At 38.9% G+C, this 144,179-nt stretch overlaps 1 protein-coding gene and 1 long non-coding RNA gene across 10 annotated transcripts; one reads left to right on the top strand and one right to left on the bottom strand.

Annotated features, from left to right (window-relative positions):
* Positions 1-6,449: 6,449 nt before the first annotated feature.
* Positions 6,450-86,902, bottom strand: Cyp2c13 (cytochrome P450, family 2, subfamily c, polypeptide 13). 9 transcript variants are annotated; one of them, XM_063277644.1, is made up of 11 exons: positions 86,673-86,902; positions 85,390-85,552; positions 85,081-85,230; positions 82,151-82,311; positions 80,855-81,031; positions 40,339-40,480; positions 30,704-30,891; positions 21,437-21,578; positions 20,638-20,699; positions 8,798-8,834; positions 6,752-6,868 (listed from the first exon to the last, which is right to left on the bottom strand). In XM_063277644.1, the coding sequence occupies exons 1-10, from the start codon at positions 86,838-86,840 to the stop codon at positions 8,826-8,828; spliced, it is 1,362 nt and encodes a 453-aa protein (XP_063133714.1). In that variant the 5' UTR covers positions 86,841-86,902; the 3' UTR covers positions 6,752-6,868; positions 8,798-8,825. The 9 variants fall into 9 exon arrangements, with proteins under 9 accessions (XP_063133702.1, NP_612523.1, XP_063133714.1 ...); XM_063277662.1 differs by having other exon boundaries at positions 20,638-20,695; positions 86,673-86,880; XM_063277632.1 differs by lacking the exon at positions 8,798-8,834 and having other exon boundaries at positions 6,450-6,868.
* Positions 86,903-108,651: 21,749 nt separating this feature from the next.
* Positions 108,652-115,658, top strand: LOC134485236 (uncharacterized). Its single transcript, XR_010063260.1, has 2 exons — positions 108,652-108,832; positions 109,232-115,658. It is a non-coding gene; the product is annotated as an uncharacterized LOC134485236 (long non-coding RNA).
* Positions 115,659-144,179: the final 28,521 nt, after the last annotated feature.

A 144,179-nucleotide genomic window follows, 5' to 3' on the forward strand; every position in this document is an offset into this window, starting at 1 on the left:
TATAGATATAGATATAGACATAGACATAGACATAGACATAGACATAGACATAGACATAGATATAGATATAGATATAGATATAGATGACATAGATATAGGTGATATAGATATAGATATAGATATAGATGGACCACAAGTGAGGCAGGCTCTGAATGGTCATTCCTTCAGTCTCTGCTCCAAGCTTTTCCTCTATATCCACTCCTGTGAATATTTCTGTTCCCCCTTATAAGAAGGACTAAAGTATTCACCCTTCGGTCAGCCTTCCTCTTGAGCTTCATTTAGTCTGTGGATTGTATTATGGGTATTCTGAGCTTTTGGGCTATATCCACTTTTCAGTGAGTGCATACCATGTGTGATTTTTGTGATTGGGTTACCTCACTCAGGATGATACTTTCCAGTTCCACACATTTGCCTATGAATTTCAGGAAGTTGTTTTTTTTAATAGCTATGTAGTACTCCATTGTATAGAGGAACCACATTTTCTGTACCATTCCTCTGTTGAAGGTCATCTTGGTTCTTTCCAGCTTCTGGCTATTATAAATAAAGCTTCTATGAACATAGTGGATCATGTGTCTTTGTTGTATATTAGAACATCATTTGGGTATATGCCCAGAAGTGGTATAGCTTGGACCTCAGGTAGTGCAGTGTCCAATTTTCTGAGGAACCCCTAGATTGATTTTCAGAGTGATTGTACCAGCTTGCAATTCTACCATCAATGGAGTAGTGTTCATCTTTCACCACATCCTCACCTGCATCTGTTTTCACCTGACCATTTGGTCTCAGTCATTCTGACTGGTATGAGGAGGAATCTCAAGATTTTTTTGTTTTGTATTTTTCTGACAGCTAAAGACGTTGAACATTTCAGCCTTTTGATATTCCTTGGTTGAGAATACTTTGTTTAGCTCAGTACCCCATTCGTTTATTGGGTTGTTTCTCTGGATTCTAACTTCTTGAGTTCTTTGTATATATTGGATTTTAGCCCTCTAGCAGATGTAGGATTGGTAAAAATATTTTACCGGTCTGGTTTTGTCATTTTGTTCTAATGACATTGTCCTTTGTCTTACAGAAGCTTTGAAATTTTATGAGGTCCCATTTGTCAATTCTTTATCTTAGAGCATAAGCCACTGATGTTCTATTCAGAAAAATTTCCCCAGTGCCAATGTGTTTGAGGCTCTTCCCCACTTTTTCTTAGTTTGAATGTTTTTGGTTTTATGTGCTGATCTTTCATCCACTTGGACTTGAGCTTTGTACAGGGCAAAAAGAATGGTTTGATTTGCATTCTTCTACATGCTGACCTCCAGTTGAAACAACAAAATTTGTTGAAAATGCTATCTTTTTTCCACTGGATGGTTTAAATGTTTGTCAAAGATCAACTGACCATAGGTGTGTGCATTCATTTCTGGGTCTTCTATTCCATTGTTCCACCTATATGTTTCTGTACCAATACTATACAGGTTTTATCACTATTGCTCTGTAATATAGTATAAGGTCAGTGATGGTGTCTAGTCCCTGATTTTACTGGGATTCCTTCAAGTTTCTCTTGATTTAGTTTGATATTGGCTGGTTTGCTGTATATTGCTTTTACTATGTTTAGGCATGGGCCTTAAATTCCTGATCTTTCCAGGACTTTTAAGATGAAGGTGTGTTGAATTTTGTCAAATGCTTTCTTCACATCTAATGAGATAATCATGTGTTTTTTTTTTCCTTTGAGATTTTCTTGTAGATTATGTTGATGGATTTCCATACATTGAAGCATCCCTGTATCCCTTGGATGAAACCTATTTGATTATGATAGATGGGTGTTTTGATGTGTTCTTGGATTCAGTTTATGAGGATTTTATTGAATTTTTTGCATCGATATTCACAAGGGAAATTAGTCTGAAGTTCTCTTTTTTGTTATTTCTTTTTGTTGTTTAGGAATAAGATTAATTGTGGCATCATAGAAGGAATTGAGCAGTGTTCCTTCTGCTTCTATTTTTTGTAATAGTTTGGACAATATTGGTATTAGGTCTCCTCTGAAGGTCTGATAGAGTTCACCATAAAATGCATCTAGTCCTGGGCATTTTTAGTTCCAAGACTTTTAATGACTGCTTCCATTTCTGTAGGAGTTATGGGTTGTTTAGATCGTTTATCTAACACTGATTTTACTTTGATACCTGATATCTGACTAGAAAATAGTCCATTTCATCCAGATTTTCCAGTTTTGTTGAATATATGATTTTGTAGTAGGATCTGATGATTTTTTTAGTTTCCTCATATTCTGTTATTATGTCTTATCATTTCTGATTTGTTAATTTGTATACTCTCTCTGTGCCCTCTGGTTAGTCTAACTAAGGGTTTATCTACCTGGTTGATTTTCTCAATGAGCCAACTCCTGGTTTTATTGATTCTATGTATAGTTCTTTCTTTATCTACTTAATTGATTTCAGCCCTGAGTCTGATTATTTTCTGCCATCTACTCTTCTTGTGTGTATTTGCTTCTTTTTGTTCTAGAACTTTTAAGTGTGCTGTCAAGATTCTAGTATATGTTCACTCCAGTTTCCTTTTGGAGTCACTCAGAGGTATGACTTTTCCTCTTAGTACTGTTTTCATTGTGTCCCAAAAGTTTCGAAATTTTGTAGCATCATTTTCATTGAATTTTAAAAAGTTTTTAAATTTTTCCTTACTTCCCTGACCAAGTTATCATTGAGTAGATATTTGTTCAGCTTCCACGTGTATGTAGCATTTCTATTGTTTTGTTTACAATGAAGACCAGCCTTGGTCCATGGTAGTCCAATAGAATAAATGGGATTAATTCAATATTTTTGTATCTGTTGAGGTTGGCTTTATGTCCAAAACTATGGTCTACTTTTAGACAGTAATGTGAGGTGCTGAGAAAGTAAATACTTTTGTTGTGGGGTGAAATGTTCCATAGATATCATGGATCAATCCATGTGGTTTATGACTTCTTTTAGTTTAAATGTGTCTTTGTTTACTTTGTGTTTCAATGATCTATCCAGTGGGGGAGAGTGGGCTGTTGAAATTTTCTATTATTGTGTGAGGTTCAATGTGAACTTTGAGCTTTAGTAATGATTCTCTTACAAATGTGGATGTCCTTGCATTTGTGGCATAGATCTTCAAAATTGAGAGTTCATCTTGGCAGATTTTTTTGTTTGAGGAGTATGTAGTGTCTGTCTTCATCATTTTTTATAATTTTTGGTTGGAAGTCTATTTTGTTGGATATTAGAATGGCAACTCCAGCATGTTTCTTGGAACCATTTGCTTGGAAATTTTTTCCCATCCTTTTATGTTGAGGTAATTTCTGTCTTTGACTTTGAAGTGTATTTCCTGTATGCAACAAAATTCTGGGTCCTCTTTATGTATCCAGTCTGTTAACCTATGTCTTTTTATTGGGAAATTGAGTCCACTGATGTTGAGAGATACTCAGGACCAATGATTGTTTCTTCCTGTTATTTATGTTGTTAGAGGTGAAATTGTTTGTGTGTTCTTTTCTTTTGCGTTTGTTGTAAAAATATTAATATCTTGTTTTTTTCTTGGATGTAGTTTCCCTCCTTGTGTTGGACATTTTATTCTATTTTTCTTTATAGGGCTGGATTTGTGGAAAGAAATTGTTTAAATATGGTTTTGTGGGGAATACCTTCATTTCTCTGTATGGTAATTGCTAGTTTTGCTGTGTATAGTAGCCTGGTCTGGAATTTGTGTTCTCTTTCAGTCTGCATGACCTCTGCCCAAACTCTACTGGCTTTTTGTGTCTCTGTTGAGAAGCCTGGTGTAATTCTAATAGGCTGCCTTTATCTGTTACTTGACATTTTTCACTTACTGCTTTCAATATTATTTCATTGTCCTGTGCATTTGTTTTTTAATTATTATGTGATGAGAGGGATTTCTTTTTAGGCTCCATCTTTGGTGTTCTGTAGGCTTCTTGTATGTTTATGGGCATTTCTTTCTGTAGATTAGGAAATTTTTTTCTATAAGTTTGGTGAAGAAGTTTCCTGGTACTTTGAGTTGGGAATCGTCACACTCTTCTATATGTATTATTCTTAGGTTTGGTTTTATCATTGTGTCCTTGATTTTTTGAATGTTTTGAGAGAGGAGCTTTTGGCTTTTTGTATTTTCCTTGAGTGTTGTGTCAATGCCCTCTATTCTATCTTCTGCCATTAAAATTTTCTCTTCTATCTCTTCTATCACCTTCTGTTGGTGTGCTTGCATGTGTATTTCTTGACCTCTTTCCAAAGTTTTCCATCTCCATGGCTGTATCTTTTTGAGTTTTCTTTAATGATTCTATTTCCACTTTTAGATATTGGACCGCTTTTGTTCAATTCCTTCACCTATTTGATTGTGTTTTCCTCTATTTCTTTAATCTATTTATGTGTTTCCTCTTCAAGGGATACTACTTGTTTGCTTGTGTTCTCCTGTATTTCTTTACAGGGGGTATTTATGTCCTCCTTAAAGAAATTTATTATCTTCAAGAGATAGGATTTTAGGTGAGCTTCCTGATTTTCAAGTGTGTAGGTATATTCAGGTCTTACTGTGGTGGGAGAACTGGGTTCTGATGATGCCCATGTATATTGCCTTCCATTGCTTATGGTCTTGCACTTACCTCTATCCATATGGTTATCCCTGGTGTTTGCTGGTCTGGGTGTCTCTGTCTGGAATCTACTCCTTTTGTCCCTGGGTTGCTTCAGGTCTTCTGGTAGGTCTGTGGCCCTGACTGCAGTAAGCTTCCTGTGGGGCCTTCTGACTATGGTGTTTTCAGAGGGGCATAGAAACTGCTGGCCTGTTGCCCTGGCTTCAGCAAATCTCCAGAGATGCCTTCAGACTATTAGGTCTTCAGAAGAGCAGTGAACTTGTTCTCCAGTGTTGTCTACAGACTGGTTTCTGTTTCCTGTGTGATCAGAACTCCAGGGAGGCTTTTACTCTGTTGGGTCAGTTGCCTTGCATCCAGCAGAGCCACTGGGAGGTCATCAGACTGTGCTGTTTGTTTCCCAGTTGCCTTGTGTGCATTGGCACTCCTAGGATGCCTTTAAGCTGTGGTGTCTTCAGGACAGTAGACAAGTCAGTGATCAGGTGCCCTGTTTACAGCAGATCTCCTGGGATGCCATCAGGCTGTGGTGTCTTCAGAGAAGTAAACAAGCTGGCAGTCTGCATTGGCAGAAGGTGCTGGCTGGGAAGGGAGTGTAATTTGTTGGGCATTGCTTTTTTATTGGATATTTTATTTATTTATAATTCAAATGCTATACACTTTTCTGGTTTGCGCTCTGGAAACTCAACATCCCATCTTCCCTCCTTCTGTAGTTGTTACATGTAGAACATGACCATCAACATACCCCTAAGATATATTATATTCTATTGAAGAATTTTATTACAGACTACCAGAAAATCAGTTCCCAAATTGGGAAGTGACCTCCTCCTTCAAAAGAAATTATGTTGGCTACCAGATCTAGCCTCCAACTACAGTGGATACCCCTTACTCAACCTGAAAAGAAACAGAAACCAAGGAACAAAAGACCCATTCAGTAAAGAAAACCATAGAAATCCGTATTTAGATATATAATCACAACAAACGCAGATGCCTCGACACCAGGATAAAATTAAGTCAACACCTAAAGCATTATGTCACAAGTGGACCCCAGCTAGCCTACTACAGAAAGCTCTGAATATTCTAACATAGCTAAAGCACATAATGCAGAAAGTTGCTAAGAATAAAACCTGCAGAGACCAGAACCCAAAAGTTAGAGATAGGACAGTGATCGTAACAATCTGCTCAGCTTTGCTGGAACTGTGTAAAACATCTGAGCTGATTTCATGGCTCTTGCCCTTTCTAGCAGATTTGCTTTTGTTAATAACTTCTCATTTAATAAATTTCAATGCTGACCGAAGGTATTATAGCAACTCAAAATAATAAAATGTAATACTTTCTGTGACAGGTATTCTTGCTAGAATAAAGAAAGGAGCTTAGAGACAAGGTAAGCAATATGAAAGCAAAACACTTATTAAAGTTAACATGGAAGACAAATTTAAAATGCTTTTAAAATTTTAAACAGATTTAAAATGTTCTAATTTTAATCTGTGTAACAACAAAACAGAATGGTCCTCACCCTGCCAGTGTATCCCACCCTTGTTTTTGTAGAGTGTGAACCTACTCCTGGACACAGTCTCCTGGAAACAGTACATCTATTTCAAATGTAAATAGTTCCAGTAACTTTAGGTGATGCCTAGCTAAAGAGATTTCTCATATCTTCCTCACCAATAAATTTGCTTACATATATATTTACAGGAAAAGAAAATAGGCAGTGTGTGTGTGTGTGTATTTGTGTGTGTGTATTTGTGTGTGTGTGTGTGTGTGTGTGTGTGTGTGTGTGTGTGTGTGTAGAGGCATATATGGAGGTAAGAGCACAACTTGTTTTTTTCCCCTTAGGAGCTCCCAAAATGTGTTTATAAACAGGGTATCACAGTAGAACTCTTTTATTTGAAGTGGCTTCTTTATCAGGATCTTTTACATTGAGTTTAGGAACTATATAATGCAGAACTATTATCCTTGGACAAATAGAGAACCGAAGCTGTGAGAAGAAGGAAGGATACAGTGGCATTTCTATGACAGTAGTAAATGAAGGCTTCTGTGGGTACCTTCAGAAAACAAAACAGCAGGATCTTTCCTCATCTTCATTTCTGTTTTCTGGTTTTCATTAGAGAGGGATGAAGCGCATCTGGAAAGTGGGAGGAACTGAAGAAAGTGAAGAACATATTGGGGTTGTATTGATGTCCTTTGGGTCAACCAGAGATTTTAGTTTGAAATTCTGTAAAATGGTTGTCAGGAATAGAAACAGCTCCATGCGGGCCAGGCTCTCTCCCAAACACATCCGTTTTCCTGTGGGAAATAAAGAGGGAAAGAAGGTAACTATGCCAAGTACATAAGTGAGTTTGAGATTTTTTTCTGTGTTTTTAACTGACATCAGAGGATAAAATTTAATGAGTTATTGAATAAGCAGTTAGATGTATTGCTGGTTGAATGGAAAACTACTTAAACAAGTTAAAAAAGGTGAAAAATATATTTCCCTGATAACATATGATGTTAAGAAATAAATTTTTGCCAACAGTTTCCATATGTCACCAGAAAATGATCCTAGGCCACAGCCTTCCCCACCCCAATCCTGCCTAGAGATAACTTGTCCCCCATGAATGCTGACACACCTAAGCTCATAGGCTCACAGGCTCACACAGGGAATGAGCTCCAGTCAGAGACACGAAGACCAGCTAACACCACAGAAAACCAGATAGCAATAGGCAAGTATAAGAACATAAGAAACAGAAACAAAGTCTACTTGGCATCATCAGAACCCAATTCTCCCACCACAAGTCCTGGATACACCAACAAACCTGAAAAGAAAGATTCTGACCTATAATCATATCTCTTGCTGATGAAGATAGAGGACCTTAAAAAGGACATAAATATCTCCCTTAAAGAAATACAGGAAAATATAGGAAAACAGGTAGAAGGCCTTAAAGAAGAAAAACAAAACCTTTTAAAGAATTTCAAGAAGATACAACCAAACAGTAAAAGGAAATGAATAAAACAATCTAGGATCTAAAATGTGGAATAGGAACAATAATGAAACCACAAATCAAAAAACCCTGGAGGTAAAAAACATAGGAAATAGATCAGGAGTCATAGATACTAGCATCACCAACAGAATAAGAGTGATAGAAGAGAGAATCTCAGGGGCAGAAGATACCATAAAATACATTGACACAACAGTCAAAGAAAATGCAAAATTTAAAAAATTCCTAACCCAAACATCTAGGAATTCAAATACACAATGAGAAGACCAAACCTAAGGATAATAGGTATAGAGGAGAGTGAAGATTCCCAATTCAAAAGGCTAGTAACTATCTCCAACAAAAGCATAGAAGAATACTTCCCAAACTTAAAGATAGAGATACCCATAAATATACAAGAGGCTTACAGAACCCAAAATAGATATGACCAGAAAAGATATTCTACCTGTCACATAATAATCAAAACAACTAATGTACAAAACAAACAAAGTGGTAAGGGGAAAAGGTCAAGTAACATATGAAGGCAGACCTATAAGAATTATACCAGACCTCTTAACTAAGACTCTAAAGGGTAAAAGATCCTGGGCAGATGTCTTACACACCCTAAGAGAACAAAATTGCCACTGCAGGTTAATATACTCAGCAAAACTCTCAACTACCATAGATGGAGAAACAAGATATTCCATAAAAAAGTCAATTTACATAATATCTTTAAAACTCACAACTCTAATATAGATAATAAATGGACAACTTCAACAGAAGGAGTGAAACTATACAAAAGTGCCGGCATCTTCTTTCTTGTCAGTTCTTCTTGAGACAGCAGAGGGGGAAAAGAGTCAGCAGAGGGTAAGATTTTGTCTTACTAGATATTTAGGGTTGCAGAATAATAAAAAGTTTACTTATCTAAGTCTAAGTTACTGTATTACTGGAGCTGACCTGTCTTTTGTGTTCCTCTGAGGCCAGAAATTGCAATCTCTGGCACTTAGCATCAGCTTCCTAAAACAGCAAGGGATTAAGTAAATAGTCTTGGTACTATCTCAGCAGGAACTGCTGGGCTCTAACTTTCAGGCTGCTAATTGAAGGTCACAAGAAGAAAAGTTATGTATGTTTAATAATAACAGGAAAAACATTAATAGCAGGAATCTTTCCTAAAATATATTCCCTTACAGCCTTGCTGAGTAAGGGCAAACCTGTCTCAGATTATATAATAGCTCAAAGTAGGCCATCTCAGGGAGATTACCTGCTTCTTATTTGATTGTCACATCACATTACGGCTCCTGACACACAAGAAAAAGCATGAAATTAATCTTCTTGCAACAAACCAAAAAGAAGATAGCCACACAAACATAATTATACCTATAAAAATAAAAATAACAGGAAGAAAATAAAATTGGTTCCTAATATCTCTTAACATCAATGGACTCAATTACCCTATTAAAAGACATGAACTAAAAAAATGAATATGTAAACAGGGCCCATCATTTTGCTGCATACATGAAACATACCTTGGTGAAAAAGACAGACACTGCCTCAGAGTAAAGAGCTAGAAATTTTTTTCCAAGCAAAGGGTCACAAGAAAGAAGCTAGAGTAGCCATTCTAATATTGAATAAAATCAACTTTTAACCAAATGTTATCAAGACAAATGAGGAAGAACACTTCATACTCCTCAAATAAAAAATCTTCCAAGTTGAATGCTCAATTATGAACATCTATGCTCCAAATGCAAAGAAAATCATATTTGTAAAAGAAACCTTATTAGAGCTAAAGCACACATTGAACCTCACGCAATAGTAGTGGAAGACTTCAACATCTCACTCTCATCAATGAACAGATCATGGAAAGAGAAACTAAAGGCAAACACACTGAAATTAAAAGAAACTGTGAACAAAACAGAACGGATATCTGTAGAACATTTTACCCTAAAACAAAATAAAATACCTTCTTCTCAATACCTCATACCTTCTTGAAAATTGACCATATAATTTGTCACAAAATAACCTTTAATGAACACAAGAAGATTGAAATAATTCCATGCACACTATCAGATCATCACAGACAAAGGCTGGTCTTCAATAACAACAAAAACAACAGAAAACAAAAATATACATGGAAGCTGAGCAACTCTCTACTTCATGATAACTTGGTCAAAGAAGAAATAAAGAAACCAATTAAAGAATTTTTAGAATTCAATGAAAAAGGAAGATGCAAATTATCCAAAGTTATGGGACACTAAAGCAGTGCTAAGATGAAAACTCATAACTAGGAGTGCCTCTAGAAAGAAATTAGAGAGAGCACACACTAGCAGCTTAAGAGCACATCTGAAAGCTCTAGAACAAAAAGAATCAAAAACACTCAAGAGAAGTAAGTGGCAGGAAATAATCAAACTTGGGGCTGAAATCAACTGAGTAGAAACAAAAAGAATCATACAAAGAATCAACAAACCAAGAGCTGGTTCTTTGAGAAAATCACCAAATAAATAAACCATTAGCCTGTCTAAGCAGAGGGCATAGGGACAGTTTCAAAATTAATACCAATAGAAATGAAAATGGAAACTTAACAACAGAACCTGAAGAAATTCAAAAAATCATTAGATCCTACTACAAAAGCCTATACTCAACAAAACTGGAATACTTTGAAGTGGATAATTTTCTAGACAGATTCCAGATACCAAAGTTAAATCAGGATCATATAAACCATCTAAACATTGCCGTAACCACTAAAGAAATAGAAACATTCATTAAAATTCTCCCAACCAAAACCAGTCCAGGACCAGACAGTTTTAGTGCAGAATTCTATCAGAACTCCAAAGAAGACCTAATAACAATACTCTTCAAATCATTCCACCTAATAGAAAAATAAGGAACACTACCTAATTCATTCTGTGAAGTCACAGTTATTCTGATAACTAAACAACACAAAGAGCCAAGAAAAAAAGTTACCTTCAGACAAATTTTCTTTATAATTTTTGATGCACAAATAGTAAAATTCTCACAAACCAAATCCAAGAACACATCAAAATGATCATTTATTGTGAACAACTAGGCTTCATCCCAGGAATACAGGGATGATTCAAGATATGGAAATCCATCATTGTAACTCACATTAAAAAGAAAATAAAAGAAAAAACAAATGATCATCTCATTAGATGCTAAAAAAGCATGAACAATATATAAGTCCACTTCATGTGAAAAATCTTAGAAAGGTCAGGAATTCAAGGCACAAACCTAATCATGATAAAAGAAAAATGCAGCAAACTAATAGCCAACATCAAACAAAATGGAGAGAAACTTGAAGCAATCCACTAAAATCAGTGACTAACCAAGGCTACCCACTTGTTCCCTATGTATTCAATATAGTATTTGAAGTTATGGCCTGAGCAATTCAAAAACAAAAGGAGCTCAAAGGAATATAAATTGGAAAGGAAAAAGTAAAGATATCACTATTTGCAGATAATATAATGGTATACTTATGTGACCCCAAATATTCCACCAGAGATCTCCTATAACTAGCTGATAAACATCCTCAGTAAAGTGGCTTGAAATAAATAGGAAAACAAAACCCTTCACAAGAGTCATAAATACTATAAACTACCTTGGTGTGACTGTAACAAAGCAAGTGAAAGATCTGTATGACAAGAACTTCAAGTCTCTGAAGACCTCAGTCAATCAAAGAAGACCTCAGAAGGTGGGATGATCGCCCATGCTCATGGATCAGCAGAATTAACATAGTAAACAATGGCCATCATACCAAAAGCAATCTACAGATTCAATGAAATCCCCATCAAAATTCCAAGGCAATTCTTCACAGAAATAGGAAACAATTCCCAAATTTTTTGGAACAATGAAAAATCCAGGATAGCAAAAACTATTGTCAGCAATAGGAGAAATTCTGGAGGAAACACCATCTGACCACAAGCTCTACTGCAGAGCTTTAGTGATAAACTCTACATGGCATTGGTACAGTGACATACAGGTAGATCAGTGTAATAGAATTGAAAACCCAGAGTTAAACCCATACATCTATGATCACCTTATCTTTGAAAAAGAAGCCAAAATTATCCAGTGGAAAAAAGACAGAATATTCAACAAATGGTGCTAACTTAAGTGGTGGTTGGCATGAGGAAAAATGTAAATTCAACCATGCTTAATTCCCTGTACATAGCTCAAGTTCACATGGATCAAAGACATACACATAGAACCAGATATACTAAAACTAACAGATGACAAAGTGGGGAGGAGCCTTGGACATTTAGCACAGAGAAAAATTTACTGAACAGAACACCAATGGTCCAGGCTCTCAGATCAAATATAGACAAATAGGATTTTATAAAATAATTGAATAATTTCTGCAAGGCAAAGGACACTGTCATCAGGACAAAATGGCAACTTACTAATTGGGAAAAGACCTTTACCCATCTTACATATGATAGAAGGCTATTATCCAATATATACAAAGAACTCAAGAAGTGAAACTCCAGAGAACCAAATAAGCCTATCAAAACTGGGGTTATGGAACTATAAAAAGAATTCTCAAATAAGAAATCTCAAATGTCCATGAAGCACCCAAAGAAATGTTCAACATTCTTAATCATCAGGAAAAGGCAAATCAAAACAACCATGAGGTTCCACCTCATACCAGTCAGAATATCTAAGATCAAAAACTCAGGCAACAGCAGATGCTGGTGAGGATGTGGAGAAAGATGAACACTCCTCCATTGGGGGTGGACTTACAAGCTGGAACAACCTCTCTGACAATCAGGCTGAAAAGTTCCTTAGAATATTGAACATAGATCTATGTGAAGATCCAGCTATACCATTCCTGAGCATATATTCAAAAGATGCTCCAACATATAACAAAAACACATCCTCCACTATGTTTATAGCACCCTGATTTATAATTGACAGAAGCTGAAAACAAACCAGATGTCCCTCAAGAGAGGAATGGATACAGCAAATGTGGTACATTTACACAGTGGAGTATTACTCAGCTTTAAAAAATGACTTCATGAAATTCTTAGGCAAATAGATGAAACTAGAAAATATCCTGACTGAAGTAACCCAGCCACAAGAGAATGCACATAGTATGTACTCACTGATAAGTGGATAATATGCATAAATCTTGGAATAGCCACCATCCAACTCACAGACCATATGAAGCTCAAGAAAAAGGAAAATCAGCATTTATATGCTTCAGTCCTACTTAGAAGGGGGAACAAAATAATCCCAGGAGGTAGAGGGAGGGGGCATTTGGGAGGGAGAGAGGTGAGGGAGCAAAAAGGGGGAGTACAGGACTTGGTGTGGGAGGAGTCAGGGGAGATGTACAGAGAATCATGAAATTGAACTGAGAGGTATAGCAGTGAGAGATGGGAAACTGGGTGCAACTACCAGAAAGTCCCAGAAGCCAAGAAAGCCAGAGGCTCTCAGGACCCAACTGGGATGACATTAGCTGAAATAGCCAACAAAGGGGAAAGAGAACCTGTAAAGACCATATCCAGAGGTTAGGCATGGGGCCACCCACCCATCACAAAAATATAAAAATTTAGACAGATTTGCTGCTGTCTAAAGGTAATAAAGGGACAAAGAATGGAACAGAGTCTGAAGGAAAGACCATCCAGAGTCGGCCCCACCTGGGGACTTATCGCTATGCACATACCAAAGCCAGGCACTATTGCTGATGCAAAGAAGTGATTGTTGACAGGATCGGGATATACCTGTCTCCTGAGAGGCTCTGCCAGAGCCTGACAAATACAGACATGGATAATTGTATCTAAACATCAGACTGATCGTGGGGATCCAAATGGAAGATTTAGGGAAAGGACTGAGGTAGCTGAAGGGGTTTGCAACCCTATAGGAAGAACAATATTAATCCACCAAACACTCTAGAGCTCCCAAGGATTAAACAACCAACCAAAGTTTACACATAAAGGGATATATGACTCCAGCTGCATGTGTAGCAGAAGATTGCCTAATCTGGCATCAATGGGAGGGGAGAACATTGGTTCTGTGAATACTCAGTGCCCCAACATTGGAGAATGCTATAATGGTAAGGCAGGAATTGGTGGGTGGGTGGGTGGGAGAGCACTCTCATAGAAGCAGTGTAGATGAAAGATATGAAGGGAAACTGGAAATTGAACAATGCTCTACTCAATGATAACCTAGTCAAGGAAGAAATAAAGAAAGAAATTAAAAACTTTTTAAAATTTAATGAAAATGAAGGTACAACATACCCAAACTTATGGGACACAATGAAAGCTGTGCTAAGAGGAAAACTCATAGCGCTGAGTGCCTGCAGAAAGAAACAGGAAAGAGCATATGTCAGCAGCTTGACAGCACACCTAAAAGCTCTAGAACAAAAAGACGCAAATACACCCAGGAGGAGTAGAAGGCAAGAAATAATCAAACTCAGAGCTGAAATCAACCAAGTAGAAACAAAAAGGACAATAGAAAGAATCAACAGAACCAAAAGTTGGTTCTTTGAGAAAATCAACAAGATAGATAAACCCTTAGCCAGACTAACGAGAGGACACAGAGAGTGTGTCCAAATTAACAAAATCAGAAATGAAAAGGGAGACATAACTACAGATTCAGAGGAAATTCAAAAAATCATCAGATCTTACTATAAAAAACTATATTCAACAAAACTTGAAAATCTACAGGAAATGGACAATTTCCTAGACAGATACTAGGTACCGAAGTTAAATCAGGAACAGATAAACCAGTTAAACAACCCCATAACTCCTAAGGAAATAGAAGCAGTCATTAAAGGTCTCCCAACCAAAAAGAGCCCAGGTCCAGACGGGTTTAGTGCAGAATTCTATCAAACCTTCATAGAAGACCTCATACCAATATTATCCAAACTATTCCACAAAATTGAAACAGATGGATCACTACCGAATACCTTCTACGAAGCCACAATTACTCTTATACCTAAACCACACAAAGACACAACAAAGAAAGAGAACTTCAGACCAATTTCCCTTATGAACATCGACGCAAAAATACTCAATAAAATACTGGCAAACGGAATTCAAGAGCACATCAAAACAATCATCCACCATGATCAAGTAGGCTTCATCCCAGGCATCCAGGGATGGTTTAATATACGGAAAACCATCAACGTGATCCATTATATAAACAAACTGAAAGAACAAAACCACATGATCATTTCATTAGATGCTGAGAAAGCATTTGACAAAATTCAACACCCCTCCATAATAAAAGTCCTGGAAAGAATAGGAATTCAAGGCCCATACCTAAACATAGTAAAAGCCATATACAGCAAACCAGTTGCTAACATTAAACTAAATGGAGAGAAACTTGAAGCAATCCCACTAAAATCAGGGACTAGACAAGGCTGCCCACTCTCTCCCTACTTATTCAATATAGTTCTTGAAGTTCGAGCCAGAGCAACCAGACAACAAAAGGAGATCAAGGGGATACAGATCGGAAAAGAAGAGGTCAAAATATCACTATTTGCAGATGATATGATAGTATATTTAAGTGATCCCAAAAGGTCCACCAGAGAACTACTAAAGCTGATAAACAACTTCAGCAAAGTGGCTGGGTATAAAATTAACTCAAATAAATCAGTTGCCTTCCTCTATACAAAAGAGAAACAAGCCGAGAAAGAAATTAGGGAAACGACACCCTTCATAATAGACCCAAATAATATAAAGTACCTCGGTGTGACTTTAACCAAGCAAGTAAAAGATCTGTACCATAAGAACTTCAAGACACTGAGGAAAGAAATTGAAGAAGACCTCAGAAGATGGAAAGGTCTCCCATGCTCATGGATTGGCAGGATTAATATAGTAAAAATGGCCATTTTACCAAAAGCAATCTACAGATTCAATGCAATCCCCATCAAAATACCAATCCAATTCTTCAAAGAGTTAGACAGAACAATTTGCAAATTCATCTGGAATAAGAAAAAACCCAGGATAGCTAAAACTATCCTCAACAATGAAAGGACTTCAGGGGGAATCACTATCCCTGAACTCAAGCAGTATTACAGAGCAATCGTGATAAAAACTGCATGGTATTGGTACAGAGACAGGCAATGGAATAGAATTGAAGACCCAGAAATGAACCCACACACCTATGGTCACTTGATTTTTGACAAAGGAGCCAAAACCATCCAATGGAAAAAAGATAGCATTTTCAGCAAATGGTGCTGGTTCAACTGGAGGTCAACATGTAGAAGAATGCAGATTGATCCATGCTTATCACCCTGTACAAAGCTTAAGTCCAAGTGGATCAAGGACCTCCACATCAAACCAGACACACTCAAACTAATAGAAAAAAAACTAGGGAAGCATCTGGAACACATGGGCACTGGAAAAAATTTCCTGAACAAAACACCAATGGCTTACGCTCTAAGATCAAGAATCGACAAATGGGATCTCATAAAACTGCAAAGTTTCTGTAAGGAAAAGGACACTGTGGTTAGGACAAAACGGCAACCAACAGATTGGGAAAAGATCTTTACTAATCCTACAACACATAGAGGCCTTATATCCAAAATATACAAAGAACTCAAGAAGTTAGACCGCAGGGAGACAAATAACCCTATTAAAAAATGGGGTTCAGAGCTAAACAAAGAATTCACAGCTGAGGAATGCCGAATGGCTGAGAAACACCTAAAGAAATGTTCAACATCTTTAGTCATAAGGGAAATGCAAATCAAAACAACCCTGAGATTTCACCTCACACCAGTGCGATTGGCTAAGATCAAAAACTCAGGTGACAGCAGATGCTGGCGAGGATGCGGAGAAAGAGGAACACTCCTCCATTGTTGGTGGGATTGCAGACTGGTACAACCATTCTGGAAATCAGTCTGGAGGTTCCTCAGAAAATTGGACATTGAACTGCCTGAGGATCCAGCTATATCTCTCTTGGGCATATACCCAAAAGATGCCCCAACATATAAAAAAGACACGTGCTCCACTATGTTCATCGCAGCCTTATTTATAATAGCCAGAAGCTGGAAAGAACCCAGATGCCCTTCAACAGAGGAATGGATACAGAAAATGTGGTACATCTACACAATGGAATATTACTCAGCTATCAAAAACAACGGCTTTATGAAATTCGTAGGCAAATGGTTGGACCTGGAAAATATCATCCAGAGTGAGCTAACCCAAGCACAGAAAGACATACATGGTATGCACTCATTGATAAGTGGCTATTAGCCCAAATGCTTGAATTACCCTAGATGCCTAGAACAAATGAAACTCAAGACGGATGATCAAAATGTGAATGCTTCACTCCTTCTTTAAAAGGGGAACAAGAATACCCTTGGCAGCGAAGAGAGAGGCAAAGATTAAAACAGAGACTGAAAGAACACCCATTCAGAGCCTGCCCCACATGTGGCCCATACATATACAGCCACCCAATTAGACAAATGGATGAAGCAAAGAAGTGCAGACTGACAGGAGCCGGATGTAGATCGCTCCTGAGAGACACAGCCAAAATACAGAAAATACAGAGGCGAATGCCAGCAGCAAACCACTGAACTGAGAATAGGACCCCCGTTGAAGGAATCAGAGAAAGAACTGGAAGAGCTTGAAGGGGCTCGAGACCCCATATGTACAACAATGCCAAGCAACCAGAGCTTCCAGGGACTAAGCCACTACCTAAAGACTATACATGGACTGACCCTGGACTCTGACCTCATAGGTAGCAATGAATATCCTAGTAAGAACACCAGTGGAAGGGGAAGCCCTGGGTCCTGCTAATACTGAACCCCCAGTGAACTAGACTGTTGGGGGGAGGGCGGCAATGGGGGGAGGGTTGGGAGGGGAACACCCATAAGGAAGAGGAGGGAGGAGGGGGATGTTTGCCCGGAAACCGGGAAAGGGAATAACACTCGAAATGTATATAAGAAATACTCAAGTTAATTTAAAAAAAAGAAAAGAAAAGAAATAACATCCAGAAGATGTAAATGGGAAGAAACAATCAAATTCAGGGCTGAAATTAGAAAAAAAAAAAAAAACAACAACAACAACAACAAAACAATACCAAGGATCAGTGAAAGGAATTATTGACTCTTTGAGAAAAATAAGATTGATAAACCAATGACAAAACTAACCTAATGATGAAGGGACAAAATCCAAGTTCATAAAGTCAGAATTGAAATTGGGATATGAAAATAGACAGTGAGAATATCCAGAGAATTATAAAGGAATACTATGAGATACTGATGTGGACCTGAGAGAGGTAAAGAGGGTCAGCAAATAGAATGAAAATATGTAGCACTGGGGGTGAGGAACTGGGGATAGCTACTAGAGCGCCCATATGCCAAGGGAATGAGAGACTCCCAGGAACCAACAAGGATGAGTTTAGCTGAAATGCACAGAGAAGGTGAGATAAAAACTGTTGAGACCACCTTCCATAGATGGCCAGTTGAGAGATGGAAAACCCACCCATCTCAAAATTTTATACCAGAATATTCCCATCCAAAGGAAAGACAGGGACACAAATAGAACAGAGACTGAAGGAAGAGCCATTTGCAGACTGCCCCATTTGGATTTCCATCCTATCTATAGACGCCAAACATGACACTGTTGCCTTTGCCAAGAGGTACAAGCTGAGAGGAACTTGGTATGGTTGTTCCTGGGGAGGTACTGCTAGCAACTGAATAATGTAGATGTGAATGCTTAGAGCTAAACATCAGATTGTGCTCAAGGACCCAGTGGGGAGCTGGCAGAAGGACTAGAGGAGCTGAGGGGGATGACAACCCCCTAGGAAGAAATTGCCTGCCAGACCAACCACTGATCCTAGGGACTAGACCACCAACTAAGGGGGGGTATGGGGAGGGATCCATGTCCCGTAATTAAAAGTCTCATAATAAAACAAGCCCAGGGTCCGAGGGATTCAGCAAAGAATTCTACCAGTTTCAAAGAAAATTAAAGTCAATAATTCCAAAATCATTCTTCAAAATAGAAGCAAAAGAAACTACCTAATTCACGTTATAAGGTCACAATTACCTGGATGCCTAAACCACCTAAAGACCCAAATATAAAAGAGAATCATAAACTAAATTGTCTTATAATCATAGGTATAACAATTCTCAGTAAAATTACTTGCAAACCAAATACCAGAATACTGAAAAATATTATCAAGAAGGCTTCATCCCAGACATGTAGAGATGGTTTGATATATAGAAATCAATGTGAAGCACAACGAAAGCATATTAAAAGGTAAGAACATCATGATCATCTCATTAGAAGAGGCTTTCACTGAAACACAGTGTTCCTTCATGAGAAAAGTCATGGAGAGCTTAGAAAAAGAAGGAACTTTACTCAACACAATGCAAGTTATTTTAGAGCAAACCTATAGCCCAAACATCCTAAACAGAAAGTCTATAAGCATTTTTCGAAAAATCAGGAATAAGAAAAGAATGTCCATTATCTCAATATTCATTCAATATAGTACTTGAATCTATGCTAGAATAATGAGACAGTTGAAGGAGATCAAGGTATAAAAGTAGGAAAGGAATATTTCAAATTATCCTTAATTGCAGATGATAAGATTTTATCTATAAAACCCTAAAATCTATACTAGGTAATTTCAACAGCTGATACCTCTTTAAGGAAGGTACCATCATACAAACTTAACACAAAACCAACAGGCTCTCTTTATACAAACAACAACTGTACTGAGAATCAGAGCAACAATACTTTGCACAATTTTAACAACAAAAAACATCTTAGGGTAACAAACAAGTGAAAGAATTAAAAAACAGAAAATTAAAATATTGAAAAAAAGTTAACTGAAGAGATCAGAAGATGGAAATATCCCCAAATGCTCACAGATCAACAGGATTAATAGAGTGAAAAGTGATTATCTTACTAAAATCTACAGATTCAACACCAACCTCATTGAAATTCAAACACAATGAATTATCAGCATAATATAACAGAAACACAAAAATCCATGATAGCTGAAACAATCCTGAATGATAATAAATGGACAGTGACCATCACTATAACTGACCTCAAATTGTACTACAGAGCTATAGTAATAGAATCAGGATGGTGTTGACACAAAATCAAACAGACTGAAGGAATTAAGTTATGAGTTTGTTACCAAAATCACTTCATGACTGAACATGAGTCCACAGTCAACAGCCTAAACATAGACTTTAGGTAAGAAGATGTGATATTCATAAAAAAGTATCCTCATTGAGAGAGCAGTAGTGAAGCTCATGATCCCAGCGTAGTCTCCTGTCACAATTACAAGGACCTCATGGGGAACCTAGAAGTTTCTTACATCTAGACCTAGAAAGTATTGTATATGTATGTTTCGTTATCTTCTTTTGCAAAAATAAATGTATATAGCATTTGCATGTGTGGGTGACTGAATGTCAAAGTTAACTAGGGAGTTCAGAAGAGTCCTCAAGGTCTCCTGGAAGAAGAAATACAGGTTGTTGTTAGCACCCAAAATAGGTGCTAGGCATTCAACTCACATTTATGGAAAGAGCTGCGTGTTCTCTTAATAGCTGAGCCATTTATCAAGTCCTTTATTAGCTTTATAAGAAAGTCAAACACCAGCCAAATTTCTAGTAATTGCTGGGAATGTGCTCACAAAGCCTCTATCCTAATGAAGATTTACTGACAGCTGCATGCTACTAAGACAGGGAAAGCCAGTTTTATTCATCATAGGCCATTTGTGGGTTACTTATTATCCAGAGGTTGTCAATAAACAAATGAACTTATAACATGACATTGTGCACAAAGGTGTGCAAAATGCGCAAAAATGTGTTGAAGTTGGAAAGACAATTCTGCCGAACATGTATTAAGGACACATGAAGGTTGTGTACAAATATTGGTATTGTTTGATCTAAAACCTTCTACACATGTATGAAACTGTTGGGAGCATTTATCTATAGCACTGACATCTAGTGGTCGCTTGTATTACTACCGCCTTTAGCTTTCTTCTGACATCTTTACTAGGTCATAGTTGATAAGCATGTTAATAAGATGTCTTTACTCCACCAATCCCCCGAGGACAAGTCCTTAGCCATGCTGTCTGTTTTGTACTTAAGGCAAGTGCCTTTGTTCCCCGGGGTCCCCGTACTATCAATGAGGTGTTCCTGCAATAAAGGCTGATTGAGAAGGATCCAACGGTGTTGCGTCTTCCTTGCCGGTCGAGGTGGGCGCGACATGAAACCAAAACAGTAAAAATTAGATCAGAAAATATTATCCTTTTTTTCTGCTGTATATCACTTATATTCTTTTTGGCAGGTAGAAATTTCTCAATTATAGTGTTGATTCACTTTACCATTTTAAATTTGAGGTATCAGAGAGCAAAAATTATGGAGAATTCTCCCAAGTACCAGGGTTTTTCAGTCATATGTAATTCTTTCCAACCACAAGACCAACTGTATGAGCCTGTTTGCTCCTTCACTTCTCTACATATACTTTATGCATATTGGAGCATTTTTGATGTCTTTATCTTATTTATTTATTTTTTTACCTTTTTAATTTTTTATGGATAGCTGAGCCTGTAGTAGAGTGACACAACAAAGGCATGCACTCAAATTATGGTTGATTCTTTGTCTTAATGGTGATTGCTCAAAGGCTGAGTAGCATTTAGTCTCTAGAATAAGGTATTTTGCATACCCAAGATGTACATTAAGGAAAATTGCAGATGTATAATGACTAGGATGGCTAGGAAAGTTTGAACAAATTTAATCCCTAATATTTGATTCTGTCAAGGAAACAGTGTCATCATTATCAAGGACAGCAAATGGACACTGGGAGTAATGCTTCTGATCATGCACAAATTGCAAATCCACAAGCAATTGGGAACCAATATAGAAGTCACCACAGATCCTCACTCAAGTACTGGAGCCCTTGGAATGAGTTTCTATTACCTGCTGAGAAAGGAATGAAGTAGTCACTTTTCTTAAAGTTTCCATTCTCATCTAGAAAGTGACCTGGGTCAAACATCTCTGGGTTGGGAAACTCCTTGCTGTCATGCAGCACTGATGTAAGTGATGTTAGTACTGCTGTTCCCTGCAAAGAACACACAACAAAGAAAGCAATGTATGAATATATCAGAGTGCTAAAAGATAAGGGAAATAATATTGTTCACCTTCTCCTCCATAGAGGAAGTACAAAGAATAGTAAGGACATTTCAATATACAACATATGCAAGGGGCAGGAAGGATTCTGAGATTAGCCGCACTGGTGTGAGGAAGGCATATTCAGTGACATTTGAAGTTGGAATTGGAGATTTGGTGCTATTGTTGGTTACTCTTTTTTCCTGAAGGTTTATCTCATCACCTGCTGCTGATCTAGCTTTTCAACTGCTTTTCTTTTCTTTCCTTTTTATTTTCATCTTTATTAACTTGAGAATTTCTTATTAACATTTTGATTGTAATTCCCCTTCCTGGTTTCCAGGCCAACTTCACCCTAAATTCTCCCCCTCCCCTCCTCTATGGGTGTTACCCTCCCCATCCTCCACCCATTACTGCCCTCACCCCAGCAATCACATTCATTGGGGATTCATTCTTGGCAGGACCAAGGGCTTCCCCTTCCACTAGTACTCTTACTAGGCTGTTCATCGCTACATATGCAGTTGGAATACAGGGTCAGTCCATGTATAGACTTTGGATAGTGGCTTACTTCCTGGAAGCTCTGGTTGGTTGGCATTGTTGTTCATATGGGGTCTCAAGACTCTTCAAGCTCTTTCAGTCCTTTCTCTGATTCCTTCAACAGGGGTCCCATTCTCAGTTCAGTGATGTAATGATGGCATTCGCCTACGTATTTGCTGTATTCTGGCTGTGTCTCTCAGGAAAGTTCTATATCCGGTTCCTGTCAGCCTGCCCTAATTTTCGTCATCCATCTTATCTAATTTGGTGGCTGTATATGTATGGGCCACATATGGGGCAGGCTCTGAATGGGTGTTCCTTCCGCCTCTGTTCTAAACTGTGTCTCCATATTGCCTCCCAAGGATATTCTTGTTCCCCTTTTAAAGAAGGAGTGAAGCATTTGCATTTTGGTAATCATGCTTGAATTTATGTGTTCTGTTTCTCTAGGGTAATTCAAATATTTGGACTAATATCCACTTATCAATGAGTGATAACATGTGTGTTTTTCTGTGATTGGGTTACCTCACTCAAGATATTTTCCAGTTCCATACATTTGCCTATGAATTTCATAAAGTCATTGTTTTTGATAGCTGAGTAATATTCCATTGTGTAGATATACCACATTACCTGTATCCATTCCTCTGTTGAAGGGCATCTGGGTTCTTTCCAGCTTCTGGCTATTATAAATAAGGCTGCTATGAACATAGTGGAGCATGTGTCTTTGTTATGTGTTGGGGCATCTTTTGGGTACATGCCCAAGAGAGGTATAGCTGGATCCTCAGGTAGTTCAATGTCCAATTTTCTGAGGAACCTCCAGACTGATTTCAAGAATGGTTGTACCAGTCAGCAATCCCACCAACAATGGAGGAATGTTCCTCTTTCTCCACATCCTCGCCAGCATTTGCTGTTACTTGAGTTTTTGATCTTAGCCATTCTCACTAGTGTGAGGTGAAATCTCAGGGTTGTTTTGATTTGCATTTCCCTTATGACTAAAGATGTTGAACATTTCTTTAGGTGTTTCTCAGCCATTCGGCATTCCTCAGCTGTGAATTCTTTGTTTAGCTCTGAATCCCATTTTTAATAGAGTTATTTGTCTCCCTGCAATCTAAGTTCTTGAGTTCTTTGTATAATTTGGATATAAGCCTCTATCAGTTGTAGGATTGGTAAAGATCTTTTCCCAATCTATTCACTGCCGTTTTGTCCTAGCAACAGTGTCCTTTGCCTTACAGAAGCTTTGCAGTTTTATGAGATCCCATTTGTCTATTCTTGATCTTAGAGCATAAGCCATTGGTGTTTTGTTCAGGAAATTTTCTTAAGTGCCCATGTGTTCGAGATGCTTCCCCACTTTTTCTTCTATTAGTTTGAGTGTATCTGGTTTGATGTGGAGGTCTTGATCCACTTGGACTTAAGTTTTGTACAGGGTGATAAGCATGAATTAATCTGCATTCTTCTAAATGCTGACCTCGAGTCGAACCAGCACGATTTGCTGAAGATGCTATCTTTTTTCCATTGGATGGTTTTGGCTCCTTTGTCAAAAATCAAGTGACCATAGGTGTGTGGGTTCATTTATGGGTCTTCAATTCTATTCCACTGATCTTTCTGTCTCTTTTATTTTTGAGGATAGTTTTAGCTATCCTGGGTTTTTGTTATTCCAGATTAATTTGGAAATTGTTCTGTCTAGTAAAAGCCATATACAGCAAACCAGTAGCTAACACTAAACTAAATGGAAAGAAACTGGAAGCAATCCCACTAAAATCAGGGACTAGACAAGGCTGCCCACTCTCTCCCTACTTATTCAATATAGTTCTTGAAGTTCTAGCCAGAGCAATCAGACACCAAAAGGAGATCAAAGGGATACAGATTGGAAAAGAAGAAGTCAAAATATCACTATTTGCAGATGATATGATAGTATATTTAAGTGATCCCAAAAGTTCCACCAGAGAACTACTAAAGATGATAAACACCTTCAGCAAAGTGGCTGGGTATAAAATTAACTCAAATAAATCAGTACCCTTCCTCTACACAAAAGAGAAACAAGCCAAGAAAGGAATTAGGGAAACAACACCCTTCATAATAGTCCCAAATAATGTAAAATACCTCGGTGTGACTTTAACCAAGCAAGTGAAAGATCTGTACAATAAGAACTTCAAGCCTCTGAAGAAAGAACTTGAAGAAGTCCTCAGAAGATGGAAAGATCTCCCATGCTCATGGATTGGCAGGATTATTATAATAAAAATGGCCATTTTACCAAAAGTGATCTACAGATTCAGTGCAATCCCCATCAAAATACCAATCCATTTCTTCAACTGCTTTTTATAAGTCACATCGGTTATGTTTTCAAATGGAGACTTATTTTCTACGTAAAACAAATAGGAAGTCATTCATGTTGGTAAACAAGCAAGGTCTAGGAAGACAAATCTTACTCATTTTCCCTCACGAACATAGTTCATGTCTTACATGCCATGGATGGATGGAGAGAGAGTTTGCTCTCACGCACAGAATTTATGTATATAAAGGAACATGCAAGGGAGACTGTGGAATGAAAGAATCTAAACATAGGAAGCTATAGACCTGTCTTCCTCCTTTTTCTTTGTATTTATTCTTCTCTCATACTATACATCCTGACAGGATCCTCCCTTCCCTCCACTCCTAGTCTTCTCACTAGCCTCCTAAAAAGAACGTTTCTTCTTACTAAGTCGAACAGGGAAAAGTGAAACACATCCCAGTCCCACTGTTACAGGTCCCAGTAGAACACCAATCCAATCAACCATAATGTATTTTCAGAGTACCTAGTGCAGACCCATGCAGGCTCTAAGATTGTATCTAATATGTCTGTTAGTAAATAGGAGCCCCACTTAGTTGATTCTGTGTGTCATGTTCTCCTGGTGTGTTCATCCACTCTGTCTCCAACAATCTTATCTTGCCTTCTCTTGTGGTGTTTCCCAAGCCCTACATAATTTTTGATGCTGGATCTCTATGTCTCCCCTATTCACTGCCTTAGTAATCCTCAATGATGACAACTAGACTAGGTACTAATATAGCAGAATATTATTAGAAATAACTCAATTGATTTCTTTTTTGCCAGTTGGGTTCATCTTTACTATGGTTCCCTGGGATGTTCAACATTCAGGTTTGCCATCTACACCTAAACAGTATCCAGTCAATGCCTCCTGATTTGGCATGGGTCTCAATTTACACCAGCCAGTAGTTGGTTACATATTCTGAGTTTTCATTACTTTAGAACATTTCCAGGAGGACAAATTGTAGCTTGAATGTTCTATGTCTTGATTAGTGCCCTAATCCCATAGGAATTGTCTCTCATGCGATTGATATTGTGTATTCTGACAGATGTAAAATGGAATCTCAGAGCAGTTTTGATTGCATTTTCCTGATTGCTAAGGATGATGAACATTTATATTCTTCAACTGTTCTTCAGCCATATAAGATTCCTCTACTGAAAATTCTTGGTTTAGATCCTTGCAGTTTTTTTTTAATAATTTCATTATTTGGTTTGTTGATGTCTAGTCTTTGTTTATACATTTTAGATATTAGTGCTCTGCCAGATGTTAGGTCTGTGAAAATCCTTTTCCCATTTAGAAGGCTGCCATTTTGTCCTATTGACCATGTCCTTTGCCTTAAAGTTTTCTTTTACTTTCATGAGGTATCATTTATTAATTCTTAGTATTAATTCTCAATTAAACCTGCAATATCAATGTTCTGTTTAGGAAACTGTCTCCTGTGCCAAGGCATTCGAAGTTATTCCCTATTTCTTCTTCTTTCAAATTTACTATGTCTGTTTGCACGGTGATGTGAGTCCACATCTCCACTGTTGCTAGGCACAGCCTTGTGAGTAGGTGGAACATGGGGAGTTTGTCTGTGCTTATCCCACTCCATTGCCAGAGCAGGTGCTGGGCTGTAGGGAAGCACCAAGACACCAGGGTGGGAAATCACAGTCTGAGATGCAGCACCCTGGGGCCTAGGGGATTCTCTGACTCTTCAACTTTCAGTTGCAGAGAGCAGAATCAGTGCCCACAAGCTGCAGGCATTTTCTAGCCTGGGGCCTGGGGAAAGAGGAGATCAGACTTGTTCCAGTGTTAACTCCTTAGCTTGGTGGCATTTGTTGCTAGGAGCACAGAGAAGCCTTCTACTGGAAAATTAAGTTGAGGTTCTGTAGGTGAATGCCTTCTCCATAGCTCCTCAAAATGGAACTTGATGAAAGAGACAGTCCACAATTCAAAACTCTTTATTGACTGTTTATTGTGTAGAATGGTTACATGCCAGGTAGTTCCCACTTCTTAGAGTGGGACTGAGGAAAAATAACTTTTGCAGGGAGGAATGTATGGGAAGGGAAGCTTACTGGATAAGCCCTCTGGACCATTACCTGCCTGATTACCATGGAGAACTCTGTTCTGTGTCCATGTGACCACAGGTCACATTTCTGTCTGTGAGGAGTGTGGCACATGTTCCATGCCAGGAATCTGACAGAGGGTGAGGAGTCACCTAAGTCTCTGGTGTGTGCCCACTGAATCTCCAGGTCTCAACAAGCTCTACAATTACCAAGGGTCCTGGCATGGGTTTGCCATTCAAAATTTACGTTCACTCTTGTAGGGTGATAAATATGGATCTATTTGCATTGTTCTATGGTATGGCAGCAATTAAGTCAACACCATTTATTAAGGATGTTTTCTTTTTCTGTTGTATGTTTCTAGCTTCTTTATCAAAAAGTCAGGTAGTCATAGGAATATGAATTTATGTCTGGCTCTTCAATTTGATTCCACTAATGAACATGTCTGTTTTATATAATTACCAGATGTATTAATTACTATTTCTCTGTATTACAGCTTGAAGTAAGGAATGGTGATAACATTAGAGGTTTTACTATTTTTCAGGATTATTTTAGCTCTCAGGGGTTTTTTGTTTTTCTATATGAAATTGATAATGGTACTTTTAAGAACTGAAAGGAATTGAGTTGGAATTTTGATAGAGAGTGCATTGAGATTGGTCTTTTGTGCATTGGACATTTTTACTGTGTTGATTCTAGCAATCTGTAAGTATGAGAAACCTTTTCATCCTCTTACAGCTTCTATTTCTTTCTTCAAAGACATGAAGTTTATCATAGAAATTTTTTATTTACTTGGTTACAGTTAGCCCAAAGTTTTAATATTGTTTATAGCTATAGTGAAAGGTACTGTTTCCCTATTTTCTTTCTCATTCCATTTGCACTTGTATGAAGGAGGGTTACAGATTTGTTTCCAAGTTAATTTCATATCACTTCCCTAAAGGATTTTATTAGATGTAGGAATTTCCTTGTTGCTTATACATCCTATCATGACAACTTCAAGTAAATGTAAACTGCTTCCTTCTTTTCCAATATATACCCACTTGATTTCCATATTTTATTATTGTGCCTAGATCTAGTTCCTCATTCTAGTGGGATTTCTTTTAGATTCCCTACCTTTAATTGGAGGATAACTATAGGCTTGATATAAATTTCATTTATGTTTTTGTATGTGCCTTGGATAGCTAATCTCTCCAAGACTTTAATCATGGAAGGGTGTTGTTTTGTCAATGTCTTTTCTGGTATCTAATGGGATGATCATGGGATTTTATCTTTCTATTTTTTAGGGTAGATAATTTTGTCTAATTTTTGTATGTTGGACCATGTTTACATCCCTAGTATGCAGCCATTCATAATGGTGAAAGATCTTTTTTAGTTGATCTTGGATAAATGTTACAAATACCTTATTGAGTATTTTTACATCTATATTAATAAAGAAAATTGTCATATAAAACTATTTGTTAAATTTTTGTGTGGATTTTATATCAAGATGATTGTACCCTCAAAACATGAATTTTCTGATGTTCCTTCTGTTTCAATTTTGTGGAATGATTCGAGAGTATTTGTATTAATTAGTTTTTGGATGTCTTTAAAATTCTGTGCTAAAACACTTTTAATTAAGACCTCTATTTCATTATGTATTATAGGTCTTTGTATATTGTATATCTGATCTCAATTTCACTTCAGTAAGTGATTTCTATCAAGTAATTTTGTGGAGAACAGGTTTTTTTTTCTTTTCTTAAATTTTTTTATTAGATATATTTCTTTACTTACATTTCAAATGCTGTTCCCCTTCCTGGTTTCCTATTCATAAGACCCCATCCCCTATAATCCCCCTCCCCCATATGGGTATTTCCCCCGTACATCCCCTTACTGCCCCCCATATTCCACTGCACTGGGGGTTCAACCTTGGCAGGACCATGGGCTTCCCCTTCCACTGGTGCCCCAAAAAGGCTAATCTATGCACATATGCAGTTGGAGCCCTGGGTCAGTCCATGTATAGTCTTTTGGAAGAACAGGTTTTTAAAGTATGACCTGATGAGTCTTTGAACTTCCTTGCTATCTGTTGTCATGTCTCCTGTCTCATTTCTGATTTTGTTAATTTGGATAGTAACTCTCTTTTTTTTTATCTTTATTAACTTGACTATTTCTTATTTACATTTCAATTGTTAATCCCCTTCCCGGTTTCCTGGCCAACATCCCCCTAACCCCTCCCCTTGATGAGGACTTTTCTATGTTCTTGTTTTCCTCAAAGAACGAAATCTGTTTCATTGTTTCCTTGTATTGCTACCTTTGTTTTCATTTTACTAATTTCAGCCCTCAGTTTTATTATTTAATTCCACCTACTCCTTTTGGGTTTGCATACATTCTTTTCTTACTTTTATACTTTTATTTGTTCTAGAGGTTTCAGATGTAATGTCAAATTGATAGTGGGAGATCACTTCATTTTTTTCTATAGGCACTTAGTGCTATGAATTTTCCACTTAGCCTTCATTGTGTCCCATATATTTAGGTATGTGGGGCATGTATTTCCATGGATACCTAAAAGCCTTTAATTTCTTTCTTTTTTCCTTCTTTCTTTCTTTCTTTCTTTTTTGTCTTACACACTTTTCAGTCAGTAAAGAGTTCTTCAGTTTTCAGGTGTTTGTAGCCTTTCTGTTGTTTGTGCTGCTGTTGAAATCAAGCTATAATCTATAGTGGTTTTGGTTAAATTTAATGTTTTTTATCTTTTGAGACTTGCTGTATGAACCAATATGTGTTCAATTTTGGAGAAATTTCTATGGGGTGTTGAGAAGTCTTATACTTTTGTGTTTTAGGTAAATGATCTTTAGATTACTTGTCAGGATTGTTTAGATAAAACAAAAATCTCTTAGCATTACTATTTCTTAATTAGTGTTCATCTGAATGGCCAGTTACTTGGTAAAAGTTGGATATTAAAAGTCTCCTACCACCAATGTATGACTGTTAACATGTTGGTTAAACTTTAGAAATTTCCTTTAACAAATAAGGTACACTTTTGTTTGGGGCATAATAGTTAAGAAATAAAACGCCATCTTGGTGCATTACGCCTTAAATGAGTAGAAAGTATCCTTCTTCATCCCCATTTGAGTCTATTTGTTAGATATTAGAATGTCTATACCAACTTGCTTCTTAGGTCCCTTTGCTTGGGAGATATTTTTCCAATTGTTTATTCTGAAGCAATGTCTGTCTTTGATGATGAAGGGTGTTTATCATATGCCCCTGCAGAAGGATAGATCCTGCTTTTTCATTAATTCTGTTAGTCTAAGTCATATGGATGAGGGTTGAGTCCATTAATATTGAGAGATATAAGTGACCAATGATTGTTAATTATTGTTACTGTATTGTTGTGTGGTGGTATTCATGGTGTGTGTGTGTGTGTGTGTGTGTGTGTGTGTGTGTGTGTTTCTGAGATGGGAATCTTTCCTTATTATGGTTTTGCTGGTGTGAGGTTATATATTTTCTGTGTTTTCATGGGTATAGTTAACCTCCTTGGCCTCGAATCTTCTTTTTAGTATCATCTGTAAGACTAGATTTGCACATAGATCTTGTTTGAGCTAATTTTTAGCATAGAATATCTTGTTTTCTTTATGATGACTGAAAGAATTCCTAAATCTAGTAGTTTGGGCTGAAATCGTTGGTCTTTTAGCTCTGCAGTATACTGCTCAGTCCATTCTCCCTTTTCTCCCTTTTAGAGTCTCCACTGAGAAATTAGATATAATTCTGAGAACAAGTCTATATTTATAGGTTACTTGCCTTCCTTGACTGTACCTCTTAATATTACTTCTTTATTCTGCAAATTTAGCATTTCAATAATTATGTTGAGAGTAAATTTTCATTTCTGATGAAATATGTTTCATGTCAGATTCCTTGTCTTCTTGTAAGCATCTCCTTTTTTAAGTTAGGAAAAAAATTCCTCTGTGATTTAGTTGGAAATATTTCCAGGGGTGATGGTCTTTGCACTAATTTTTCTCCTATTCCTATTATTATTTAGTCAATTACATTTAGCCTTTTTATACTACTGCAGAATTCCTGAATGTTTTGTTGTAGGAATTTTTTTATAAATTTTACCTTTTCCTTGACTGATGAACACATTTTTATTGTATTGCCAATGCCTGAAGTCCATTCTCCCACCCTTGTTGGTGAGAACAACAAGAGCACAGAAGCATAGCAGAGAGAAATAAGCTTACCTTCGGTATGAAGTAGTTTCTGAATTTAGTGTCACAGGTCACATCATGAAGCAGACCATTTGGACCAATGTCAATGTATCTCTGAACCTCGTGGACCATGGCATTTGTGTAGGGCATGTGGCTCCTGTCCTGCATAGAGGGGCTGCGGTGTCTCCCAATCACATGGTCAATCTCTTCCTGGACTTTAGCTGGATAAAAACAATGACAAATATTGGAATAAGAAAAATGTAGCCTGTATCTCCCATTAATGCCCATCTAACTAGGCCATGGAGAAACTGGCCCAATAGTATTTTCAACATATATTTCACACTGAGGAGTAAACTTAGATACATAGGATTATTCTAAGGTAGATTTCTACCATTATATTATAACATAGCTAACATGATTCATTATTATATGCTAATTGTTTTATTCATGATATCAAATAATGAGATATAGTTAAATATTGATAACAATAAAAAAGGTTCAATTAATTTGACATTATAGACATTAATAAAGATATCAGAAATAATATATTAAATTGAGGAATATATTACTGAATATTTTCTTTTATTGGATATTTTTATTTACATTTTAAATGTTATTCCCTTTACTGAGGTATGTGAAGGTCTTTATGCAATTTTATTCTGCCCAGCTCATTTTTTATGGCAAAATATTATTTTATTTTATTTTTTATTAATTTTTTATTAACTTAAGTATTGCTTCTATACATTTCGAGTGTTATTACCTTTCCCAGTTTCCAGGCCAAAATCGCCCTAACCCCTCCCCCTCCCATTCTTTATGGGTGTTTCCCCTCCCCATCCTCCCCCCATTGCCGCCCTCCCCCCAACAATCATGTTCACTGGGGTTTCAGTCTTAGCAGGACCGAGGGCTTCCCCTTCCACTGGTGATCTTACTAGGCTATTCATTGCTACCTATGAGGTCAGAGTCCAGGGTCAGTCCGTGTATAGTCTTTAGGTAGTGGCTTAGTCCTTGGAAGCTCTGGCATTGTTGTTCATATGGGGTCTCGAACCCCTTCAAGCTCTTCCAGTTCTTTCTCTGATTCCTTCAATGGGGGTCTTATTCTCAGTTCAGTGGTTTGTTGCTGTCATTCGCCTCTGTATTTACTGTATTCTGGCTGTATCTCTCACGAGAGTTCTACATCCGGCTCCTGTCGGCCTGCACTTCTTTGCTGCATTCATCTTGTCTAATTGGGTGGCTGTATATGTATGCGCCACATGTGGGGCAGGCTCTGAATGGATGTTCCTTCTGTCTCTGTTTTAATCTTTGCCTCCCTGTTCCCTGCCAAGGGTATTCTTGTTCCCCTTTTAAAGAAGGAGTGATGCATTCACATTTTGATCATCCATCTTGAGTTTCATGTGTTCTATGCATCTAGGGTAATTCAAGCATTTGGGCTAATAGCCACTTATCAATGAGTGCATAACATGTGTGTTTTTCTGTGATTGGGTTACCTCACTCAGGATGATATTTTCCAGTTCCGACCATTTGCCTATGAATTTCATAAAGACATTGTTTTTTTTTTCTTTTTTTCCGGAGCTGGGGACCGAACCCAGGGCCTTGCGCTTGCTAGGCAAGCACTCTACCACTGAGCTAAATCCCCAACCCCAAGACATTGTTTTTGATAGATGAGTGATACTCCATTGTGTAGATGTACCACGTTGTCTGTATCCATTCCTCTGTTGAAGGGCATCTGGGTTCTTTCCAGCTTCTGGCTATTATAAATAAGACTGCTATGAACATAGTGGAGCACGTGTCTTTTTTATATGTTGGGGCATCTTTTGGGTATATGCCTAAGAGAGGTATGGCTGGATCCTCAGGCATTTCAATGTGCAATTTTCTGAGGAACATTCAGACTGATTTCCAGAATGGTTTTACCAGTCTGCAATCCCACCAACAATGGAGGAGTGTTCCTCTTTCTCCGCATCCTCGCCAGTATTTACTGTCACCTGAGTTTTTTATCTCAGCCATTCTCACTGGTGTGAAGTGAAATCTCAGGGTTGTTTTGATTTGCATTTCCCTTATGACTAAAGATGTTGAACATTTCTTTAGGTGTTTCTCAGCCATTCGGCATTCCTTAGCTGTGAATTCTTTGTTTAGCTCTGAACCCCATTTTATATTAGGGTTATTGGTCTCCCTGTGGTCTAACTTCTTGAGTTCTTTGTATATTTTGATATAAGCCCTTTATCTGATGTAGGATTGGTAAAGATCTTTTCCCAATCTGTTGGTTGCTGTTTTGTCCTAACCACAGTGTCCTTTGCGTTACAGAAGCTTTGCAGTTTTATGAGATCCCATTTGTCGATTCTTGATCTTAGAGATAAGCCATTGGGGTTTTGTTCAGGAAATTTTTTCCAGTGCCCACGTGTTTGAGATGCTACCCTAGTTTTTCTTCTATTAGTTTGAGTGTATCTGGTTTGATGTGGAGGTCCTTGATCCACTTGGACTTAAGCTTTGTACAGGGTGATAAGCATGGATCAATTTGCATACTTCAACATGTTGACCTCCAGTTGAACCAGCACCATTTGCTGAAAGTGCTATCTTTTTTCCATTGAATGGTTTTGGCTCCTTTGTCAAAAATCAAGTGCCCATAGGTGTGTGGGTTGATTTCTGGGTCTTCAATTCTGTTCCATTGTTCTATCTGTCTGTCTCTGTACCAATACCATGCAGTTTTTATCACTATTGCTCTGTAATACTGCTTGAGTTCAGGGATAGTGATTCCCCCTGAAGTCCTTTTATTGTTGAGGATAATTTTAGCTATCCTGGGTTTATCGTTGTTCTAGATGAATTTGCCAATTGTTCTGTCTAACTCTTTGAAGAATTGGATTAGTAATTTGAAGAGAATTGCATTTAATCTGTAGCTCGCTTTTGGTAAAATGGCCATTTTTACTATATTAATCCTGCCAATCCATGATCATGGGAGATCTTTCCATCTTCTGAGGTCTTCTTCAATTTCTTTCTTCAGATTCTTGAAGTTCTTATTGTACAGATCTTTTACTTGCTTGGTTAAAGTCACACTGAGGTACTTTATATTATTAGGGTCTATTATGAAGGGTGTCATTTCCCCATTTTCTTTCTCAGCTTGTTTCTCTTTTGTGTAGAGGAAGGGTACTGATTTATTTTAGTTTATTTTATACCGAGCCACTTTGCTGAACTTGTTTATCTGCTTTAGTAGTTCTCAGGTCGAACTTTTGGGATCACTTAAATATACTATCGTATCATCTGCAAATAGTGGTATTTTGACTGCTTCTTTTCCAACCTGTATCCCCTTGATCTCCTTTTGGTGTCTGATTGATCTGGCTAGAACTTCAAGAACTATGTTGAATAAGTTGGGAGAGAGAGAGCAGCCTTGTATAGTCCCTGATTTTAATGAGATTGCTTCAAGTTTCTCTCCATTTAGTTTAAGGTTAGCAACTGGTTTGCTGTATATAGCTTTTACTATGTTTAGGTATGGGCCTTGAATTCCTATTTTTTCCAGGACTTTTACAATGAAGAGGTGTTGAATTTTGTCAAATGCTTTCTCAGCATATAATGAAATGATCATGTGGTTTTGTTATTTCAGTTTATTTATATAATGGATTATGTTGATGGTTTCTGTATATTAAACCATCCCTGCATTCCCGGATGAAGCCTACTTGATCATGGTGGATGATTGTTTTGATGTGCTCTTGGATTCGGTTTGCCAGAATTATATTGAGTATTTTTGCGTCGATATTCATAAGGCAAATTGGTCTGAAGTTCTCTTTCTTTGTTGGGTCTTTGTGTGGTTTAGGTATAAGAGTAATTGTGGCTTCATAGAAGGAATTCAATAGTGCTCTATCTGTTTCAATTTTGTGGAATAGTTTGGATAATATTGGTATGAGGTCTTCTATGAAGGTCTGATATAATTCTGTACTAAACCCATCTGAACCTGGGCTCTTTGTGGTTGGGAGTCCTTTTATGACTGCTTCTATTTCCGTAGGAGTTATGGGGTTGTTTAACTGGTTTATCTGTTCCTGATTTAACTTCAGTACCTGGTATCTGTCTAGGAAATTGTCCATTTCCTCCAGATTTTCAAGTTTTGTTGAATATAGGCTTTTATAGTAAGATCTGATGATTTTTGAATTTCCTCTGATTCTGTAGTTATGTCTCCCTTTTCATTTCTGATTTTGTTAATTTGGACACACTCTCTGTGTACTCTCGTTAGACTGGCTAAGGGTTTATCTATCTTGTTGATTTTCTCAAAGAACCAACTTTTGATTCTGTTGATTCTTTCTATGTTCCTTTTTGTTTCTACGTGGCTGATTTCAGTTCTGAGTTTGATTATTTCCTGCCTTCTAGTCCTCCTGGGTGTATTTGCTTCTTTTTGTTCTAGAGCCTTTAGGTGTGCTGTCAAGCTGCTGACACATGCTCTCTCCTGTTTCTTTCTACAGGCACTCAGAGCTATGAGTTTTCCTCTTAGCACAGCATTCATTCTGTCCCATATGTTTGGGTATATTGTACCTTCATTTTCATTAAATTCTAAGAAGTCTTTAATTTCTGTCTTTATTTCTTCCTTGACCAGTTTACATTGAGTAGAGCGTTGTTGAATTTCCACGTATATGTGGGCATTCTTCCCTTATTCTTATTGAAGACCAGCTTTAGGCCATGGTGGTCTGATAGCATACATGGGATTATTTCTATCTTTCTGTACCTGTTGAGGCCCGTTTTTTGACCAATTATATGGTCAATTTTGGAGAAAGTACCATGAGGAGCTGAGAAGAAGGTATATCCTTTTGCTTTAGGATAGAATGTTCTATAAATATCTGTTAAGTCCATTTGGTTCATGACTTCTCTTAGTCTGTCTACGTCTCCGTGTAATTTCTGTTTCCATGATCTGTCCATTGATGAGAGTGGGGTGTTGAAATCTCCTACTATTATGTGTGAGGTACAATGTGTGTTTTGAGCTTTAGTAAGGTTTATTTTACGTATGTAGGTGCCCTTGTATTTGGGGCATAGATATTTAGGATTGAGAGTTCATCTTGGTGGATTTTTCCTTTGATGAATATGAAGTGACCTTCCTTATCTTCTTTGATTACTTTTAGTTGAAAATTGATTTTATTTGATATTAGAATGGCTACTCCAGCTTGCTTCTTCAGACCATTTGCTTGGAAAATGTTTTCCAGCCTTTCACTCTGAGGTAGTATCTGTCTTTGTCTCTGAGATGTGTTTCCTTTAGGCAGCAGAATGCAGGGTCCTCATTGTGTATCCAGTTTGTTAATCTATGTCTTCTTACTGGGGAATTGAGACCATTGATGTTGAGAGATATTAAAGAATAGTGATTATTGCTTCCTGTTATATTCATATTTGGATGTGAGGTTATGTTTGTGTGCTTTTCTTCTCTTTGTTTTGTTGCCAAGACGATTAGTTTCTTGCTTTTCTATGCTGTAGCTTGCCTCCTTATGTTGGGCTTTACCATTTATTATCCTTTGTAGCGCTGGATTTGTAGAAAGATATTGTGTAAATTTGGTTTTGTCATAGAATATCTTGGTTTCTCCATCTATGTTAATTGAGAGTTTTGCAGGATACAGTAACCGGGGCTGGAATTTGTGTTCTCTTAGGGTCTGTATGACATCTGTCCAGGATCTTCTGTCTTTCATAGTCTCTGGCGAAAAGTCTGGTGTGATTCTATTAGATCTGCCTTTATATGTTACTTGACCTTTTTCCCTTACTGCTTTTAACATTATTTCTTTATTTTGTGCATTTGGTGTTCTGACTATTATGTGACGGGAGGTGTTTCTTTTCTGGTCCAATCTATTTGGAGTTCTGTAGGCTTCTTATATGCCTATGGGCATCTCTTTTTTTAGGTTAGGGAAGTTTTCTTCTATGATTTTGTTGAAGATATTTACTGGTCCTTTGAGCTGGGAGTCTTCACTCTCTTCTATACCTATTATCCTTAGGTTTGATCTTCTCATTGAGTCCTGGATTTCCTGTATGTTTTGGACCAGTAGCTTTTTCTTCTTTACATTATCTTTGACAGTTGAGTCGATGATTTCTATGGAATCATCTGCTCCTGAGCTTCTCTCTTCTATCTCTTGTATTCTGTTGGTGATGCTTGTATCTATGGCTCCTTGTCTCTTCCTTTGGTTTTCTATGTCCAGGGTTGTTTCCATGTGTTCTTTCTTCATTGCTTCTATTTCCATTTTAAATTCCTTCAACTGTTTGATTGTGTTTTCCTGGAATTTTTTCAGGGATTTTTGTTATTCTTCTCTGTAGGCTTCGACTTGTTTATTTATGTTTTCCTGTGTTTCTCTAAGGGAGTTCTTCATGTCTTTCTTGAAGTCCTCCAGTATCATGATCAAATATGATTTTGAAACTAGATCTTGCTTTTCTGGTGTGTTTGGATAGTCCTTGTTTGCTTTGATGGGAGAATTGGGCTCTGATGATGTCATGTAATCTTGGTTTCGGTTGCTTGGGTTCTTGCACTTGCCTCTCGCCATCAGATTATCTCTAGTGTTACTTTGTTCTGCTATTTCTGACAGTGGCTAGACTGTCCTAAAAGCCTGTGTGTCAGGAGTGCTGTAGACCTGTTTTCCTGTTTTCTTTCAGCCAGTTATGGGAACAGAGTGTTCTGCTTTCGGGCGTGTAGTTTTTCCTATCTTCAGGTCTTCAGCTGTTCCTGTGGGCCTGTGCCCTGAGTTCACCAGTCAGGTCGCTTGCAGCAGAAAAGTTGGTCTTACCTGTGGTCCCCAGGCTCAAGTTTGCTCGTGCGGTGTTGCTTATAAGCTCTCTGTGGGGACAGCAACCAGGAGGACCTGCCCTGGTGCACCAGAGTCCCAGATGGCGTTTGGTGTTTTCCTCTGGAGTCAGAGATGTGGGCAGAGTGTAGTCTCTTCTGGTTTCCCAGTCGTTTCTGCCTCTCTGAGGTTCAGTTCTCCCTCCCACAGAATTTGAGTGCAGAGAACTGTTTATCTGGTCGGTCCCTTCAGGCTCCGGCAGTGTCTCAGATGCAGGGGACCTGCTGCTCCTGTCCCTTATCTCCAGGAACCCAGAGGCACTATACAGTTTCCTCTTGGGCCAGGGATCAGGGCAGGGGTGGGCAGTGCTGGCGGTCTCTTCCACTCTGCAGTCTCAGGAGTGCCCACCTGTCAGGGCGGAGATCTCTCTCCCACGGTGTTTGGGAGCAGTGAGCTGGAGGCAGGGAGTGTGAGATTGGGACTCCCGCTAAAAACTGGAAGTGTCCAGTCCTAGAAGAATTTTGCCTCTGTGTGTCCCGAGGCCACCAGTCAGGTCACTTGCAGCAGAAAAGTTGGTCTTACCTGTGGTCCCCAGGCTCAAGTTTGCTCGTGGGGTATTGCTTATGAGCTCTCCGTGGGGACAGCAACCAGGAGGACCTGCACCGCCCTTTCTGGGAGCCCCCGTGCACCAGAGTCCCAGATGGCGTTTGGTGTTTTCCTCTGGAGTCAGAGATGTGGGCAGAGTGTAGTCCCTTCTGGTTTCCCAGGCGTGTCTACCTCTCTGAAGGTTTAGCTCTCCCTCCCATGGGATTTGGGTGCAGAGAACTGTTTATCTGGTCGGTCCCTTCAGGTTCCTGCCTAGCTTATTTTTAATTATCAGTGTGCAGGTTCATCACAAGCAACTACTTAGAAATATATTTTAAACAGTAACTTTGCTAAGTACTCAATCATATACAATCATACACAACTATTGAGATATTGGTAGCAGAAAATAACATAGCAGTTATGCCTGTATCTTATTTATAAATATATATCTGCAAGTAGATAATGAACATATATACATACATATATACATACCATATACACATGAATGCACACACATATATCATTCTTAGATTACCATATTTAGTAATATGGAAAATTGTGGAAGGAGTTGAAGATATATAAAATGATTCTCTATCTCCAATATAAGAGATAGTTTACATTATTTGTATACTTTTTGATTAATGCATGCTGTTCACTTTAGGTTGTAATTTTCCCTTTCATGATTTAGAATTACTTGTCAGTATTCAAGGAGTGTTTCACTGCCTAGAATAAATGTGCATTTAATGAAGACATCAGAAGACACATTACTTCTGTGCTGTTCCTCATTTTCTGTTCATTCCTGCAGCATCTATCAGGTAAATACCAAATCTGGGCTTTTCTAATTCTAGTGCTCAGAGCACTCTCTGAAAGTATCAACTTCTCTCATAAATTATACAGGTACCTTTAGTTAATTGCTTCCTAGAGGAAAGTTGCACTAGTCAATTGGGTGAAAAATCTCCTCCAAGGATTCATAAAGAAAGCAAAATAGGGAGCAAAATTTACTGTTGAAGATCTATCTTTACATTTTTGCTTTTTCAATGCAGAAGACGATCACCACCCGCTCTTGAGAATTCTGTTGTGTTGTCAATATTTTAAGTGTGGTTGGGGATAAACTTGAACATCTTTGTTCATTCATTCCATTTTTTACATTCTGGTCTTTACATTATTTCTGATGGATATGTGGAGGAAAAAGTCTATGCAAAACACAGAGATGTTTAGAGTGCATTGAACGTGGGTGGTAGACCCAGATTGTTATATTCATGAGAGAATGGAGAAAAGAATTTTGAGATTCTATTTAACATTGTCAGTTTTCCACTTTCAGCCTCTACATTATTCTTTCCCTGTCAAACATTCAATGTTCTTTTAAATATGGATTTCTGTTTATTTTTTATATAATTCTGTTTATGTGTTGGAAACTCTCACGTGAAGGATAAAATAATTAAGGTAAAAGTGGGCTGAGTAGCTTCCGTTTCCCAACCTGGTTTTCTACTTAAAAATGTTCAATACAAAGAAGGGCCCTTAGGGACACTGGAGAGGCACAGTATGCTTTTCTTATTCTATGGCAATTCTTCAAGAGTATGTTAACCTATCACCTTCCAGGATCTTCACCCCACCCACTCTTCACTACTAATGTATTTTAGTTATATTATGAAGGATTCTGTTCTCTACTGTTGTCTTCATTTGCTAGCCTAAATGAATAAATTCTGTCTCATAATTATGCTATTTCTGCAGATATTGACAGACAGTTGAAGGTATGTTTAATGTCGAACTACTGGCTCAACTTAAATTTACAATAATGTTATTTGTAAAATGAAACTTTTTCATATTTTGTGGAAAATATTATTGATGATAATTTTTATTGGCCATAATAAAGTATTCTATAACTTTGACATCATAACCTTGACATGAAGAGCAATACAACTATTATGAACCAAACAATTTAAAATGCTTCACAGAGTAAAATATTTTCCAATAAAACACATTAAATACTGGACTTTATTCTATACTTTAATGATCTGAGTTTTTTTCTACACAAGAATTATATTTATCAAAATGAAGTAAGCAACTGCAAGAATTCACCTGCTCAGAAGGCCTGATTTAGGTGAAGAAAACATGCAATCATGGCCCAGCATTTGCTCAAGGTGCTTACCACAGACCATCTACTAGAGAACTCAGACAAAGGACTAGCCTTGATGGCTTTTTCAACAGCTAAGTTCTCTTAATTTTATTCAGTCCTCATTCTTATTGAACCAATGGAACAGAAAGGTAAATACTGACATTTTGAATAACAACCTGGAGGATACAAGCTGCATCTTCCCAGCATCTTCCAGGTCTGCTGTGCTTCAGCACCTATGTGCTTACCTGTGACGTGTGGGTACTTCATCAAGAGCAGGAGAGCAAATCTCATTGTTGAGCTTACTGTCTCTATTCCAGCAAAAAACAAATCAGTCACCATGATTGCCAGGTGTTCAAGTGTATAGTTCATCCACTGATTGGCATTTTCCTAAGAATGGATTGGTACAATTTTGTGATAAATATTGTTCTTGAACAATCAACTACAATTGAATAGACAAGATTGGACAAATCTATATTGTTGATTACACAGAATCTAGAATGTTCATCAGTGTCAAACTATTATAGCATTTTAGAAACTGTGATATAAATGGTCTAAACTTCATTATCTACACTTATTTCTCCTGTTTGTCAAAACTGCATTCCCAAGTTTATGTTCTCTCTCTCTCTCTCTCTCTCTCTCTCTCTCTCTCTCTCTCTCTCTCTCTCCTCTGTATTTACATTACATAAGTATACAGAAAATATGAAGAGAAGCTATTTTGTTGTCTATTTCTCAGAATGAGAATATTTCATTTCTCAAATAAAAGCAAATGTAAGGAAAGATTTAGATTTTATTTGGGCACAGGACATGCATTTATTTAAAGAAAGCCTACACACTTAACATGGGAAAAATATTGAAAGGCACTTGACTCTATTGCTTTACATCTTCTTCACTATATCAACACAGGTTACAATGAGTTTCTTTGTACCTGACTTCCATTAATCCTTTATAATTTAAGGTATCTAAAGCTAGACTTCCCCTTATTTGTTAGGAAGCATAAATTATTTTTTATTATTTACATTTCAAATGTTATTCCCTTTCCCATTTTCCTGTCCATAAACCCTCTATCCCCTCCAACTCTCCCTCCAGCTCCCCCATAAAGGTTCCCCCATCCATCTCCCCTTACCACCACCTTCCCCACGACATTCCCCTGCACTGTGGGTCCAACCATGGCAGGACCAAGGGCTTCTACTTCCACTGGTGGCCAGCAAAGTCATCCTGTGCTACATCTGCGGTTGGAGCCATGGGCCAGTTCATATCTAGTCTTTGCGTAGTGGTTTAGTTTCTGGAAGCTCTGATTGGGTGGCATTGTTGTTCTTATAAGGCTTAAAGCCCCTACAGCTCTTTCAATCCTTTCTGTAATTCCTCCACTAGGGATCCTGCTCTCAGTTCAGAGGTTTTTCTCTTAGCATTCACCTCTGTATTTGATATGCTTTGTTGTATCTCTCAGGAGAGATTTATCTGGTTCCTGTCAGCATGTACTTCTTAGTTTCATCAATCTTATCTAGTTTTGGGGTGTGTGTGTGTGTGTGTGTGTGTGTGTGTGTGTGTGTGTGTGTGTGTGTCTGTGTGTGTGTGTGTGCCACATGTGGGGCAAACTCTGAATGTCCATCCCTTCAGTCTCTGCTCTAAACTTTACTTCCACATACCCTCCTTTGGATATTTGTGTTGCCCCCTTTAAGAAGGAGTGAAGCATCCACATTTTGGTCATCCTTTTTGAGTTTCATGTGGTCTGTGGATTGCATCTTGGATAATTCTAGTGTTTGAGCTAATATCCACTTATCAATGAGTGCATACCGTGTATGTCTTTATGATTGGGTTACCCCACTCAGGATATTTCCTAGTTCCACCAATTTGCTTATGAATTTTATGAAGTTATTGTTTTGATAGTTGAGTAGTACAACATTGGGTAGATACACCACATTTTCTGTATCCATTCCTCTCTTGAAGGGCATCTGGGTTCTTTCCAGCTTCTGGCTACTATAAATAGGCTGCTAGGAACATAGTGGAGCATGTGTCCTTGTTGTATGTTAGAGCATCATTTGGGTATATGCCCAGGAGTGATATAACAGGGTCTTTAGGTAATACAATGCCCAATTTTCTAAGAAATCTGCAGACTGATTTCCAGAGTCATGGTACAACATTGCTATCCCACCAAAAATGGAAGAATGTTCCTCTTTCTCCACATCTTCACCAGCATCTGTTGTCACCTGAGTTTTTGTTCTTAGCTGTTCTGACTGGTGTGAGGAGGAATCTCAGGGTTGTTTTGATTTACATTTCCCTGATGGCTAAATGTTGAACATTTCTATAGGTACTTCTCAACCATATGATATTCCTCAGCTGAAAATTCTTAGATTAGCTCTGTACCCTACTTTAATAGGGCTACTTGGCTCTCTGGAGTGTAACTTCTCTGTATATTTTGGATATTAGCCCTCTATCAAATGTAGGATAGGTAAAGATCTTTTCCCAATCTGTTGGTTGCCATTTTGTCCTAATGATGGTATACTTTGCGTTACAGAGGCTTTGCAATTTTATGAGGTCCCTCGTGTCCATTCTTGATCTCAAGGCATAAGTCATTGGTGTTTTGTTCAGGAAATTTTCCCCAGTGCCCATGTGTTTGAGGATCTTCCCCACTTTTTCCTCTATTTGTTTGAGTGTATCTGGTTTGATGTGGAGGTCCTTGATCCACTTGGACTTAAACTTTGTATGGGCAATAAGAATGGATCAATTTGAATTCTTCTATGTGCTGACCTCCAGTTGAACCAGCACCATTTGTTGAAAATGCTATCGTTTTTCCACTGAATGGTTTTAGTCCCTTTGTCAAAGATCAAATGACCATAGGCGTGTGGGTTTATTTCTGGATCTTCAATTCTGTTCCACTGATCTATCTACCTATCTCTATACCAACACCATGCAGTTTTTATCACTATTGCTCTGTAATACTGCTTGAGTTCAGGGATGGTGATTACTGCAGAAGTTCTTTTATTGTTGAAGATAGATTTTGCTATCCTGGGTTTTTTTGTTCTTCCAAATGAATTTGCAAATTGCTCTTTCTAAGTCTATGAAAAAATTGAGTTGGAATTTTGGTGGGGATTGCTTTGAGTCTGTAAACTCCTTTAGGAAAAATGGCCATTTTTACTATATTAAACCTGCCAATCCATGAGTATGGGAGGTCTTTCCATCTTCTGAGATTTTCTTCAATTTCTATCTACAAAGACTTGAAGTTCTTGTCATGCATTTCTTTCACTTGCTTGGTTAGAGTCACACTGAAGTATTTTATGTTATTTGTAACCATTGTGAAAGTTGTCATTTCCCTAATTTCTTTCTCAGCCTGTTTATCCTTTGAATAGAGGAAGTGTGATGATCTGTTTTTATATTTAGCCACTTTCCTGAAGTTGTTTATCAAGGTTAGTAGATCTCTGATGAAACTCTTGGGGTCCCTTATGTATACTATCGCATCATCTGCAAACAGTGATATTTTGACTTCTTCCTTTCCAATTTGTACTCTTTGACCTACTTTCATTGACTGATTGTTCTGACTAGGATTTCGAGTAATATATTGAATAAGTAGGGAGGAAGTACATGTGTCCTTTTTTTCTCTCAATTCAAACATCTATGCTCCAAATGAAAAGGCATGTAAATTCATAACAGAAACCTTATTAAGCCTCAAAGAAGAGACACCGCCCAGACCTGAAGGGATCAATCAACAGTTCTCTACAAACAAATCACATGGGAGGGAGAGCTAAAATTTGAGAGGAACAGACACGACTGGGAAGCCAGAAGAGACTACACTCTACCCACATTTCTGACTCCAGAGGATAACACCTAACACTATCTGGGACCCCAGTACACGGGGGCTCCGGGAAAAGGTGGTGCAGGCCCGCCTGGTTGCCACATCCACGAAGAGCTCAAAAGCAGCACCCCAGGAGCCACTTCAGCCATGGGAAGCAACCTGCCTGGTGGACTCAGGGCATAGTCCCACATGAACAGCTGAAGACCAGTAGGCAGGAAAGGCTACACGCACAAAAGCAGAACACTCTGTTCCCACAACTGGCTGAAAGAAACCAAAAAAAGAGGTCTACAGCACTCCTGACACACAGACTTATAGGAAGGTCTAGCCACTGTCAGAAATAGCATAACAAGGTAACACTAGAGACAATCTGATGGCAAGAGGAAAGCACAGGAACCAAAGCAACAGAAACTAAGACTACATGGCATCATCGGAGCCCAATTCTCCCACCAAAGCAAACACTGAATGTCCAAACACATCAGAAAAGCAAGATCTAGATTTAAAATCACATTTGATCATAATGATGGAGGATTTGAAAAAAGACATGAAGAACTCACTTAGAAAAACGCAGGAAAGCGTAAATAAACAAGCAGAAGCCTATAGAGAGGAATCACAAAAATCCCTGAAAGAATTACAGAAAAACACAATCAAACAGGTGAAGGAATTAAAAATGGAAATAGAAGCAATAAAGAAAGGACACAGGGAAAACACCCTGGATATAGAAAACAAAAGGAAGAGACAAGAAGCTGTAGATATAAGCATCAAAAACAGAATACAAGAGAGAGATGAGAGAATCTCAGGAGCAGAAGATTCCATAGAAATCATCGACTCAACTGTCTACGAAACTGTAAAACTGAAAAAGCTACTGGTCCAAAACATACAGGAAATCCAGGACTCAATGAGAAGATTAAACCTAAGGATAATAGGTATAGAAGAGAGTGAAGAATCCCAGCTCAAAGGACCAGTAAATATCTTCAACAAAATCATAGAAGAAAACTTCCCTAACCTAAAGAGAGATGTCCATAAGCATACAAGAAGCCTACAGAACTCCAAATACACTGGAGGAAAATAGAAAATCCTCCCATCAAATAATAGTCAAAACACCAAATGCACAAAACAAAGAAAGAATATTGAAAGCGGTAAGGGAAAAAGGTCAAGTAACATATAAAGGCAGACCTATTAGAATCACACCAGACTTCTCACCAGATCTATGAAAGTCAGAAGATCCTGGATAGATGTCATACAGACCCTAAGAGAACACAAATGCCAGCCCAGGTTACTGTATCCTGCAAAACTCTCAGTTAACATAGATGGAAAAACCAAGATATTCCATGACAAAACCAAATTTACACAATATCTTTCTACAAATCCAGCGATACAAAGGATAATAAATGGTAAAGCTAAACATAAGGAAACAAGCTACATCTTAGAAAAAGCAAGAAACTAATAGTCTTGGCAACAAAACAAAGAGAAGAAAAGCACACAAACATAATCTTACATCCAAATATGAATATAACAGGAAGCAATAATCACTGTTCCTTAATGTCTTTCAACATCAATGGTCTCAACTCTCCAATAAAAAGACATAGATTAACAAACTGGATACTAAATGAGGACCCTGCTTTCTGCTGCCTACAGGAAACAAACCTCAGAGATAAAGACAGACACTACCTCAGAGTAAAAGAATGGAAAACAACTTTACAGGCAATTGGTCTGAAGAAGCAAGCTGCAGTACCCATTCTAATATCGAATAAAATCGATTTTCAACTAAAAGTCATTAAAACAGATAAGGAAGGACACTTCATATTCATTAAAGGAAAAATCCAACAAGATGAACTCTCAATCCTAAATATCTATGCTCCAAATCCGAGGGAAACTACATACATAAAAGAAAGCTTACTAAAGCTCAAAGCACAGATTGCACCTCACACGATAATAGTAGTAGATTTCAACACCCCACTCTCATCAATGGACAGATAATGGAAAAAGGAATTAAACAGAGACATAGACAGACTAAGAGAAGTCATGAACCAAATGGACTTAACATATTTTTATAGAACATTCTATTCTAAAACTTAAGGACATACCTTCTTCTCACCACCTCATGGTACTTTCTCCAAAACTGATCTTATAATTGGTCATAAGACAGGCCTCAACAGAGACAAAAAAGACAGAAATAATCCCATGTGTCCCTTCAGAATACCATGGGCAAAAGCTGGTCTTCAATAACAATAAGGGAAGAATGCCCACATATACATGGAAGTTGAACAATGCGCTAATCAATGATAACCTTGTCAAGGAAGAAATAAAGAAAGAAATTAAAGACTTCTTAGAATTTAATGAAAATGAAGTACAACTACCTAAACTTATGGGACACAATGAAAGCTGTGCTAAGAGGAAAACTCAAAACTCTGAGTGTCTGCAGAAAGAAACAGGAGAGAGCATATAAAAGCAACTTGACAGCACACCTAAAAGGTCTAGAACAAGAAGAAGCAAATACACCCAGGATGAGTAGAAGGCAGAAAATAATCAAAGTCAGAGCTGAAATCAGCCAAGTAGAACCAAAAAGGAACATACAAAGAAACAACAGAACCAAAAGTTGGTTCTTTGAGAAAATCAACAAGATAGATAAACCCTTAGCCAGTCTAACGAGAGTACACAGAGAGTGTGTCCAAATTAACAAAATCAGAAATGAAAAGGGAGACATAACTATAGATTCAGAGGAAATTCAAAAAATCATCAGATCGTACTATAAAAGCCTATATTCAAAAAAACTAGAAAATCTGCAGGGAATAGTCAATTTTCTAGACAGATACCAGGTACCGAAGTTAACTCAGGAACAGATCAACCATTTAAACAACCCCATAACTCCTAAAGAAATAGAAGCAGTCATTAAAGGTCTCCCAACCAAAATGAGCCAGGTTCCAGGCGGGTTCAGTGCAGAATAATATCAGACCTTCATATAAGACCTCATACCAATGCTATTCAAATTATTCCACAAAATTGAAACAGATGGAGCGCTACCAAATTCTTTCTATGAAGCCACAATTACTCTTATACCTAAACCACAAAAGACCCAACAAAGAAAGAGAACTTCAGACCAAATTCCCTTATGAATATCGACACAAAAATACTCAATAAAATTCTGACAAACCGAATCCAAGACCACATCAAAACAATGATCAACCATGATCAAGTAGGCTTCATCCCAGGCATGCAGGGATGGTTTAATATACACAAAACAATCAATGTAATCCATTATGTAAACAAACTGAAAGAACAAAACCACATGATCATTTCATTAGATGCTGAGAAAGCATTTGACAAAATTCAACACTCATTCATGATAAAACTCCTGGAAAGAACAGGAATTCAAGGCCCACAACCTAACATAGTAAAAGCAATATACAGCAAACCAGTTGCTAACATTAAACTAAATGGAGAGAAACTTGAAGCAATCCCACTAAAATCAGGGTCTAGATAAGGCTGCCCACTCTCTCCCTACTTACTCAATATAGTTCTTGAAATTCTAGCCAGGGCAATCAGACAAAAAAGGAGATGAAGGGGATAGAGATTGGAAAAGAAGAAATCAAAATATCACAATTTGCAGATGATATGATAGTATATTTAAGCGATCCCTAAAGTTCCACCAGAGAACTACTAAATCTGATAAGCACCTTCAGCAAAGTGGCTGGGTATAAAATTAACTCAAATAAATCAGTAGCCTTCCTCTACACAAAAGAGAAACAAGCTGAGAAAGAAATTAGGAAACAACACCCTTCATAATAGACCCAAATAATATAAAATACCTCGGTGTGATTTAACCAAGCAAGTAAAAGATCTATATGATAAGAACTTCAAGCCTCTGAAGAAAGAAATTGAAGAAGACCTCAGAAGATGGAAAGATCTCCCATGATCATGGATTGGCAGGATTAATATAGTAAAAATGGACATTTTACCAAAAATGATCTACAGATTCAATGCAATCCCCATCAAAATACCAATTCCAATTCTTCAGAGAGTTAAACAGAACAATTTGTAAATTCAACTGGAATAACAAAAAACCCAGGATAGCTAAAACTATCTTCAACAATATAAGGACTTCTGGGGGAATCACTCTCCCTGAACTCAAGCAGTATTACAGAGCAATAGTGATAAAAACTGCACGGTATTGGTACAGAGACAGACAGATAGACAAGTGGAATAGAATTGGAGTCCCAGAAATGAACCCACACACCTATGGGCACTTGATTTTTGACAAAGGAGCCAAAACCATCCAATGGAAAAAAAGATAGTATTTTCAGCAAATGGTGCTGGTTCAACTGCAGGTCAGTATGCATACAGATCCACGCTTATCACCCTGTACAAAGCTTAAGTCCAAGTGGATCAAGGACCTCCACATCAAACCAGATACACTCAAACTAATAGAAGAAAAACTAGGGAAGCATCTCAAACACATGGGCACTGGAGAAATTTTCCTGAACAAAACACCAATGGCTTATGCCCTAAGATCATGAATCCACAAATGGGATCTCATAAAACTGCAGTGCTTCTGTAAGGCAAAGGACACTGTTGTTAGGACAAAACGGCAACCAACAGATTGGGAAAAGGTCTTTACCAATCCTACAACTGATAGAGGGCTTATATCCAGAATATACAAAGAACTCAAGAAGTTAGACCGGAAGGAGGCAAATTACCCTATTAAAAATGGAGTTCAGAGCTAAACAAAGAATTCACAGCTGAGGAATGCCAAATGGCTGAGAAACACCTAAAGAAATGTTCAACATCTTTAGTAGTAAGGGAAATGCAAATCAAAACAACCCTGTGATTCCACCTCACACCAGTCAGAATAATGGCTAAGATCAAAAACTCGGACAATAGCAGATGCTGTCGAGGATGTGGAGAAAGAGGAACACTCCTCCATTGTTGGTGGGATTGCAGACTGGTACAACCATTCTCGAAATCAGTCTGGAGGTTCCTCAGAAAATTGGACATTGAACAACCTGACAACCCAGCTATACCTCTCTTGGGCATAGACCCAATATGCCTGAGTATACAAAAAAGAAACATGCTCCACTGTGTTCATAGCAGCCTTATTTATAGTAGCCAGAAGCTGGAAAGAACCCAGATGCCCTTCAACAGAGGAATGGATACAGAAAATATGATACATCTACACAATGGAATACTACTCAGCTATCAAAAACAATGTCTTTATGAAATTCATAGGCAAGTGGATGGAACTGGAAGATATCATCCTGAGTGAGGTAACCCAATCACAGAAAAAACACACATAATATGCACTCATTGATAAGTGGCTATTAGCCGAAATGCTCGAATTACCCTAAATGCACAGAACACATGAAACTCAAGAAAGATGACCAAAGTGTGAATGTTTCACTCCTACTTTAAAAAGAGAGCAAGAATACCCTTGGGATGGAATCAGGAGGCAAAGTTTAGAACAGAGGCTGAAGGAACGCCCATTCAGAGCCTGCCCCACATGTGACCCATACATATACAGCCACCAAACTAGATACGATGGATGAAGCAAAGAAGTGCAGACTGACAGGAACTGTATGTAGATCTGTCCTGAGAGACACAGCCAGAATACCGCAAATACATTGGTGAATGTCAGCAGCAAACCACTGACCTGAGAATGGGACCCCCGTTGAAGGATTCAGAGAGAGGACTTGAAAGAACTTGAAGTGGCTTGAGACCCCATATGAACAACGATACCAACCAACCAGAGCTTCCAGGGACTAAGCCAGTACCCAAAGACTATATATGGACTGACCCTGGGCTCCAACTTAGGTAGCAATGAATAGCCTAGTAAGAGCGCCAGTGGAAGAGGAAGCCCTTGATCCTGCCAAGACTGAACCACCAGTGAACGTGATTTTTGAGGGGAGGGCAGTAATGGGTGGAGGATAGGGAGGGGAGCACCCATATAGAAGTGTAGGAGTAGTGTTTAGGGGCAGGTTGGCCTGGAAACCATGAAAGGGAATAACAATTGAAATGTATAGCCAGTTGTGGTGGCACACGCCGGTAGGATTTGCTGATGGAGGCAGAGGCAGGAGGATCGCGATTTCAAGGCCAGCCTGGGCTACACATTTCGGGGTTGGGGATTTAGCTCAGTGGTAGAGCGCTTGCCTAGGAAGCACAAGGCCCTGGGTTCGGTCCCCATCTCCAAAAAAAAGAACCAAAAAAAAAAAAGAGAGAGAAATGTATATAAGAAATACCCAGTTTAATAATAATGGAGAGAAAAAAGGATTAAAAGCTGCTTTTTAAAAAAAGTTCTTTAGAAAGTCTTTCTAGACGCTCATATTCCGGTTAACATGGGCTCCACAGAAATTTTGGTTTGAAATCCTAGTTAGACAAGCTACTTCTTAATGACAAGAATTACTAAAAGGTGATGTAATTTCTTTTTAGAAAGAAGAGAGTAAAAGGATTGCCTAAATCAGGTGAAGATTTTCACCCATGGTTCAGAGCTTAGATAAGGAGAAATTAGTCACTAACTCCAAGTAGAAAGTTGTGATAAATGTCTGTAACACCAGGCGCAGTGAATGCAGACATATATTGTAAAAGTTATTAAGGTTAAATAAAAAAAATCTGTGGCTCCGGGTAGAGAGCTTAGCCGATTCATATATTTTGGGCTAAAGCCCTGAGTTTTAAGTTGCTTATTGGTATTATAATTGATAGAAGGTGTTTAGCTTGTTTTAAGGAGAGAACAGTGATTACCTGAATCACATAGGGATTTTCATCCATGGTTCAGAACTTAGATAGGAAAAAATCAGTCACTGACTCCAAGTAGAGTATTGTGATATTTACAAGTTATTAAGGCTAATTAAAAATCTGTGGCTCCGGGTAGAGAGCTTAACAGATGGATATATTTTGGGCTAAAATCCTGGTTTGATATGTTGCTTATTGATATTGTAATTGATAGAAGGTATTTGGTTTGTTTTATAAATTACCCTGCTTAAGGTTATATGTCTTCTTGATGTGGGCTAGCAAGGGTTTGTGCTTACTTTTGATATTTACCACAACAGGAAGCTTGGATTCTCTTAACATGGGCTCCACGGGAATTTTGGGTACATTTTCTGATATCATAAAGTACAAAAGCCTAACAGGTTCATTGTTTAGCTTACTTCCTTTTTTAAAAAAATTGTTTAATCTTCATAATGGGTGTGACTTTGAGTTTTATGGTTATATTATTACTCTGGGAAAGAGTGCAAGATATAAGCTTATCTGGTTACAGACTAAGGAACATAGTATTTTGGGAAAAGATTTTTGTCTTTGTGTTTTTAAAAAGTGTGATTAGGCTCTGGAAACCTCACAGAGTCATACTGATCAGATTTGATAGAGTTAGACCGCTTGAAAAAAGTAATTTATGAGAATCAAACAAAAAGATATCTCAATTCTAAACTTTTGTCTTGAGAGTTTTATTTTACAGAATGTGCCTACTTGGATTCCTGGTCTCAAGGACTTTCAGCTGGGTCCAGTCAGGACACATCGGCTACAGCATTTGCTTCATTCTTCCTACTCCCTACCCCCAAGGATATCTCAACGACCATGTACAGCTTGAAGAAGTTATGGAGGAGTCATTGCCCCAATTCCCTGGACTTTTGGAGGGCTGAAAATGGTTATTCTAAAGTTGTTTTTATGAGGAATTTAGAAATGGTTGCAATTTAACAGGGAGGAATCAGCTAGATTGAGTTGTACAGTCATAATCTCATTTGGTAACTAAGCTAAAATCCTATCTTTGCTTTGGTATGGAATTTATTTGACAAAGTTTAAAAGTACAAGGTCTAGAGTCAGTCTATGGATGTCACTACAAATTTCTGAGTTGATTACACCTGTGAGTTAAGAGCCAAATAACAAATGCATGGCTCTGAGTTTGTGAGAATATTTTCAAGATAATATTTAGGATATGGAGACAATAGTACAGATTACTTTATATAAATAGATGGTTTTCAAAAACATCATAAATCCACAAAATTTGAGATTTAAAGTTATTTATCTTTTGTTGAGACATATCTGCTCCTAACAAAGGGGAACCATTGGTGGATTTAATGAAGAATTTAAACATCTCTACCTCCAGGTGAGGCAATACTTTGTGGCTAGGCAGCCACTGGACAAAGCTGCCTGTTTCTTCTGCAGATTAATACTGTCCAGAAAAGGACAAATTATGCAGAATTGTTGAGTGATAAGCTCTGCCAAGACAGGGTGATCAGCCCTTCAAAATCTGTATTTCAAGAGTTTGTCAGTTGATTTTGGGCCAGAAGACTGAAGACTTGCGCTCACATGTTGCTAACAGGGGACTATGCTAGAGGAGATTTGTCTCTACAACCTCTCAGTTCTGGAGGCCATGTTAGGCTTCCTATGTGTATAGATATTTGGTCATTCTCAGATTTCTGACAGGGTTGAAGACTGATTATAACCTCATAGTCTATCAGACTAACTCTAGAAATACATATTTTATTGGAAAGTTATCAGATAGTATACAAGCTAGCCAAGATATATAACATAGGTTTTAATTAAGCCTTTCTTAAGCTGGAATGGATAACTAAATGTACTGCTTAACTGAAAGTGTTGGACTGGGTGTTAGTTATAGTTTATGCTTTTAATTACAAAATAATAATAGTTGTGCTCAACTTATATTTGAGAAAAACTTTTTTTATTGGACAAAAAGGGTGAAATGTGGGATGATGTCAGAGGTGAGGCAGGTACAAGATAGAATGAAGCCTGTCATTGGACAAGAAGGAAAGATGGTCAGGAGAAAAGTTTGAAGGAAGAGGAGGAGACTAGAACAGAAAGAAGAAGAGACAGGAGGGAGAGGGAGAGAAGCCATGGCAGGTGATGTTAAGATTCCACTCTGTGTATTTACAGGTTGTTATTAATGTTCTTAAGGGATGGATGGCTCTGCATGTTTAGGTGGGCAATTATATCTATCAACTGGATCTAAAAAAAAAGAAAAAGAAAAAAGAAGGGAAAAGAAAGCCTACTGACAATAATTGGGCAATCAGAGCAAGGGTACATATGGAGCTGCATGCATTATATGACTGAATAGTTACAAAGTATTAACCCCAGTAACGAATTAGTAAGATCCAAAATACATTCACAAACACTACCTTTTATCTTGGTAAACAAAACTTTATGATCACAAAGTTTCAAAATTGCTGTATTTGAATATTAAACTTCCAAAATAAATCAGTATTGTTCTGGCTTTATCCCTTGATGGATTGGTGATATTTAGGTGAGTAAAACAATACAGAAATACTTTATTAATTGCTGCCTGTTTATTTCATGACTTCCTTGCTTACATTTCATCAATCACTAATCTCATTATTATAGTCAATATTTTCATCAACTTTGAGAGAATTATTATTTATACTAATGACCGAATCCAAAATTCACTATTGTAATTAATGCTGAAGGAAAGTACTGGCTGAGACTGTCCATAAAAGCTTAAGTTACCATGTACATTAAGGCCTGGAACCTTCATTCCCAAAACAGAAAAAAAATTCACAAAACGTCAAGCTAAATAAATCATAATTATTAAATATTATAGTAAAAATTTCAGCCTACAAATTAAAAAATAAATAACATTAAATATTTTAGGAATTTAAATCTAATTATCTATCATTGAATTCCACTTAGTTTCAAATTGAAAGAATTGATAACTTACTTGACATACTATGTTGAAATAAATATATCAAAAAAACTTGAGAATAGTAGAAATGACAGCATTCCAAATTCCCTTCAAGTGCCATGTTGCAATTATCACTCTAATTGATACTTATTTCTAAAATGAATAGTGCAAGAAAGAAAAACTGGATTCTCAGTTTTTCTGGGAGATATTTTAAAAGGCAAAAATCTAACTGCAGATATGTGAGGTAGACAGACTCAGATGGAGGAGTTAAAGAAAGGACTATAGGAGCTGAAGGTATTTTCAACCCCAAGGGAAGAACAATATTCAGCAACCAGACATCTAGAACTCCCAAAGACTAAACCACCAACAATAGAAGAAACATGGAGGGACCCAAAGTTCCAGCCACATATATAACAGAGAATGGGCCTTGTCTGGCATCAATGGGAGGGGAGACCCTTGTAAGTGGGAAGGCCCTGTGGCCCAGTATAGGGGAATGTCATGGCAGGGAGACAGCAGGGAGTGGGTGGATTGATGGGGGAGCACTCTCAAATAAGCAGGGTGAGTGAATGGGATAGAGGTTTCTGGAAGGGAATAACATTTGAAATGTAAATAAAAAATTCAATAAAAAGAAGAAAAAGAAAACATTCCTCTTGTCACATAATAATCAAAAGATCAAAAGCACAAAACAAAGAATATTAAAAGCAGTAATGACAAATCCTGGTATGCCTTCAAGCTGTGGTTTCCTGAGTGCAGTGGATCTCATGAGATGTCTAATGCTCTGGTGTCAGGTTCCCCGAGTGCAGCAGATTTCCTAGGATGCCTGAAATGCTATATCAAATACCTCAAGTGCAACAGATCTTCTGGGATATCTCCAGATATGATATCTTGCAGGGATCAGACTACCAACCAATCTGCTAGCAGAAAGAACCAAGTGTAAAAGGAGTTGTATTCGAAGGTCAAGGGTTATGTGGTATGATGAGTCCCTGAGACCATTGGGATCCCAGTGGCAGCTGTGAGACTTTGAGAAAATTTATACCAAATGCTCTGAGTGCATTGGATCTTCTGGGATGCCTTAGGATATTGTCTTCCAGGAATCAGACTAGCTAGCTGTCTGTCCCAGCAGAAAGGCCCTTTAATTATATTTCTCAACAGAGACACTAAGAGCCAGTAGAGCCTGGACAGAGGTCATGCAGACTCTAAGAGAACACAAATGCCAGCCCAAGAAACAATACCCAGCAAAACTCTCAAGCAACATAAATGGAGAAACCAAAATATTCCAGACCAATACCAAAGTCAAACAGTATCAACCTACCAATCTAGCCCTACAGAGGACAGTAGAAGGAAAAGTACAACACAAGGAAGGTACCTATACAGAGGGAAAGACAAGATATTAATCATCTCACAACAAAGCCAAAAGGAAAGAACTACAAATACATAAAGCCACCTACATAAACAAATAAAACAGGAACCAACAGTTCTCTGTCCTTGATATCTCTCAATATTAATGGACTCATCTCACATATAAAAAGACGTAAGCTAACAAATTGGATAAGCAAACAATGTCCAGCGTTTTGCTGCATGTGGGAAAAACATCTCAATAACAAAGACAGGCACTATCTCAGAGTAAAAGGACTTTTAAAAAAAAAGACGTCCAAACCCTCGGTTCCCTGTCCGCAGCAGCTCGCTCCTCCCAAACCCCGTGGGAGAGAGACCTCACTGCCTGGATAGGTGGGCACTCCTGAGACTACAGAGTGGAAGAGACCACCAACACTGCCCACCCCTGCCCACATCCCTGGCCCAAGAGGAAACTGTATACTGCCTCTGGGTTCCCTTGGATAAGGGCACAGCAGCAGCAGGTCCCCTGCATCTGAGACACTGCTGGAACCTGAAGGGACCGACCAGATAAACAGTTCTCTGCACCCAAATCCCGTGGGAGGGAGAGCTAAACCTTCAGAGAGGCAGACACGCCTGGGAAACCAGAAAAGACTACACTCTGCCCACATTACTGATTCCAGAGGAAAACACCAAACGCCATCTGTAACCCTGGTGCACGGAAGCTCCCGGAAAGGGCGGCGCAGATCTTCCTGGTTGCTGCCGCCACGGAGAGCTCATAAGCAACAACCCACGAAAAAACTTGAGCCTTGGGACCACAGGTAAGACAAACCTTGCTACTCCAGGCAACCTGCCTAGTGAACTCAGGACACAGGCCCACAGGAACAGCTGAAGACCTGTAGATAAAAAAAACTACAGGCCCGGAAGCAAAACACTCTGTTCCCATAACTGGGTGAAAGAAAACAGGAAAAGAGAAACCCTAACACACGGGCTTATAGGAGAGTCTAGCCACTGTCAGAAATAGAAGAACAAAGTAACACTAGAGATAATTTGATGTCGAGAGGCAAGCACAGGAATCCAAGCAACAGAAACCAAGACTACATGGCATCATCAGAGGCCAATTCTCCCAACAAAGCAAACACGGAATATCCAAACACACCAGAAAAGCAAGATCTAGTTTCAAAATCATATTTCATCTTGGTGCTGGAGGACTTCAAGAAAGACGGGAAGAACCCCCTTAGAGAAACACAGGAAAACATAAATAAACAAGTAGAAGTCTATAGAGAGGAATCACAAAAATTCCCTGAAAGAATTCCAGGAAAACACAATCAAACAGTTGAAGGAATTAAAAATGGAAATAGAAGCAATCAAGAAAGAACACAGGGAAACAACCCTGGATATAGAAAACCAAAGGAATAGAAAAGGAGCCGTAGATACAAGCATCACCAACAGAATACAAGAGATAGAAGAGAGAAGCTCAGGAGCAGAAGAATCCGTAGAAATCATTGACTCAACTGTCAAAGATAATGTAAAGCAGAAAAAGCTACTGGTCCAAAACATACAGGAAATCCAGGATTCAATGAGAAGATCAAACCTAAGGATAATAGGTATAGAAGAGAGTGAAGACTCCCAGCTCAAAGGACCAGTAAATATCTTCAACAAAATCATAGAAGAAAACTTCCCTAACCTAAAGAAAGAGATACCCATAACCATACAAGAAGCCTACAGAACTCCACATAGATTGGACCAGAAAAGAAACTCCTCCTGTCACATAATAGTCAAAACACCAAATGCACAAAATAAAGAAAGAATATTAAAAGCAGTAAGGGAAAAAAGTCAAGTAACATATAAAGGCAGACCTATCAGAATCACACCAGACTTTTTGCCAGAGACTATGAAAGCCAGGAGATCCTGGACAGATGTCATACAGACCCTAAGAGACACAAATGACAGCCCAGGTTACTGTATCCTGCAAAATTCTCGATAAACATAGATGAAGAAACCAAGATATTCCATGACAAAACCAAATTTACACAATATCTTTCTACAAATCCAGCGCTACAAAGGATAATAAATGGTAAAACCCAACATAAGGAGGCAAGCTACACCCTAGAAGAAGCAAGAAACTAATCGTCTTGGCAACAAAACAAAGAGAAGAAAAGCACACAAACATAATCTCATATCCAAATATGAATATAACAGGAAGCAATAATCATTATTCCTTAATATCTCTCAACATCAATGGTCTCAATTCCCCAATAAAAAGACATAGATTAACAAACTGGACACGCAAGGAGGACCCTGCTTTCTGCTGCCTAAAGGAAACACATCTCAGAGACAAAGACAGACACTACCTCAGAGTGAAAGGCTGGAAAACAAATTTCCAAGCAAATGGTCGGAAGAAGCAAGCTGGAGTAGCCATTCGAATATCAAATAAAATCAATTTTCAACTAAAAGTCATCAAAAAAGATAAGGAAGGACACGTCATATTCATCAAAGGAAAAATCCACCAAGATGAACTCTCAGTCCTAAATATCTATGCCCCAAATACAAGGGCACCTACATACATAAAAGAAACCTTACTAATGCTCAAAACACACATTGTACCTCACACGATAATATTAGGAGATTTCAACATCCCACTCTCATCAATGGACACATCATGGAAAGAGAAATTAAACAGAGATGTAGACAGACTAATAGAAGTCATGAGCCAAATGGACTTAACAGATATTTATAGAACATTCTATCCTTCTTCTCAGCTCCTCATGGTACTTTCTCCAAAAGTGACCATATACTTGGTCAAAAAACGGGCCTCAACAGGTACAGAAAGATAGAAATAATCCCATGCATGCTATCAGACCACCACGGCCTAAAGCTGGTCTTCAATAACAATAAGGGAAGAATGCCCACATATACGTGGAAATTGAACAATGCACTACTCAATGTAAACTGGTAAAGGAAGAAATGAGAAAGAAATTGAAGACTTCTTAGAATTTAATGAAAATAAAGGTACAACATACCCAAACTTATGGGACACAATGAAAGCTGTGTTAGGAGGAAAACTCATAGCGCTGAGTGCCTGCAGAAAGAAATAGGAAAGAGGATATGTCACCAGCTTGACAACACACCTAAAAGTTCTAGAACAAAAAGTAGCAAATGCACCCAGGAGGAGTAGAAGGCAGGAAATAATCAAACTCAGAGCTGAAATCAGCCAAGTAGAAACAAAAAGGACCATAGAAAGAATCAACAGAACCAAAAGTTGGTTCGTTGAGAAAATCAACAAGATAGATAAACCCTTAGCCAGACTAACGAGAGGACACAGAGAGTGTGTCCAAACTAACAAAATCATAAATGAAAAGGGAGACATAACTACAGAATCAGAGGAAATTCAAAAAATCATCAGATCTTACGACAAAAGCCTATATTCAACAAAACTTGAAAATCTGCAGGAAACGGAAAATTTCCTAGACAGATACCAGGTATCGAAGTTAAATCAGGAACAGATAAACCAGTGAAACAACCCCATAACTCCTAAGGAAATAGAAGCAGTCATTAAAGGTCTCCCAACCAAAAAGAGCCCAGGTCCAGATGGGTTTAGTGCAGAATTCTATCAGACCTTCATAGAAGACCTCGTACCAATATTATGCAAACTATTCCATAAAATTGAAACAGATGGAGCACTACCGAATTCCATCTATGAAGCCACAATTACTCTTATACCTAAACCACACAAAGACCCAACAAACAAAGAGAACTTCAGACCAATTTCCCTTATGAATATCGACGCAAAAATACTCAATAAAATTCTGGCAAACCGAATCCAAGAGCACATCAAAACAATCATCCACATGATCAAGTAGGCTTCATCCCAGGCATGCAGGGATGGTTTAATATACGGAAAACCATCATGTGATCCATTATATAAACAAACTGAAAGAACAAAACCAGATGATCATTTCATTAGATGCTGAGAAAGCATTTGACAAAATTGAACATCCCTTCATGATAAAAGTCCTGACAAGAATAGGAATTCAAGGCCCATACCTAAACCTAGTAAAATCCATATACAACAAACCAGTTGCTAACATTAAACTAAATGGAGAGAAACTTGAAGCAATCCCACTAAAATAAGGGAATAGATAAGGCTGCCCACTCTCTCCCTACTTATTCAATATAGTTATTGAAGTTCTAGCCAGAACAATCAGACACCAAAAGGAAGTCAAGGGGATACAGATTGGAAAGAAGAAGTCAAAATATCACTATTTTCAGATGATATGATAGTATATTTAAGTGATCCCAAAAGTTCCACCAGAGAACTACTAAAGCAGATAAACAACTTCAGCAAAGTGGCTGGGTATAAAATTAACTCAAATAAATCAGTAGCCTTCCTCTACACAAAAGAGAAACAAGCTGAGAAAGAAATTAGGAAAACGACACCCTTCATAATAGACCCAAATAATATAAAGTACCTCGGTGTGACTTTAACCAAGCAAGTAAAAGATCTGTACAATAAGGACTTCAAGAATCTGAAGAAAGAAATTGAAGAAGACCTCAGAAGATGGAAAGATCTCCCATGCTCATGGATTGGCAGGATTAATATAGTAAAAATGGCCATTCTACCAAAAGCGATTTACAGATTCAATGCAATCCCCATCAAAATACCAATCCAATTCTTTAAAGAGTTAGACAGAACAATTGGCAAATTCATCTGGAATAACAAAAAACCCAGGATAGCTAAAACTATCCTCAACAATAAAAGGACTTCAGGGGGAATCACTATCCCTGAACTCAAGCAGTATTACAGACAGATAGACCAATGGAACAGAATTGAAGACCCAGAAATGAACCCACACACCTATGGGCACTTGATTTTTGACAAAGGAGCCAAAACCATCAAATGAAAAAAAGATAGCATTTTCAGCAAATGGTCCTGGTTCAACTGGAGGTCAACATGTAGAAGAATGCAGATCGATCCGTGCTTATCACCCTGTACAAAGCTTAAGTCCAAGTGGATCAAGGACCTCCACATCAAACCAGGTACACTCAAACTAATAGAAGAAAAACTAGGGAAGCATCTGGAACACATGGGCACTGGAAAATATTTCCTGAACAAAACACCAATGGCTTATGCTCTAAGATCAAGAATCGTCAAATGGGATCTCATAAAACTGCAAAGCTTCTGTAAGGCAAAGGACAATGTGGTTAGGAAAAACAGCAACCAACAGATTGGGAAAAGATCTTTACCAATCCTACAACAGATAGAGGCCTCAAGATATACAAAGAATATACAAAGAACTCAAGAAGTTAGACCACAGGGAGACAAATAACCCTATTAAAAAATGGGGTTCAGAGCTAAACAAAGAATTCACAGCTGAGGAATGCCGAATGGCTGAGAAACACCTAAAGAAATGTTCAACATCTTTAGTCATAAGGGAAATGCAATTCAAAACAACCCTGAGATTTCACCTCACACCAGTGAGAATGGCTAAGATCAAAAACTCAGGTGACAGCAGATGCTGGCGAGAATGCGGAGAAAGAGGAACACTCCTCCATTGTTGGTGGGATTGCAGACTGGTAAAACCATTCTGGAAATCAGTCTGGAGGTTCCTCAGAAAATTGGACATTGAACTGCCCTAGGACCCAGCTATACCTCTCTTGGGCATATACCCAAAAGATGCCCCAACATATAAAAAAGACACGTTCTCCACTATGTTCATAGCAGCCTTATTTATAATAGCCAGAAGCTGGAAAGAACCCAGATGCCCTTCAACAGAGGAATGGATACAGAAAATGTGGTACATCTACACAATGGAACATTACTCAGGTATCAAAAAGAATGACTTTATGAAATTCGTAGGCAAATGGTCGGAACTGGAAAATATCATCCTGAGTGAGGTAACCCAATCACAGAAAAACACACATGGTATGCACTCATTGATAAGTGGCTATTAGCCCAAATGTTTGAATTACCCTAGATGCCTAGAACACATGAAACTCAAGATGGATGATCAAAATGTGATTGCTTCACTGTTCTTTAAAAGGGGAACAAGAATACCCTTGGCAGGGAATAGAGAGGCAAAGATTAAAACAGACGCAGAAGGAACACCCATTCAGAGCCTGCCCCACGTGTGGCCCATTTATATACAGCCATCCAATTAGACAAGATGGATGAAGCAAAGAGGTGCAGGCAGACAGGAGCCGGATGTAGATCTCTCCTGAGAGACGCAGCCAGAATACAGCAAATACAGCGTCGAATGCCAGCGGCAAACCACTGAACTGAGAACGGGACCCCCAAGGAAGGAATCAGAGAACGAACTCAAAGAGCTTGAAGGAGCTCGAGACCTCAGATGAACAACAATGCCAAGCAACCAGAGCTTCCAGGGACTAAGCCACTACCTAAAGACTATACATGGACTGACCCTGGACTCTGACCTCATAGGTAGCAATGAATATCCTAGTAAGAGCACCAGTGGAAGGGGGAGCCCTGGGTCCTGCTAAGACTGGATGCCCAGTGAATGTGATTGTTGGCGGGAGGGCAGCAGAAATGGGGGGAGGATGGGGAGGGGAACACCCATAAAGAAGGGGAGGGGGAAGGGTTAGGGGGGTGTTGGCCCGGAAACCGGGAAAGGGAATAACACTCCAAATGTAAATAAGAAATACTCAAGTTAATAAAAAAAAAAGGACTTCCAAACAAATAATCCCAGGAAACAAGCTGGAGTTGCCATCCTAATATCCAATAAAATAGATTTTCAACCAAAAATTATGACATATGATGAGGAAAGACACTTCATACTCATCAAAGTAACAATTCATCAAAAGAATGTTTCAATTCCTAACATCTATGCCCAAATGCAAGGGTACAAATATTCATAAAAGAAACTTAATTAAAGCTCAAAACACACACTGAACCCCACATAGTAATATTGGGAAACTTCACTACATGACTCTCACCAATGGATACATCATTGAAACAGAAAATAAACAGAGACAGGTGAAACTAATACAGATTATGAACCAAATGGAATTGACAGATATCTAAAGGACATTTCACCTTAAAAGAGAAGAATACGACTTCTTCTCAGCCCTTCGTGGTTACTTCTCCAAAATCAACCATATAATTGGACACAAAACAACACTCAACTAATACTAGAAGATTGGAAAAAATCCCTTGCATCCTATCAGACCACCATGGCCTAAGGCTGATGTTCAATAACAGCAAAAACAACAGAAAGTCCACAGACAAATGGAAAAAGAACAACTCTCTACTCAATGTAACTTGGTCAGGGAAGAAAGAAAGAAAGAAATGAAGAATTCCTGGAATTTAATGAAAATTTTGACATGTCACATCCAAAATTATGGGACACAATGAAAGCAGTGCCAAGAGAAAAACTCATAACACTAGCTCCCCTGGTAAAGAAACTGGAGATTTTACACAAGCAACTTAACAGCACTCCTGAGAGCTCTGGAACAAAAAGAAGCAAGCACACCCAAGAGGATTAGACAGCAACAAATTGTCAAACTCGGGCCTAAATCAACCAAATAGAAACAAAGAGAATGATAAAGAAATAACAAAACCAAAAGCTGATTATTTCAGAAAATCAACAAGACAAATAAACCCCAAGGCAAACTAACTAAAGGGCCCAGAAACAGTATCCAAATTAATAAAATCAGATTAAAAATGAGACCTAATAACAGAAACTGAGGAAATTGAAAAAAAATCAGATCCTACTACAGCACATCTGAAAGCTCAAAAATAAAAATTAGTAAATAGTGTGAATAGCAGTGAATAAAAATAATCAAACTCAGGATAAAATCAACCAAGTAGAAGCAAAGATAACTATACAAAGAATCAACAAAACTAGAAACTGAATATTTAATAATATCAACAAGATCCTTAGCCAGAATAACCAGGGGTCACAAAGACAGTATCCAAATTAACAAAATCAGAAATGAAAAGGGAGCCATAACAACAGAAACTAAAGAAATTTTAAAATTCATTAAATCCTACTGCAAAAGCCTATACTCAACAAAACTGGAAAATCTTGATGAAATGGGTAATTTTCTACAAAGGTACTAGGAACCAAAGTTTAATCATGATTAGGTTAAACCATCTAAACAGTCCTATAATTCTGAAAGAAATAGCAGCAGTCATTAAATCTCCTAAAGAAAAAGAGCCCAGGACCAGACAGTTTTAGTACAGAATTCTATCAGAGCTTCAACGAAGACCTAATAACAACATTCTTCAAACGAGTCCACAAAAGTCTTGGAAAGATCAAGAATTCAAGGCCCATACCTAAAGTTAATAAAAAGTAATATACAGCAAATCAACACCCAACATAAACTAAAGGGAGAGAATCTTGAAGCAATCTCTATAAAATCAGAGATTAGACAATTCTGCCCACTCTCCCCCTATCTATTCAACATAGTACTCGATATTCTAGCCAGAACAGTAAAAACTAGACAGTAAAAATAAGTCAAAGGGATAAAAATTGAAAAGAATAAAAATATCAATAATTGCAGATGATATTATACTATACTTAAGTGAGCCCAAAATACCAGTATAGAACTTCTAAAGCTTATAGACACCTTTTAGCAAAGTGACTGTATATAAAATTAGCTGAACCCTTCCAGCCTAAACTAGTGCCTGAGCAGACCTTGGGCACTGACTCGAAACCTAGTCCCACAAAACCCAGAGAAAGACCAACTCCCAGGTGCTCTAACATAAAAGTGATCGCAGAGGCATGCCTTTCTTCAAGTTTCAACCTGCACCCAGAGCAGACCTGGGACACTGGCTCTGCATCCACTCTTATAAGGCCCAGAGGGAGCCCAAATTCCAGGTGCTCTGAAATGCCCAGGATCACAAGTTCACCAAGGAAGACGTAAACAGGAGCACTGGAACTCCACCAGACTCAAGATCACAGTTGAGGCCACATCTTTCCAACACCCAGCAAATTGGGACTCCCACCAGCCAGAGTCATGTGTTCCTTCCAGCTTGCACCTATGTCTGTAGAAAATCTCTGGCTCTGGCTTCCCACCCACTCTTGCAACACCCTGAGAAAACTTGAGGACAACAAAGTATGACAAAACAGGATCTCAGGAGCTTGATCACACAAGGATTTCAGAATCCTAGAGGCATCTGGACTCCCAAGAGCTCTGACACACCCAGGATCTCAGTACCCCAGAATCATAAGATCACAGAGAGAGCAGGACTTTGAGGAGTTCTCAAACAACAAGGATAACAAGAGGGACAGACATTCTAATATCAAATAAAGTAAACTTTCAAACAAAAGATATCAAGAAGATAAGGAAGGACACACCATGTTCTTCAAAAGAAAAATCTACCAAGATGAATTCTCAATTCTGAACAACTATGCTCCAAATGCAAGGGTACCCACATTCATAAAAGAAACTTTACGTACGACCTATGGGAACCAGTAGATAGGGGCACTGGAGCTGCAAGTCCCATGCGCCCCAGATGCCACTGGAACTTGAAGGGAACGGATCAACAGTTCTCTGCACCCAAATCCCATGGGAGGGAGAGCTAAACCTTCAGAGAGGCAGATACGCCAGGGAAGTCAGAAGACACTACACTCTGCCCACATTTCTGACTCCAGAGGAAAACACCAAATGCCATCTAGGACCCTGGTGCACGGAGGCTCCCGGAAAAGGCAGCACTCCTGGTTGCTGCCCTCTCAAAGAGCTCAAAAGCAACACCCACGATCAAACTTGAGCCGCAGGACCACAGGTAAGACCAACTTTTCTGCTCCAAGCGACCTGACTGGTGGTCTCAGGACACACAGAAGCAAAATTCCTCTGGACCGGACACTTCCGGTTTTTAGCTGGATTCCAACCTTACTGATCCCCGCCTGCAGCTCACTGCTCCCAAACCCCGTGGGAGAGAGAGCTCACCGCCCTGACAGGGGGGCACTCCTGAGACTGCAGGGCGGAAGAGACCGCCAGTACTGCCTACCCTTGCCCACATCCCTGGCCCAAAAGGAAACTGTATAGGGCCTCTGGGAACAGGAAGATAGGGGCACTCAATGCTGTGGTCCAGACACTGACCGGATATGAAGGAACCTGGTCAAACAGCACCCAAATCCCATAAGAGGGACAGCTAAATCTTCAGAGAGGCAGACGGCCTGGGAAGCCAGAAGATACTACACTCTGCCCACATTTCTGACTCCAGAGGAAAACACCAAAAGCCATCTGGGACACTGGTGCATGGGGGCTCCCAGAAAGGGCAGCGCAGGTCCTCCAGGTTGCTGCCCTCCCGGAGAGCTCATAAGCAACACCCCACGAGCAAACTTGAGCCTCAGGACCACAGGTAAGACCAAATTTTCTGCTCCAAGAGACCTGCCTGGTGAGCTCAGGACACAGACTCACAGTAACAGCTGAAGACCTGTAGACAAGAAAAACTACACGCCCTAAAGCAGAACACTCTGTTCCCATAACTGGATGAAAGAAAACAGGAAAACAGGTCTACACCACTCCTGACACACAGGCTTATAGGACAGTCTACCACTATAAGAAATAGCAGAACAAAGTAACACCAGAGATAATCTGATGGTGAGAGACAAGCGCAGGAACGAAAGCAACAGAAACCAAGACTACATAACATCATCGGAGCCCAATTTTCCAAGCAAAGCAAACACTGAATGTCCAAACACACCAAAAAAGCAAGATCTGGATTTAAAATCATATTTGATCATGATGCTAGAGGACTTCAAGATAGAAATGAAGAACTCCCTTAGAGAAATGCAGGAAAACATAAATAAACAAATACAAGCAGACAGAGAGGAATCACAAAAATCCCTGAAAGAATTCCAGGAAAACACAATCAAACAGTTGAAGGAATTAAAAATGGAAATAGAAACAATGAAGAAAGAACACAGGGAAACAACCCTGGATATAGAAAACCAAAGGAGGAGACAAGGAGCCGTAGATACAAGCATCACCAACAGAATACAAGAGATAAAAAAGAGAATCTCAGGAGCAGAAGATACCATAGAAGTCATCGACACAGCTGTCAAAGATATTGCAAAACGGAAAAAGCTACTGGTCCAAAACATACAGGAAATCCAGGACTCAATGAGAAGATGAAACTTAAGGATAATAGGTATAGAAGAGAGTGAAGACTCCCAGCTCAAAGGACCAGTAAATATCTTCAACAAAATCATAGAAGAAAACTTCCCTAACCTAAAGAAAGAGATGCCCATAAGCATACAAGAAGTCCACAGAACTCAAAATAGATTGGAATAGAAAAGAAACTCCTCCCATTACATAATAGTCAAAACACCAAATGCACAAAATAAAGAAAGAATATTAAAAGCAGTAAGGGAAAAAGGTCAAGTAACATATAAAGGCAGATCAATCAGAATCACACCAGACATTTTGCCAGAGACTATGAAAGCAAGAAGATCCTGGACAGATTTCAAACAGACCCTAAGAGAACACAAATGCCAGCCCAGGTTACTGTATCCTGCAAAACTCTCAATTAACATAGATGGAGAAACAAATATATTCCATGACAAAACCAAATTTATACAATATCTTTCTCCAAATCCAGCGTTACAAAGGATAATAAATGGTAAAGCCCCACATAAGGAGGCAAGCTACACCCAAGAAAAACCAAGAAACTAATCGTCTTGGCAACAAAACATAGAGAAGAAAAGCACACAAACATAACCTCACATCCAATTATGAATATAACAGGAAGCAATAATCATTATTCCTTAATATCTCTCAATATCAATTATCTCAATTCCCCAATAAAAAGACACAGATAAAAAAACTGGATATGCAATGAGGACCCTGCATTCTGCTGCCTACAGGAAACACACCTCAGAGACAAAGACAGACACTACCTCAGATTGAAAGGCGGGAAAACAATTTTCCAAGCAAATGGCCTGAAGAAGCAAGCTGGAGTAGCCATTCGAATATCAAAAAAAATCAATTTTCAACTAAAAGTCATCAAAAAAGATAAGGAAGGACACTTCATATTCATCAAAGGAAAAATCCACCAAGATGAACTCTCAATCTTAAATATCTATGTTCCAAATACAAGGGCATCGGCATACATAAAAGAAACCTTGCTAAAGCTCAAAACACACATTGTACCTCACACAATAATATTAGGAGACTTCAACACCCCACTCTCATCAACGGACAGGTCACGGAAAAAGAAATTAAACAGAGACGTAGACAGACTAAGAGAAGTCATGAACCAAATGGACTAAACAGATATTTATAGAACATTCTATTCTAAACCAAAAGGATATACATTCTTCTCATCACCTCATGGTACTTTCTCCAAAATTGACCATATAATTGGTCAAAAAAACAGGCCTCAACAGATACATAAAGATAAAAATAATTCCATGTGTCCTATCAGACCACCACGGGCTAAAGCTGGTCTTCAATAAAAATAAGGGAAGAATGCCCACATATATATGGAAGTTGAACAATGCTCTACACGACAATAACCTAGTCAAAGAAAAAATAAAGAAAGAAATTAAAAACTTCTTAGAATTTAATGAAAATGAAGGTACAACATACCCAAACTTATGGGACACAATGAAAGCTCTGCTAAGAGGAAAACTCATAGCTCTGAGTGCCCGCAGAAAGAAACAGGAAAGAGCATATGTCAGCAGCTTGACAGCACACCTAAAAGCTCTAGAACAAAAGAAGCCAATATACCCAGGAGGAGTAGAAGGCAGGAAATAATCAAACTCAGAGCTGAAATCAACCAAGTAGAAACAAAAGGGAACATACTAAGAATCAACAGAACCAAAAGTTGGGTCTTTGAGAAAATCAACAAGATAGATAAACCCTTAGCCAAACTAATGAAAGGACACAGAGAGTCTATACAAATTAACCAAATCAGAAATGAAAAAGGAGACATAACTAAAGATTCAGAGGAAATTGAAAAAATCATCAGATTCTACTACAAAAGCCTATAATCAACAAAACATGAAAATCTGCAGGAAATGGACAATTTCCTAGACAGATTCCAGGTACCAAAGTTAAATCAGGAACAGATAAACCAGTTAAACAACCCCATAACTCATAAAGAAATAGAAGCAGTCATTAAACATCTCCCAACCAAAAAGTGCCCAGGTCCAGACAGGTTTGGTGCAGAATTCTAACAGAGCTTCATAGAAGACCTAACACCAATACTATCCAAACTATTCCACAAAATTGAAACAGATAGAGCACTACCGGATTCATTCTATGAAGCCACAATTACTCTTATACCTAAACCACACAAAGACCCAACAAATAAAAGAGAACTTCAGACCAATTTCCCTTATGAATGTCAATGCAAAAATACTCAATAATATTCTGGAAACCGAATCCAAAGGCATATCAAAACAATCATAAACCATGATCAAGTAGGCGTCATCCCAGGCATGCAGGGATGGTTTAATATACGGAAAACCATCAACATGATCCATTATATTAACAAACTGAAAGAACAAAACAAGGCCCATACCTAAACGAAGTAAAAGTCATATACAGCAAATCAGTTGCTAACATTAAACTAAATGGAGAGAAATTTTAAGCAATCCCACTAAATCAGGGACTAGACAAGGCTGCCCACTATATTCCTACTTATTCAATATAGTTCTCGAAGTTCTAGCCAGAGCAATCAGACAGGAAATGGGGGATGAAGATTGGAAAAGAAGAAGTCAAAATACCACTATTTGCAGATATGATAGTATATTTAAGTGATCCCAAAAGTTACACCAGAGAACTACTAAAGCAGATAAACAACGTCAGCAAAGTGGCTCGGTATAAAATAAACTCAAATAAATCAGTAGCCTTCCTCTACACAAAAGAGAAGCAAGCCGAGAAAGAAATTCGGGAAACAACAACCTTCATAATAGACCCAAATAATATAAAGTACCTCGGTGTGATTTAACCAAGCAAGTAAAATATCTGTATGATAAGAACTTCAAGCATCTGAAGAAAGAAATTGAAGAAGACCTCAGAAGATGGAAAGATCTCCCATGCTCATGGATTGGCAGGATTTATATAGTAAAAATGGCCATTTTACCAAAAGCGATCTACAGATTCAATGCAATCCCTATCAAAATACCAATCCACATCTTCAAAGAGTTAGACAGAACAATTTGCAAATTTATCTGGAATAACAAAAAACCCAGGATAGCTAAAACCATCCTCAACAGTAAAAGGACTTCTGGGGGAATCTCTATCCCTGAACTCAAGCAGTATTACAGAGCAATAGTGATAAAAACTGCATGGTATTGGTACAGAGACAGACAGATAGACAAGTGGAACAGAATTGAAGACCCAGAAATGGACCCACACACCTATGGGCACTTGATTTTTGACAAAGGAGCCAAAACCATCCAATGGAAAGAAGATAGCATTTTCAGCAAATGGTGCTGGTTCAACTGGAGGTCAACATGTAGAAGAATGCATATCAATCCAACCTTATCACTCAGTAAAAAGCTTAAGTCCAAGTGGATAAAGGACCTCCGCATCAAACTAGATACACTCAATCTAATAGAAGAAAAAGTGGGGAAGCATCTCGAACACATGGGCACTGGAAAAAATTTCCTGAACAAAACACCAATGGCTTATGCTCTAAGGTCAAGAATCAACAAATGGGATCTCATAAAACTGCAAAGCTTCTGTAAGGCAAAGGAAACTATGGTTAAGCAAAACGACAACCAACAGATTGGGAAAAGATCTTTACCAATCCTACAACAGATAGAGGCCTTATATCCAAAATATACAAAGAACTCAAGAAGTTAGACCACAGGGAGACAAATAACCCTATTAAAATCATATGCATTCAATATCTTGCTTCTCCCTGCTGCCACCATTGGGAACCACCACTCTCCTCTCTGAATTTATTGGTTTCATTTGTTAGATACTTCTGACAAATATAAATCTGTCTTCTTCATCCCAATGAGACAAGGAGGTGAGTAGGTTTTCCCATCTACAACTAGAATTCTTAATTGTCTATTCATAAGAATTAAATCTAATAACAAGTTTTATGAAGACCTCAATTAGCTACTAATTATAAATTACATTTTGCTCAAGGATTTTCCTCTGTTCTTCTAACAGTATAATGCTCAATGAACATTATTATTTTTGCCTATAGCCACCCTAAGACAAGCACTATACTTATTCTCTTAATTTTCCTCTGCCATAATGCAGTCTAGTACAGTACCTTGGAGCCAGTGTTTTAATGAGCGTTTGTTGATCTGACTTGGTCTTCAATAGTCTAAGAGAAAAGACCTATTTTTTTCTTCTTATCGCTTCATTCAGAAAAGTTCAAGTACTTTTTTTAAACATGGTGTACGACAGGAATTTTACCCTAATTCTGTGTTGTTTACTGGTAGGCTACAGAAATGCTTTATTTCTGCTGACAGATCTTATATTCATTGATCTTATATAACTCACTGTTCTGCACTAAACTTTAGCAGATTCCTTAGGGTCTCTTCCATTTATAATAAAATTCCATCTACAAAACAAAAAAGAAAAAAAGAAAAGTTCAAGTACCTGGGGAGAGGTACAAGCTGTCTATGTCATATCAACATTTTAAAGATATTTAGGTTTTACTCTAGAAAAGTAAAATTACTATTTTTTTAATTCATTGGTAACTCTGTAATTTGGGAACTTCTTACAATACAAAGAAAGATTTGAATTTTACTTTAAAGAGAAAAATACTGTCTTACTTTTAAAAAGAATGATTTTTAATTCTTTGTCTGAGTAAGTATTGCTGCAGAAGCCAGACAAGAACAAACGTGCACCTGGACTGTCAGGTATACATGACTCGTGTAACACAACTGCCATGAGACATATCTGTGAAATGGACGGTGTCTATCGAAGAGTTAACTGAGACTGCGGCCCATCTTGTAAAAAACAAAAAATTTATAAAGATGCCATCTGGGGAAAAAAATCCCCACTCTCTTAACATTTTCCTAAAAACCAAGTATGTACTGAACGTTGTATTCTGCTCTCAAAAGTTGCATCTTGATAAATACTAGCAACCTGCGAACACGAAACCTCGAGGCCCCATATGAACAACAATGCCAACCAACCAGAGCTTCCAATGCCAAACAACCAGAGCTTCCAGGACTAAGCCACTACCCAAAGACTATACATGGACTGACCCTGGACTCTGACCTCATAGGTAGCAATGAATAGCCTAGTAAGAGCACCAGTGGAAGGGGAAGCCCTTGGTCCTGCCAAGACTGAACCCCCAGTGAATGTGATTGTTGGGGGGAGGGCGGTAATGGGGGGAGGATGGGGAGGGGAACACCCATCGAGGAGGGGAGGGGAAGGGGGATGTTGGCCCAGAAACCGGGAAGGGGAATAACAATTGAAATGTAAATAAGAAATACTCAAGTTAATAAAGATGGAAACAAAAAGAAAAAAAACAGTTCACTCCATTACCACTAGAGGGAGGAAGAGCGTCGATTTCCCTCATTTGCAGGGGAGCTGCTCTGTTTGCTTGATAACCACTCTCCTCATTACACACAAACTGCACAGCCGGGAAAAACAACAGTAGTTCCTTTCATTTTTATTTAAATGCCGTCTCTAATGGGAAAACAAAGGACAGACTGAAGAACATTTCTAGGTCAAAGTAGCAAGTCTTTCGAAGTGGCTAATTTCGTGCTTCAAGAATTCTAAATACAGCCCTGAGGTCAGAAAAATATTCAAAGAAAGGCCATGGTGATCACGGGGCTCAATCTCTTTAATAGTTGTGGAAAATGAGGCCCAGAGAGAGACCTGCCCTGCTCTGGGTCATATAATTTGTAACAGCAGATGCATGCCGGAGTAATAAATTCTGCAACTCATAAAAAAAAAAAAATGGAGTTCAGACCTAAACAAATAATTCACAGCTGAGGAATGCCGAATGGCTGAGAAACACCTAAAGAAATGTTCAACATCTTTAATCATAAGGGAAATGCAAATCAAAACAACCCTGAGATTTCACCTCACACCAGTGAGAATGGCTAAGATCAAAAACTCAGGTGACAGCAAATGCTGGTGAGGATGTGGAAAAAGAGGAACACTCCTCCATTGTTGGTGGGATTGTAGACTGGTACAACCATTCTGGAAATCAGTCTGGAGGTTCCTCAGAAAACTGGACATTGAACTACCTGAGGACACAGCTATACCTCTCTTGGGCATATACCCAAAAGATGCCCCAACATATAAAGAAGACACGTGCTGCCCTATGTTCATCGCAGCCTTATTTATAATAGCCAGAAGCTGGAAAGAACCCAGATGCCCTTCAACAGAGGAATGGATACAGAAAATGTGGTACATCTACACAATGGTATATTACTCAGCTATCAAAAACAATGACTTATGAAATACATAGGCAAATGGAGGGAACTGGAAAATATCATCCTGAGTGAGGTAACCCAATCACAGAAAAACACACATGGTATGCACTCATTGATAAGTGGCTATTAGCCAAAATGCTTGAATTACCCTAAATGCACAGAACACATGAAACTCAAGACGGATGATCAAAATGTGAATGCTTCACTCCTTCTTTAAAAGGAGAACAAGAATACCCTTAGCAGGGAATAGGGAGGCAAAGATTAAAACAGAGGCAGAAGCAACACCCATTCAGAGACTGTCTCACATGTGGCCCAGACATATACAGCCACCCAATTAGACAAGATGGATGAAGCAAAGGAGTGCAGGCTGACAGGAACCAGATGTAGATATCACCTGAGAGACACAGCCAGAATACAGCAAATACATAGGTGAATGCCAGCAGCAAACCACTGACCTGAGAATGGGACCCCCGTTGAAGGAATCAGAGAAAGGACTGGAAGAGCTTGAAGAGGCTCGAGACCCCAGATGAATAACAATGCCAACCAACCAGAGCTTCCAGGGACTAAGCCACTACCCAAAGAGTATACATGGACTGACCCTGGGCTCCAACCTTATAGGTAGCAATGAACAGCCTAGTAAGAGCACCAGTGGAAGGGGAAGCCCATAGTCCTGCTTAGACTGAACCCCCAGTGAACGTGATTGTTGGGGGGAGGGAGGCAATGTGGGGAGAATGGGGAGGGGAACACCCGTATAGAAAGGAAGGGGGAGGGGTTAGGGGGATGTTGGCATGGAAACCGGGAAAGGGAATAACATTCAAAATGTAAATAAGAAATACTCAAGTTAATAAAGAAAAAAAGGGGAAAAAAACTTTACTAAACTCAAAGCACACATTGCACCTCACAAAATGATAATGCTAGACTTTAACACCCCACTTGCATCAACGGGCAGATCATGGAAACAGAAACTAAATAGAAACACAGGGAAACTAACAGAGGTTATGAAGCAAATGGATTTAACTGATATCTATAAAACATTTGATCCTAACACAAAAGAATATACCATCTTCTCAGCATGTCATGGTATCTTCTCCAAAACTGACCATATCATTGGTCAAAAAACAGGTTTCAACAGATACAAGAATGCTGATAATCCCATGCATCTTATTAGACTAGGACAGACTAAGACTGGTCTTTGATAACAACAAAAACAACAGGAAGGCCACATGCACATGGAAGATGAAAACCATTCTAATCAAAATAACTTGGTCATGGAAGAAGTAATGAAATTAAAGACTTTTTAGAATTTAATAAAAATGAACGCACAACATAGCCAAACTTATGGGACACAACGAAAGCAGTGCTAAGAGGAAAACACATAATTCTGAGTGCCTCCAAAATAAAACTGGAGACTGCATAAGCTAGTAGCTTTTAGAGCACGCCTGAAAGCTCTAGCATAAAATGAAGCAAATACAACTAAGAGGAGTAGAAAAGGAAATATTCAAACTCAGGGCAGAAATCAATCAAGTAGAAACAATAAGAGCTATACAAAGAATCAACAAAACCAGGAACTGGTTCACTGAAAATCAGCATAATAGATAAACCTGTAGTCAGACTAAACAGGGGGCACAGAGACGCTATCCAAATTAACAAAATTAGAAATAGAAAGGGAGACATAACAAAAAAAGCCGAGGAAACTAAAAAAAAATTAGATCCTACTACAAAAAACTATACTCAACAAAACTGGAAAATCTGGATGAAATTGACATATTTTTAGACAGATAGCAGGTAATAAGTTAAATTAGAATCAAATAAACCATCTAAACAATCCTATAACCACTAAAGAAATAAAATCAGTAAATTAAAAGTTCCCCACCCAAAAATGCTCAGGACAAGGTGGGTCTAGTGCAGAATTCCATCAGACCTTCATAGAAGATCTAATACCAATACTGTCCAAACTATTCCACAAAATATAAACAGAAGGAACACTACCTAATTCATTCTATGAAGCTAAAATTATGCTTATTCCTAAACCACACAAAGGCCCAACAAAGAAAGAGAACTTCAGACCAATTTTCCTTATGAATATTGATAACAAAATGTTCAATAAATTTCTCCCAAATCAGATGCAAGTATGCATTGAAATGATCATCCATCATGATTAAGTAGTCTTTATCTCAGGGATGCAGAGATGGTTCAATGTACTGAAATCCATCAATGTAATCCACTATATAAACAACTCAAAGAAAAAAACCACATGATTATTTCATTAGATCCTGAGAAAGCATTGGGCAAAATTCAACACCCCTTCATATTCAAAGTCTTGGAAATAGAAGGAATTTCATACCTAAACATACTATAAGCAATATAGAACAAAACAGTAGCCAACATCAAACTAAATGGAGAGAAAATTGAAGAAATCCCACTAAAATAAGGGACTACATAAGGCTGCCTACTCTCTCCCTACCTGTTCAATATAGTGCACAAAGTCCTAGCCGAAGCATCTAGACAACAGATGGAAGTCAAAGGGATACAAATTGGAAAGGAAGAAGTTAAAATATCACTATTTGCAGATGATATGATAGTATACTTAAGTGACCCCAAAAGTTCTACCGGGGAACTATTAAGCCTGATAAACAACTTGAGCAAAGTGGCTGGGTATAAAATTAACTCAAACAAGTCAGTAGCCTTACTCTACTCAAAGGATAGACAGGCTGAGAAAGAAGTTAAAGAAATGAAATCCTTCACAACAGTCACAATTAACATAAAATGCCTGGCTGTGACTCTGACCAAATAAGTGAAAGGTCTGTTTGACAAGAACATTAAGTCTCTGAAGAAAAATTCAAAGAAGATCTGAGAATATGGAAGGACCTCCTATGCTCATGGATTGGCAGGATTAATATAGTAAAAATGCAATCATGCCCAAAGCAATCTATGGATTCAATCCAATCCCTATCAAAATTCCAACTCCATTCTTCACAGACTTAAAAAGAGAAATTCACAAATTCATTTGGAATAGCAAATAACGCAGGATATAAAAACTATCCTCAACAATGAAAGACCTGGTGGACACAGCATCCCTAACTTCCAGCTGTCTTAAAGGGCAATAATGACAAAATACTGTGTGGTATTGGTACAGAGACAGGCAGGAAGATCAATGGAATAGAACTGAAGATGCAGAATGAACTCACACACCTATGGTTCTTCGATCTTTGAAAAAGGAGCTAAAAGTATCCAGTGGGAAAAAGATATTTTCAAGAAATAGTGCTGGTTCAACTGGTAGTCAGCATGTAAAAGAATGCAAATCAATCCATCATACCTCATTATACAAATCCCAAGTCTAAGTGGATCAAGGACCTTCACATAAAAACAGGTATACTAAAGTTAATAGAAGAAAAAGTGGGGAGGAGCCTTGAGTACACAGGTACAGGGGAAAATTTCCTAAACATAGTACCAAGGGCTTGTGCTCTAAGATCATGAATTGACAAATGGGACCTCATAAACTTGTAAAGCTTCTGTAAGGTAAAGGACATTCTCATTAGGACAAAATGGCAGCCATTAGATTGGAAAAAATGTCTTTACAATCCTACATCCATAGAGGCCTGATATCCAATATATACAAAGAACTAAAGAAGATAGACTCAAGACAATAAAAAATCCCTATTAAAAATGAGGGACAGAGCTAAACAAAGAGTTCTCACATGAGGAATATCGAATGGCAGTTAATTAGCTAAAAAAAATCCATATCCTTAGTTATCAGGGAAATGCAAATCAAAACAAGCCTGAGATTCTACCTCACACCAGCTAGAATGGCTAAGATCAAAAACACAGGTGATATTAGATGATGGTGAGGATGTGGAGAAAGAGGAATACTCCACCATTGTTGGTGGGATTGCAACCTGGTACAACCACTTTGGAAATCAGTCTGGCAGTTCCTAAGAAAATTGGAAATAGTACTACCTGAGGACCCAGTTATACCACTCTTTGGCATATACCCAAAAGATGCTCTATCATATCACAAGGAAATATGTTCCACTATGTTCATAGCAGCCATTTTATAATAACCAGAAGCTGTAAAGAATCCAGATGCCCTTCAACAGAGAAATGGATACAGAAAATGTGATACATTTATACAATGAAATACTACTCAACTGTTTAAAAAATGAATTCATGAAATTCTTAGACAAATGGATGGAACTGGAAAATATCCTGTGTAAGGTTACCCAATCACAAAAGAACACAAATGGTATGCACTCACTGATGAGTGTATATTAGCCCCAAAACTCAGAACACCCAAGGTACAATTCATAGACCACATGAAGCTCAAGATGAAGGAAGAACAAAGTGTGGATTTTTCAGTTTGTTTTAGAAGGTGGAACAAAATGCTCATGAGAGGAAAGAAGGAGACAAAATGTGGAGCAGAGACTGAAGTAAAGGCCATCCAGAGACAGCCCCACCTGGGGGATCCATCTCATATACAAACAACAAACCCAGACACTACTGCAGGTGCCAAGAAGTGTTTCCTGACAGGAGCCTGATAATAGCTATCTACCAGAGTCTGACAAACACAGAGGCGGATGCTCACAGCCAACCATTGGACTGAGCATGGAGTTCCCAATGGAGGAATTAGAGAAGGGACTAAAAGAGCTGAAGAGATTTCTAACCCCATAGAAAGAACAATAATATCAACCAACCAGAAAACCAAGTGCTCCCAGGGACTGAACCACCATCCTTGGACCCATGTCTCCAGCCATATATGGAGCAGAGAATGACCTTGTTGGTCATCAATGGGAGGAGAGGCTGTAGGTCCTATGAAGGCTTGAACCCCAGTGTAAGGGAATACTAGGGCAGCAAAGAGGGTGGGAGTGTGTGTGTAGGTGGGTGGGTGGGTGGGTGGGTGGGTGGGTGGGTGTGCGTCCTCCTAGAACCAGGGGGAGGGTGAATGGGAGAGCAGGTTTCTGGAAGGGATACTTGAAAATGGGATAACATTTGAAATGTAAATAAGAAAATACCCAATAAAAGATGAAAATAAAAGTTAAAAATAAAATTAACTGAAATAAATCAGTGGCCTTCCTCTATACAAATGATAAATGGGGTGAGAAAGAAATTATGGAAACAATACACTTCACAGTAGTTACAAACAATATAAAATATCTTGGGATAAATATAATGAATCAAGTGAAAGATCTGTAAGATAAGAACTTCAAGTCCCTCAAAAAAGAAATTGAAGAAGACATCAGAATATGGAGAGATTTCCCATGTTCACGGATTGGTAGAAATAACATAGTAAAAATGGATATTCTACCCAAAGCAATCTACATATTCAATGGGATCCACATCAAAATTTCAACACAATTCTTCAAAGAAATGGAAAAGAGCAATTCTTGAAATTATCTAAAAAACAAAAAAAATGATAATAATGAAAACAACTTTTAAAATAAAAGAACTCCTGGGGGAAATCACATCTTGGATCTCAAGCTATACTACAGAGCGATAGTGACAAAATCTCCATGGTACTTGTCCAAACTCAAACTGATTGACCAATGGAATAAAACTGAAGACGAGGAATAAAACCACACACTTACAGATGCTGGATCTTTCACAAAGAGTTAAAAAAAATACACAATGGAAAAAATAAAGCATCTTCAAAAATTTTGCTTCTCTAACTGGCAGCCTGTGTACAGAAAAATTAAATAGGTTCATATTTGTCATGTTGCACAAAGCATACATCCAAGTGAATCAAGGACCTCAACATAAAAACTTGATACACTGAATTTAATAAAAGAGAAAGTAAGAAATAATCTATAACTCATTGGTATGGGAGAAGGGGAATTTTTCATAAACAGAACTCCAGTGGCTCACGCTCTAAGAACAAGAATTGATAAATGGGGCCTCAAGAAACTGGAAAACTTCTGAAAGGTAAAGGATATAGTCAATCAGCAACTTACAAATTGTGAAAAAAATCTTCACTAATCCCACATCCAGTAGAGAGCTAATATTCAAAATATATAAAGAACTCTACCCACCAAAAAACCCAAACAACCCAATCGAATCATGGGGTATAGAACTGAACACAATTCACAACAGAGGAATCTTGAATGGCTATGAAGACCTAAAAGAAATGATAAAGATCCCTACTCACCAGGAAAATGCAAATTAAAATGACCCTGAGATTCCACCTTACACTAATCAGAATAGCTAAGATCAAAAACTCAAGAAACAGTCCATGTTAACAAGAATGTGGAGAATGTGCTGGTGGGGTTGCAAACTGGTACAACCACTCTGGAAATCAATCTGAAGTTTCCTCAGAAGTTGGAAATAGATAACCTCAAGACACAGCTATACCACACTTGGGAACATGCCCAAAAGATGCCCCACCATACCGCAAAAGCACATGATCTATTAGGTTTATAGCACCCTTATTTGTGATAGCCAGAAGCTGGAAACAACTGAGATGTCCCACAAAAGAAGAATGGATGCACAAAAATGTGCTTCATGCACACAAAAGAATACCACCCAGGTATTAATAATGAGGATATTATGAATTTTTTGGGTAAATAGATGGAACAAAAAAATCATCCTGAGTGCGGTAACTAAGACCCAAAACCACATGCATGGTATAAACTCACTAATAAATGTATATTAGCCCCAAAAAGTACAGTATACACATGATACAATCCTCAGAACACAAGAAGGTTAACAAGCCAAAGGGTCCAAGTGAGGACTCCTCAATCCCACTTCGTAGGAAGAAGAAAGGAATCATGGAGTTGGGGGTGGGGAGGTGTAGAGGGAGGGAGGGACCTGGGTGGGAGAGGGCACAGAAAGGAGAAAAGGGGAACATGATCAAATATTGGGGTAGAAAGCAAGACTGGAGCCCTGAGGGCCAGCAGAAAGAATGAACAGGTATCCTCAGGAGGAAAGAGGTAGGGTATCCTTAGAATGTAGCAGAGACCTGGGAGGAGAGAGACTCTCAGGACTCAAAGGGAGAGACCTTAGATGAAATTCCCTACAGTGGGAAAAGGGAACTTTTAGAGTATACCTCAAATAGAAAGGAAATCAAGTGTAGGGACGTGGTGGCCATCCCACAGTCAAAAATTCTGACTTAAACTTTTTCACTTCTAAAAGATTTGCAGGGTCAAAAATTGAGAAGAGTATAAGGTAAAGGAATTCCAGTGATAGGTCCAAATTTGGACTGAGCTTAAGGGGTGCTCCAAGACCTGACATTTTACTGATGCTATGGTGTACTTACAGACAGGAGCCTACTAGCATGGCTGACCCTTGAGAGACCCAACAATGATCTGACCTAGACAGAGGCAGATACTTACACCCAACCAATGAACTGAAGTTGGGGAATCTTATGATCGAATTAGGAAAAAGCTAGAAGAAGGTAAAGAGGAGGATGACCCCATAGGAAGACCAGAAACCTCAACTAACCTATATCCAGGAGATCTCTCAAACACTGAGCCACTAACCATGCAACATACATTAGCTGATCTAAGGCCCCTTACACATATACCAAAGAGGACTGCCTGGTCTGGTCTCAGTGAGAGAAGATACCCAAACCTTCTAGAGACTTGAGGACCCAGGGAGTGAGAGATTCTAGTGAGGTGGTGGGTAAGAGGTGGGAACATCATGTTGGATTTAGGGGAGGAGATATAGGTTGAGGAACAGTCAGGGGAAGACCTGGAAAGGGATAACTATAGGACTGTGAAGAAATAATAATAATAATAATAATAATAATAATAATAATAATAATAATAATAATAATGAATAAAATTTGACATACATAAAAATGAGAAATCTCTGTATGGCTTCTTACTAGCCTCCTTACAGAAATTGACAAGATATCTTAAAATTCATATGAAAGCTTAAAAGATGCAGATTGGTCAAGCAGCCTTAAAAAATAATATCAAAATCTAGGGACACACAGTCTTGAATATTTAAATAGAGTTGAAATGTTGAACTAATGGGGAACTCTTACACTGCACCACCACTAGTAAAGGATAAAAACAAAGACAAAGGGAGAAGAGCTGTTTCATAAAAACAAACCTGAAGGTCATCAATTGTTTTATAAATTATAGTATCAAAGAAATTGTGGGAAAACAGTTTTTCCTAAATTACATAATGCCAACAGTTAACCCTGACAGCACATCCAATAGACACCTATCATTAACCCAACTATAGCAAATTCATCAAAAATTGTTCTCAAAACTTTCATCCACATACTCTTTCCAATGGTACAACACAGTGATCCATTTAAAAACCTCTATAGGGTACAAATAGGCCCATATCCTTTTAAATACATATGATATACAAGTGATCCACACACTGGCTAATAATGGTGAAAATGTTCATGTTATTACAGAACTATTTATGATTTATAACTAGGTTGGAATTTATTTTACTTTATCAGCCATTTGCTTATCATTATATTATGATTGATTCTTTCAATTATTCTTCTCGCTTCTAATTGAAAGAACAGGGCAATATGCTGAACTTAATTTTACAATATTTCTCCCAGCCATAATTATACATGTAATAAAAATACATTGTTTTTTTAAATGATACTTATATGACTTTAAACATCGCTTGTAAATCAGTAAGTATCCAATGACCATTAAAATCCACAACAAATTTGCTAAGTATATAATTTCATATTAGAACTTTACCTGATTTCTTTCAATTAGAAAATAATCAATGAAGTCCCGAGGATTTGAAACATCCAACGATTCTTCATGTTCTTTTATTTTCTCCAAAAGGTAACTCTTAACCCATGTATAATTTTTTAAATATATGTTATGATTTCCCGGACAATAATCAAGAAGTATAGGAAATATATTGAAAACCTAAAAAAAATGCAAGAAATTACTAAATATATACACTGTAATAAAGTAATTAAGATATATTTATAACATTAAACATAATTTTTCCATTGACAGATCAAGATATGAATTAAATTCATCATAGGTAGGTTGTTTACATATATAATAATTTTCTATTTTAATAGAGAGATTAGAAATTTGATGGGCAAATTTCTACAAAATGAACAAAGATCATAATAAAATTTTCCACATGCACATATCTTTTGAGTGTAAAGAATGTTCATGTTAGTTACTCAATGATTCAGATAAACTCTGTTCTACAAGTTTGAATAACCATGTGACATAAATTACTAACTCTCGCTCTTTTAAGGTGTAGTGGAAGTTTAAATCTGGGGGTAAGCTGATTTATAGAATAAATCTACTGCCTGAGTTTCATGTCTATCTACCAACTTCTGACATATAATATCTACTTAGAAGTAGGTGGGCCTTTAAGATGCCCTGAAATAAATAGCACATCATATAATTTTATAATTTCTGCACGATTACATAATCATTTTATTTGGAGTGTGCTGTCAATGCCAGTTAAAGCTCAGAGAGTTGTGTATGTACATGGTCTATACAGCATTAAAATAATCATCTTTTTGTTTTGGCCTTTCCCCTGGTCAGCTACAATCCCAGCTGACCCATTAATCAACTGTAATAACTCAGTTTTCCTTAAAGCTTTCATTACCATTAACACTCTTCCTTATTTGAGAGACCATTTTTTCTATACTGAGGTGTTCCTGCCTAGTAATATAAAGAAAATGTGTTTAATTGTTTGAAAGTAGCAAAGGAATTTCAACAGTAGAAAAATGTCCTTACTATAACTACCCACACTTGTAGTAGTGAATTGAATTATTTTAAAAACAATTCAGTAGTAGTCACTGAATAGGCAGCTAGCAGGCTTGAGGCATCCTGGCATTTACCACTTAGTTTTACTGCTTGTATAGCTAAGGTCATAGAAACTCTTCCAGATACTCTTTGCATAATATCATAGTCAGAATTGTGGTAGTGGTCACCTGAACACTATGTCCCTATTGATTTTGACCTGTGAGAAAGAAAGATGGTTCATGTGTTTTCAGAAATAAAAGACCTTTACTTTACCTGAATCCCAGGAGAGCTTATAATTTTAACGGCCTCATTCACTTTTTCTATCAAGTTAAGAAAATCCTTATCTTCATAATCAAAACGATTCTGCAAGATAATGCAGCAGATGACATTGCCAGGAGCACATCCCATGATGAATTGGGGATCACAGGGTGAGCCTGAAGATTGGAAACAAGTGTAAAATTCTTTGAAAAATACATACATTTTGACCTTGTAAACAGGTTAATGTACTTTAGAAATTGTAACAAATAATTATGAATATGCTTAACTGCTAGGTCTTACCTGGTGAAGAATCATGACCATCTTGACATTAAACCTGACTTAGATTTCATTTTCACTAGTTAAATAAGACTGTTCACTACCACATTCAAGGACCTTAATTTAAATCATTTAACATCATGAAATTTAGCCAATTACTTCAGCATATGTTATTCAGGACCTAAAATCTGAAGAATGACTAGAATAAATCTTTATTTTTGTAACTGTGTAAATGTAGCCCAAATGTACCCCCAACTGGTGTTCCAATAGAAACACATAATAAATAAGCAAACACCAGTTGTTCGATGATATGTATGGACTTCCTGGAAGTCTCTGTGCTTATTCATAGACCACTCACTCACACTATACGCTTTTTTGGATTAAGTGTGTGAGACTTCTGACTGATATTGGAGAATGGTTTTCAGCATTACACTGTTAAGCTAAGTTGCATCTGTCTTTTCAAAAATGGCATCAATATAACTCTCTTCATCTCCCTTGTCAAATTTCATAGATTCTCCCTTTGGTACCCTGACAGCCTTAGAATATACCACTTAAATATTTTCACAATCAGTTTCTCACTCCCATAAACTTGGTCCTTTACTTATACCTAACCTTTTATTAAAAAATCGAATTTGACATAAATCTCTTTGACAGTTTTTGATGGCCGATTTCTTAGAGACCTTTTCTGTTCACCTGAAGAAGACTTGTGCCTCTCAAAGGTCTGCATCATACATCTCCTTCAAGATATATAGAATCCTTTCCCTTTCCATTCATATTTTATATTTTTGTATTGTCACAGTTTCACATGTTTCCTTATTCTTTTTCTTTTGATTTTGAATGAATGTACAGAATTTGTGATAAGTATGACATGGTCCACTTATATGAATAAATGGTGTGAGAGCCTTTATTTGTAATGTCCATGTAACTTGAAGTCATCCCTATGATAGAACAAATGAACACTTTCCTTTTCACATATTCATATTTCAAAAAATGAATTTTACTATCTATGAAGTACATTGTTCATTGTAATATTCATTGTGAAATTATAATAAAAGCAAATTTGGGGGTAACTATAAATAATGGGAGAAAATGGAGGAGAAAATGCTCTAAGAGCAAGCAAAACAAATGCATAATCTACAATTACAACATTTTCATGATCTCAACCCAGCATCTAGTACAATTGCAATAATAACATTTACTGAAAAGAAAGTAAATATTCATCATGGCCAAACTTCACATTTAATGTATTTAAGCAAAACCTAAATGTGTGGATATTTTCCATCAAGTAAATATCAAGATATTATATTACAAATATATTTTAATGTATGCATTATATTGGTCATGTGATTATTTTTCATGTAAGTAAAATAAATAATCAGCAAAAGAAGAAAGAAACTCAGTCAAGTAATTGTTCCAGGAATCTAAGCTGGGGTCATGTCTCTCTGTTCTCTTCCTTCATTGCTGATGATGGGGACATGAGCTAAATCCACTATGGGCAATGTCAGTCTTAAGCATGTGATTCTGGGAAGTAGAAAAATAAAAGTGCAAAAGACAAGTGGAATAGGCCACTGAGCAGCTATTCTTCATGTTTTCTGTTGCAGTTAATGGCTCTCAGTTCCTTCTTTGAAGTCCTGCATTGGTTTTCAGGTCAGCTGGAACCTGTAAACCAGCTGGACCCAACATCAGCTTAGTTGTTTTATGACAGAAACAAAACCTATAACAATCTATGAGAGCATGATTGTTTCTTTATATTACTTTCAGTAGTAAAATTGCTGTGATCAAAGGATCAAAATTGTGATGTTGTGGGTGATGTTAAATTCTGTATACTCAAAGGACATATGAGTTAAGGAAGTTGGATATTGAAACATGTGGAAGTCCTTGAGATTACTGATGCTCTACTAGGATATTAAGACCTTTCAATATACTAATATATCCATTCATTTAAGAAAAGAGGATGAACTTAAGTACATTGAGATTACTTTTTGCAGTGTGCATGATATTCACATGAAAAATCTGATTGTGCCTTACTATATTTAGAAAAAGTCTTAAAAGCTATTCAAGAAATAAAAAACAATACAATACAGTTCTTTCTTTGAAAGCACTAGGTGAGTAGTGCCAGAGTGCTAGCACAGTAACAGTCATCGATTTTTTTTCTAATACAAAAATCTATAAAGCTGAATATGGCTTCCACAACTCAACACACAAAGGGAAATACTAGAGTCGATGAAACTGTTTCTAGTTTCTTTAAATCAATCATTTTAATAGTTTCCATGTGTGCATACATTTTGAAGTGTATTTATTAAAACTAATAAATAAAACTATTAAATGCACAATGAAAAAGAAAGAAAGAAAGAAAGAAAGAAAGAGAGAGAGAGAGACAGACAGACAGACAGACAGACAGACAGACAGACAGACAGACAATAACACATGGTCTAGGCTCCTTACTTTTACATGGTAGCCATTATCATTGACAATCATCTGCTCATGATGGAATGCAAAAAACAAATAACATTTGTGATTACGGGATTTTATAGTTCATAGGTTATCATGAGACCTATATTCATGACATCTCATTAGAAAAAAGTCTTAGAATAATATAGAAACAACATGATTCACACCCAACAATGCATAGACTAAGATGTAAAAGTCAGATTCTGACATACACTTACCATTGGTTTTCTTCAGTTCTTTCACTAGCCACTTTGCTTCCTCTTGCACTTTGTCTTCAATGGTCCCTTTTCCCATGCCCAAATTCCTCAGGGTTTTGACTGTGAAATGCCTTGTGGCTTTCCATACATTTCCATGGCTAAAAGCAATGCCTGAAGAAATTGAAAAATACACTGGAAATCCCAGACAGAGAAGGAGCTGACAGGTGGCAGTCAAAGAGTCCCAACCTATGCCAGAAAAGCAAGCATGACCTCTACTCTCTGCCTTTCAGTTCACTCTGGAATCTACCACATAAGCACATATACACTTACCCTGTCCTTTAGCAACCTTTTCACAAATTGGTAACCTTCCTCTTCCAGAGAATTCTTCCCCATGATCAACAAGAGCTTCTTTCAATGCCTCATAGCCATGCAATACCACAGTAGGCTGTGAGCCAACATACAGAGTATACACAGGTCCATAGGTTTTAGAAAACTGAACATATAGCAAACATAAATATTAGTGAAAATGTCATTGTATTTTCCATAGAGTCAGTCTATTCAGTTTGATGATAGTACTGTGTTATATAATACTTTTATTCTAAAAAATTCAGTTTAAAGTTTATATAAGTCTTTATATTATAACTGTTATCATATATTAATGGAATACAGTATGCCAAAAAATTTCCCAGGCTGTTGACACAAACCCAAAGATTTATCACACTAAGTTATTAACCTCATCTGTTCATCATATTACACAATGAAACCGAAGTAAAATATCCACACTTATTTTCAGAGTTCTATTGCAAACAATTGGACTCAAATCGGACACTCTGCTTATTCATTATTGAATATTGAGCATCACTTTCATAATATATCCATACCGAAATGGATTTCAATAATCAGATGATTGCTGCAGAACCAGCTGGGAAACACTTCCTGTTAATAGTAGAAAGCTGTGAGATAAAAACGTAGAAACCTAAAACCTTAAATTACCACAAATGTTTGGCTTCCATTCTCATCAATTGTTAGAAATGTACATAGAGTGGGCATCATAAAAAAGTACACCATAGCAAGAACAATCATAGAAAAAGTGCATTCTCACTAATCAACATTCTAGGTTGAACTCACAGGCTATGAATGGAATAAAAGGTGATTGGGAAAATACCACATACTATATGGCTTTTATTTCATGTATGAGCTCATGCACATTGGATTTACTTCAAATAAAACACCAGTAAATTCTTCAGAGTACAACATTAATGTCAAATCCAAGAACAATGCATGCCTAAAATTATGATTCATTGAATGAAATATTCCTTACTCTTAAACTTTAGACAAAGTAATAGAAAATGTTTATAAAAATTAATATATAATTACCTATATTTGTAAAAATAGTATATCATTACCTACATTTCAGGTACTTCAGTCTGAAACCTAGAGCATTACTAATTTATTGACCATAACTACAGGCAAAAATCCAAAAACCATAGGACTTTACAACTTGCTTTTTACGCTCATTTTCACGATATTTTTCCGAGTAATAGCATTTCATGAAAGCAACAAAACTTACATCTCCCTTTTTAATGTAACTGAAGAGCATAAGGCATACTTACATTGGTTAAGGATTGCCGAATGTCCTTCATATCAACCTGAAAGAAATTTCCAATAATTGGGAGAGGAGTTGGGCCAGGAGGGAGTTTCCCTCTCCCAGAGCTCAGTCTCCATAGAGACAGGAAAAGCAGAAAGAACAGACTGAGCAACAAGACCACAACTGGATCCATGGAGACCCTTCTTATGGACACCACTGTAATGAGGGACTCAAGAAATTTTATAATGCACCATCAGAATCAATATTTTGTGATTTGCAATGTTTGCACAGCCAACTAGTCACTGTTTAACTCACTTCAAAATGAACTTTGTGCAGATGATAAGATTTTTTCATTTTTGTAGGATGTCTATAAATATATTGACTTAATTGCTGATACTATGATCACTCAAATCTTGAAATATCATCCTGAGTGAAGTAACCCAATCACAGAAAAACACACATAGTATGCACTAATTGATAAGTGGCTATTAGCCCGAATTCTTGAATTATCCTAGATGCACAGAACACATGAAACTCAAGAAGGATGACCAAACTGCGAATGCTTCACTCCTTCTTTAAAAGGGGAATAAGAATACCCTCGGGAGGGAATAGGGAGGCAAAGTTTAGAACAGGGGCAGAAGGAACACCCATTCAGAGCCTGCCCCACATGTGGCCCATACATATACAGCCACCAAACTAGATAAGATGGATGAAACAAAGAAGTGCAGGTCCACAGGAACCGGATGTAGATCTGTCCTGAGAGACACAGCCAGAATACAGCAAATACATAGGCGAATGCCAGCATTAAACCACTGAACTGAGAAAGGACACCTCATATGAACAGCAATGCCAACCAACCAGAGCTTCCAGTGACTAAGCCACTACCCAAAGACTATACATGGACTGATCCTGGGCTCCAAACTCATGGGTACCAATGAATAGCCTAGTAAGAGCACGAGTGGAAGGGGAAGCCCTTGGTCCTGCCAAGACTGAAACCCCAGTAAACGTGATTGTTGTGCAGAGGGCGCTAATGGGGGAAGGATGGGGAGGGAAACACCCATAGAGAAGGGGAGTGGGAGGGGTTAGGGGGATGTTGGCCCTGAAACTGGGAAAGGGAATAACAATAGAAATGTAAATAAGAAATACCCAAGTTAATAAAGATGAAAAAATAAAAAATAAATTAAAAAAATCTTGAAATATACTTGAGTGAAATTTTAAACTATTTATTTATGAGATTGTACTAAAAGTATGTTAACTTCCTCTTTCCTTTTATAACCAAAGCATCCAATATTTGCATTTCCTTATTCTCTTTCTAATCCATGAAATTTTTCTTTTTTATTAGATATACTTCTTAATTTACATTCCAAATGTTATTCCCTTTCCCGGTTTACTGTCCATAAGCCCCCATTGCCTCTCCCTCTGCCATACAGGTGTTCCCGCCAAGTCCACCACTCTCACTGCCCCCTCCACAACCTCCTGCTCTGGGGGTCCAACCTTGGCAGGATCAAGGGCTTCCCCTTCCTTCCACTGGTGCTCCAACAAGGCTATTCTCTGCTACATATGCAGTTGGAGCCCTGGGTCAGTCCACTGATATTGGGAAAATACGACATACTCTACCACACACTGTTTATGGCTTTTATTTCATGTATGAGCTCATGAACATTGGATTTACTTCAAATAAGACACAAGTAAATTCTTTAGAGTACAACATTAATGTCAAATCCAAGAACAGTGGGTCTTTGGGGAGTGATTTATTCCCTGGAAGCTCTGGTTGGTTGGCATTGTTGTTCTTATGGGGTTGCAAGCCTTTTCAGCTCTTTCAATCCTTCCTCTAATTCCCCCAAAGGGGGTCCTGTTCTCAGTTCAGTGGTTTGATGCTAGCATTCACTTCTGTATTTGACATGCTCTGGATGTGTTTCTCAGGAGAGATCTATAGCCGGTCCCTTTCAGGATGCACTTTTTAGCTTCATCAATCTTATCTAGTTTTGGTGGCTGTATATATATGGGCCACATGTAGGGCAGGTTCTGAATGGCCATTACTTCAGCCTCTGCCCTAAACTTTGCCTCTATATCCCCTGCTATGGATTTTTTTTGGATATACTTTTAAGAAGGAGTGGGAGCAACTAAATTTTGGTCATCCTTCTTCTTGAACTTCCTGTGGTCTGTGGATTGCATCCTGGGTAATTCAAGCTTTGTGGTAATAACTGATTATCAGTGTGTGCATACCAAGTTTGTTTTTCTGTGATTGGGTTTTCTCACTCAGGATAATATTTTATAGTTCATTCCACGTGCCTATGAATTTCATGAAGTCATTGTTTTTGATAGCTGAGTAGTACTCCATTGTGTAGATGTATCACTTTTTTGAATCCATTCCTCTGTTAAAGGGCATCTTGGTTCTTTTCCAGCTTCTGGCTATTATAAATAAGGCTGCTATGCACACAGTGGAGCACGTGTCTTTGTTATATGTTGGAGCATCATTTCGGTATATGCCCAGGAGAGGTATATCTGGGTCCTCAGGTAGTAGAATATCCAATTTTCTGAGGCCTCTCCAGCTTGATTTCCAGAGTGGTTGTACCAGTTTGCAGTCCCACCAACAATGGAGGAGTGTTCCTTTCTCCACATTCTCCCCAGCATCTGATGTCCCCTGAGATTTTTTTTTCTTGGCCATTCTGACTGGTGTGAGGTGGAATCTCAAGGATGTTTTGAATTGTATGACTAAGAATGTTGAACATTTCTTTAGGTGATTCTCAGCCATTCAATATTCTTCAGCTAAGAATGTTTTGTTTAGCTCTCTACCCCATTTTAATAGGGTTTTTGGCTCTCTGGAGCCTAACTTCTTGAGTATTTTGTATAATTTGGATATTAGCCCTTTATCAAATGTAGGACTGGTAAAGATCTTTTCCCAATCTGTTGGTTGCCGTTTTGTCCTAATGACAGTGTCCTTTCCCTTAAAGAAGCTTTTCAGTTTTATGAAGTCCCATTTGTCAGTTGTTGATCTTAGAGCATACATCATTGATATTTTGTTCAGGCAGTTTTCCCCAATGCCCATGTGTTCAAGACTCTTCCACATATTTTTTTCTATTAGTTTGATTGTATCTGGTTTGATGTGGAGGTTCTTGATCCACTTGGACTTAAGCTTTTTACAGGGTGATAAGAATGGATTGATTTGCATGCATTCTTCCACATGTTGACCTTCAGTTGAACCAGCACCATTTGTTGAAAAAAAGCTATCTTTCTTCCATTGGGTGGTTTCTGCTACTTGTCAAAGATTAAGTGATCAAATGTGTGTGGGTTCTTTTGTGGTTCTTCAATTCTGTTCCACTGATCTATCTACCTGTCTCTGTACCAATACCATACAGTTTTTATAAAAATTGCTATTAATACTGCTTGAGGTCACAGATGGTGACTCATCCAGAAGTTGTTTTATTGTTGAGTATAGTTTTCTCTATCTTTGGTTTTTTGTTATTCCAAATGAATTTGCAACTTGCTCTTTCTATCTCTATAAAGAATTGAGTAGCAATTTGGATGGGGATAGCATTGAATCTGTAGATTGGTTTTTGCAAAATGACAATTTTTCCTATATTGACCCTGCCAATCCACAAGAATGGGAGATCTTTCCAGCTTCTGAGATCTTCTTTAATTTCTTTCTTCAGAGACTTCAAGTTCTTGTCATACAGATCTTTCACTTGCTTGGTTAAAGTCATACTGACATATTTTATATTATTTGGGACTATTGTAAAGGGTGTCATTTCCCTAATTTCTTTCTCAGCCTGTTTATCCTTTGAGTAGTGGAAGGCTACTGATTTGGTTGAGTTAACACTTTGCTGATGTTGTTTATCAGGTTAAATAGTTCTCTGGAAGAACTTTTGGGGTCCCTTAGGTATACTATCATCTCATTTGCAAATTTTTACTTCTTCCCTTGCAATTTGTATCCCTTTGACCTCCTTTCATTGTCTAATTGCTCTGGCTAGGATTTCGCGTACGACAGAGAATAAGAAGGTAGAGAGCGGGCAGCCTGACTAGTCACTGATTTTAGTAGGGTTGTTTCTAGTTTCTCTCCATTTAGTTTGATGTTAGTTGCTTTTACTATGCTTACATATGGGCCTTGAATTCCTGGTCTTTCTAGGACATTTATCATGAAGGGGTATTAAATTTCGTCAAGTGCTTTATCAGCACCTAATGAAATGATCATATGGTTTTTATCTTTGTTTGTTTATATAGTGGATTATGTTGATGGTTTTCCGTATATTAAACCATCCCAGCATACCTGTGATGAAGCCTACTTGATCATAATGGATGATTGTATTGATATGTTCTTGGATTTGGTTTGCAAGAATTTTATTGAGTATTTTTGCATCAATATTCGTAAGGAAATTGGTCTGAAGTTCTCTTTCTTTGTTGGGTCTTTGTGTGGTATATGTATAAGAGTAATTGTGGCTTCATGGAAGGAATTTGGTAGTGCTCCGTCTGTTTCTATTTTGTGGAAAAATTTGGACAGTATTGGTATGAGGTCTTCTATGAAGGTCTGATAGAAATCTGCACCTAACCTATTTGGTCCTCGGCTCTTTTTGGTTCAGAGGTTTTTAATAATTGCTTTTATTTCTTTAGGAGTTATGGAGTTGTTTAAATGGTTTATTGGTTCCTGATTTAACTTTGGTACCAGGTATCTGTCTAGAACATTCTCAATTTCCTCCAGATTTTCTAGTTTTGTTGTATATAGGCTTTTGTAGTAGAATCTGATGCTTTTTTTAATTTCTTCAGATTCTGTTGTTATGTCTCCCTTCTCATTTCTGATTTTGTTAATTTGGATACACTCTCTGTGACCTCTGGTTACTCTGGCTAAGGATATATCTATATTGTTGATTTTCTCAAAGAACCAGCTCCTGGTTTTGTTGATTCGTTGTATAGTCCTTTTTATTTCTACTTGGTTGATTTCAGCTCTGAGTTTCACTATTTCCTGTCTTCTACTCCTCTTGGGCTTATTTATTTATTTTTGTTCTAGAGCTTTTAAGTGTTCTGTCAAACCGCTAAAAAAATGTTCTCTCCTGTTTCTTTCTGCAGGCACTCTGAGCTATAAATATTCCTCTTATCACCACTTTCATTGTGTCCCATAAATTTGGGTATGTTGTATCTTCATTTAAATTAAATTCTAAGAAGTCTTTAATTTATTTATTTCTTTCTTCCTTGGTCAAAATGTCATTGATTAGAACATTATTCAACTTCCATATATATGTGGGCTTTCTGTCGTTATTGTTGTTTTAGAAAACTAGCCTTAATTCTTGGTGATCTGATAGGATGCATGGAATTCTTTCTATCTTCCTGTATCTGTTGAGTCCTGTTTTGTGACCGATTATATGGTCAATTTTGGAGAAGATACCATGAGGTGCTGAGAAGAAATTATATCCTTTTGTTTTACAGTGGAATGTTCTATAAATGTCTGTTAAATCCATTTGTTCCATAACTTCTGTTAGTTTCTCTATGTCTCTGTTTAATTTCTGTTTCCATGGTCTGTCCATTGATGAGAGTGAGGTGTTGAAATTTCCTACTATTATTCTGTGATGTGTAATGTGTGTTTTGTGCTTTAGTGAGGTCTCTTTTATGAATGTAGGTGCCCTTTTATGCCACACCCAACCTCGACCAGCAAGGAAGACACGACCACAGGAGATCTTCTTCAAGCAGTTTTACTCAGGAATCTTGATACAATCTTCTGACCTCTATCTCTTCTGGCTCTCTCCCCCGGGGAACGCCCTGCACCACACTTAAATAGCTAGCACTGGCCAGTCCTAACAAGCCACGTGGGTCATGTAGATAGGCTGTCACTATGCGGAAGCTAGCAGGCCAGGCAGACATAGCCAAATAAGGACTTGTTTACTGCAAGGAGCACTCACCGTTGAGAGGGTGTAAGGCGGAAACCACCGCCATCTTTGAGGCATGGCACGTCGCAGCTCTCTACAGTTCCCCCTTTTTGTTTAATTAATCAAGCAGGCAAAGGCACCGCTATTATACTTCTATCGGCCCCTGTATCCAACAGTCCTAGGATCCTTTTACCATCTATCCTTAGCTCCATTACTGGGCGTTGGTCTAAACCCAAAGCTAAAAATGTAAGGTCGGAGCCTGTGGAACCGAAAACCTTCTCTGCCCTCTCTCTAGACTGGGCGGCAAATCTTTCATGAAGGGTAGGCAAAAGTAACAACTGAGCTATTCTATCTCCAGGGGAAATAGCAGTAATTCCTTTTGGTGATTCTACCATGATCTTGACAACCCTGGTATAATCTGGGTCAATAACTTCTAGATGGACATGTAGTCCTCTTAAAGCTGTAGATGATCTCCCTATAAGTAACCCTACTGTGCCAGGCTCAAGGGGTCCTTTAAAATCAGTTTCTATCAACTGGACCCCCATCTGAGGAGTTAGTACGAGTCTGGTGGTGGAGCGGAGGTCCAGTCCTGCGGAGCCCTTAGTGGCTCTCCTTGGCCCCTTGGATGGCGAAGGGACGGCCATCTCGAGTGACTCTGTTCTACATCCTGATTCTCAACTGCCCCATATATTTGTGAGCCCTGGGGTCAGGGGCCCCGCTATCTGTTTTTTGGATGTGCTCCACCAAAGCCCAAGATGAGAGGCTGCCCATTGATGTCTTTTACCAAGCGCCACTCATTAGCCCAATGATTCCCCTTTTTGCACTTGGGGCACAGCCCTGGTTGCCTTGGGCATTGGCCACTTCCTGTACTAACTAGACTTCCCCTTTCTGGACATTGCCTTTTTAGGTGCCCCTGTTTACCACATTTAAAACACGCTCCTGAGCTTCCTCCTTTTCTCTGCATCATCTGCATAACAGCAGCCATAAGTCCAGCATTAGTCAAAGGTCCCCCTATTTCTCTACAGACCTTCATCCAAGATTCAAGTCCCTTGTTCTTGTAAGGAGTGATAGCAGCTCGGCATTCCCTTGTGCACTGTTCATAAGCCAACTGTTTAATCAAGGGCATAGCAGTTTTGGGGTCTCCAAAGACTTTCCCCGCTGCTTCTACTAATCGGGCTACAAAGTCAGAGAATGGCTCCATAGATCCTTGAAGGATCTTGGTGAGGTTTCCACTCACTTCTCCCTTACTAGGTAAGGATTTCCATGCCTTTGTTGCAACTTCATTAACTGCTGGTACACCTGTCCTGGACACCCTGTCTGAGCATTGGCAAAACATCCCTGACCCAGCAGCATATCCCTATCCCAGGTAGCCTGGCAGCCCCCTGCTGCCAAGTTAGCGGCAGCCTGTTCATTGGCAAACTCAATAAGAAAAGCTTTCCAGTCCAAATACTGTCCCAGACTAAGACAGGCCCAAGCAAAGTTAGTCCAATCACTAGGAGTCATGCAAAATCTGTGTAAGGCCTCAACCTGAGCTATGGTAAATGAGGCCGTAATGCCATATGTCCTGACTGATTCCACCAGGGACTTGATCACCTTAAAGTCTAAAGGCTCATGATACCTTTGTTGATTAGCATCCACATAAACAGGATAGGCCAGATGTAGTTCTGTGCGGACTGCTTTCCACACTTCTGGGCAGAATGTACTACCCAAAACTCTACTTCCTCCCTCTAAAACATTGCAGGGAGAAGGAGCCTAAGGGAACCACCCAGGAGGTTCCTCCACCATTTTCGGCTTTTTCCTTTTCTTCTTCTGTCTATCCCTTAGAGACTGTTTCCGCATTTGATCTATCAACTCTTGTAACTCTTCTTCTGAATCTGTTTCGTCTGTTTCCTCCTCTGTATCTGTCTTTTCTGAGTCTGTCTCCTTTGCGCTTCCCTCCTTTTCTGACCTCTCCTCTTGAAGCATTTCTAGGGCACCTTGCCCCTTCTCTATAGCTGCCTGACAACATTTCTGATCCTCAAGGCAGCTACGCACTAAGCGCCATACTGTACGGACCCCAGGTCTTAGAGTCCCCTGTTTCCGGGCAAAATCAAGGTCTTTCCCTAACTTGTCCCAGCTCACCACTGTGAGATTACTAGAGGCTGCGAACCAGGGTGCAATGGCATCGCATTCGCTCAAAAAATCTCTCTATGGTGCTTCTTTTTATTTTTAGTTTCTTTCGCTCAAACAGCTCTTGAAGAGCCAGAAAAATTGGACGAGACTGTGAGGTCCCCATGACAAAAACTTTCTATGCTGCTACGGCTAAATTCATCGTGCGTCTTGCTACTTTTGGTTCGCTGCTATCGTGAACTTTACTTGCTCACTACCCAGAGACTTTATAGCTGTGGTCCTATTGTCCCACCTTACCTTGGGAACTTTCCAGCGCTGCCCTGACTGCAAGAAGTTCTGATCTCAGAGAGAGTTGAATCCCTTTATGGTGGATTCGAGGATTCCCCATACAGGCCACCACTTGCCCGCGCCCAACCTCAACCAGCAAGGAAGACATGACCACAGGAGATCTTCAAGCAGTTTTATTCAGGAATCTTGATACAATCTTCTGACCTCTATCTCTTCTGACTCTCTCCCCCGGGGAACGCCCTGCACCACACTTAAATAGCTAGCACTGGCCAGTCCTAACAAGCCACGTGGGTCATGTAGATAGGCTGTCACTATGCGGAAGCTAGCAGGCCAGGCAGACATAGCCAAATAAGGACTTGTTTACTGCAAGGAGCGATCACTGTTGGGAGGGTGGGAGGCGGAAACCAGCGCCATCTCTGAGGCGTGGCACGTTGCAGCTCTCTACACTTTTATTTGGAGCATAGATATTTAGGGTTGAGAGTTCATCTTGGTGGATTTTTCTTTTGCTGAATATGAAGAGTCCTTCCTTATCTTTTCTGGATGACTTTTGGTTGAAAGTCAATTTTACTCAATATTATAATAGGTATTCCAGATTGTTTATTTGGGCCATTTGCTTGGAAATTTGTTTTCCATCCATTTACTCTGAGGTAGTACTGTCTTTGTCTTTGAGGTATGTTCACTGAATGCAGCAAGATGCTGGGTCCTCTTTACATTTCCAGTCTGTTAGTCTATGTCTTTTGATTGAGGAATTGAGTCCATTGATGTTGTGAGATATTTAGGAATATTGATTGTCATTTCCTGTTATTTTCATTGTTAAAGGTGGAATTATGTTTCTTGTTTCTCTTTTGGTTTCATTGCAAGATTATATTCTTACTTTTTGTACAGCGTAGTTTCTCTTCTTGTGTTGGAGTTTTCCTTCACTTATCCTTTGTAGGGCTGGATTTATAGAAAGATACTGTGTAAATTTGGTTTTGTCATGAAATACCTTGGTTTCTCCATCTATGTTAATTGAGAGTTTTGCTGGATATAGTAGCCTGGGCTGGCATTTGTGTTCTCTTTGGATCTGTATGACATCTATCCAGGATCTTCTGACTTTCATAGACTTTCACAGTCTCTGGTAAGAAGTCCGGTGTAATTCTTCTAGGTCTGCCTTTATATGTCACTTGACATTTTTCCCTTACTGCTTTTAATATTCTTTCTTTATTTTTTGCATTTGGAGTTTTAACTATTAGTTGATGGGACGAATTTCTCTTCTGGTCCAATCTGTTTGGAGTTCTGTAGGCATCTTGTATATTTATGGGCATCTCTTTCTTTAGGTTGTAGAAGTTTTCTTCTATAATTTTGTTGAATATATTTACTGGCCATTTAAGTTGGGAGTCTTCACTTTCTTCTATACCTATTATCCTTATGTTTGATCTTCTCATTGTGTCCTGGAATCCTGGAGGTTGTGGGCTAGGAGCCTTTTGCATTTTATATTAGCTTTGACAGTTGTGTCGATGTTTCTATGGTATGACTCCTGGTCCCTTCCTTAGGTTTTCTATCTCCAGGGTTGTCTCCCTTTGTGCTTTCTTTATTGTTTCTATTTTCATTCTTAAACCCTGAATAGTTTTGTAGTTTCTTTCAGGGATTTTTGTGTTTCCTCTTTAAGGATTTTTACTTGTTTTCTTGTGTTGTCCTGCATTTCTTTAAAGGAGTTATTTATGTCCTCCTTAAAGTCCTCCATCATTATCATAAAATGTGATTTTGAATCTAATTCTTGGTTTTCTAGTGTGTTTGGCTATCCAGGATTTTCTATGGTGGTAGAACTGGGCTCTGATGATACCAAGTAGTCTTGGTTTCTTTTGCTTATGTTCCTGTGTTTGCCTCTCACCATTGGGTTGTCTCAGTGTTTGCTTGTCTTGCTATTTCTGAGAGTAACTTGACCCTCCTTTAAGCCTCTGTGTCAGCAGTCCTGTACAACTGTTTTCCTGCCTTCTTTCGGACTTTTCCGGGAACAGGTGCTCTGATCTCAGGTGTGTAGGTGCTCCTGGTAACTGTCTTTCAGCTCTAGGCACAGACAGGAATCAGAAGGGTCCTGCCCCTGACTGCTCCTAGGTCCTTGCACCCAGGGGGCACAGTTGGCTCAAGATAATTCCCTTTGGGTCAGGAATATGGGCAGAGGGTAGTCTCCTCTGACTTCTCAGGAGTGTCCTCACTTCTGAGGGTCCAGCTCTCTCCCCCACAGGATTTGGGTGCCAGGAGCTGTTTGTCCTATTCACTTCAGTCCTGGTTGCAGACCAGAATTGCAGGTACCGGCGGCTGACTATTCCTATATTCCTGTGTCCAAAGGCACTGTGCAGTTTCCTCTTGGACCAGGGATGTGGGCAGAGTTGTACAGAAGTGGCAGTCTGACCTGTGTTCTCAAGATGTCTGCACTTCTGGGTGTTTAGCTCTCTTCCCCATGGGATTTGGGTCAGCATTTTTCTTTAACAGTTTTAATATACATATATACTTACAGATATACATAATTGCATGTGTATATATAACACATGTATTATATATATTATACCTATAGTACACATATATCTTTATGAATCTATTTGTAAAGATGTTAATGCCATCTGCTAAACTTGTGTTATGTGGATTATAAAAATATGAATTTCTTTTGGTAGAATTGAGATCTATGGCAATTTCCCTACCCATGCAAGTCTTTCTGTAAGTGTTATCCTTCTAAGATATTTTTCAGCCGAAATTTTGGGTAAATTTTATGGGTAGACATGCTTACATTACCAGAATATACAATCACTTTTCTTTTAGATAAATAAAAATTCCTCAAAACCTTAACTTGTAAGGTAGAGTCCATGTGGGATTTGAGTTTTATGGATATTTTGTGTTTGCCATGATATGTGCTTATTTAATAAAATCCTACTTTGGAGCTCAGGCTGGCTCAAACTTATGCCTCTTCTAGTACTTCCTTAAAAAGCTAGAAATAGTTTATGGTTTTTGCCTGCACCCAGAGGTAACCTGGTTCCACAGTTCTTTGTACTCAAATCACATGGGGCAGAGGTGGGGGAAGAACTGGATTCTCAGAAAATCCTGAGAGCTCAGGGGAGAACACCACTTCTGCTCATATTACTGGCCAAAGAGGAACCTGTCTAGGGTCTTCTGGACAAAGTAACCTAGAAGTGGTCAGAGAGAGGATCCTGCCGGTCCTTGCCTCCAACCAGAGCTGAAAATCAATTCAACAGGAGCACTGACAAACCTAAGAACAGAAGTAAGACCACCACTTCTACTCTGAGAAACCTGCCTAGAGCCCTACACACACACAAACCCAGAAGAAGTTTGGGACAGGAGCCGCCCAATTTCTGCCTGCACCGGGAACTGACCCAGTCCCACCACTCTCTGAACCCACATCCTGCTGGGGGAAAGCCAGCCTTCAGGAGTGCTGTCACATGGGCTTACAAGAGGGTCAAGCCACTGACAGAGAAGGCAAGACCAGCTAACACCAGAGACCACCAGATGGTGAGCAGAAAATGCAGAAACCTAAGCAACAGAAACCATGACATCATTATCAGAGCTCAGTTCTCACACCAAAGCAAGTACCGGACATCCAAACAGACCACAAAAGCAAGATTTGGATTTAAAAATCACATCTTATGATGATGCTAGAGGAATTTAAGAAGGAAATAAATAACTCCCTTAAAGAAATACAGGACAAAACAAGTAAACAAGTAGAAGTCCTTAAAGAGGAAACACAAAAATCCCTGAAAGAATTACAAAAAAAAAAAAAAAAAAAAAAAAACACAACCAAACAGGTGAAGGAATTGACAAAACCATCCAAGAGTTAAAAATGGAAATAGAAACAATAAAGCACAAAGGAAGACAACTCTGGAAAGAGAAAACCTAGGAAAGAGATCAGGAATCAGAGATGCAAGCATCACAAAAAGAATATAAGAGATTAGAATACAGAACCTCAGGGGCAGAAGATACCATAGAAAACATTGACACAACCATCGAAGATAATGTAAAATACAAACAGCCCTTAGCCCAAAATATCCAGAAAATCCTGGGCACAATGAGAAGATCAAAACTAAGGACAATAGGTATAGAAGAGAGGAAAGATCCCCAAATTAAAGGGCCAGTAAATATCTTCAACAAAATTATAGAAGAAAACTTCCACAACCTAAAGAAAGATATCCATGAACAGACAAGGAGCCTACAGAACTCCAAATAGATTGGACCATCAAAGAAATTTCTCCTGTCACATAATACTCAAAATACTGTATGCACAAAACAAAAAAAAAATGAGTATTAAAAGCAGTAAGGGAAAAGGTCAAGTAACACATAAAGGCAGACCTATCAGAGTTATACCAGACTTCTCACCAGAGACTATGAAATACAGAAGATATTGTGAAGAGGTGAAACAGACCCTAAGAGAAGACAAATGCCAGCCTAGGATACTATTCCCAGCAAAACTCTCAATTAACAAAGATGAATTAACCAAGATTTTCCATGACAAAACCAAATTTACACAATATCTTTCACAAATCCAGCCTTACAAAGGATAATAGACGGAAAACTCCTATGCAAGGATGGAAACTACACTGTAGAAAGGCAAGAAAGTAATCTTCTTGCAACAAAACTAAAGAGCTACACAAACATAATTTCATTTCTAAAAAATAACAGGAAACAAAAATCACTATTCCTTAATATCTCTTAACATCTGGACTCAATTCCCCAATAAATGACATAGACTAAAATACTGGATACAGAAAGAGGACCCAATGTAGGGAGCGGCACATATAGATAAAGATGGCACTGACATCTAGGGGTCGTTTGTGGTATACAACCATTACAGCACATGTGTTGACATACCTCCAACATCTACAAGGCCAGGGTGATATTCATGCTACTAAGGTACTTCATGCTCCACCAATCCCTAGAGGACAAGTTTACAGCCACAGCCTGTTTTGTATATAAGGTGAGTGACTTTGTTCCTCGGGGTCCCCTGTACCAACAATGAGGTGTTCCTGCAATAAAGGCTGTTGAGAAGAATCCGACGGTGTTGCGTCTTCTTTGCTGGTTGAGGTGGGCATTTCAAATGGTGGCCATGTATGGGGACCCAAGAAAATTCTCATGTGATTCAGAACTCTTCTAACTCAGGACGGCGACGTCGGTAAGTTCCCGGATGGGACAATAAGGCTCCCAGATAGGGACAATAAGGCTCCCGGATAAGGGACAATAAGGCTCCCGGATAAGGGACAATAAGGCTCCCAGACAAGGGACAATAAGGCTCCTGGATAGGGGACAATAAAGCTCCCGGATAAGGGATGATAAAGCTCCTGGATAAGGGAATATAAAGTTCCCTAATATGGACAATAAGGTTATCTGGAGTAAGCAGAGATGATGAGAGCCTTGGTTTAGAGGTTAAAAAGTCTGTGCTCTAGGATTTGTAATTTTGTTTCTTCTTTGTGTGGTGGATTTGTTTTTCTTTTTAATTGCTACCGTCCTGGGCATGAGTGCATTTGCTGGGAAGAGCCCACTAATGATGAGCTACAAGATCGTGTGTAAACACGCCTGCTCGCCCTGCTTGTAAATCGATCGTAAATAAGCTCCTAAAGCGTGGGAAACTCACCCTGCTCCTGTTAGCTCTTCAGGAGCTTCTTGGTCAGCGTAACCTTAAAATCAAAAAGAAAATCCTGTTGAGTTTTCTTGATGAATGTAACCGTTGTGCTCCGTGGTTTATAGTGTCAGGATTGCTTACTTTGAGAGCATGGGACAAGTTAGGAGAAGATCTGAATAGGGAAACAACAGACGGCAAGCTTAAACCAGGGACAAAGCTGCTTTGGCAAATGGTCCGTGCCTGCTTAGAAGATAAACGATGTGAAGAAGCTGTTCGCACAGGTCAAAAAATCCTTATAGAGCAACAGGAAAGTATGTCAGAGGGAGAGAAAGTTTTTAAGGAAGGAAAGAAAAGAAAGGGGGAAAGGGAGTAAAAGAGAAGACAGAAAAAAACCAAAGGAGAGGATAGACAAAGACAGGAATAATAATCAGGACCTAGAGACAAAGAAAATATATCCCTCATTAAAGGCATTGACCTTGGGAATGTCTAGTGACTCAGAGCTTAGTGAAAATGACTTGGCAGACCTTGAGGAAGAAACTGCTCATAAATAAAAGTTCCCCAGATAAGGCCTCCGGCTATGGAGCAAGTGTAGTGAGTAGGAAATTTAATTTTATGGACCCCGCTGTAGTGGTGGTGTGTTGATTGATAGCCAATGTTATTTTTTTGAAGCATAGTGTTTTATCTGTGCTTGTGCTCACAGCCCACACAGTTGGGGGGAGCGAAACTAGCTGCGGAGCCGCTGCAGCGAACATGGGGACTTCTCAGTCTCACCCAATTTTTCTAGCTCTTCAAGAGCTGTTTGAAAGAAAAAAGGCTTAGGATAAAAAGAAGCACTATAGAGAGATTTCTTAGTGAGTGCGATGCCATTGCACCTTGGTTCGCTGTCTCTGAGAATCTCACAGTGGACAGCTGAGATAAGCTGGGGAAAGATTTAGATTTTGATTGGGAGCAAGGAATCTTAAAGGCGGAGTTTCAGCCAGTATGGCATTTGGTGCGTAGCTGCCTAGAAGATCAGAAATGCTGTCAGCAGGCTATAAAAAAAGGGACAGGCTGTGTTAGAAATGCTACAGGAGGAATGATCTGAAAAGGCTGAGAGTGAGGCGGAGGAGGACTCTAGGAAAACAAGAACAAGAAAGGAATTTATCCATCACTCAAAGAACAAGGTCAGAGAAAAAAAATTCCAGTTGCTGCCTTTAGTGGCCTGACCTTTAACATTTGCTCGCAGAAGGAGAGTGCTCATTAAAAGAAGTTCTTTAAGGGAGCCTGCCTTATCTGCTGGCCTTATTCCAAGAGAGGAGTTGATCTCCAACATTAAGTATATGGAGAATGCCTTTGATCCTATCCCCTCAGCAGCCAGTTCCTGCCCCTATGGTCAAAATGCCCCAGGTTTGGGGACAGGGGAGCTCCTGAAGTAGTTTCATAAAAAGTCTGCAACAGACTGTGAGTAACTTTGTTTTTCCAGACAGAACAGGCTTTACTTTAAGATGATAAGAGGAGAAAGTCTTGGCACCAACTCTTCAGCTTACTCCAATTAGAGGCTGTGGCCAAGGTCAAGATTAATGTTTTCTTTTCCATGGGCCCTTAGCCCACTGAGACAGTTTGATAAAGGGCTGCTACTGAGATCCTGAAAGTCCCAGGTATACTGGTTACAATTTCTTTTGTCAGCCACTTGACAAAAAGATCATTTAAAAACATTAAATGACTTTCAGAAATTACTAGGAAACATAAATTGGATTCGACCCTATTTTAAAATGCCCAATGTAGATTTACAACCACTCTATGAGATCCTGAAAGGGGATTCTCAGCTTACTTCACCCGTGCTTTAACCAAGGAAGCATGATTATCCTTAAGGAAAGTAGAAGAAAGACTGGAAAAGGCAATGCTAAGAAGGTACAAGGAAAAGGAAGATCTCCTTTTGTGTATACTGAGAACCTTTCTTCAGCCTACAGGAGTGCTATGGCAACAAGGACCACTTCTGTGAATTTATCCTCATATTTCTCCTAATAAGACCCTTGAATATTACCCTTCTGCTGTTGCACAGCTTGCTATGTTAGGTGTTAAATCTTGCATTCAGCATTTTGGTATTGTACCCAAGAGAATTATTATACCATATACTACAGCTCACATAGAAACATTGTGTGCCTTGATAGATGATTGGGCCATATTACGCTGTAGTTTTGATGGAGAGCTTGACAATCATTATCCTAAGGATCCTTTGCTACAATTTTTTACTGAACATCCAGTGATTTTTCCTAAGGTCACTGCCTCAGAGCCTTTGTCTGGAGCATTAGACATTTATACAGATGGCTCCAAAACAGGTGTAGGTGCTATATGGTTGATTCTCAAGAACCAGTATTGATTCAATACAGTCCCGAAGGACCACATTAGCTAATTGGTTAGATCCTATGAGTGACAGTGCAATGAGCACTGGGGCCATCCTGGCTGCTTTGAGTCTAGTTATCCAAGGAGTCTCTTCAGGCAGTGGAAACACATCAGTCAATAATTCTGCTGAGTTGAACATTACAACTTTAATTATGATGCATAATTGTAGTTTTCCATGTATTACTCCTTTGCAAGCTAATTTTTCTCAGTATTCTCAACAGAGCAAAGAAATCTCAAATTATCTGAAAGGAAACTGGTCCATGAAAGCAGAGAACTATTGAGACAATTGCTGATGCAGATTGCTGTCCTTAACAACACTAGATTGGAACCTATCACGTTTGGAGACTTCACCTCATGGATTACCAATGCTTTCTCCTTTTTCAAAGAATGGGCTGGCATGTTTGCCTGGGGGGCCATTGTCTTCTTGAGATGTGGAGTATGTCTATGGCTCTTTTGCCGTTTACAACAAGAGCATGCCAGACACAAAGCGATTGTTTACCAGGCTATGGTCGCCATTAAAAGTGGTGCTTCTCCCAACATATGGCTGGCCTCTTTGAAAAATTAAGAGTTCGCCCTAGATCGTATTGTGTCACTGTCATGTGAAGTCATTGTATCCAGAGACGGGCAACTTTCCTCTTGCTCGGACCAACCTAAGGCAGGGGCCCGGTGGCTATAGGGTGACCCAGTGACGGGAAAGGTCGAGCTTCTGAGAGGAAAGATCTAAGACAGAAACAATGACAATATTGATGTAACACCTTGATCTAGACAAGTCATAGACAGAGGTGGCTATACCCCATTTGAATGTACGGGCTGGTCAAATGCCCCTCTGCTCAGTTTCTCCCCCAAATAAACACACACGTATAGCCCAGAATAAGTTCATTTATTGCCATTAGGGTGCAGTCCTAACTGCAAGAGTGGCTCGCCATGGCCAAGCTGGGCACTCTGTGAGGCATGTCTGATCTCTCTCAGACCACTACCTCCACCTAATGGTTTCATTTTTATAATACAAAAAAAGGAGGAGTTGTAGGGAGCAGCACATATAGATAAAGATGGCACTGACATTTAGTGGTCGTTTGTGGTATACAACCATTACAGCACATGTGTTGGCATACCTCCAACATCTACAAGGCCAGGGTGATGTTCATGCTAATAAGGTACTTCATGCTCCACCAATCCCTAGAGGACAAGTTTACAGCCACAACCTGTTTTGTTTATAAGGCGAGTGACTTTGTTCCTTGGGGTCCCCTGTACCAACAATGGGGTGTTCCTGCAATAAAGGCTGTTGAGAAGAATCCGACGGTGTTGCGTCTTCCTTGCTGGTCGAGGTGGGCGTTTAAACCCAACATTTTGCTACATAAAAGAAACAAACCTCAATGACAAAGACAGAAACTAACTCAGAGCAAAAGGAAATGGTCCAAAGAAAAACCAAGATTAGCCATTCTAATATTGAATAAAATAGACTTTCAACAAAAAGTTATCTAAAAGATAAGGAAGAAAATTTCATATATATCAAAGGAAAAAATCCTCCAAGATGTCTCTCAATTTTAAATATCTATGCTCCAAATGCAAGGGCACATACATTCATAAAAGAAACCTTACTAAAGTTCATACAATGAGCCTCGCACAATTATAATGGGAGACATAAACACTCCACTCTCATCAATGGACGGGTCATGGAAACAGAAAATAAATAGAGACAGAGAGAAATTAACAGAAGTTATAAATCAAGTTGTTTTAATAGATATTTATAGAACATTTCAACCTAAAGTAAAAATATACCTCCTTCACAGCACCTCATGGTATCTTCTCAAAAAAATGACTATATAATTGGTCACAAAACAGGCCTTAACAGATACAAAAAGATTGAAATAACCCCATGCATGCTATCAGATTACCATGAACAAAGGCTGGTCTTCAACAACAAGAAAAACAACAGTAAGCCCACATACACATGGAAGTGGAACAACGCTCTACTCAATGATAACTTGGACAAGGAAGAAGTAAAAAAGAAATTAAGGACTTAAGAAATTAATGAAAATGAACATACAACATACCCAAATTTGTGGGAAACAATGAATGCAGTTCTAAGGGGGAAATTCATAGCTATTAGTGCCTCCAAAAATAAACAGGAGAGAGCATGCCCTAATAGTTTGACAGCACACCTAAATGCTCTAGCACAAAAAGAAGCAAATATACCCAAGAAAAGTATACTGCAGGAAATAATCAAACAGAGCTGAAATCAACCAAGTAGAAACAAAAGGAACAATACAAGGAGCTGGTTCTTTGAGAAAATCAACAAGATCAATAAACCAGTAGCCAAAATAACAAGAGAGGAGAGAGAGAGAGAGAGAGAGAGAGAGAGAGAGAGAGAGAGAGAGAGAGAGAGAGAGAGACAAAGAATGAAAATTAACAAAATCAGAAATGAAAAGGGAGACATGACAAAAGAATGTGAGGAAATTCAATAATTCATCAGATCCTACTAGAAAAGTCTATATTCAACAAAATTTGAAAACTTAGATGAAATAGACAATTTTCTACACAGATTCAAGGTACCAAAGTTAAATCAGGATCAGATAACCATATAAAGATTCCTATAACTCCTAAAGAAATAGAAGCAGTTATTAAAAGTCTCCCAACCAAAAAGAGCCCAGGTCCAGATGGACTCAGTGCAGAATTCTATCAGACCTTCATAGAAGACCTCATACCAATACTGTCCAAACCCACAACCCAAAGAGTACACATGGACAGACCCATATGTAGCATATAGGATGGCCCTGTTGGGCAACGATGGAAGGAGAAGCCTTTGTTCCTGCCAAAGCTGTAACCCCCCAGTATAGGGGAATGTCAGGACTGGAAGCAGGAAAGATTGGGTGGTTGGAGGGGGGAACATCCTCATAGAAGAAGGGGCAGGGGGAATGGTGTAGGGTTTATTGATGGGAAACTGAGAAAGGGAATAACATTTGAAATGTAAATTAAAAATATCTAATAAAAAATGCAGGAGTCACCTTTTTAAAAAAGTTCTAAATATATGGACATAAGATTGTATGCATGCTTATCTGTGTATTTAAATTGGTACTTGCTAATTTTATCATATAGACATATGCTTTAATTATAAATGCAGTATGACTCTAATATATGCTTTGAGCAACAAAGGTAAGACAAAAGACAAAAATATCTCATATTCATAACACATTTTAAGAAGAAAATATATTACATTGATATACAATGAACACTGTGACTTTTACCAAATGAAGTTCAATAGATGACCTAGGCTATTCTCTTTCTCTCTTTCTTTCTCTCTTTCTCTCTTTCTCTCTTTCTTTCTTTCTCTCTTTTCCTTCCTTCCTTTCTTTCTTCCTTTCAATTGTCAGCACTACAACAGAAGGACTACAAGTGTTCCACAACTCATAGCTGGAAGAACTTAGAATTCAATGTGATTACTTTGTAATTGCAGATATCCTCTGGCTTTACAGTTATTAGTATTCTCCACTTACCATCATTTCAGAAATGCGGCTAGCTCAGCATAACTGAACAGAAGACAATAAATGAAAATTAGTGGGAAAGATTATCTTCTAGAATTGAAACACTCCAGAAACATTGATTTTGTTCATTTTTATTCTTCCATTGATAATAATCATAAAGAGTTGGTCCAACATAATGAAGGTTTGTTAAATGTGAATCAGTTATAGAATGTGTGTTCTATGTATATCAAAACTGTACTATAAAATGACAGACGTATGCAGAATTAAATAAGTAGAGACATACATTTTCAGTACTTAAATTCCAGAAAACTTACACTTATTATTTGAGCAGTTCAAGCAAAGCCATCTTCTGTAAAAGATGTCATTATGTTTGCTCTGATTAGACTAAACAGATATTCATATTTGTCCTTAGTATAAGAAGTTCTCTTCTTGATACTTGCTTACATCGCATTTTATTAGTAGTTATTAAAGTAGTTCTGTCAATTTTTCACTGTTTCTTTATGTATGTTCCAGTTCAATTACTGTGGCTTTTTCTGTATAAGGAGATTAGAAAATGGGCCTTGGTTATTTACAACCTAGACAAACTAGACAAGATGCTCCAGTGGCTGGATTGGGGTTCTAGACCATGCCAAATGTTTCTCATGTCTTTCCCTGAATAAATATACCCCATTCAACTGTATCAATCGACAGTACTGACTTTGTCCTAAAGTTCAATATTGACTATATTGAATCAAAATAAATAAGGAGTTACTCAATAACACTCTCAGGATTTAGAACATGCATTTTATAACAGTTTGCTTTTTATAATTTACAGAACATTTGTGGTCCAACATTTTGGAGATCTCCATTATGCATAACAGAATAAGTAGTAATTTGTGACTGACTAATGTTGGTCTGAAATCCCCCAATTTTGAAAAAATTATATTGAAGAAACGTACCCAGTATATTTCTTTAAAATCAGAATTATTTTACATCCAAAGAAATGGTTGTTCCTTCTCCATTTATCCATTTCTTGTGATGAGGATTTTTACAGACTTTTAATCTCCTAGAATGAAATCAGTATGTCCCTTTTGAAGAAGGGGCATCTTTTAAAATATTTCTTAACTCTTTGAATTTCATATATTGAATTTTGATTTTCTCATAGATATAACTCCCATCCCATACCACCAATCTTGTGTTCTCATTCTTAACCTATCAAATCTCATACATACTCTTAGGTATATGTTGTTTCATCTCTTTGGAGACATACTTGCAAGGATATCCAGATACCCATTTCTGGCAGCTCTCAATTACTAGTAGCTCCGCAGATAATGGTGAGACAATGTGGTCACCTCCAGGCAACACATACTTGCTGGCATTTTGTTTGGATTGCAGTTTCACTTGCAATGTGGTTGTTGTCACTACTGTTTAAGTTTATGTATGCTGATGTCCATTTTGTCTGGAAAGCATTTTCCTAGTCTTTTGGCCCCAGTTTTGCCATCTTTCCTGAGTCTCAAACATTAGGAATATGAAAAACAGTACTCCAATTATGTCTGAGCACTCTGCATTTTCTTATCCTTCTTAAGTATCCATGGGTCTTTGATAATTATCGTTTGATATTTTTTACAGAAATAAAACCAACTTTTAATTTAATTACTATGTCTTGAAAGTAATAAAACTTGGCTCTGTCCTGGTACCTTTGACCTATTTAGTTACATGTCCATGGCTTTGAAAATAGTTCCAGATGTGTGTTCTAGCTTGTTTAGTGGGTCTTAAATTCACTCAGAACATTGTTAGTTACTCCCACAATTTTCAGGTTACTAGGTTAGCTAGTAGACATAAACTCTTAACATTTTACATACATACAATAAAAACAGTTTAAATTACTGATTTTATAATATATTAACACTGACCCTCTTAGAGATGATAGGCTACCAAATACAATGTGGGTACCAGGTACAAGATACCTCTATAGGAGTTTTGGGCCAGTAATGTTCAAAAAACTCAGAGATATTACAGGCTATAGATACTGTAATGTCTTATGTTTTAAAATTTGATGGTAAGACCACATAGCTGATGGCACCTTATTCTCAAGTCACTGGTCCTGAAAAGTCAAGCTAATGTAGACCTAACAATAAAAATTAAGATCAACTTGCATATAATTTGCCTTAATAAAAAGCAAGGAGCAGAAGGCAGCACAGGCCCTCCTGGTTGACTCCCTCACAGAGGGCTCAAAAGCAACCACCCCCTGAGCAAACTTGAGCCGCGGGATCAAAGGTAAGACCAACTGTTCTGCTCCAAGTGACCTGCCTGGTGGTATCAGGACACACAGAGGCAAAATTCCTCTGGGACCAGACACCTCGGTTTCTAGCTGGAGCCTGAAGCTCCCTGATCCTGGCCCGCAGCTCCCTGCTTCCAAACTCCATGGGAGAGAAAGCTCATTGCCCAGACAGGTGGGCACTCATGAGAGTGCAGGGCAGGAGAGAACGTAAGTACTGACCACCATTGCACACATGCCTGGCCCAAGAGGAAACTGTATAGGGCCTCTGGGAACAGGAAGATAGGGGCACTCAAGTTGCAGGAGCCCGGTGGTACAGACTGTGCACAGATCTAAAGGGAACAGCTCCCTGCACCCAAATCCCGTGGGAGGGAGAGCTAGACCTTCAGAGGGGCAGATACACTTAGGAAGCCAGAGGAGAATACTCTCTGCCCACATTTCTGACTCTAGAGGAAACTGCCTAGCACCATCTGGGCTACCTGTGCACTGGGACCTGAGAGAAGGTGAGGAAGGCCCTTCTGGTTGCTTGCCTCATGGAGAGCTGAAACTCATCCCCGAGGAATGACTTGAGGTGAGAGACCAGAGATAAGATGAAGTTTTCTGTTACAGGTGACCTGGCTGGTGGACTCAGGACACACACCCACAGGAAGAGTTGAAGACAAGTAGACAGGAATGAATAAATGCCTGAAAACAGAAAACTCTGTCCCCATAACTGGCTGAAAGAAAACAGGAAAACAGGTCTACAGCACTCCTGACACACAGGCTTATAGGACAGTCAAGCCACTGTCAAAAGGAGCAGAACAAGGTAACACCAGAGACAACGTGATGGCAAGAGGCAAGCACAGGAAAACAAGCAACAGAAACCAAGACTACACAGCATCATCAGAGCCCAATTCTCCCACCAAAGCAAACACAGAATATCAAAACAAACAAGAAAAGCAAGATCAAGTTTTAAAATCACATTTGATCATATGATGGAGGACTTCAAGAAAGACATAAAGAAACTCACTTAAAGAAATGCAAGAAAACACAAATAGACAAGCAGAAGCCTATAGAGAGAAGAGGAGCAGGAGGAGTTAGGAGGATGTTGTCCTGGAATCCAGGAAAGGGATTGACAATTGAAATGTAAATAAGAAATACCCAAGTTAATAAAGATGGAAAAAATGTATTGTAGAGATCAGAACTTCAAGGCCCATACCTAAATATAAATAAAATCAATTCAGAGCTAACAAACCACCAATTTCAAATTAAATAGAAAAAATACTTGAAGCAATCCCACTAAAATCAGGGACAAAATAAGAATGCCCACTCTCCCAATATCTAGTCAATATAGTACTGGGAGCTGTAGTTAGAGCAATAAGACCATGAAAGTGGGTTAAGGGAATGCAGATTTTAAAAGAATATTTCAAAGTATCAGTATTTACAGAAGATATGAGAGTATACATAAGCAATCTCCAAAATTCTACCAGATAACTTCTACAGCTTATAAACAACCATGAAAGTGACTGGATATAAAATTAAATCAAATTAGTAGCCTTTTATTATACAAATGTTAAGTGGGCTGAGAAAGAAATTAGGGAAACAGCACCCTTCACAATATTCATAAGTAATATAAAATATCTTGGGATAACTCTAACCAAACAAGTGAAAGAGCTGTATGACAATAACTTTAGGTCTCTCAAGAAAGAAAACGAAAATCTCAGAAAATGAAGAAATTTCCCATGATCATGGATTGACAGAATTAACATAGCAAAACTCATGATCTTATCATAAGTAATGTATGGATTCAACACAATCCCCATCAAAATCACACCCAAATTTTTCAAAGACATGGAAAGGCAATTGACAAATTCATCTGGAAATGCAAACATCTCAGAATAGTGAAAACAAGTCTTAACAATAAGAGAACTTCTTGGGGAATCACCATGTCTGACCTCAAGTAATACTACAGAGAAATAGTGACAAGCAGCATAATATTGGTACAGAGAAACCAGGTTGATCAGTGGAATAGAATTAAAGATCAAGAAATAAAACCACACACTTATGGACACCTAATCTTCGACAAAGAAACCAAAAATATACAATGCATAAAAGAAAGCATCTCCAATGAATGGGGATGGTCTAACTGGCTATCTGTATGTGGAAAAATGAAAATAGACCCATATTTGTCACCTCAAGTCCAAATGAATCAAAGAACTCAATACAAAACCAGATACACTGAATCTAATAGAAGAGAAAATTCTAAGGAGTCTCAAACACATTGACACTGTGAGAAACTTCCTAAAAAGAACACCGATGGCTCAGGCTCTAAGATCACGAATTGATAAGTGGAGCCCCATGAATGAGCAAAGCTTCTGTAAGGCAAAGAACACAATCAATAGTAAAATCAGCAACCTACAGATTGGAAAAAAAATCTTTACTAACCCCTCATCTGATAAAAGTCTAATATCTAAAATATATGAATAACTCAAGAAAGTAGCCACCAAACAAGCAAACAATACAATACAATACAGTGAAAAAATGGGGTATAGAATGAAACAGAGAATTCACAACAGAGGAATCTTGAAGGGCTGAGAAGTACTTAAAGAAATTTTCAAAGTGCATAGTGATCAGGGAAATGCAAATTAAAGTAGCATGAGATTGCACCTTACACCAATCGGAATGGCTAAGATCAAAATTCAGGTGACAACACATGCTGGAGAGAATGTTGGAAAAGGGCAACACTCTTCCATTGCTGGTGGGATTACAAACCAGTACATCCACTCTGGAAATAAATCTAGATTTTCCTCAGAAAACTGGAAATAGGTCTACCTGAAGACATAGCCATACCACTCTTGGACATATACCCAATAGATGCCCCACCATGCCACAGTGGCACATGCTCCACTCTGTTTACAGAAGCCTTATTTGTGAGAGACAGAAGCTGGAAATGAACCAGATGTCCCACAATGGAAAAATGGATACAGAAAAGGTGGTTCATTTACACCATGGTATACTACTCAGCTATTAAGAATGAGGACATCGTGAGATTTGCAGGACAATGGATGGAACTAGAAAGTATCATCCAGAGTGAGGTAACTCAAACCCAAAAGGATATGCATAGTATATACTCACAAAGTGGATATTAGCCAAAAAGTACACAACACCTAGAGTATAACCTACAGACTGTAAGAAGTATATTAAGAAGAAATGCCCAAGTGAGGAGGCTTCAATCCCACTTAGAAATCAGAAGGACATAATTGTAAGAGGTGGACGAAGGGAATAGTCTGGGTGTCAGAAGGGAGGAGAAATGGAAAGGGAGAGCAGGATCAATATGGGGGCAGATGAGAAGCCGAAAGGGCCAAGATTATGGGGTGGTAGTTACAGGGATCCTCTAGAAAGTGAATCACGGCTGCCGCCGCGGAGAGCTCATAAGCAACACCCCACGAGCAAACTTGAGCCTTGGGACTGCAAGTAAGACCAACTTTTCTGCTGCAAGTGACATGACTGGTGGCCTTGGGACACACAGAGGCAAAATTCCTCTAGGACCGGACACTTCCGGTTTTTAGCAGGAGTCCCAATCTCACTCTCCCTGCCTCCAGATCTCTGCTCCCAAACCCCGTGGGAGAGAGAGCTCACCGCCAAGACAGGTGGGCAATCCTGAGATTGCAGAGCTGAAGAGACCAACAACACTGCCCACCCCTGCCCACATCCAAGAGGAAACGGTATACTGCCTCTGGGTTCCTGGAGATAAGGGACAGGAGCAGCAGGTCCCCTGCATCTGAGACACTGCCGGAACCTGAAGGGACTGACCAGATAAAGAGTTCTCTGCACCCAAATCCCGTGGGAGGGAGAGCTAAACCTTCAGAGAGGCAGACACGCCTGGGAAACTAGAAGAGACTACACTCGGCCCACATCAATGACTCCAGAGGAAAACACCAAACTCCATCTGGAACCCTGGTGCACTGAAGTTCCCGGAAAGGGCGGCGCAGATCTTCCTGGTTGCTGCCGCCACGGAGAGCTCATAAGCAACACCCCACAAGCAAACTTGAGCCTCGGGACCACAGGTAAGACAAACCTTCCAGCTCCTAGCGAACTGCCTGGTAAACTCAAGACACAGGCCCACAGGAACAGCTGAAGACCTGTAGGTAGTAAAAACTACACGCCCGAAAGCAGAAAACTCTGTCCCCATAACTGGCTGAAAGAAAACAGGAAAACAGGTCTACAGCACTCCTGACACACAGGCTTATAGGACAGTCTAGCCACTGTCAGAAATAGCAGAACAAAGTAACTCTAGAGATAATCTGATGGTGAGAGGCAAGCGCAGGAACCCAAGCAACAGAAACCAAGACCACATGGCATCATCGGAGCCCAATTCCCCCACCAAAGCAAACACGGAATATCCAAACACAACAGAAAAGCAAGATCTAGTTTCAAAATCATATTTGCTCATGCTGCTGGAGGACTACAAGAAAGACATGAAGTACTCCCTTACAGAAACGCAGGAAAACATAAATAAACAAGTAGAGGCCTACAGAGAGGAATCAAAAAATTCCCGGAAAGAATTCCAGGAAAACATAAACAAGTAGAAGCCTATAGAGGGGAATCATAAAAATCCCTGAAAGAATTCCAGGAAAACACAATCAAACAGTTGAAGGAATTAAAAATGGAAATAGAAGCAATCAAGAAAGAACACATGGAAACAACCCTGGATATAGAAAACCAAAGGAAGAGACAAGGAGCCGTAGATACAAGCATCACCAACAGAATACAAGAGATAGAAGAGAGAATCTCAGGAGCAGAAGATTCCATAGAAATCATCGAATCAACAGTCAAAGATAATGTAAAGCAGAAAAAGCTACTAGTCCAAAACATACAGGAAATCCAGGATTCAATGAGAAGATCAAACCTAAGGATAATAGGTATAGAAGAGAGTGAAGACTCCCAGCTCAAAGGACCAGTAAATATCTTCAACAAAATCATAGAAGAACACTTCCCTAAGCTAAAGAAAGAGATACACATAACCATACAAGAAGTCTACAGAACTCCGAATAGATTGGACCAGAAAAGAAACACCTCCCGAAACATAATAGTGAATGCACAAAATAAAGAAAGAATATTAAAACCAGTAAGGAAAAAAGTTCAAGTAACATATAAAGGCAGACCTATCAGAATCACACCAGACTTTTCGCCAGAGACTATGAAAGCCAGAAGATCCTAAACAGATGTCATACAGACCCTAAGAGAACACAAATGCCAGCCCAGGTTACTGTATCCTGCAAAACTCTCAATTAACATACATGTAGAAACCAAGATGTTTCATGACAAAACCAAATTTACACAATATCTTTCTACGAATCCAGCACTACAAAGGATAATAAATGGTAAAGCCCAACATAAAGAGGCAAGCTACACCCTAGAAAAAGCAAGAAACTAATCATCTTGACAACAAAACAAAGAGAAGAAAAGTACACAAACATAACCTCACATCCAAATATTAATATAACAGGAAGCAATAATCACTATTCCTTAATATCTCTCAACATCAATGGCCTCAACTCCCCAATAAAAAGACATAGATTAACAAACTGGATACGCAATGAGGACCCTGCATTTTGCTGCCTATAGGAAACACACCTCAGAGACAAAGACAGAAACTATCTCAGAGTGAAAGGCAAGAAAACAACTTTCCAAGCAAATGGTCGTAAGAAGCAAGCTGGAGTAGCCATTCTAATATCGAATAAAATAAATTTTCAACTAAAATTCATCGAAAAAGATAAGGAAGGACACTTCATATTCATCAAAGGAAAAATCCACCAAGATGAACTCTCAATCCTAACTATCTATGCTGCAAATACAAGGGCACCTACATATGTAAAAGAAACCTTACTAAAGCTCAAAACACACATTGCACCTCACACAATAATAGTAGGAGATTTCAACACCCCACTCTCATCAATGGACAGATCATGGAAACAGAAATTAAACAGAGACATAGACAGACTAAGAGAAGTCATGAGCCAAATGGACCTAACGGATATTTATAGAACATTCTATCCTAAAGCAAAAGTATATACCTTCTTCTCAGCTCCTCATGGTACTTTATCCAAAATTAACCATATAATTGGTCAAAAAACGGGCCTCAACAGGTACACAAAGATAGAAATAATCCCATGCGTGCTATCGGACCACCACAGCCTAAAACTGGTCTTCAATAACAATAAGAGAAGAACGCCCACATATACGTGGAAATTGAACAATGCTCTACTCAATGATAACCTGGTCAAGGAAGAAATAAAGAAAGAAATTAAAAACTTTTTAGAATTTAATGAAAATAAAGATACAACGTACCCAAACTTATGGGACACAATGAAAGCTGTGCTAAGAGGAAAACTCATAGCGCTGAGTGCCTGCAGAAAGAAACAGGAGAGAGCATATGTCAGCAGCTTGACAGCACACCTAAAAGCTCTAGAACAAAATGAAGCAAATACACCCAGGAGGAGTAGAAGACAGAAAATAATCAAACTCAGAGCTGAAATCAGCCAGGTAGAAACAAAAAGGACCATAGAAAGAATCAACAGAACCAAAAGTTGGTTCTCTGAGAAAAGCAACAAGATAGATAAACCCTTAGCCAGACTAACGAGAGGACACAGAAAGTGTTTCCAAATTAACAAAATATGAAATGAAAAGGGAGACATAACTACAAATTCAGTGGAAATTCAAAAAATCATCAGATCTTAATATAAAAGCCTATATTCAACAAAACTTGAAAATCTGAAGGAAATGGACAATTTCTAGACAGATACCAGGTACCGAAGTTAAATCAGGAACAGATAAACCCCTTAAACAACCCCATAACTCCTAAGGAAATAGAAGCAGTCATTAAATGTCTCCTACCCAAAAAGAGCCCAGGACCAGACCGGTTTAGTGCAGAATTCTATCAGACCTTCATAGACGACCTCATACCAATATTACCCAAACTATTCCACAAATTGAAGCAGATGGAGCACTACCGAATTCCTTCTATGAAGCCACAATTACTCTTATACCTAAACCACACAAACCCAACAAAGAAAGAGAACTTCAGACCAATTTCCCTTATGAATATCGATGCAAAAATACTCAATAAAATTCTGGCAAACCGAATGCAAGAGCACATCACATGATCGTTTCATTAGATGCTGAGAAAGCATTTGACAAAATTCAACACCCCTTCATGATAAAAGTCCTGGAAAGAATAGGAATTCAAGGCCCATACCTAAACATACTAAAAGCCATATACAGCAAACCAGTTGCTAACATTAAACTAAATGGAGAGAAACTTGAAGCAATCCCACTAAAATCAGGGACTAAACAAGGATGCCCACTCTCTCCCTACTTATTCAATATACTTCTTGAAGTTCTAGCCAGAGCAATCAGACAACAAAAGGAGATCAAGGGGATACAGATGGGAAAAGAAGAGGTCAAAATATCACTATTTGCAGATGATATGATAGTATATTTAAGTGATCCCAAAAGTTCCACCAGGGCACTACTAAAGCTGGTAAACAACTTCAGCAAACTGGCTGGGTAAAAAATTAACTCAAATAAATCAGTATCCTTCCTCTACACAAAAGAGAAACACGCTGAGAAAGAAACTAGGGAAACGACACCCTTCATAATAGACCCAAACAATATAAAGTACCTCGGTGTGACTTTAACCAAGCAAGTAAAAGATCTGTACAATAAGAACTTCAAGAGTCTGAAGAAAGAAATTGAAGAAGACCTCAGAAGTAGGAAAGATCTCCCATGCTCATGGATTGGCAGGATTAATATAGTAAAAATGGCCATTTTACCAAAAGCAATCTACAGATTCAATGCAATCCCCATCAAAATACCAATCCAATTCATCAAAGAGTTAGACAGAACAATTTGCAAATTCATCTCAAATAACAAAAAACCCAGGATAGCTAAAACTATCCTCAACAATAAAAAGACTTCAGGGGAATCACTATCCCTGAACTCAAGCAATATTACTGAGCAATAGTGATGAAAACTGCATGATATTTGTACAGAGACAGACAGATAGACCAATGGAACAGAATTGAAGACCCAGAAATGAACCCACACACCTATGGACACTGAATTTTTGACAAAGGAGCCAAAACCATTCAATAGAAAAAAGATAGAATTTTCTGCAAATGGTGCTGGTTCAACTGGAGGTCAACATATAGAAGAATACAAATCGATCCATGCTTATCACACTGTAAAAAGCTTAAGTCCAAGTGGATCAAGGACCTCCACATCAAACCAGATACACTCAAACTAATAGAAGAAAAACTAGGGCAGCATCTTGAACACATGGACACTGGAAAAAATTTCCTGAACAAACCCCCAATGGTTTATGCTCTAAGATCAAGAATCGACAAATGGGAACTCATAAAACTGCACATTTTCTGGAAGGCAAAGTACACTGTGGTTAGGACAAAATGGCAACCAAAAAATTAGGAAAAGATCTTTACGAATCCTACAACAGATAGAGGCCTTATATCCAAAATATGCAAAGAACTCAAGAAGTTAGACCGCAGGGAGACAAATGACCCTATTAAAAAATAGGGTTCCGAACTAAACAAAGAATTCACAGCTGAGGAATGCCAAGTGGCTGAGAAACACCTAAAGAAATGTTCAACATCTTTAGTCATAAGGGAAATGCAATTCAAAACAACCCTGAGATTTCACCCCACACCAGTGAGAATGGCTAAGATCAAAAACTCAGGTGACAACAAATGCTGGTGAAGATGTGGAGATAGAGGAACACTCCTCCATTGTTGGTGGGATTGCAGATTGGTACAACCATTCTGGAAATCAGTCTGGAGGTTCCTCAGAAAATTGGACATTGAACAACCTGACAACCCAGCTATAACTCTCTTGGGCATAGACCCAAAGATGCCCCAACATATAAAAAAGACACGTGCTCCACTATGTTCATCGCAGCCTTATTTATAATAGCCAGAAGCTGGAAAGAACCCAGATGCCCTTCAACAGAGGAATGGATACAGAAAATGTGGTACATCTACACAATGGAATATTACTCAGCTATCAAAAACAATGCCTTTATGAAATTCATAGACAAATGGTTGGAACTGGAAAATATCATCCTGAGTGAGGTAACCAAATCACAGAAAAACACACATGGTATGCACTCATTGATAAGTTGCTATTAGCCCAAATGCTTTTATTACCCTAGATGCATAGAACACATGAAACTCAAGACGGATGATCAAAATGTGAACGCTTCACTCCTTCTTTAAAAGGGGGAACAAGTACAACAATGCCAAGCAACCAGAGCTTCCAGGGACTAAGCCACTACCTAAAGACTATACATGGACTGACCCTGGACTCTGACCTCATAGGTAGCAATGAATATCCTAGTAAGAGCACCAGTGGAAGGGGAAGACCTGGGTCCTGCTAAGACTGAACACCCAGTGAACTAGATTGTTGAGGGGAGGGCGGCAAGGGGGGAGGCTGGGGAGGGGAATACCCATAAAGAAGGGGATGGGGGAGGGGATGTTTGCCCAGAAACCGAGAAAGGGAATAACACTCGAAATGTATGTAAGAAATACTCAAGTTAATAAAAAAAGGTGGGGGACAAGAATACCCTTGGCAGGGAATAGAGAGGCAAAGATTAAAACAGACACAGAAGGAACACCCATTCAGCGCCTGCCCCACATGTGGCCCATACATATACAGCCACCCAATTAGACCAGATGGATGAAGCAAAGAAGTGCAGGCCGACAGGAGCTGGATGTAGATCCCTCCTGAGAGACACAGCCAGAATACAGCAAATACAGAGGTGAATGCCAGCAGCAAACCACTGAACTGAGAATAGGACCCCCATTGAAGGAATCAGAGAAAGAACTGGAAGAGCTTGAAAGGGCTCAAGACCCCTTATGAACAACAATGCCAAGTAACTAGAGCTTCCAGGGACTAAGCCACTACCTAAGGACTATACATGGACTGACCCTGGACTCTGACCTCATAGGTAGCAATGAATATCCTAGTAAGATCACCAGTGGAAGGGGAAGCCCTGGGTCCTGCTAAGACTGAACCCCCAGTGAACGTGATTGTTGGGGGGAGGGCGGCAATGGGGGGAGGATGGGGAGGGGAACACCCATAAAGAAGGGGAGGGGGAGGGATTGGATGTTTGCCTGGAAACCGGGAAAGGGAATAACATTCGAAATGTAAATAAGAAATACTCAAGTTAATAAAAAAAAAAAGATATTTATGGAACATTCTATCCTAAAAAAAAAAAAAAAGATATACATTCTTCTCACCACGTCATGGTACTTTCTCCAAAATTGACCATATAATTGGTCATAAATCAGGCCTCAACAGATTCAGAAAGATAGAAATAATCCCATGGGTCCTCTCAGACCACCACGGGGTAAAGCTGGTCTTCAATAACAATAAGGGAAGAACGACAACATATATATGGAAGTTGAGCAGTGCTCTAATCAATAATAACCTGGTCAAAAAAGAAATAAAGAAAGAAATTAAAGACTTTTTAGAATTTAATGAAAATGAAGGTACAACATACCCAAACTTATGGGACATAATGAAAGCTGTGCTAAGAAGAAAACTCCTAGCTCTCGGTGCCTGCAGAGAGAAACAGGAGACAGCATATGTCAGCAACTTGACAGCACACCTAAAAGCTCTAGAACAAAAAGAAGCAAATACACCCAAGTGGAGTAGAAGGCAGAAAATAATCAAACTCAGAGCTGAAATTAAGCAAGTAGAAACACAAAGGACCATAGAAAGAATCAACAGAACCAAAAGTTGGTTCTTTCAGAAAATCAATAGATAAATCCTTAGCCATACTAATGAGAGGACACAGAGAGTGTGTACAAATTAACAAAATCAAAAATGAAAAAGAGACATAACTACAGAATCATAGGAAATGCAAAAAAATCATCAGATCCTACTACAAAAGCCTATATTCAACACAACTTAAAAATCTGCATGAAATGGAAAATGTCCTAGACAGATACCAGGTACCAAAGTTAAATCAGGAACAGATAAACCATTTAAACAGCCCCATAACTCCTAACGAAATAGAAGCAATCAGAAAAGGTCTCCCAACCAAAAAGAGCCCAGGTCCAGATGGGTTTAGTGCAGAATTGTATCAGAACTTCATAGAAGACCTCATACCAATATTATCCAAACTATTCCACAAAATTGAAACAGATGGAGCACTACCGAATTACTTCTATGAAGCCATAATTACTCTTATCCCTAAACCACACAAAGACCCAACAAAGAAAGAGAACTTCAGACCAATTTCCCTTATGAATATCGACGCAAAAATACTCATAAACATTCTGGCAAACCGAATCCAAGAGCACAACAAAACAATCATCCAGCATGATCAAGTAGGCTTCATCCCGGGAATGCAGGGATGACTTAATCTACAGAAAACCATCAACGTAATCCATTATATAAACAAACTGAAATAACAAAACCACATTATCATTTCATCATATGCTGAGAAAGCATTTGACAAAATTACACACCCCTTCATTGTAAAAGTCCTGGAAAAAATAGGAATTCAAGGCCCATACCTAAACATAGTAAAAGCCATATACAGCAAACCAGTCTCTAAAATTAAAATAAATGGAGAGAAACTTGAAGCAATCCCAATAGAATCAGGGACTACACAAAGCTGCCCACTCTCTCCCTACTTATTCAATATAGTTCTTGAAGTTCTAGCCAGAGCAATAAGACAACAAAAGGAGATCAAGTGGATGCAGAATGGAAAAGAAGAAGTCAAAATATCACTACTTGCAGATGATATGATAGTATATTTAAGTGATCCCAAAAGTTCCACCACAGAACTACTAAAGCTGATAAACAACTTCAGCAAAGTGGCTGGGTACAAAATAAACTTAAATAAATCAGTAGCCTTCCTCTAAACAAAAGAGAAACAAGCCAAGAAAGAAATTAGGGAAATGACACCCTTCATAATAGTCCCAAATAATATAAAATATCTTGGTGTGACTTTAACCAAGCAAGTAAAAGATATGTACCATAAGAACTTCAAGCCTCTGAAGAAAGAAATTGAAGAAGACCTCAGAAGATGGAAAGATCTCCCATGCTCATGGATTGGCAGGATCAATATAGTAAAAATGGCCATTTGACCAAAAGCGATCTACAGATTCAATGTAATCCCCATCAAAATACCAATCCAATTCTTCAGAGAGTTAGACAAAACAATTTGCAAATTCATCTCAAATAACAAAAATACCCAGGATAGCTAAAACTATCCTCAACAATAAAAGGACTTCAGGGGGAATCATTATCCCTGAACTCAAGCAGTATTGCAGAGAAATAGTGATAAAAACTGCATGGTATTGGTACAGAGACAGACAGATAGACCAGTGGAATAGAATTGAAGACCCAGAAATGAACCCACACACCTATGGTCACTTGATTTTTGACAAAGAAACCAAAACCATCCAATGGAAAAAAGATAGCATTTTCTGCAAATGGTGCTGGTTCAACTGGAAGTCATCATGTAGAAGAATGCAGATCAATCCATGCTTATCACCCTATACAAAGCTTAAGTCCAAGTGGATCAAGGACCTCCACATCAAACTAGATACACTCAAACTAATAGAAGAAAAAGTGGGGAACTATCTCAAAAACATGGGCACTGGAAAAAAATTTCCTGAACAAAACACCAATGGCTTCCGCTCTTAGATCAAGAATCGACAAATGGGATCTCATAAAACTGCAAAGCTTCTGTCAGGCAAAGGACCCTGTTGTAAGGACAAAACAGCAACCAACAGATGGGAAAAGTATCTTTACCAATCCTACAACAGATAGAGGGCTTATATCCAAAATATACAAGGAATTCAAGAAGATAGACTGCAGGGAGACAAATAACCCTATTAAAATTGGGGTTCAGAGCTAAACAAAGGATTCACAGCTGAGGAATGCCAAAGGGCTGAGAGACACCTAAAGAAATGTTCTACATCTTTAGTCATAAGGGAAATGCAAATCAAAACAACCCTGAGATTTCACCTCACATCAGTGAGAATGGCTAAGATCAAAAACTCTGGTGACAACAAATGCTGGCAAGGATGTGGAGAAAGAGGAACACTCCTCCATTGTTGGTGGGATTGCAGACTGGTACAACCATTCTGGAAATCAGTCTGGAGGTTCCTCAGAAAATTGGACATTGAACTGCCTGAGGATCCAGCTCTACCTCTCTTGGACATATACCCAAAAGATGCCTCAACATATAAAAGAGACACGTGCTCCACTACGTTCATCGCAGCCTTATTTAGAATAGCCAGAAGCTGGAAAGAACCCAGATGCCCTTCAACAGAGGAATGGATACAGAAAATGTGGTACATCTACACAATGGAATATTACTCAGCTATCAAAAACAATGCCTTTATGAAATTCATAGGCAAATGGGTGGAACTGGAAAATATCATCCTGAGCGAGGTAACCCAATCACCAGAAAACACTCATGGTATGCACTCATTGATAAGTGGCTATTAGCCCAAATGCTTGAATTGCCTAGATGCACAGAACACATGAAACTCAAGACAGATGATGAAAATGTGAATGCTTCACTCCTTCTTTTAAAGGGGAACAAGAATACTCTTGGCAGGGAAGAGATAGGCAAAGTTTAAAACAGAGGCAGAAGGAACACCCATTCAGAGCCTGCCCCACATGTGGTCCATACATATACAGCTACCCAATTAGATAAGATGGATGAAGCAAAGAAGTGCAGCCCGATTGGAACCAGATGTAGATCTCTCCTGAGAAACACAACCAGAATACAGCAAATACATAGGCATATGCCAGCAGCAAATCACTGAACTGAGAACGGGATCCGCGTTGAAGATATCAGAGGAAGGACTGGAAGAGCTTGAAGGGCCTCAAGATCCCATATGAACAACAATGCCAAGCAACCAGAGCTTCCAGGGACTAAGCCACTACCCAATTACTATACATGGACTGACCCTAGGCTCCACCATCATAGGTAGCAATGAATAGCCTAGTAAGAGTACCAGTGGAAGGGGAAGCCCTTGGTCCTGCCAAGACTGAAGCCCCAGTGAACGTGATTGTTGCGGGGAGGGCAGTAATGGGGGGAGGATGGAGAGGGGAACACCCATGTAGAAGAGGAGGGGAAGGGGTTAGGCGGATGTTGGCCCGGAAACCGGGAAGGGGAATAACAATCGAAATGTAAATAAGAGCCCCCACCCGCGGATCCCGGCCCGCAGCAGCTCTCTGCTCCCAGACCCGGTGAGAGAGAAACCCAACCGCCTGGTCAGGTGGGCACTCCTGAGGCTGCAGAGCGGAAGAGACCACCAACACTGCTCACCCCTGCCCACATCCCTGGCCCAAGAGGAAACTGTATAAGGCCTCTGGGCTCCCGTGGGGGAGGGCCCAGGAGCGGCAGGACCCCACCAGACCCTGAAGGAAACAGACCGGATAAACAGTTCTCTGCACCCAAATCCCGTGGGAGGGAGAGCTAAACCTTCAGAGAGGCGGACAAGCCTGGGAAACCAGAAGAGACTGCTCCCTGCACACACATCTCGGACGCCAGAGGAAAAAGCCAAAGACCATCTGGAACCCTGGTGCACTGAAGCTCCCGGAAGGGGCGGCACAGGTCTTCCTGGTTGCTGCCGCTGCAGAGAGCCCCTGGGCAGCACCCCACGAGCAAACCTGAGCCTCGGGACTACAGGTAAGACCAAATTTTCTGCTGCAAGAAAGCTGCCTGGTGAGCTTGGGACACATGGAAGCAGAATTTCTCTAGGACCCAGCACGTTCTGTGTTTACCGGAAGTCCCCCACCCGCGGATCCCGGCCCGCAGCAGCTCTCTGCTCCCAGACCCGGTGAGAGAGAAACCCAACCGCCTGGTCAGGTGGGCACTCCTGAGGCTGCAGAGCAGAAGAGACCACCAACACTGCTCACCCCTGCCCACATCCCTGGCCCAAGAGGAAACTGTATAAGGCCTCTGGGCTCCCGTGGGGGAGGGCCCAGGAGCGGCAGGACCCCACCGGACCCTGAAGGAAACAGACCAGATAAACAGTTCTCTGCACCCAAATCCCGTGGGAGGGAGAGCTAAACCTTCAGAGAGGCGGACAAGCCTGGGAAACCAGAAGAGACTGCTCCCTGCACACACATCTCGGACGCCAGAGGAAAAAGCCAAAGACCATCTGGAACCCTGGTGCACTGAAGCTCCCGGAAGGGGCGGCACAGGTCTTCCTGGTTGCTGCCGCTGCAGAGAGCCCCTGGGCAGCACCCCACGAGCAAACCTGAGCCTCGGGACTACAGGTAAGACCAAATTTTCTGCTGCAAGAAAGCTGCCTGGTGAGCTTGGGACACATGGAAGCAGAATTTCTCTAGGACCCAGCACGTTCTGTGTTTACCGGAAGTCCCCCACCCACGGATCCCGGCCCGCAGCAGCTCTCTGCTCCCAGACCCGGTGAGAGAGAAACCCAACCGCCTGGTCAGGTGGGCACTCCTGAGGCTGCAGAGCGGAAGAGACCACCAACACTGCTCACCCCTGCCCACATCCCTGGCGCAAGAGGAAACTGTATAAGGCCTCTGGGCTCCCGTGGGGGAGGGCCCAGGAGCGGCAGGACCCCGCCGGACCCTGAAGGAAACAGACCAGATAAACAGTTCTCTGCACCCAAATCCCGTGGGAGGGAGAGCTAAACCTTCAGAGAGGCGGACAAGCCTGGGAAACCAGAAGAGACTGCTCCCTGCACACACATCTCGGACGCCAGAGGAAAAAGCCAAAGACCATCTGGAACCCTGGTGCACTGAAGCTCCCGGAAGGGGCGGCACAGGTCTTCCTGGTTGCTGCCACTGCAGAGAGCCCCTGGGCAGCACCCCACGAGCAAACCTGAGCCTCGGGACCACAGGTAAGACCAAATTTTCTGCTGCAAGAAAGCTGCCTGGTGACCTCAAGACACAGGCCCACAGGAACAGCTGAAGACCTGTAGAGAGGAAAAACTACACGCCCGAAAGCAGAACACTCTGTCCCCATAACTGACTGAAAGAAAGGAAAACAGGTCTACAGCACTCCTGACACACAGGCTTATAGGACAGTCTAGCCACTGTCAGAAACAGCAGAACAAAGTAACACTAGAGATAATCTGATGGCGAGAGGCAAGCGCAGGAACCCAAGCAACAGAAACCAAGACTACATGCCATCATCGGAGCCCAATTCTCCCACCAAAACAAACATGGAATATCCAAACACACCAGAAAGGCAAGATCTAGTTTCAAAATCATATTTGATCATGATGCTGGAGGACTTCAAGAAAGACATGAACACACTTAGGGAAGCACAGGAAAACATTAATAAACAAGTAAAAGCCTACAGAGAGGAATCGCAAAAATCCCTGAAAGAATTCCAGGAAAACACAATCAAACAGTTGAAGGAATTAAAAATGGAAATAGAAGCAATCAAGAAAGAACACATGGAAACAACCCTGGATATAGAAAACCAAAAGAAGAGACAAGGAGCTGTAGATACAAGCTTCACCAACAGAATACGAGAGATGGAAGAGAGAATCTCAGGAGCAGAAGATTCCATAGAAATCATTGACTCAACTGTCAAAGATAATGTAAAGCGGAAAAAGCTACTGGTCCAAAACATACAAGAAATCCAGGACTCAATGAGAAGATAAAACCTAAGGATAATAGGTATAGAAGAGAGTGAAGACTCCCAGCTCAAAGGACCAGTAAATATCTTCAACAAAATCATAGAAGAAAACTGCCCTAACCTAAAAAAAGAGATACCCATAGACATACAAGAAGCCTACAAAACTCCAAATAGATTGGACCAGAAAAGAAACACCTCCCGTCACATAATTGTCAAAACACCAAACGCACAAAATAAAGAAAGAATATTAAAAGCAGTAAGGGAAAAAGGTCAAGTAACATATAAAGGGAGACCTATCAGAATCACACCAGACTTCTCGCCAGAAACTATGAAGGCCAGAAGATCCTGGACTGATGTCATACAGACACTAAGAGAACACAAATGCCAGCCCAGGTTACTGTATCCAGCAAAACTCTCAATTAACATTGATGGAGAAACCAAGATATTCCATGACAAAACCAAATTTACACAATATCTTTCTACATATCCAGCACTACAAAGGATAATAAATGGTAAAGCCCAACATAAGGAGGCAAGCTATACCCTAGAAGAAGCAAGAAACTAATCGTCTTGGCAACAAAACAAAGAGAATGAAAGCACACAAACATAACCTCACATCCAAATATGATTATAACGGGAAGCAATAATCACTATTCCTTAATATCTCTCAATATCAATGGCCTCAACTCCCCAATAAAAAGACATAGATTAACAAACTGGATACGCAACGAGGACCCTGCATTCTGCTGCCTACAGGAAACACACCTCAGAGACAAAGACAGACACTACCTCAGAGTGAAAGGCTGGAAAACAACTTTCCAAGCAAATGGTCAGAAGAAGCAAGCTGGAGTAGCCATTCTAATATCAAATAAAATCAATTTCCAACTAAAAGTCATCAAAAAAGATAAGGAAGGACACTTCATATTCATCAAAGGAAAAATCAACCAAGATGAACTCTCAATCCTAAATATCTATGCCCCAAATACAAGGGCACCTACATACGTAAAAGAAACCTTACTAAAGCTCAAAACACACATTGCACCTCACACAATAATAGTGGGAGATTTCAACACCCCACTCTCATCAATGGACAGATCATGGAAACAGAAATTAAACAGTGATGTAGACAGACTAAGAGAAGTCATGAGCCAAATGGACTTAACGGATATTTATAGAACATTCTATCCTAAAGCAAAAGGATATACCTTCTTCTCAGCTCCTCATGGTACTTTCTCCAAAATTGACCATATAATTGGTCAAAAAACGGGCCTCAACAGGTACAGAAAGATAGAAATAATCCCATGCGTGCTATCGGACCACCACGGCCTAAAACTGGTCTTCAATAATAATAAGGGAAGAATGCCCACATATACGTGGAAATTGAACAATGCTCTACTCAATGATAACCTGGTCAAGGAAGAAATAAAGAAAGAAATTAAAAACTTTTTAGAATTTAATGAAAATGAAGATACAACATACTCAAACTTATGGGACACAATGAAAGCTGTGCTAAGAGGAAAACTCATAGCGCTGAGTGCCTGCAGAAAGAAACAGGAAAGAGCATATGTCAGCAGCTTGACAGCACACCTAAAAGCTCTAGAACAAAAAGAAGCAAATACACCCAGGAGGAGTAGAAGGCAGGAAATAATCAAACTCAGAGCTGAAATCAACCAAGTAGAAACAAAAAGGACCATAGAAAGAATCAACAGAACCAAAAGTTGGTTCTTTGAGAAAATCAACAAGATAGATAAACCCTTAGCCAGACTAACGAGAGGACACAGAGAGTGTGTCCAAATTAACAAAATCAGAAATGAAAAGGGAGACATAACTACAGATTCGGAGGAAATTCAAAAAATCATCAGATCTTACTATAAAAACCTATATTCAACAAAATTTGAAAATCTTCAGGAAATGGACAATTTCCTAGACAGATACCAGGTATCGAAGTTAAATCAGGAACAGATAAACCAGTTAAACAACCCCATAACTCCTAAGGAAATAGAAGCAGTCACTAAAGGTCTCCCAACCAAAAAGAGCCCAGGTCCAGACGGGTTTAGTGCAGAATTCTATCAAACCTTCATAGAAGACCTCATACCAATATTATCCAAACTATTCCACAAAATTGAAACACATGGAGCCCTACCGAATTCCTTCTACGAAGCCACAATTACTCTTATACCTAAACCACACAAAGACACAACAAAGAAAGAGAACTTCAGACCAATTTCCCTTATGAATATCGACGCAAAAATACTCAATAAAATTCTGGCAAACCGAATTCAAGAGCACATCAAAACAATCATCCATCATGATCAAGTAGGCTTCATCCCAGGCATGCAGGGATGGTTTAATATACGGAAAACCATCAACGTGATCCATTATATAAACAAACTGAAAGAACAGAACCACATGATCATTTCATTAGATGCTGAGAAAGCATTTGACAAAATTCAACACCCCTTCATGATAAAAGTCCTAGAAAGAATAGGAATTCAAGGCCCATACCTAAACATAGTAAAAGCCATATACAGCAAACCAGTTGCTAACATTAAACTAAATGGAGAGAAACTTGAAGCAATCCCACTAAAATCAGGGACTAGACAAGGCTGCCCACTCTCTCCCTACTTATTCAATATAGTTCTTGAAGTTCTAGCCAGAGCAATCAGACAACAAAAGGAGATCAAAGGGATACAGATCAGAAAAGAAGAGGTCAAAATATCACTATTTGCAGATGACATGATAGTATATTTATGTGATCCCAAAAGTTCCACCAGAGAACTACTAAAGCTGATAAACAACTTCAGCAAAGTGGCTGGGTATAAAATTAACTCAAATAAATCAGTTGCCTTCCTCTATACAAAAGAGAAACAAGCCGAGAAAGAAATTAGGGAAACGACACCCTTCATAATAGACCCAAATAATATAAAGTACCTCGGTGTGACTTTAACCAAGCAAGTAAAAGATCTGTACAATAAGAACTTCAAGACACTGAGGAAAGAAATTGAAGAAGACCTCAGAAGATGGAAAGATCTCCCATGCTCATGGATTGGCAGGATTAATATAGTAAAAATGGCCATTTTACCAAAAGCAATCTACAGATTCAATGCAATCCCCATCAAAATACCAATCCAATTCTTCAAAGAGTTAGACAGAACAATTTGCAAATTCATCTGGAATAACAAAAAACCCAGGATAGCTAAAGCTATCCTCAACAATAAAAGGACTTCAGGGGGAATCACTATCCCTGAACTCAAGCAGTATTACAGAGCAATAGTGATAAAAACTGCATGGTATTGGTACAGAGACAGACAGATAGACCAATGGAATAGAATTGAAGACCCAGAAATGAACCCACACACCTATGGTCACTTGATTTTTGACAAAGGAGCCAAAACCATCAAATGGAAAAAAGATAGCATTTTCAGCAAATGGTGCTGGTTCAACTGGAGGGCAACATGTAGAAGAATGCAGATCGATCCATGCTTATCACCCTGTACAAAGCTTAAGTCCAAGTGGATCAAGGACCTCCACATCAAACCAGACACACTCAAACAAATAGAAGAAAAACTAGGGAAGCATCTGGAACTCATGGGCACTGGAAAAAATTTCCTGAACAAAACACCAATGGCTTATGCTCTAAGATCAAGAATCGACAAATGGGATCTCATAAAACTGCAAAGCTTCTGTAAGGCAAAGGACACTGTGGTTAGGACAAAACGGCAACCAACAGATTGGGAAAAGATCTTTACCAATCCTACAACAGATAGAGGCCTTATATCCAAAATATACAAAGAACTCAAGAAGTTAGACCGCAGGGAAACAAATAACCCTATTAAAAAATGGGGTTCAGAGCTAAACAAAGAATTCACAGCTGAGGAATGCCGAATGGCGGAGAAACACCTAAAGAAATGTTCAACATCTTTAGTCATAAGGGAAATGCAAATCAAAACAACCCTGAGATTTCACCTCACACCAGTGCGATTGGCTAAGATCAAAAACTCAGGTGACAGCAGATGCTGGCGAGGATGTGGAGAAAGAGGAACACTCCTCCATTGTTGGTGGGATTGCAGACTGGTAAAACCATTCTGGAAATCAGTCTGGAGGTTCCTCAGAAAATTGGACATTGAACTGCCTGAGGATCCAGCTATACCTCTCTTGGGCATATACCCAAAAGATGCCTCAACATATAAAAGAGACACGTGCTCCACTATGTTCATCGCAGCCTTATTTATAATAGCCAGAAAATGGAAAGAACCCAGATGCCCTTCAACAGAGGAATGGATACAGAAAATGTGGTACATCTACACAATGGAATATTACTCAGCTATCAAAAACAACGAGTTTATGAAATTCGTAGGCAAATGGTTGGAACTGGAAAATATCATCCTGAGTGAGCTAACCCAATCACAGAAAGACATACATGGTATGCACTCATTGATAAGTGGCTATTAGCCCAAATGCTTGAATTACCCTAGATCCCTAGAACAAACGAAACTCAAGACGGATGATCAAAATGTGAATGCTTCACTCCTTCTTTAAATGAGGAAAAAGAATACCCTTGGCAGGGAAGGGAGAGGCAAAGATTAAAACAGAGACTGAACGAACACCCATTCAGAGCCTGCCCCACATGTGGCCCATACATATACAGCCACCCAATTAGACAAGATGGATGAAGCAAAGAAGTGCAGACCGACAGGAGCCGGATGTAGATCGCTCCTGAGAGACACAGCCAGAATACAGCAAATATAGAGGCGAATGCCAGCAGCAAACCACTGAACTGAGAATAGGTCCCCTATTGAAGGAATCAGAGAAAGAACTGGAAGAGCTTGAAGGGACTCGAGACCCCAAAAGTACAACAATGCCAAGCAACCAGAGCTTCCAGGGACTAAGCCACTACCTAAAGACTATACATGGACTGACCCTGGACTCTGACCCCATAGGTAGCAATGAATATCCTAGTAAGAGCACCAGTGGAAGGGGAAGCTCTGGGTCCTGCTAAGACTGAACCCCCAGTGAACTAGTCTATGGGGGGAGGGCGGCAATGGGGGGAGGGTTGGGAGGGGAACACCCATAAGGAAGGGGAGGGGGGAGGGGGATGTTTGCCCGGAAACCGGGAAAGGGAATAACACTCGAAATGTATATAAGAAATACTCAAGTTAATAAAAAAAAAAAAAGAAAAGAAAAAAAAAGAAATGTAAATAAGAAATACTCATTTAATAAAGATAAAAAGAATACATAAATAAAATTTGAAAAAAAGAATATAAATAAAAGCAATGCCTAAAGGAATTGGAATAGACACTGGAAATCTCAAATACAAAAGGTGCTGACATTTGGCAGCTATAGAGTCCTAGCCTATTCTGGAAAGACAAATATGATCTCTACCCTCCACCATTCAGTTTACTCTGGAATCTGCCCAGTATACACATAAGCGTACATACACTTACCTTGACCTTTAGAAACCTTTTCATGAATTGGGATCCTTCCTCTTCCAGAGAACGCTTCCCCATAGTCAATGAGGGCTTCTTTCAATGCCTCATAGCCATACAATAACACAGTAGGCTGTGAGCCAAAATATAGAGTGTACACAGGACCATAGGTTTTAGAAAACTGGAAAGAAATAGCAAACATAAATATTAGTGGAAGTGTCATTGTATTTTCCATAGAATGAGTCTATTTAGTTTGATGATAGTACTGTGTCATAATATTTTTATTCTGAAAAAAAACAGTTTAAAGTCTGTATAATTCTTTACATTATAATGATTATCATATATTGGTGGCTTACAGTGCCAGAATATCTCCCAGGCTGTTGACACAACAAAACCAGAGATTTATAACACTAAGATATTAACCTCATCTGTTCATCATGTTACACAATAAAACTGAAGTAAAATATCTACATTTATTTTCAGGGTTCTATTTCAAATAAGTAGACACAATTTTGACACTCTGCTTATCCATTATTGGATATTGAGAGTGACTTTCATGATATTCCCATACTGAAATGAATTTCAATAGCCAGATGAGTGTGGCAGAACCAGCTAACCAGGAAGTTATCTTAACTTCCTGTTAAGATAAGGTAGCCCTGTGATAAAGAGTAGAAATCTAAAACCTGAGATCATCACAAATGTTCCACTTCCATTCTCATCTATTATAATAAATACATAGAATGTACATCAAACAAAGTGTACCATAGCATGAAACATCATAGAAAAAAATGCATTCTCACTAATCAGCATCCTAGGCCCCAGTGATGGCCTATGAATGGAATAAAAGTGATTGGGATAATACTACATGTGCTACCACACACTGTTTACAGTTTTTATTTCATGTATGAGTTCATTCACATTAGATTACTTCAAATAAGGCACCAGTAATTTCTTCAGAGTACAACATTAATGCCAAATCAAAAATCAATGCAAGTATAAAATTCTGAATCATTGAAATATTACTTACCCTTTACCTTCAGTCAAAATAATAGAAAATGATGTTAAAAAATAGTTCATAATTACTTGCATTTCAGGTTGTTCAATCGTAAACCTAGAGTATTACTAATTTTCTGACCAACACTGGATGCAAAAGTCAGATAAAAAGAATAGAACTTTAGGGGAACAGGAAGAAAGGGGCACTCAATCTAAAGATCCCCTGTGGTCCAGACACCACCCGAATCTGGAGGGAATGGGTCAACAGCTCCCTGCACCCAAATCCCATGGGAGGGAAGGCTTCAGAGGGTCACACATGCCTGGGAAGACAGAAGACACTACACTCTGCCCACATTTGTGACTCCAGAGGAAAATACCTAATGCCTTCTGGGAACCTGGTGAACTGCAGGCCCTTCTGATTGTCACCCTCAAGAGGAGCTCAAAAGCAGCGCCCCAGGAGCAACTTCAGCCCTGGGATTAGAGGGAAGACCAACTTTTCTGCTCCAAGTGACCTGACTGGTGGACTCAGGACACACGCCCAAAGGAACACCTGAAGACCAGTAGACAGGAAAGACTACACACCTGAAAGCAGAACATTCTGTTCCCATAACTGGCTGAAAGAAAACAGGAAAACAGGTCTACAGCACTCCTGACACACAGGATGGTCTAGCGACTGTCAGAAATAGCAGAACAAGGTAACACCAGAGACAACCTGATGGCAAGAGGCATGAGCAGGAACCCAAGCAACAAAAACCAAGACTACATGGCATTATCGGAGCCCAATTCTTCTGCCAAAGCAAACACTGAATATCCAAACACACCAGAAAAACAAGATCTTGATTTTAAATCACATTTTATCATGATGAAGAAGGACTTCAAGAAAGACATAAAGAACTGCCTTAGAAATACAGGAAAATATAAATAAACGAGTAGAAGCATATAGAAAGTAATCACAAAACACCTTGAAAGAATTCCAGGAAAACACAAACAAACAGGTGAAGGAATGAAAAATGAAAATAGAAGCAATAAAGAAAGCACAAAGGGAGACAACCCTGGATATAGAAAACCAAAGGAAGAGACAAGGGGCCATAGATACACACATCACCAACAGAATACAAGAGATAGAAGAGAGAAGCTCAGAGGCAGAAGATTCCATAGAAACCATTGACACAACTGTCAAAGATAATGTAAAACAGAACAAGCTACTGGTCCAAAACATACAGGAAATCCAGGACACAATGAGAAGGTGAAACCAAAGGATAGCGGGTATAGAAGAGAGTGAAGACCCCCAGCTCAAAGGACCAGTAAATATCTTCAACAAAATCATAGAAGAAAATGTGCCCAACCTAAAGAAAGACATGCCCATAAAATTAGAGGAAGCCTACAGAACTCCAAATAGATTGGACCAGAAAAGAAACTCCTCCCGTGACATAATAGCCAAAACACCAAATGAACAAAATAAAAAGAGAATATTAAAAGCAGTAAGGAAAAGAGTCAAGTAACATATAAAGGCAGACCTCTCAGAATTATACCAGACTTCTGAGCACAGACTATTAAAGCCAGAAGATCCAGGACAGATGTCATACAGACCCTAAGAGAACACAAATGCCAGCACAGGTTACTGTATCATGCAAAACTCTCAATTAAAATAGATGGAGAAACTAAGATGTTCCATGACAAAACCAAATTTATACAATATTTTTCTACAAATCCAGCCCTACAAAGGAAAATAAATGGTAAATCCCAACATAAGGAGGCAAGCTACACCATAGAAAAAGCAAGAAACTAATCATCTTAGCAACAGAACAAAGAGAAAAAAGCACACAAACATAATCTCACATCCAAATATGAATATAACAGGAAGAAACAATCACTATTCCTTAATATCTCTCAACATCAATCAACTCAATTCCCCAATAAACAGACATAGATTAACAAACTGGATATGTAATGAGGACCCTGCATTCTGCTGCCTATAGGAAACACACCTCAGAAACAAGACAGACACTACCTCAGAGTGAAAGGGTAGAAAATAATTTTCCAAGCAAACGGTCAGAAGAAGCAAGCTGGAGTAGCCATTCTAATATCAAATAAAACATATTTTCAACCAAAAGTCATCAAAAAAGATAAGGAAGGACACTTCATATTCATCAAAGGAAAAATCCACCAAGATGAACTCTCAATCCTAAATATCTATGCTCCAAATATAAGGGCGCCTACATACATAATAGAAACCTTAATAGAGCTCAAAGCACACATTGAACCTCACACAATACTACTAGGAGATTTCAACACCCCACTTTCATCAATGAACAGATCATGGAAACAAAAATTAAACAGAGACATAGACAGACTAAGAGTAGTAATAAAACTAAAGGACTTATCACATTTTTATAGAACATTCTATCCTAAAACAAAAGGCTATACCTTCTTCTCACCACCTCATGGTACTTTCTCCAAAATTGACCATGTAATTAGTCATAAAACAGGCCTCAACAGATACAGAAAGATAGAAATAATCCCATGAGTCCTATCAGAACACCATGGGCTAAAGCTGGCCTTCAATAACAATAAGGGAACAACGCGCACATATACATGGAAGTTGAACAATGCTCTACTCAATGATAACCTGTTCAAGGAAGGAATAAAGAAAGAAATTATGGACTTCTGAGAATTTAATGAAAATGAAGGTACAACATACCCAAACTTATGGGACACAGTGAAAGCTGTGCTAAGAGGAAAACTCATAGCTCTGAGGGCCTGCAGAAAGAAACAGGAGAAAGCATATATCAGCAGCTTGACAGCACACCTAAAAGCTCTAGAACAAAAAGAAGAAAATACACCCAGGATGAACAGAAGGCAGGAAACAATCAAACTCAGAGCTGAAATCAACTAAGTAGAAACAAAAAGGACTATACAAACAATCATCAGAAGGAAAAGTTGGTTCTTTGAGAAAACCAAAAAGATAGATAAACCCTTAGCCAAACTAATGAGAGGACACAGAGAGCGTGTCCAAATTAACAAAATGAGAAATGAAAAGGGAGACATAACAACAAAATCAGAAGAAATTCAAAAAATCATCACATCCTACTACAAAAGCCTAAATTCAACAAAACTTGAAAATCTGCAGGAAATGGACAATTTCCTAGACAGATACCAGGTACCAAAATTAAATCAGGAATGGATAAACCATTTAAACAACCCCATAACTCCTAAAGAAATAGAAGCAATCATTAAAGGTCTCCCATCCAAAAGAGCCCAGGTTCAAATGGGGTCAGTACAAAATTCTATCAGACCTTCATAGAAGACCTCATACCAATACTATCCAAACTATTCCAAAACTGAAACAGAGGGAGCACTACCGTTTTCCTTCTATGAAACCACAAACACTCTTATACCTAAACCACACAAAAACCCCAGCAAAGAAAAAGAACTTCAGACCAATTTCCCTTATGAATATCGACACAAAAATACTCAATAAAATTCTTGCAAACCGAATTCAACAGCACATCAAAACAATCATCCATCTTGATCAAGTAGGCTTCATCCTAGGCCTGCAAGGTTGCTTTCATATACAGAAAAGCTTCAATGTAATCCACTATATAAACAAACTGAAAGATAAAAACCACATGATCACTTCATTAGATGCTGAGAAAGCATTTGACAAAACTCAACACCACGTCATGATAAAAGTCCTGGAAAGAATAGGAATTCAATCTCTGCTCCCGAACCCAGTGGGAGAGAGACCTCACCGCCTGTATAGGTGGGCACTCTTGAGACTGCAGAGAGGAAGAGACCACCAACACTGCCCACCCCTGCTCACATCCCTGGCACAAGAGGAAACTGTATATGGCCTCTGGGTTCCCGTAGAAGAGGGCCCAGGAGCAGCTGGTCCACTGCGTCTGAGACACCGCCAGAAGCTGAAGGGACCGACCGGATAAACAGTTCTCTGCACCCAAATCCCGTGGGAGGGAGAGCTAAACCTTCAGAGAGGCAGACACGCCTGGGAAACCAGAAGAGACTGCACTCTGCACACATCTCTGACGCCAGAGGAAAATACCAAACGCCATCTGGAACCCTGGTGCACAGAAGCTCCTGGAAGGGGCGGCTCAGATCTTCCTGGTTGCTGCTGCAGTGGAGAACTCATAGGCAGCACCCCACAGGCAAACTTGAGCCTCAGAACCACAGGTAAGACCACCTTCTCTGCTGCAAGTGGCCCACCTGGTGAACTCAAGACACAGGCCCACAGGAACAGCTGAAGACCTGTAGAGAGGAAAAACTACACGCCCGAAAGCAGAACACTCTGTCCCCATAACTGGCTGAAAGAAAACAGGAAAACAGGTCTACAGCACTCCTGACACACAGGCTTATAGGACAGTCTAGCCAATGTCAGAAATAGCAGAACAAAGTAACACTAGAGATAATATATGGCAAGAGGCAAGCGCAGGAACCCAAGCAACAGAAACCAAGATTACATGGCATCATCAGAGCCCAATTCTCCCATCAAAACAAACATGGAATATCCAAACACACCAGAAAAGCAAGATCTAGTTTCAAAATCATATTTGATCATGATGCTGGAGGACTTCAAGAAAGACATGAAGAACTCCCTTAGAGAACAAATAGAAGCCTAGAGAGGAATCGCAAAAATGCCTGAAAGAATTCCAGGAAGACACAATCAAACAGTTGAAGGAATTAAAAATGGAAATAGACTGGGATCGGTCCCCAGCTCCGAAAAAAAAATAAAAAAAAAATAAAAATGGAAATAGAAGCAATCAAGAAAGAACACAGGAAAACAACCCTGGATATAGAGAATCAAAAGAAGAGACAAAGAGCTGTAGATACGAGCTTCACCAACAGAATACAAGAGATGGAAGAGAGAATCTCAGGAGCAGAAGATTCCATAGAAATCATCGACTCAACTGTCAAAGATAATGTAAAGCGGAAAAAACTACTGGTCCAAAACATACAGGAAATCCAGGATTCAATGAGAAGATCAAACCTAAGGATAATAGGTACAGAAGAGAGTGAAGACTCCCAGCTCAAAGTACCAGTAAATATCTTCAACAAAATCATAGAAGAAAATTTCCCTAACCTAAAGAAAGAGATACCCATAAGCATACAAGAAGCTACAGAACTCCAAATAGATTGGACCAGAAAAGAAACACCTCCCATCACATAATAGTCAAAACAATAAATGCACAAAATAAAGAAAGAATATTAAAAGCAGTAAGGGAAAAAGGTCAAATAACATATAAAGACATACCTATCAGAATCACACCAGACTTTTCGCCAGAAACTATGAAAGCCAGAAGATCCTGGACAGATGTCATACAGACCCTAAGAGAACACAAATGCCAGCCCAGGTTACTGTATCCTGCAAAACTCTCAGTTAACATAGATGGAGAATCCAAGATATTCCATGACAAACCCAAATTTACACAATATCTTTCTACATATCCAGCACTACAAAGGATAATAAATGGTAAAGCCCAACATAAGGAGGCAAGCTATACCCTAGAAGAAGCAAGAAACTAATCGTCTTGGCAACAAAACAAAGAAAAGAAAAGCACACAAACATAACATCATATCCAAATATGAAGATAACAGGAAGCAATAATCACTATTCCTTAATATCTCTCAACATCAATGGCCTCAACTCCCCAATAAAAAGACATAGATTAACAAACTGGATACGCAATGAGGACCCTGCATTCTGCTGCCTAAAGGAAACACACCTCAGAGACAAAGACAGACACTACCTCAGAGTGAAAGGCTGGAAAACAACTTTCCAAGCAAATGGTCGTAAGAAGCAAGCTGGAGTAGCCATTCTAATAACAAATAAAATCAATTTTCAACTAAAATTCATCAAAAAAGATAAGGAAGTACACTTCATATTCATCAAAGGAAAAATCCACCAAGATGAACTCTCAATCTTAAATATCTATGCTACAAATACAAGGGCACCTACATACGTAAAAGAAACGTTACTAAAGCGAAAAACACACATTGCACCTCACACAATAATAGTAGGAGATTTCAACACCCCACTCTCATCAATGTACAGATCATGGAAACAGAAATTAAACAGAGACGTAGACAGACTAAGAGAAGTCATGAACCAAATGGACTTAACAGATATTTATAGAACATTCTATCGTAAAGCAAAAGGATATACCTTCTTCTCAGCTCCTCATGGTACTTTCTCCAAAATTGACCATATAATTGGTCAAAAAACAGGCCTCAACAGGTACAGAAAGATAGAAATAATCCCATGCATGCTATCAGACCACCACGGCCTAAAACTGGTCTTCAATAACAATAAGGGAAGAATGCCCACATATAAGTGGAAATTGAACAATGCTCTACCCAATGATAACCTGGTCAAGGAAGAAATAAAGAAAGAAATTAAAGACTTTTTATAATTTAATGAAAATGAAGATACAACATACCCAAACTTATGGGACACAATGAAAGCTGTGCTAAGAGGAAAACTCATAGCACTGAGTGCCTTTAGCAAGAAACAGGAAAGAGCATATGTCAGCAGCTTGACAGCACACCTAAAAGCTCTAGAACAAAAAGAAGCAAATACACCCAGGAGGAGTAGAAGGCAGGAAATACTCAAACTCAGAGCTGAAATCAACCAATTAGAAAAAAAAGGACCATAGAAAGGATCAACAGAACCAAAAGTTGGTTCTTTGAGAAAATCAACAAGATAGATAAACCCTCAGCCAGACTAACGAGAGGACACAGAGAGTGTGTTCAAATTAACAAAATCAAAAATGAAAAGGGAGACATAACTACAGATTCAGAGGACATTCAAAAAATCCTCAGATCTTACTATAAAAGCCTATATTCAACAAAACTTGAAAATCTGCAGGAAACGGAAAATTTCCTAGACAGATGCCAGGTACCGAAGTTGAATCAGGAACAGATAAACCAGTTAAACAGCCCCATAACTCCTAAGGAAATAGAAGCAGTCATTAAAGGTCTCCCAACCAAAAAGAGCCCAGGTCCAGACCATTTTAGTGCAGAATTCTATCAGACCTTCATAGAAGACCTCATACCAATATTATCCAAACTATTCCACAAAATTGAAACACATGGAGCACTACCGAACTCCTTCTATGAAGCCACAATTACTCTTATACCTAAACCACACAAAGACCCAACAAAGAAAGAGAACTTCAGACCAATTTCCCTTATGAATATTGATGGAAAAATACTCAATAAAATTCTGGCAAACCGAAATCAAGAGCACATCAAAACAATCATCCACCATGACCAAGTAGGCTTCATCCCAGGCATGCAGGGATGGTTTAAAACCATCAACGTGATCCATTATATAAACAAACTGAAAGAACAAAACCACATGATCATTTCATTACATGCTGAGAAAGCATTTGACAAAATTCAACACCCCTTCATGATAAAAGTCCTGGAAAGAACAGGAATTAAAGGCCCGTACATAAACATAGTAAAAGCCATATACTGCAAACCAGTTGCTAACATTAAACTAAATGGAGAGAAACTTGAAGCAATCCCACTAAAATCAGGGACTAGACAAGGCTGCCCACTCTCTCCCTACTTATGCAATATACTTCTTTAACTTCTGGCCAGAGCAATCAGACAACAAAAGAAGGTCAAGGAGATACAGATCGGAAAAGAAGAAGTCAAAATATCACTATTTTCAGGTGATATGATAGTATATTTAAGTGATCCCAAAAGTTCCACCAGAGAACTACTAAAGCTGATAAACAACTTCAGCAAAGTGGCTGGGTATAAAATTAACTCAAATGAATCAGTTGCCTTCCTCTATACAAAACAGAAACAAGCCGAGAAAGAAATTAGGGAAACGACACCCTTCATAATAGACCCAAATAATGTAAAGTACCTCGGTGTGACTTTAACCAAGCAAGTAAAAGATCTGTACAATAAGAACTTCAAGACACTGAGGAAAGAAATTGACGAAGACCTCAGAAGATGGAAAGATCTCCCATGCTCATGGATTGGCAGGATAAATATAGTAAAAATGGCCATTTTACCAAAAGCAATCTACAGATTCAATGCAATCCCCATCAAAATACCAATCCAATTCTTCAAAGAGTTAGACAGAACAGTTTGCAAATTCATCTGGAATAACAAAAACACAGGATAGCTAAAACTATCCTCAACAATAAAAGGACTTCAGGGGGAATCACTATCCCTGAACTCAAGCAGTGTTACAGAGCAATAGTGATTAAAAACTGCATGGTATTGGTACAGAGACAGACAGGTAGAACAATGGAACAGAATTGAAGACCCAGAAATGAACCCACACACCTATGGTCACTTGATTTTTGACAAAGGAGCCAAAGCCATCCAATGGAAAAAAGATAGCATTTTCAGCAAATGGTGCTGGTTCAACTGGAGGTCAACATGTAGAAGAATGCAGATCGATCCATGCTTATCACCCTGTACAAAGCTTACGTCCAAGTGGATCAAGGACCTCCACATCAAACCAGATACACTCAAACTAATAGAAGAACAAATAGGGAAGCATCTGGAACACATGGGCACTGGAAAATATTTCCTGAACGAAACACCAATGGCTTATGCTCTAAGATCAAGAATGGACAAATGGGATCTCATAAAACTGCAAAGCTTCTGTAAGGCAAAGGACAATGTGGTTAGGACAAAACAGCAACCAACAGATTGGGAAAAGATCTTTACCAATCCTACAACAGATAGAGGCCTTATATCCAAAATATACAAAGAACTCAAGAAGGTAGACCACAGAGAGACAAATAACCCTATTAAAAAATGGGGTTCAGAGCTAAACAAAGAATTCACAGCTGAGGAATGTCGAATGGCTGAGAAATACCTAAAGAAATGTTCAACATCTTTAGTCATAAGGGAAATGCAAATCAAAACAACCCTGAGATTTCACCTCACACCAGTGAGAAGGGCTAAGATCAAAAACTCAGGTGACAGCAGATGCTGGAGAGGATGGGGAGAAAGAGGAACACTCCTCCATTGTTGGTGGGATTGCAGACTGGTACAACCATTCTGGAAATCAGTCTGGAGGTTCCTCAGAAAATTGGACATTGAACTGCCTGAGGATCCAGCTATACCTCTCTTGGGCATATACCCAAAAATGCCCCAACATATAAAAAAGACAAGTGCTGCACTATGTTCATAGCAGCCTTATTTATAATAGCCAGAAAATGGAAAGAATCGAGATGCCCTTCAACAGAGGAATGGATACAGAAAATGTTGTACATCTACACAATGGAATATTACTCAGCTATCAAAAACAATGCCTTTATGAAATTCGTAGGGAAATGGTTGGAACTGGAAAATATCATCCTGAGTAAGGTAACCCAATCACAGAAAAACACACATGGTATGCACTCATTGATAAGTGGCTATTAGCCCAAATGCTTGAATTACCCTAGATGCCTAGAACAAATGAAACTCAAGACGGATGATCAAAATGTGAATGCTTCACTCCTTCTTTAAAAGGGGAACAAGAATACCCTTGGCAGGGAATAGAGAGGCAAAGATTAAAACAGACACAGAAGGAACACCCATTCAGAGCCTACCCCACATGTGGCCCATACATATACAGCCATCCAATTAGACCAGATGGATGAAGCAAAGAAGTGCAAGCCAACAGGAGCCGGATGTAGATCGCTCCTGAGAGACACAGCTAGAATACAGCAAATAAAGAGGCGAATGCCAGCAGCAAACCACTGAACTGAGAATAGGACCCCTGTTGAAGGAATCAGAGAAAGAACTGGAAGAGCTTGAAGGGGCTCGAGACCCCATATGTACAACAATGACAACCAACCAGAGCTTCCAGGGACTAAGCCACTACCGAAAGACTATACATGGACTGACCCTGGACTCTGACCTCATAGGTAGCAATGAATATCCTAGTAAGAGCACCAGTGGAAGGGGAAGCCCTGGGTCCTGCTAAGACTGAACCCCCAGTGAACTAGATTGTTGAGGGGAGGGCGGCAATGGGGGGAGGATGGGGAGGGAAACACCCATAAAGTAGGGGAGGGGGAGGGATTAGGGGGATGTTTGCCTGGAAACCGGGAAAGGGAATAACACTCGAAATGTATATAAGAAATACTCAAGTTAATAAAAAAAAAAGTATAGGAATTCAAGGCCCATACTTAAGCATAGAAAAAGCCATATACAGTAAACCAGTAGCTGATATTAAACTAAATGGAGAGAAACTTGAAGCAATCCCACTAAAATCAGGGACTAGACAAGGCTGCCCACTCGCTCCCTACTTATTCAATATAGTTCTTGAAGTTCTAGCCAGAGCAATTAGACAACAAAAGGAGATCAAGGGGATATATTTTGGAAAAGAAGAAGTCAAAATATCATTATTGGCAGATGATATGATAGTATATTTAAGTGATCCCCAAAGTTCGACCAGAGAACTACTCTACCTGATAAACACCTTCAGCAAAGTGGCTGGGTATAAAATTAACTCAAATAAATCACTAGGCTTCCTCTACAAAAAAGAAAAACAAGCCGAGAAAGAAATTAGGGAAACGACACCCTTCATAATAGTACCAAATAACATAAAATACCTCAGTGTGACTTTAACGAAGCAAGTGAAAGATCTGTATGATAAGAATTTCAAGCCTCTGAAGAAAGAAATTGAAGATCTCTGAAGATGGAACCATCTCCTATGCTCATGTTATGGCAGGAAAAATAGAGTAAAAATGGCCATTTTATCAAAAACCATCTACAGATTCAGTTCAATCCCCATCAAAATACCAATCCAATTCTTCAAAGTGTTAGACAGAACAATTTGAAAATTCATCTGGAATAAGAAAAATCCCAGGATAGCTAAAACTATTCTCAACAATAAAAGGATTTCTGGGGGAATCACTATCCCTGAACTCAAACAGTATTACCAAGTAATCGTGATAAAAACTGCATGGTATTGGTACAGAGACAGACAGATAGATGACTGGAATAGAACTGAGGACCCAGAAATGAGCCCACACACCTATGTTCACTTGATTTGACAAAGGAGCCAAAATCATCCAATGGAAAAAAGATAGCAGTTTCAGCAAATGGTGCCGGTTCAACTGGAGGTCAGCATCTAGAAGAATGCAGATCGATCCATGCTTATCACCCTGTTCAAAGCTCAAGTCCAAGTGGTTCAAGGACCTCTACAGCAAACCAGATACACTAAAACTGATAAAAGAAAAAGTGTGGAAGAATCTAGAACACATGGGCACTGGAGAAAACTTCCTGTACAACACATCAATGGCTTATACTCTAAGATCAAGAATCGACAAATGGGATCTCATAAAACTACAAAGCTTATGTAAGGCAAAGGACACTGTTGTTAGGACAAAACAGCAAACAACAGATTGGGAAAAGATCTTTACCAATCCTGCAACTGATAGAGGGCTTATAGCCAAAATACACAAAGAAGATTGCACAAAGGTAGATTGTAGGGAGACAAATAACCCTATTAAAAATGGGGTTCAGAGCTAAACAAAGAATTCACAGCTGAGGAATGTCGAATGGCTGAGAAATACCTAAAGAAATGTTCAACATCTTTAGTCATAAGGGAAATGCAAATCAAAACAACCATGAGATTTCACCTCACACCAGTGAGAATGGCTAAGATCAAAAACTCAGGTGACAGCAGATGCTGGAGAGGACGGGGAGAAAGAGGAACACTCCTCCATTGTTGGTGGGATTGCAGACTGGTACAACCATTCTGGAATTCAGTCTGGAGGTTCCTCAGAAAATTGGACATTGAACTATCTGAGGACCCAGCTGTACCTCTTTTGGGCATATACCCAAAAGACGCCACAACATATAATAAAGACACATGCTCCAGTATGTTCATAATAGCCAGAAGCTGGAAAGAACCCAGATGCCCTTCAACAGAGGAATGGATACAAAAAATGTGGTACATCTACACAATGGAATATTACTCAGCTATCAAAAACAATGACTTTATGAAATTCATAGGCAAATGGTGGAACTAGAAAATATCATCCTGAGTGAGGTAACCCAATAACAGAAAAAACACACATGGTATGCATTCATTGGTAAGTGGATATTAGCCCAAATGCTCGAATTACCCTAGATCCACAGAACACACGCAATTCAAGAAGGATGACCAAAATGCGAATGCTTCACTCCTTCTTTAAAAGGGGAACAAGAATACCCTTGAGAGGGAATAGGGAGGCAAAGTTTAGAACAGAGGCCGAAGGAATACCCACTTAGAGCCTGCCCCACATGTGGCCCAGTCATATACAGCTACCAAACTAGATAAGATGGATGAAGCAAAGAAGTCAATGCCGACAGGAAGAGGATGTAGATCTCTCCGTAGAAACACAGCCAGAATATAGCAAATACATAGGCAAATGTCATCATTAAACCACTGAACTGAGAATGGGACCCCTGTTGAAGGAATAAGAGAAAGGACTGAAAGAGCTTGAAGGGGCTTGAGACTCCATAT

The sequence above is a fragment of the Rattus norvegicus genome, chromosome 1, assembly GCF_036323735.1.
Source record: "Rattus norvegicus strain BN/NHsdMcwi chromosome 1, GRCr8, whole genome shotgun sequence".
Lineage (NCBI taxonomy): Eukaryota > Metazoa > Chordata > Mammalia > Rodentia > Muridae > Rattus > Rattus norvegicus.

Excerpts from the sequence above, each read along its gene's own strand:
- Cyp2c13 (NM_138514.1), bottom strand. The coding sequence starts at position 86,840 with ATGGATCCAGTTGTGGTCTTGTTGCTCAGTCTGTTCTTTCTGCTTTTC. Across the intron at positions 85,553-86,672 it reads TTCGGCAATCCTTAACCAAT|TTTTCTAAAACCTATGGACC; the intron begins GTAAGTATGCCT and ends CTATATGTTCAG. Across the intron at positions 6,869-21,436 it reads CTTCATTCCTTTCTCAGCAG|GAAAACGGATGTGTTTGGGA; the intron begins GTAATAGAAACT and ends TATTTCCCACAG.